Source organism: Raphanus sativus, chromosome 6 (genome assembly GCF_000801105.2).
Source record: "Raphanus sativus cultivar WK10039 chromosome 6, ASM80110v3, whole genome shotgun sequence".
NCBI lineage: Eukaryota > Viridiplantae > Streptophyta > Magnoliopsida > Brassicales > Brassicaceae > Raphanus > Raphanus sativus.
The window spans coordinates 10,966,128-11,077,123 of record NC_079516.1 but is presented as its reverse complement, the minus strand read 5'-3'; the positions used below and the strand labels follow the sequence as shown (position 1 = coordinate 11,077,123).

At 33.2% G+C, this 110,996-nt stretch overlaps 12 protein-coding genes across 16 annotated transcripts; 5 read left to right on the top strand and 7 right to left on the bottom strand.

Annotated features, from left to right (window-relative positions):
• Positions 1-12,403: 12,403 nt before the first annotated feature.
• Positions 12,404-14,144, top strand: LOC108836800 (F-box/kelch-repeat protein At1g57790). The gene is made up of 2 exons (XM_056987473.1): positions 12,404-12,590; positions 12,840-14,144. Exon 2 carries the CDS (start codon positions 12,847-12,849, stop codon positions 13,921-13,923), a length of 1,077 nt encoding a protein of 358 aa, XP_056843453.1. The 5' UTR covers positions 12,404-12,590; positions 12,840-12,846; the 3' UTR covers positions 13,924-14,144.
• A 25,588-nt stretch (positions 14,145-39,732) lies between these two features.
• LOC130497032 (probable elongation factor 1-gamma 2) lies at positions 39,733-41,768 on the bottom strand. The gene is made up of 7 exons (XM_056989861.1): positions 41,702-41,768; positions 41,559-41,629; positions 41,266-41,476; positions 41,147-41,199; positions 40,966-41,067; positions 40,393-40,879; positions 39,733-40,318 (listed from the first exon to the last, which is right to left on the bottom strand). The coding sequence occupies exons 2-7, from the start codon at positions 41,565-41,567 to the stop codon at positions 39,939-39,941; spliced, it is 1,242 nt and encodes a 413-aa protein (XP_056845841.1). The 5' UTR covers positions 41,568-41,629; positions 41,702-41,768; the 3' UTR covers positions 39,733-39,938.
• Positions 41,769-44,621: 2,853 nt separating this feature from the next.
• On the bottom strand, positions 44,622-47,975 carry LOC108811815 (probable serine/threonine-protein kinase At1g09600). Its single transcript, XM_018583909.2, has 8 exons — positions 47,037-47,975; positions 46,686-46,970; positions 46,294-46,605; positions 45,965-46,195; positions 45,783-45,883; positions 45,586-45,691; positions 45,117-45,500; positions 44,622-45,031 (listed from the first exon to the last, which is right to left on the bottom strand). Exons 1-8 carry the CDS (start codon positions 47,469-47,471, stop codon positions 44,840-44,842), a joined length of 2,046 nt encoding a protein of 681 aa, XP_018439411.2. The 5' UTR covers positions 47,472-47,975; the 3' UTR covers positions 44,622-44,839.
• Positions 47,976-52,515: 4,540 nt separating this feature from the next.
• LOC130496899 (uncharacterized) lies at positions 52,516-54,655 on the bottom strand. 2 transcript variants are annotated; one of them, XM_056989544.1, is made up of 3 exons: positions 54,492-54,655; positions 53,301-54,099; positions 52,516-53,207 (listed from the first exon to the last, which is right to left on the bottom strand). In XM_056989544.1, the coding sequence occupies exons 2-3, from the start codon at positions 53,865-53,867 to the stop codon at positions 52,803-52,805; spliced, it is 972 nt and encodes a 323-aa protein (XP_056845524.1). In that variant the 5' UTR covers positions 53,868-54,099; positions 54,492-54,655; the 3' UTR covers positions 52,516-52,802. The 2 variants fall into 2 exon arrangements, with proteins under 2 accessions (XP_056845524.1, XP_056845523.1); XM_056989543.1 differs by having other exon boundaries at positions 52,516-54,099; positions 54,492-54,653.
• Positions 54,656-59,777: 5,122 nt separating this feature from the next.
• Positions 59,778-60,296, top strand: LOC108807806 (uncharacterized). The gene has a single exon (XM_018580049.2). The coding sequence runs from the start codon at positions 59,778-59,780 to the stop codon at positions 60,294-60,296; it is 519 nt and encodes a 172-aa protein (XP_018435551.2).
• A 527-nt stretch (positions 60,297-60,823) lies between these two features.
• On the bottom strand, positions 60,824-64,441 carry LOC108813766 (uncharacterized). 3 transcript variants are annotated; one of them, XM_018586414.2, is made up of 8 exons: positions 64,326-64,441; positions 63,471-64,053; positions 63,298-63,375; positions 62,712-62,946; positions 62,094-62,172; positions 61,749-61,836; positions 61,279-61,662; positions 60,824-61,209 (listed from the first exon to the last, which is right to left on the bottom strand). In XM_018586414.2, the coding sequence occupies exons 2-8, from the start codon at positions 64,038-64,040 to the stop codon at positions 60,985-60,987; spliced, it is 1,659 nt and encodes a 552-aa protein (XP_018441916.2). In that variant the 5' UTR covers positions 64,041-64,053; positions 64,326-64,441; the 3' UTR covers positions 60,824-60,984. The 3 variants fall into 3 exon arrangements, with proteins under 3 accessions (XP_018441916.2, XP_056846086.1, XP_018441917.2); XM_056990106.1 differs by having other exon boundaries at positions 60,824-61,200; positions 64,213-64,398; XM_018586415.2 differs by having other exon boundaries at positions 64,213-64,371.
• A 7,198-nt stretch (positions 64,442-71,639) lies between these two features.
• LOC108809580 (transcription factor MYB17) lies at positions 71,640-72,897 on the top strand. The gene is made up of 3 exons (XM_018581724.2): positions 71,640-71,832; positions 71,981-72,110; positions 72,186-72,897. The coding sequence occupies exons 1-3, from the start codon at positions 71,697-71,699 to the stop codon at positions 72,721-72,723; spliced, it is 804 nt and encodes a 267-aa protein (XP_018437226.1). The 5' UTR covers positions 71,640-71,696; the 3' UTR covers positions 72,724-72,897.
• An 800-nt stretch (positions 72,898-73,697) lies between these two features.
• On the bottom strand, positions 73,698-76,182 carry LOC108806862 (uncharacterized protein At4g06598). Its single transcript, XM_018579066.2, has 5 exons — positions 76,017-76,182; positions 74,798-75,403; positions 74,629-74,704; positions 74,435-74,561; positions 73,698-74,319 (listed from the first exon to the last, which is right to left on the bottom strand). The coding sequence occupies exons 2-5, from the start codon at positions 75,394-75,396 to the stop codon at positions 74,114-74,116; spliced, it is 1,008 nt and encodes a 335-aa protein (XP_018434568.1). The 5' UTR covers positions 75,397-75,403; positions 76,017-76,182; the 3' UTR covers positions 73,698-74,113.
• Positions 76,183-85,784: 9,602 nt separating this feature from the next.
• On the top strand, positions 85,785-87,946 carry LOC108807371 (uncharacterized). Its single transcript, XM_018579648.2, has one exon. The coding sequence runs from the start codon at positions 86,393-86,395 to the stop codon at positions 87,653-87,655; it is 1,263 nt and encodes a 420-aa protein (XP_018435150.1). The 5' UTR covers positions 85,785-86,392; the 3' UTR covers positions 87,656-87,946.
• On the bottom strand, positions 87,872-89,952 carry LOC108807372 (beta carbonic anhydrase 6, mitochondrial). Its single transcript, XM_018579649.2, has 10 exons — positions 89,649-89,952; positions 89,503-89,564; positions 89,351-89,415; positions 89,099-89,230; positions 88,953-89,001; positions 88,760-88,873; positions 88,621-88,674; positions 88,458-88,546; positions 88,275-88,377; positions 87,872-88,186 (listed from the first exon to the last, which is right to left on the bottom strand). The coding sequence occupies exons 1-10, from the start codon at positions 89,662-89,664 to the stop codon at positions 87,998-88,000; spliced, it is 873 nt and encodes a 290-aa protein (XP_018435151.1). The 5' UTR covers positions 89,665-89,952; the 3' UTR covers positions 87,872-87,997.
• Positions 89,953-101,524: 11,572 nt separating this feature from the next.
• On the top strand, positions 101,525-105,031 carry LOC108813113 (receptor-like protein 9a). Of its 2 annotated transcripts, XM_018585571.2 has the most exons (5): positions 101,525-101,971; positions 102,063-102,219; positions 102,334-102,402; positions 102,511-102,585; positions 102,746-105,031. In XM_018585571.2, exons 1-5 carry the CDS (start codon positions 101,618-101,620, stop codon positions 104,911-104,913), a joined length of 2,823 nt encoding a protein of 940 aa, XP_018441073.1. In that variant the 5' UTR covers positions 101,525-101,617; the 3' UTR covers positions 104,914-105,031. The 2 variants fall into 2 exon arrangements, with proteins under 2 accessions (XP_018441073.1, XP_018441069.1); XM_018585567.2 differs by lacking the exon at positions 101,525-101,971 and having other exon boundaries at positions 102,067-102,219; positions 102,334-102,408; positions 102,746-105,030.
• A 919-nt stretch (positions 105,032-105,950) lies between these two features.
• On the bottom strand, positions 105,951-110,457 carry LOC108813114 (mechanosensitive ion channel protein 3, chloroplastic). Its single transcript, XM_018585572.2, has 14 exons — positions 110,281-110,457; positions 110,101-110,197; positions 109,967-110,026; positions 109,456-109,613; positions 109,149-109,272; positions 108,959-109,050; positions 108,777-108,890; positions 108,464-108,524; positions 107,939-108,088; positions 107,743-107,853; positions 107,423-107,590; positions 107,213-107,326; positions 107,073-107,129; positions 105,951-106,818 (listed from the first exon to the last, which is right to left on the bottom strand). Exons 2-14 carry the CDS (start codon positions 110,167-110,169, stop codon positions 106,147-106,149), a joined length of 1,950 nt encoding a protein of 649 aa, XP_018441074.1. The 5' UTR covers positions 110,170-110,197; positions 110,281-110,457; the 3' UTR covers positions 105,951-106,146.
• Positions 110,458-110,996: the final 539 nt, after the last annotated feature.

Sequence of the window (110,996 nt, the reverse complement as noted above, 5' to 3'; positions counted from 1 at the left end):
GCCTTTAGCGAAGTATTATTACATTAGAATTTTTATTATCAAATTATTTAAGAATCCAAAAATGCTAGATTTTTATCTCTGTTAAAAACGCAGTTATTTTTTTAAAAGGTCATATTGATGAAAATATTTTTTCTATTTAAATTTAGACCAATACAAACTACATTTTGATAACTATTCTAAAAACAATTTACTACAATTTCCTAAAAACATACTCACTGTGATTTTTTATAGAGAATTTTTTTTTTTTTTGATAACTCTGGTATCTGGGCAGCCACATTCCCAACTATCCCCCGAAGAGGGTCCAGCGCCCCAACGGAAGGGATGTTAAATCCGTTGTGGCCAAGGCTCGAACCCAGGTGGCGGGCAGTACAGCTGTACCTCCTTTTTATAGAGAAATTGCTTGAAGTATCATAAATTGGCTATCAATTTCCAAAAATACATTAACATTTGGATGTATGATTTAGTGTTTATTGTTTTAGATTTAGTTGTTGGAGAGTAGGATTAGGTTTATAAAAGTAACGAAAACTTATAAGAATTTAACATAGTATTATTATCATTCAAAATCTTATAATGTTTTTCTTCTAGTTATATTCTCAGTATGTATCAAATTTATTTGAGGGATTTGTCAAAATGACTCAAAACTTGATTTTAAATAGAAAAGAAATCTCAAATTCAATCAAATGCAAAAGTAACTTAAAAACCTAGTGAAATTACAACAGCTTCTTATGTACAAACAAAAAACATGTATTTAGTTTTACCATTATAACCCTCCGTTAGAGAATATTTACAAATAAGTCCTCTCTAGGAAGACTTCTGTATAAGTTTTCTCGTTCAGTACATCTTAAAAATAATTTTTAAAAAATTATAAAAAATATTTTGATGGGTAGAAATTGAAATAATGTAATAATAAATATTTTTCGGTGATGTAAATTCAGTTTATCTAAAATTGAATTATTTTCAACATAGATGAGTGAATGTAGATTGGTTCATGAGTCATTGGTTTAGGGTTTGAATCATATATGTCAAAATATCTAAACTTATCATATAAATTCTTTTGGATTAAATACTTCGTTAGAGAATCAATAAATATTTGAAATATTTTTGGTATTTTGAGTATTGTTTCGCTATTTCAGATATTTACATTTGACTATTTGTATTTATTTTCAAATATTTAGACAACTTCAGAATATCTTATACATTTTGGATACTTTTTGGATATTAAATTTAAAAATAGCTACCATAATTAAATATATAAATCTGATTCGGATATATTTGAATACCCAAAATATTCCTGTTCGGATCGGGTTTGGTTTCGGTCCTTAGATACGAAAAAGTTAAACCCGTTCAGCTATTTTACCAATTTTGGTTCAGTTCGGTACTACTTTTTGGATTGAATTCCGTTTGGTTCTCCGGGTTAAAACTTTTTTCCCAGCTCTAATTATAATCAATGCTTTAAAACCGGATTTGAGCTCTGTTAAAACATGGTTAAACTCGCTAGATCGCCAACCCAGTTTGATATTAAAACTCAGTTTTCTCATTAAAGTTAAAAAAATAAGATAAAATTGTATTTGTTTAAAAAAAAATTTAAAATCTATCTAAATAAAGTAGTTTCCATTTTATTTTATTTTATTTTATTTTTGAAATTTTCATTTTATTTTCTTATCATTTTTAGATTCTAACAGTGATACAAAAGTTCATAAAATAATTATATATCTCTACATATATTTATAGTTAATTAATTTAACATTATATTAGAATTTAAAATCCGATTCAACCGGTTAGACCGGTCTGACCATTGACTCAGATAAACAATTACAATTTGAGTCATTTTTTGGTCCAGTTTTCACAAAATTGATTATAGAAAAAGTTCAGAAGTTAATTTTTCAATTTGTTTTTGTCTTTTTGTTGCTAATAAGCTAAACACTGTCTGTTCTGTAGTGCTGAATTTTGAACTTGTGCAAGACTTTATAAAGTCGACAATTACATAAAGAGCTTAAAGAAAAGTTCATTTATAGTGAAAATTCATTTATTATAGAGCTCAACAGATTTTTTATAACTGAAAATAAAATTCAAATTTATAGTGAAAATTCATTTATTATTAATATTCTTATTGATTATTATGTCATATTACGTAACCGATGAAATGGACCTATTATGATTTTTATGGTAAATAAAAATGGTATTTCTCTTTTAATAGTGAAAATGTGTCTCATATTTAAACTTAATAAAAACACAATCTAAGTGATGATTTTCACTGATAATTTGTAAAACAAAAGTTCTATGCTATTTTGATAAATTTATAATTATAGTATGTATTATATTATAATAGAAGTAATATATAAATTAAATATAACAATATTATATTAAATTGGTAAATTAACCTTTTAAAATTTTTTAAAATGCTTTCATTTAAATAAATTATCATTTACCACTAAACGTGTTAAAAATTGTTAATTATGTAATATTTTTATACAAAAATAAAGTCTCTTAACATATGTTAGAATTTTATTCATTTTTATGTACATGAAAAATATATAAAGAAATCTGACTTCTGTATCATATAATTATAAAATTAAATGATTAAAATCTGCTATAATAGAGTTTACAAGTATCCCAACCGAATATGCCTATTTAACCATAATTGTCCATGAAATCTGCCAACCAAAGATATACACATATTTAAATATTAAATAATTTATATTATTAAAAAATATGAAGTTTTCGAAAGTATTTTACAAATGTGTCGTTGTCATTTAATTTTAAGGAAATACTATAAAAACAAAATATGCCAGAAATTAATGGAAACAAAATACTGTCTAATAATCTATTATATTAAAATAGAAGTTATAACCTCATTTCATACGTGATTTTGAGTTGGTCCATTTTTAAACTTTTTTATTAAATGCATTTTAATAAGACTAATAATATATAAAATCTTTGAACTATTTATTCATAATATCTTTTGATATCTTTTTTAAAAAATTAATATATATATATATATATTAAAAATTTCGAAAAATCTATTAAAAGATCTTAACAAGATCTTAATTTTCAAAATTATATGTAAATATTTTCAAAAATTTAGTAATTAGTTTTGAAATATTATCATACATTAATATATGCAGTTGTCTTTTATGAAATGAAAAATAATTATTATATCTTAATTTCATCTATTATATAATCATAATCAATCATGTTAATTTTTTATTATATTGAATTTAATATGATAAAATTATATTAAATTGATAATTTATAAATTTTATTTTTCATAAATATAAATATTTATGTTGAAATATAATATTATGATAGAACGGCTTAACATTAACAAACTATATACTACATGTATAAAAATTAACATATCTTTCACCTTTGTATATAATAATATATCGTGTAAAATGAATAAACATAAGAAATACTGCTAAAAAAAATTCAGTTTTGAAAAACGTGTAATAACTAAACGCAAATATGTTTTTCATGCACATATCTTATATATCAAATAACTAAACGCAAATACAATAAGATAAATATATAATAAGAAGCAACAAATACATATGATGGTTAACCAGTTGATTATTTGAAATAGTTTTATAAATATTTAAATATTAGATTAAAATTAAAAATGTATATTACTAATGATCTAAATAAATATATATATATATATATATATATATATGCATACAAAACCGAAAATAACACCCGCACAACCGTGCGGGTCGAGATCTAATTTTATTATTTAAAGTATAATGTATCTTAGTGTTTTTACGTGAGTGCTAAGCTTTTTTTAAGAAAGACGTGAGTCATATGCATTATACATCTCATTTTTACATACATGTATAGTTTGTTACACTAAAAACTATATTAAAAATATTCACCTTATAAACTACAACGTGAGTCACTCATTCATACATAGTATAATTATAATCATAGACTTTTTCATGTTTAAAAAAAACCATGGAAGATGTAGTTCAGCTTCTACGAAATTGTGAAAAATACAATCATTTATGAAAATCCTTTAACAAAAAAAAAGAAATATTATTGGAAAGCCAATAAGATATGGAATTCAAATGTAGATTTTTTTTTGTTTAAATAAAATACTAGCCTTTGATGTACGCGCCAGCGCGGATGTGTTCTTATTTTTAACTTTTAACAATGTCATAAACATAACTGTTTATGTTCTTGTTATAGATTCATAAGTTTTGACAATGGTGTGTCTTGTTTAATGTTTTTTACGTCCATTTATGAATATTTATGAATTATGAGATTGTGTTTTTTTATTGTGATTTTATTCATTTTAATTAGTGAAGTAAAAATTAAATTGCTAAATATTAAAGTTTTTGTTTTTATGGGTTTTATGAAATTATACTAATAATATTGGGATTTAAAGTTGAATATAAATTTCATATTTATATTGATATTTTAAAAACAAATACATTATTTAGATAGGAACATAAAAAAAATAATGAAAGCAAGTTAGGAAAAAAACAATTGTACCACATTTTTCAGAAAAAACTTCAGTATAATTTTGTAAAGAATAAAAACCCAGTGGATAAAAGAAAGAGTGTCATTTTTCTAAGACAACACCTATTTGGAAAAAAACGACTCAGACAAAATCCCATAAAAATAGTTATGTGCTTTCAAAGCACGGATCAAAAATATTTTTATATTTAAAATGTGATAATAATTAATTGTGTTGTGTGCGGCATAAAATTATTTGTAGTTAAAATTATAAATCTAAAGTGTTATTATGAATTCAATAAAAGTGGATGTTACAAAACATCTATATAACTGTCGATAAATATATGTATTTGAATTATGAATTTATATTTATAATATGATGTTTTGATATACATTGTGTTATAATGTTAGTCTTAATTTGTTTTAGTGGTCATTCAGTTTAAATCCAGATTTTGATCAAAGTTAAAGAGAATTATTTTGGTAGTTAACAATAAATTTATATCAAAATGTTACTTTTATCTAAATGTTATTTAATAGTTTCTAAAAAACTCATTATTTTATTTTAGAGTATAAATTAATGTTTATTGGTCTTATATTGGATACATTTGAATAATTAACTATTATTTTGATATATTAACAACAAAAAGAAGATGTTACATCTATTTTATATGAACACAAACATTTTTCGTTGGAACAAATCAGAATAATTAATTTTTTACCTGTTTTGACAAATAGAAAGAGAAACTAAACTAATTTAATATAACACATGTGATAAATTAGTTTATTGACTAAGAGCATTTCCACTTCTATTTTTCACTATAAATAAAGTTTTGAATAAAATATTTCAATAGTATTATATTTTCTACTTTAAAATAGAGTTTGAAATAAAAATGTTTCAATAGTACTATATTTTCAACTCTATAATAGAGTAAAAATGAATTTATTTATTTTGAAGAATAATCTATTTATCTTTTGTTATTACTCTATTTTTTTAATTCTAAAATAGAGTATTATTGGATTAGAATACAATTCTATTATACAGTTACTCTACTTTGAAGAATAAAATAAAATGAATCGTTAGAGATGGACTAAATCACATTCATGTCACTAAAAATAGGGAAAATTGCTAATAGAGAACAAAAAAACAAGGGTGTTGTCCCTTTGGTATAAATCATTTTTTGTCCAATTTTTCTCCTTTTTACCCTTTCTATTTCTGAAAACTAATGAAATAAATACTTTTGTGAATCAAAAAAAATATTAAAAATACAAACAATTAATAAAACACCAATATACACATGCTGATATTTTTTTGTTTTCAAAAAGTTGATAAATAAGAATTTGAAAATACGTTCCACTAAAGGTAGAATGTGCCTTCTACGGAAAATGGTATAGTAGAAAGCGTTTTCTAAAATAAACATGGTCATCTACTATTTTTAGAACGTACATTCTACTGTTTACTAATTTTCTAAAAAAGTGGAATGCGCATTCTACTAATCCTAAAGCTATCTACTTTTCGTCTGGAAGCATCTTCTACTTTTATTAAGTATTCTAAATTTCGCGGAATGTGTTTTCTAAAATGTACTCTTCCGTCTACTAAAAGTAGAATGCGTGTTCTGGATTTTTGTCAATGTTCTAAACTTTTAGAATGCGCCTTCTACGGATAAGATTACCTGATTTTTGCGAAAATTAATGAAAATTTCAGTTATGGAAATATTCTAAAAATCTTCTAAAAATATTCTAACTTCCTAAAACGTGTTATTTTCGATTTTGCTTGTCAAATTTTTTTAAAAAATGATTTTCCCTTGTCTTATTCATTAATCTATGGTTTTTCCATAGTTTTCTTTTGTTTTTTTTTCACAAACTCTTGTTCACTATGATACATATCTATACAACATGTGGTGTTTTGAAATTAGGTGCATTTTTTTTGTAAAATTTTATTTTTACTTTATAAAGTTTACAAATTTTATTTTTATTAAAAACATTTTTAAATTTATATTTTTATTAAAAAGTTTGATAAAATTAAAATGGTTACAAACGTTTTAAACTTTTTATAAAAAAATAAAACTTTGTAAAATGTTTCTTTTTATAAAGTTAGTTTAAAGTTTTTATTAATTTTGTTGTAAATTTTTATTTTTATTTTATAAATTTTAAATTTTTTATTTAATTACAATTTTATTTAAAAAGTTTTAAACTTTTTATAAAAATAAAGCTTTGTAAAATGTTTTTAATAAGTTTATTTAACGTTTTTATTAAAAAAATTTGTAAATTATTTTTATTTTTACAAAGTTTATTTTTATTAAATAAAATTTTAAAAGTTTTATTTTATTTTCCCTTTTTAAAACGTTTTTAATTATTATTTTTTAAATTCTTTTAGTTTACTGTGTTTAATAAAAACTTTACACAAACTATATAAAATTTGTAAATTTTATAAAAATAAAATAAAACCTTACAAAAAGTTTTTAATAAAAAGTTTAAACAAACTTTATAAAAATACATTTAATTTTTTTCATTAAAATTTTGATAAAATTAAAAGTTTACAAACATTTTAAACTTTTTATAAAAAATATAAATTTGTTAACTGTTTTTTATTAGGTTGATTTAACGTTTTTTATTTAAAAAAATTTGTAAATTATTTTTTTATTTTTATTAAGTTTTACAAAATTTATTTTTATTAAAAAAAATATAAGTTTTTATTTTTATTTTCCCTTTTTAAATGTTTTAATTATTATTTTTTAAAAATTCTATTAATTTAATGTGTTTAATTAGATTAATCAAGGGTTAGTTTTGGGATTATGAAAGAAATTATACTAAAAGGACAACTAAATGATAGTTTTATACTATAAGGACAAACATGCTGAATTTTTGTTCCGTTTTGGCAATTTTCCCCTAAAAATAAACAATAAACTTAATTTAGCGGTTAAGTCGCCTCCAAATCACTCAATGCTCTATTTTTACTTAGAAAAGTTTTTCTCTGTTTTCTTTGAAAAATATCTTCACTAAACAATAACATCCAACTAGATTTTGACCCGCGCTTTGGAAGCGCGGGTTTATTTTTGGTGAAAACTTTATATAATCACATTTATATAATCTGTCTTGTATATGCATTTATATAACCCGTTTCATTTATATATTTTATATCCGAGTTTATTTTCGGTTAAAACTATATTGTAAATGTTTTTAGGTTTCCAATTTTGAATTATGAATTAGATATTTTAAATATAAATCAATATAACAGTTTTATAGTTTTGATCGGTGTTTTGAAACCCGACTCGGACCTGCCATTGAACGGGTTACCCCGGTAACCCGATATTTTTAACATTGAGATTTTTTTTAATGATAAGACAAATTCGGTGATCATAAGTTGGAAATTTGTTTAAAATATATTTATATTTTTTCAAAATTGTTTTAAATGATAATGATTGTTGTCAAAATTAATAATTTTAAAATTAACTAAAATCTTAAAGAATAATCGGCATTGCTATTATTGAATTTAAATAACTTACCAGTCTAACCAAACTCATAACGGAACCAAACGACTTCACCGAAAACTTTAGTTCTGTTCGGCAATATTCAACTCTATTATCATTTCGAATCAGAAAATAATCAATAGTAAATGAGATTAGATTTAGGAAAAAGCGGTTTAAAACCAAAACATTAAATAGTTTAAAAACGACGCAGTTTCAAACATGACCGGTTGGAAAAATACTAAAACAATGCAGTATCAAACATGGAAATAATCACATACCGAAACTGAATCAAATACCTAGATTTTGACCCGCGCTTTCAAAGCGCGGGTTTATGTTTGGTGAAAATTTTATATAATCACATTTATATAATCCGTCTTGTATATGCATTTATATAACCCGTCTCATATATGTGTTTTATATCTGGGTTTATGTTCGGCTAAAACTATATTGTACATTTATTTTTAGGTTTTTAATTTTGAATTAGATATTTTAAATATAAATCAATATAACAGTTTTATAGTTTTGATCGGTGTTTTGAAACCCGACTCGGACATGTGGTTGAACGAATTACCGGTTTGTAACCCGGTATTTTTAATATTGTGATTTTTTCTAAATGATAAGACAAATTCGGTGATCATAAGTTGGAAATTTGTTTAAAATATATTTATATTTTTCAAAATCGTTCTAAATGATAATGATTGTTGTCAAAATTAATAATTTTAGAATTAGAAAACCGGTGGTTAATAAAAGTATCAAACATGGAAATAATCGATGCAGTATCAAACAAAGAAATAATCGCAGGCCGAAATTAAATTAGGAAATCGGTGATTAATGACAAACCAAAAAATAATTAAAAAAGAAACCAATGCAGAATGTCCAAAATATCATTAATGAATACAAAAGAAAACCTCTTTAATAGGGGTAAACAGAGTAAAAATCCAAATGTGCTTGTACTTTAATAGTATAGATGTAACAGAGTTTGATTTGAATACAATTTCACGTTCATTACAAAAAAAACTTATAACTTTCATTTATATCATATAATATTTCTTTAAAATGTAAAAAATCATAAATGTTATTATAGTAATTTATCTGTCAAATTAAAATATACATAAATTATGAATAAAAAATCCAGGTTCTTATAAAGTTACAAAGTTACATAACTTGAAATCATCTTCCTAATTTTTTTTCCTTGAATTGAATAACAACGCCATTAAAGTACAGAATTTGATGTATTTTCTAATTTATAAACAATTCTGATCATTTTACATCCCAAAACTAGTGTCTTCACATAATCTAAAATGTTTGTAGATTTCTTGAAACTAAAAAGCCATCTCTAAATATACTAAGATACATGCACTAATTATTTTCTCTCATCTATACTATTAAAGCAGAATCCTATTAGTGCATGCACTAATGATTGAGATTCTGCCTTTGGGTTTTTAAGTTAATTACAAACCTATGGCATTACCTTATTTCTTTCGAAATTAAATAATCCAATCTACATCTATTATTCCACCAATCATATTCAACCAATCTTAACAACCAATCACATCTATTACCTCATTATTTTTCGAAATAAAAAGTAACAATTCGACCCACTTTATCTCAACCAATCATATGTAACAATTTTTTACAACCAATCACATCCAAGCATGAATAATTAAATGATTATTTAGCGAATTTCATATATCACAGTTGTTTATATGTCACTTTACATTATGAATTATCCAAAAATCTTACACCAAAAAGAAGTATCAAAAATATTTCATACTATAAGCCTTTTTAAGATGCTATACACATTAACTAACTAAATTTTTTATTATTCTAACAGCTATTCTTCACATTTTTATTAGAACCAAGCCAAAAAATCAGAATTAGGGGTAAGCATTAGGGTTTAGTCAAGGTCTATTATGGTTTTGGGTTTCCGGGGTTAGAAATTACAACCCCATTGAGGTTTTTAAAAATTTTGGTTCGGATTCAGTTCGGATTTTTGCGGGTTTGGATAACCCGTTGAAATTATTTTAAAAAATTTAAAAATTAATTATATTTTAAATTTCTCAAAATCTAAAAAAATATATATTACATATAAGTTTGAATAATATATGCCAAAATAAATAAACTCAACATATAAATTGGTTTGACATCAATATTTGGATAGATAATCAATAGATATTTTAAGTATTTTTGGTGTTTTTGAATATTTGTTTCGCTATTTTAAACATTAACTTTTAGAAAATTTCAAAATATCATATATTTTTCTGCATATATTTCACATATTAAATCTAAAAATAGTTAATATATCTAAGTATATAAATTTATCCGGATACATTCGGGTACCCAAAATACTCTAGGTCGGTTTCTGTTCTCTAGATAAAATTGTATTTGAACCCATTCAGATATTTAACCAATTTCGGTTCAGCACTAATTTTTCTGATCGGATTCGAGTTTTTTGCCCGGTCCTAGCCAAAATAGTCAAACTGAAACCAAACCAAATCCAAATTCATAAGCAACCGAATGGTTCATATATCTTTGATTGAAAAGACGAAAACCAAAAATTAACCAGAACCAAACAAAAAATAACAAAATAGAATTAAATAGAAAACATTTCCACGCTTTTAATAAAATTTGGAAATCCATTATATTACAAAAAATATCTATTTTTTAGCTTGAAAATATAAGAAAATGAGCTAATCTTATTATCCAAAAACATATTTTATTCAAAATAATCATAAAATAAAATTTAAAATTTATATACATCTTTCAAATCAAAATAATAATCTAAAGATGATTTATATCCAAAACAAATATTCAAAAATATACATATATTCAAAAATTTATTTTTACTAAAATATTTTTCAATAACCATTATTAAAGAATGTTTTCAATATATATAAGAAAAACACAATGCAGAGTCAAATTTCATATACCAACTTAAATTATGGTTATTATATTTTACATTAAATTTTAAAAATATAATATATGATAGTCATATAAAATACTATTAATTATATCATTACTTATATGATAGTACATATAAAATATGAATATTACTTGTGAGTGTTTATGTTACTAAGGTTTTGAGTAGGGTTGGGCGTTCGGATACCCATTCTGGTTCGGTTCGGGTCTATTTGGGTTTCATGTTTTCGGGGTCAAACATTTCAACCCCATTCGGATATTTCTAAATTTTGTTTTGGATTCGATTCAATCTTTGCGGGTTCGGTCCAGGTTGCGATAACCCATTTAAATTATTTTAAAATTTTAAAATTCATTATATACTTTAAATTTCTCAAAATCTAGAAACAAAATAATATATTACATATAAATTTGAAAAAACATATGTCAAAATACATAAACTTAACATATAAATTGGCTTGATTTAAATATTTGGATTGATAATCAATAACTATTTTAAGTATTTTTGGTGTTTTGGGTATACTTTAACTATTTTAGATATTTACTTTTGACTATTTATATATATTTTCAAGTATTTAAACTAACTTAAAAATATCATATATATTCTGGATGTTCTTATATACATTAAATCTAAAAATGATTAATATATATCAGTATATAAGTCTATTTCGGATATATTCGGGTATCTGAAATATTTTTGTTCGGATCGGATTCGGTTTCAACTCTCTAAATACAAAGTTTTGAATAATTTGGATATCTAATCAATTTTGGTTCGGGTTTGATACTATTTTTGGATCGGGATCGGTTCGATTTTTTGGATTCGGGAATTAACATGAAAACCAAATAGCAGTATATTTCATAAAAAATATACATTCATGCGGACGCGCGGGTTAAAATCTAGTTGTCACTAAAACAGTTCATTCACTCCAATAAAATAAGATTGTATATTTTCCAATAATAGTAATAAATTTAGTACTAATATGTAATTACAATAACATTTTAAGTACATATTATATGAATGATATATGACCAATTTGTTTTATGAAATACATCAGTTATATAAAATTTTAATTAGATTATAGTATTTAAAGTTAATTGTGTAAAAAAATTCCCTTATAATTTAGCTACAATTTTATTAAAATGAAATTTGCACATAAAAAAAGAAGAAAGCGGGTAATAAACTAGACTTCTTCTAGTATTATTTTATGCATATGTAAACATATAGCTCAAATTTGAAAATTAGTAACATAATTAGGCACAAACCAAATGCCTAATGTTAAAGTGTAGTATATTTTTAAACATAAATAAAGATAAGAAAAATATTATTAAACCAATGTTTTATAATACAATTTTTAAACATACATAAAGATAAGAAAATATTATTAAACCAATGTTTTATATTACAATCTTTATTATTAATATGTTGACAACAAAATTAATTTATTAATATTTCTGCGCATAGCAAGCACTAGCAACTATAAAGAAACATATTTTTGGTAGAAAGGAAACATAGAGAAAATGTTCGGGTGCAGCAACCAGAAAGAAACATATCTTTTTCTTTTTCTGAACAAAGAAACATATCCTTTGTAAAAAGGAAACATATCCTTTGTAAAAAGGAAACATAAAAAAAATGTTTGGGTTTTGGGTATTATAAGACTTATCGGGTAACTGAAGCGATTAAATCAAACCCAGTCACTCTCTAGTTTCGCCCTTCAAACTTCAGTGAAGAAGAAAGAAAGTAAAGTTGAGATCGTAAGTGTTCTTTCGTTCTGCTCTCCCTGTTTATATTTTTTTGGGTTTTGATTCTTATATTCTTACCTGGATAAGAATAAAATAGAGAACTTTATGTAATTCGTGGATCCTCGATGACAATCTGAAAATCCCAGTATTTTTTTTATTCCAGAATCTCATTCCTCGAAAATCAATATTATTCAGAATATATCGTTTACATCACACTCGAATGATGAGTATTATTATTATTTTGTGGTAAACTCTCATCAGATCCAACATGAGCATGGAGATGGCAAAAGAAAAGGCTGATGAGAATCAAACTTGGAGAGACCTTCCCTTGGAGCTTCTCATCTCAGTAATGACTAATCTTGAAATCGAAGACAACGTACGAGCTTCTGCCGTATGCAAACCTTGGTACGAGGCAGCAGTGTCCGTTAGAATCGTAGACCAGCCTCCTTGGCTCATGTACTTCCCAAAATCAAGAAACTCTTACGAGCTTTACAATCCATCAAACGCCAAGAGACATGCAAAGGAGCTGCCTGAATCACTAGCTGGCTCTAAAGTCCGTTACTCTAAAGACGGATGGCTTCTCATGTGCAAAAGCTTTTCAACAGATTTCGTCTTGTTCAATCCATTTACTATGGATCTTGTGGTCTTGCCTGATCTTGAGCTGTGGAGTGGCTACCAGTTAGTGGGATTCTCTTGCGCTCCTACGTCAAGCGATTGTGTTGTGTTAACAATCAAAGACTATGATCCAGGCCATGTTACAATCCGTACATGGAGTCCGGGTGAAACCACGTGGACTTCAGTGCACGTCTCGTCTCAGTTTCTTGATGCTAAACGTAACTATGTTGTCTTCTCAAATGGTTTGTTTTACTGTCTAAACTTAAGAAACTGCGTCGCGGTTTTCGATCCGTCTTTACGGAGTTGGAATGTTCTTGACATACCGCCACCGATACGTCCTGATCACATTGATGATGAGAGCTGGTGTGAAGGTAAGTTCATGGTGGGTTACAAAGGAGACGTAATTCTCGTATGTACATTTGGAAATGCAGAGCCGTTGGTGTTTAAACTCGATATTACACGACGTCTTTGGGAGAAGAAGGAAAATATTGGTAGTTTGACGATCTTTGCGAGTATTAATTCATGTGAATCGAGGACGTATGTCCATGAGGGGATGTTGAGGAACAGTATCTGCTTTCCTAAGCGATGTGACAATGAGAACAGGTGCGTAACTTATTCGTTTGATGAAGGGCGATACCATCCGCGTGGGCACAATGTTAATTGGGGAAATCAACGATCTTCTGAGAACATTTGGATCGAGCCTCCTGAGAACGCATTGGAGCTAATCTAAGAGAAAAGTGTCAATGTATTTATCATGAGTTTGGTGAGAGTTAAGAAATTAGATTAAAGATAAATAGATGTTTCCTCATCAGTGTGTTTAGTTGACTCATTGTGATGCATCCATTTTAAAAATGAGAAACACACAAATAACAATGTGTACTAATCTTGATTCTTGGCTGTGATTAAAGCATGAATATCCAAGTAGTGAACTGTTGGCATGTATTAGTAGAGACAATGGGTTAGTGAGAGTTGTCACTAGTGCTTGGATTTTTTTTTGGAAAATCTCTAGTTATTTTAAAATTCTTTATTTACTAAAGTACAAGTCACCCGACGAAAAACACGTCGAATTTGTTTACAAAAGAAAAAAAGTAAGTAAGTACCTAAATTCGTAATTTTTTTTCACCACCACTTTTCCTTCTTGTTGATTTTACTATCTTCTTCATAGATTCATTCTCCTTTTGTCGAATTCTTCCTCTGATCAAAAACAAACTCGATATAAATTTATGACTATTTTATTTTAATATTTTCGAAATGATCATTCTTAATTTATATTCACTTTTCTCTCATTCTCAGTTAATAATCTCTTTTATTCATTTCACGTAATGCACTTGAGTGTGTTTCTGTTTCAAAACTTAAATTTTCAATAAATGAATAGAGATCAAAGGTTTGCAGCAATCAAGGAAACGATATGCATCTCAAAAACTCTATTATCTACAAAATGAGTATTTTACAAATCTATTCTTTCTATGTCATATCTTTATGAAATGATTTATCTTACTTCTGCATTAATAAAAAAACGGAAACAAAGAGGGAAGAAGAGAAAAGATAAACAAAACAAACCAACATTATCTGCTACAAACATAGAACACGAGCAGAACCATAAATGAAAACAAGTGGTATCCTTAGTTATTCTCTGATTCTCTCGCATATGTTACTCAAATTGCTTTTTTGTAGCTTTGAAGAAATCCTATCCATTGGCTAACAAATAATGATGCATTAGCTACTCTACCGAGGGAAAAGAGAATGAACAACTATGTGATTCAAATTGGGTATTTACATATTTGTGTGTTTTATGGCCTTACTATTTCACATTTCTATCTACTCTATTAAAATAGAGTCCTAAATTTATCTACTATAAAAGTTATCATCAAAATTTGGACTCTTTAAGATTTGTTAGACATATACTTAATTTATGTTGATTAATTAAATTGTTGCTTAATTTAATTAAGAAGTTTTTTTGTTACTTAACAACAACCCATGACCAGCCCATTACCCAAACAAATTGATATTATAAATTTACAAGAACATTTAATTAACTGATACATTAAGAACAATCATGAACATAATTTTTTAAACCCAGTCACAAGCCACACGTAATTTGACATAATTGAACCACACAAAATCATTGTCTTTTTTTTTTGACAAAAAACTATTATATTACTGAAAATCATTGTCTTCAAAACCAGTAGTAAACCAACTGAAATCAATCATTTATAAACCAGACCTTTTAACCCAGTTAGTTATAATACATATACTAGGTGATGACCTGCGCCTTACGCAGGATGAATGTACTAAAAGAGATTATAAATTTTAATCTATAAATACTGAAAGGGTAAAAGAAAAATGGCATATTATACATAGTTTAGGTTAGCAGAAATAATGTTTGATATACATATTAATGCAAAGAAAAATAATTTGGGATTGTATTTTTACTGAAGTTTTCAATAAATTTTTTTATTGGAATATTCGAGTAATGATGATATTATTATAATTGACAAAAAATAATTATATTATTATCGAAGTTGTATCGTTATATTTTATTAAAATTATACAGGCTCCGGAATATATAAAAATAGTAAAAGAACAAAAATGAATTGAAGTAAATAATATTAGGTTGGAAATATAAAAAAAAGAAATAAATAATATGAATTTTGAAATTTAGTGGGTTGAGTAGACTCATATTTGTAAAAGAGACCCATTACTGAATATTAATATCTATTATGACTTAAAATACATATGATTTTTTTTTATTTTATCTTTTATTTTTAAAAGTGAGTTTTTACTAAAAAAGTGTAGAGAAAACACGATATAAGGGGTTACATTTCTGTATTAAAATGATATTCTCCTTAAACTTTATCAGAAAAAAATATATTGATTTCCATGTTTTTTAATGTCTATCATCATTTATGTTAATTTTGTAATAAAAAAGTTACATGACAAAAATTAAGGGTTTGCAAATAGAAGTAAAATAGCAGAAATTTAACTAAATTATTTTTTAAACTGATTCTCTTTTAATTTTTTTTTTGTCATCCTTCTCTTTTAATAATAAAAGGATAATAAGAAGCAACAACTGTGCCGAATTTGTAAAGGTAAACACTTTCACTTCCATGTCTTAAGCTAGATTTCCATATGCAGCACACTTAATTTCTAAGAACCTGTTATTATTTGAATATAGTCAAGTATTTAGTATGTTCCTTTATAACTTTACAAAGTTAACAAAAAATGAGAACATATCGTATAATGATTTAAGAAAACTCCATTCTCTGTTGTTCAATTAGTTCAATATCTCTAACACCTACCAAAACCCCGTAGAGGTCTTACCACAATTTACAAACATTGTAACATCAGTTTAAAATAATAAAAAATATAAACAAAAGTCTAGTGAGCAGACTTAGCTATTCGAATTATGTATAGTAATAGAGAAGACTGACTTAAGATACTGATAGAGAACTTAGGAGGAACTAAACCACGTAGGATGTCAGGAAAGTTTGAAAAAACAACAAAAGGCAACATCAAACGGCAATATGTGCTTTGTTCAAACAACAGTCCACGTAGACTGTTAGGAAAGTAGCCGTCGCCTTTTGGATCTTTTTTTTTAGGTTGCAACGTTTATAGGTTTCTGGTAGTTTATGATTCTTATTGGCTGAGATCAAAGTGTTTACATAGTACTCCTAAGCCGTGATGCAAAAGCTAAATATAAAAATGAGAAAATTCCGGCTTAAATGATTCATTATTCACTCTTGCATTATAGGAAACTTTCATTTAGTCAATAATAATATCTATCGAGGATGCAATTAGATCGTTACGATACATCCCACATTTGCTTTAGCTCATGAATAAAAATGAACAAAACTTAGGTTCACCCCCTAGGGTGAACCTCTACATTCATTCATCAATAAGATTTAGTTATTTAAGATTTGATATCTTTCAAAAAAGGAAACTAAATAATAAGAATTTAGTGAAATAAAATTATGTTTTTTAGATAAATAAAAAATAGTAGTAATTATAAAAAAAAGTTTTTTTTGTTTAATATTAATAAATTTGTCGATAAATACTAAACCCTAAACCCTAAATTTTAAATACTAAACCCTAGACCCTCGGGGAAAGCCTGAACCCTTGGGGAAAGCCTGAACCCTTGGGAAAAGCCTGAACCCTTGGACAAATCCTATACCCTAAACCCATAAATTTAAACCAAACCCTAAATCATAAACTAAATCCTAAACCTTAAAACCCTAAATCATGACCTCTAATAGTAAACTCGAAATCCTAATTCAAAATGATTTATGATTTAGGATTAAGGATTTAGGATTTAATATTAGTCCATGAGTTTAGGGTTTATGGTTTCATGTTTAGAATTTAGGGTTTAATATTATGGTTTAGGATTTAGGGTTTAGGATTTAGTTTATGATTTAGGGTTTGGTTTAAATTTAAGGGTTTAGGATATAAGATTTGCCCAAGGGTTGAGGCTTTTCCCAAGGGGTTAGGGTTTAGTATTTATAATTTAGGGTTTAGGGTTTAGTATTTGTCGACATATGTATCAATATTAAATAAAAAATTTTTTTTTGATAATTAATACTATTTTTTATTTATCTAAAAATATAATTTTATTTCATTAAATTCTTATTATTTAGTTTCTTTTTTAAAAAAAATATCAAATTTTAAATAACTAAATCCTATTGGTGGGTAAATGTAAAGATTCACCCTAGGGGGTGAACCTAAATTTTGTTCAATAAAAATAGATGAAATGGGAACCAAGTTTTGTCCTTATTGTTGACTTTCCTTTTACTGTGAAACTAACGAATCCCCTATAATGCGTGATCATTATTGTTCCTTTTGCATTCCTTTTATTTAAATTTTTGAATATTTCAAATTAAGAGAAAATTAATTTCATATCGGGTCAAGTATATAACCAATTCTTGTACATTTATACAGGTTCCCTTTTTTTCCCTTTCATATACGAATCATATGTATATCATATCCCGTAGATCATGGATGACTATCCTCCGATCCGTATTAATTTAGTGGGTATCTCAATACGTTAAACCAAATCAATTATCTAAAGTTACGGAAATTGAATGATTGAACTAAATATTCCTGGCTTATATTCGAAATCCGAAAATATGTGGTGTACTGGTTATACACCAGCTCTCCGAATCAACCATAGTTAATTTCAAATCATCTTTCGGTAGCCTGCATTAGTTACTAAAAATGCTCAGAGTTCTCAAACTTCATAAAAAAACCACAATCAAATCGGATTTTGGTAACTTACAGATGAAAAATCAACCACAGTTAATTGCAAGATCTTTAGTCTTTCGTTGATCTTGGATTCTTAGTCTTTCGCCGAAAACCTGTTATTTAAAAAGGTGAAGCTCAAAGAAATATACTTAAAAGTTAAAAAAAAAACTGTGAATTAAAAAAACCTGTGAATTCGAAAGATAAAGCTCCACTACGATTCATGTCTCTCGCTTGAAAATGCTACGGTTAAAACCCTAGAAACCATTAGACAGAGATGTTTCAGACAATAAAAAGGAGCAACATGTAAACGAATTATAAGGCAATAAAAGTAATGGAAACCTTATATAATCACACTTACATTTGCTCTACACGACTTGTTTTGTTCGGAATGACCACTATCATTACATATAGGTTTATATCTTGGGCACGAAGTTTTTTTTTCCGATGCAATTAATACCCGATATTTTTCGACTCATAATTGCCAATCCTAGAATGACAGCATAATTACCTATTTTGAAAATGAATGAATGATAAAAGGAATGATTGTTTAATTATTATGGACGGATCATAAATGACAATCATAGTAGTTACCAAAATCGACACCAAATTAAAGTCGCTCAAGAAATGTTGCTATATATGTACACACGAAACTAAACACAATAAATTAAAGGCATTTAATTAATACACAAAATTAAATGCAGTAAACTAAGATTGCTATAAACGGATGCATCAGAAATTGAATGCGAATAAATCGGTTATGTTCGACGATAAGAGTATATAATATAAGTCGATTATTCACATGTATCACAATGGCATTCATATGTAATTATTCTAGTGAATTGAGGGTGAGTATATAAATGGGCTGAGAATAAATATGGTACCTACACGTCAGCATGGCACACCCGTAAATAACTTACAAACCAAAGGTTAGTCTCAAAAAATGCTCCTTAATTAATAAGAAGGGGATTTAATAACGGAGATATCATTTTTGTTTGTCAATTTAATGTTACATGTGATTTATATGGTATATATGCATTTAAGCTTACGTGGTCATCACTTATATATCTCCGTAAATATGCACATTTATTTCAATCAAATTCTAATCTAAGAAAGTCATATTTTTACACCAGTCTAAGATTTATTCAAATCAAAAAATCTAAATAAGTCAAGTTTTAATATAGACGTTTCTAATAATATTGAAATCAAATGGCTAATCTAGGAAAGTCTGTTTCTGTACGAATCCAAGATTTATTCAAGTCAAAGACTAATATAGGTAAGTCAAACTTTAATTTATTTACGTGATTGTATAGTAATTATAACACATATAAATCAAATATCATTGTGTATAAAAAAATATAGACGTGATATATATTTTTTAACTTTAATATATACGTGATTGTATTCTAAATATATCATTCCTAAATCAAATATTGTTGTGGCCAGTAAGATCTTAATATACACTCGAAAAACTCACCCGCCCATTCCAAAATCAAATATTAAAAAATAGATCTTTTTTATATATCTACCTATATATAAATAAAAATTCAGGAGCAAAGTATGATCCTATAAAATGTTTTTCTTTTTGAGATATAAGTTTTTTAAAAAATCAAATTTCATATATGGCAACATTATACTACTTAATTTCGTAATATGATATATGACAATGATCTTTGATTTGGTAACATTATATATGGCAATGGCACAATGATAGTTATATTACATCTTTCCTTTTTGAGTATAACGTCTACGTAATAATCAAACCGTGTAAATATATATATGGCAACCATCATTCATTGTGAAATCTAAAACTTTCCTTTCACACGAAATCGTACAATATAACGATGTGAACTATAATGTATATGAAAAAATTCGAGTGTTAACACAATGGCATTTGAATGTAATTTTTCTAGTGAATTAAGGTGATCATATATTTAAGCTGAGAGAGAATATGGAACCGCCACGTCAGCATGGCACACATGTAAATAACTTACACATTTAAGGTTAGTCTTCAAAAATGCTCCTTGATTAATAAGAAGGGGATATATATGTATAGTATACCATTAGTACAAAGAAAAAGCTAAAGTGAAATCAAATATTTATACGGTCACGGGTCAAGCTCTAGAAATAAACAAAAACAGCGGAAAACTATTTTTTAACAATTTATTTTAGTAGAAATTATAGTTCTAAATATTTTTATATATTTTATGTATTCATAACTCTTTTCAAGGGATGCGAAGATTTTGGAATTCGAAAAAATATGACCCACTTCTATATTATTTTAGTTAGAAAATTTAAAATTTTGATCAAACTATTTTATTAAATTTTTATTATAACTTCGAAGATTAATTTTTAATCTAAATTTATATTTAAATATTACAAATACATCATTTAATTTAAACAAAAGACTAAAAACATAACATAATATCCGCCCGGTCGGGCGGGTCAAGATCTAGTTTTTCTTATAACAGAGAATATTAACTTATCTACAAACTAAGAAATGCATTTACGGTCAATCTTAATGCGTGTCATGTGCTTTCATATATTAAGCTCTGAAATTTTGTTAACTTGCATGCCTCATTATAAATTATATACGATATCTCTTCATCATCGCTTCTCTGACAAGCAAGGCGGACTCTATCTCCTAGGAGGACCTGCTCCATATTTGTTTGTTGAGTTAACGTCCTTTGTTCCCATAGACTCCAGTGCACTGTGCACACTGTTGGGGTCAAAAACGGTTATCTCGAAATCAACGGCTAAGTCTATTTGTCATACGAAAAACCTTCCGAAAAACGAACACGAACACCCGTGAACCGAAGGAGCCGAGCAGTCGACCCTGGCCTTGGCCGTAGCCGCCGGGCGGCTAGCCCCGTGCTGGCCGTGGCCGCCGGCGGCTAGCGTCCGTGCTGGCCGTGGCCGCCGGGCGGCTAGCCCCGTGCTGGCCGTGGCCGCCGGCGGCTAGCGCCCGTGCTGGCCGTGGCCGCCGGGCGGCTAGCCCCGTGCTGGCCGTGGCCGCCGGCGGCTAGCGCCCGTGCTGGCCGTGGCCGCCGGGCGGCTAGCCCCGCGTTGGCCGTGGCCGCCGGCGGCTAGCGCCCGTGCTGGCCGTGGCCGCCGGGCGGCTAGCCCAGTGCTGGCCGTGGCCGCCGGCGGCTAGCGCCCGTGCTGGCCGTGGCCGCCGGGCGGCTAGCCCCGTGCTGGCCGTGGCCGCCGGCGGCCAGCGCCCGTGCTGGCCGTGGCCGCCGGGCGGCTACCGCCCGTGCTGGCCGTGGTCCCCGGGCGGCTAGCCCCGTGCTGGTTCGGGTCTTCGGATGACGATCTTTCGTGCACGAATCCCAGTCCCCGGCCATCGGAAGTCTGTATTTCGAGTCTTTCCCAAGTCCTCGCAGATTCCGCATACGAAACTCCGGTTCTTACTCCAATCTAGGACCGTCGGGAAAACTTCGGAAACTTGTAAGGTATCGACAGGAAGGAAGATCTTAATTTCTTCGTACGAAACAGCGATGGTTATCTTAAGATACCACTCGTCTTAACTCTACGAACGAATGAAGAACTTCCGGAGAGATCGTAGAAAACCACGGAAGTCCTGGAAACGGCCCGAAAGGGACCAACACGATCGGACAGTCCGTTTACGATTATCTAAGATAGATACGACGATTTACGTTTATCTTTACATAACAAGATAAATGTTAAATTTCCGAAAGGATAAAATGTCAAGTTTCCCGAAAAGCATGGAGGCCGACTTAAATGGAAAGAAGCCCGCCCTGCGGCCCGGAAGGAGGTTAGACCGTCATAAGGAGGAGTATATAAAGGAGCTTTGGGAGAGGAAGAAAGGCAGAGCAAAAAATCTCAGAGAGAGAGCAAATCCGAAACTTAGGGACTTAGAGAATTCCTGCTAGCTTAGGACTTAGGAGTTAGACTAGCGGAGCAAAGCTTAGAACGTTTTGTCTCCTTTATTTCCGTCGTTTTTCGCTTCAGCGTTTCTCTACTTCCCTTTTTCGGAAGAATATTGTACCATCTATTCAATAAAACGCCTTAGTGCAATTTTTCCGCTACGTTGCTTTTTCTATCAATTTCGTTTGGTTATCGCAGAGAATCGAGCCTTCAGGGAAACCTAGGTTTACTTAGTTTTCCTTCGATTAACTTAACTAAAATCGACAGTGCGAATTTCGGTCCCACAGTTTGGCGCTAGAAGGAGGGGGGGTCGGATTCTCTTACTCAAAAACCTACGATTGGTAGCAACAGCATGGCCACATCACCTGTCCGCAACATCGTGTCATTCGGGGACAGAGCAACGGCTGATCAAGCCAAACCTCATGACGAACTCCTCGTTATCAGACTAACGATCCAGGACATTGACGTAGCGAGAATATTGGTCGACACCGGATGCTCGACCAATATTATATATAAAAACACCCTCGAGAGAATGGGAATCGACCTGAATGCTATCACGGACGATCCCAATCCGATAATCGGACTCTCAGGAAACATCACAATGACCCTCGGCTCGGTCGACCTTTCGGTCAGAGCCGGGAGCGTCACAAAGACAGCAGAATTTTTGGTAGTCGACGGTCCAGCAGCATATAACGCGATCGTCGGGACGCCGTGGTTAAATTCCATGCGAGCGATCCCCTCGACTTACCATCTGTGCCTCAAATTTCCGACCCTCTCCGGAGTGGAAACGTACAAGGAGATCGTAAAAGCACCGCAAGTCTGCTTGACCGCCGGGTTAAAACGGAAAAACTCTGAGCCCGAAACTAAACCAAAAAGCAAGCAACCCACGAACCAGCATCGCAGGACCCTCCAGAAATCTTCTGGCAATCGCAAAGAGCTGAGGTCCTGGAAGGGAAACGTGAGCCCACTTGCGAACCTGTAATTTCGGTCTGCCTCGATGAGACTAACCCAGAGCGGTGCGTAGAGATTGGAGCCAATCTTCGCGATCCGTTGAAAGCAGAACTCATCGCATGTCTCAAGAAGAACCTTAACACGTTCGCTTGGGCTGCGGAAGATATGCCGGAATCGACATTAACATAACATGTCACGAACTCAACATTGATCCAACCCACAAACCCGTAAAACAAAAGAGGCGAAAGTTAGGCCCCGAACGGGCAACTGCGGTCAATGAGGAAGTCGAGAGACTCCTCAAAGTTGGATCAATAACAGAAGTAAGATATCCCGACTGGCTCGCCAATCCCGTCGTCGTCAAGAAAAAGAACGGGAAATGGCGAGTATGCGTTGACTTTACCGATCTCAACAAAGCGTGCCCGAAGGATTGTTTTCCGCTTCCGCACATCGACCGTCTAGTCGAGGCGACCGCAGGAAACAAACTCCTATCGTTCATGGACGCGTTCTCCGGTTACAATCAAATCATGATGAACCCGAAGATCGCGAGAAGACGGCATTCATTACCGACCGAGGAACCTATTGCTACAAAGTAATGCCCTTCGGTCTTAAGAACGCCGGCGCCACTTATCAGCGACTCGTCAACGAATGTTTGCCGAGCAACTCGGAAAACCATGGAGGTGTATATCGACGATATGTTGGTAAAATCTCTCGACGAACGCGATCACGTGTCCACCTAGAGGAATGCTTTGAGAGGTTGAACCAGCACAACATGAAACTCAATCCATCAAAATGCAGATTCGCCGTGGCGTCGGGAGAATTTCTCGGATACCTCGTAACATTCCGCGGAATTGAGGCCAATCCGAAACAAATCAACGCACTGATAGAGATGGCCTCCCCGAGAACCAAGCGGGAAGTCCAGAGGCTGACCGGACGAGTCGCGGCCTTAAACGATTCATCTCGCGATCCACGGATAAGTGTCTCCCTTTCTACGAAACCTTAAAGGGAATAAAAAGTTCGAGTGGTCAGAGGATTGCGAGAAAGCTTTCCAACAGCTGAAGCAGTATCTGGCCACCCCTCCTATCCTCGCAAACCCGTAGTCGGAGAGCCCTTGTTCCTCTACATCGCAGTATCCACATCAGCAGTCAGTGGCGTCCTGATTCGAGAAGAATTCGGAGAACAGAAACCGGTCTTCTACATTAGTAAAACATTACTAGATGCCGAAACTCGGTATCCGCTGATGGAAAAATTGGCACTCGCTGTCATAACTTCGGCAAGAAAACTTAGACCGTATTTCCAATCTCATACCATCGTGGTACTTACCACCTTTCCGTTACGGACGATTCTACACAGTCCAAGCCAGTCTGGTAGACTCGCGAAGTGTGGGCGATCGAACTAAGCGAGTACGATATCGAATATCGTCCGAAGACCTGCACGAAATCGCAGGTACTCGCGGACTTCTTGGTAGAATTACCCACGACGGATTTGACTAACGAGGATCCAGGTCAACATGGGATCTCCATGTCGATGGATCTTCGACCAAGCAAGGATCTGAATCGGGATCCGGCTCACCTCGCCGACAGGAGAAATCCTCGAGCAATCATTCCGCTTGGATTTTCATGCATCCAACAACGAAGCAGAATACGAGGCGCTAATTGCGGGCCTGCGACTGGCCCAGGGGCTGAAGATCCAAAACATTCACGCTTACTGCGATTCTCAGTTAGTCGCAAACCAGTTCAGCGGAGAATACGAAGCAAGGGATGAAAGGATGAACGCATATCTGAAGGTCGTCCAAGACCTGGCCCACGATTTTCAGCAATTTGCGCTAACCAGGATTCCCCGCTCGGAAAACGTCCAAGCTGACGCTTTAGCCGCTCTCGCCTCAAGCTCGGATCCAGGGCTTAAGAGAATAATTCCCGTCGAATTCATAGAGCATCCAAGCATCGGACCGCCGGTGATCGCCAACCTGATCAGAACACAGATCGAAGGCGCGGAAGAAAACGAAGATCAACCGGAAGACGACGCAGACCAAACAGACTATGGCTGCGACGCTCCCTGGTTACAACCTATCAAAGCCTACATCGTAGATGGTACCCTACCCGCGGAGAAATGGGCAGCCCGGAAAATAAAATCCAGGCAGCACGATACGTAACCGTGGAAGGCGAAATTTACAAATGGCGATTCTCCGGCCTCTTATGACTTGCGCGGAAGGAGAGAAGGCGAGAAAAATCATGGAAGAAGTTCATTCCGGATCATGCGGAAACCACTCCGGCGGAAGGTCTCTCGCACAAAAATAAAACGCCACGGATTCTACTGGCCAACTATGGTAAAGGATTGCGAGAAGTACGCTCGGAAATGCGAGAAGTGTCAGCGGCACGCCCCGACAATTCATCAGCCCGCCGAGATCCTCTCTTCTATCTCGTCTCCGTACCCTTTCATGCGATGGTCAATGGATATCGTCGGACCAATGCACAAATCAAAAAAAAAACGTTTCCTGCTGGTCCTCACTGATTTCTTTTCAAAAAATGTGGAGCAGAATCCTACGCAAGTATCAAAGACGTGCAAGTCGAGAACTTCGTTTGGAAAAACATCATAACCAGACACGGTGTCCCATACGAGATCGTAACGGACGGAACCGTAGGTTATTATTCCACTCGATTCGAGGCATTCTGCGAAAAATGGAAATAACTTAACAAGTCTACTCCCAGATACCCGCAGTGCAATGGACAGGCTGAAACCATAAAACCGTCCTAGACGGATTCGGGAAGCCAAAAAGGACGGGGCAGAAGAACTCGAAGGGGTCCTTTGGTCTCATCGAACCACTCCGAGACGAGCAACGGGAAACTCCATTCGCTCTCGTTTACGGAGCAGAATGCGTGATTCCGGCGGAAGTAGAATTCCCCGGCGTACGGGGGAGATTTCTTCCCGAACGGGAAGATCTGAACAATGCCATGCTGCTGGATAATCTTGACCTCATCAACGAGCGTCGCGACCAAGCCCTCATCCGAATTCAAAATTACCAGCAGGCCGCCGCAAAATACTACAACGCGAACGTGCGTCATCGAAGATTCAAAGAGGGTGAACTGGTCTTGCGAAAGTCTTCCAAAACATGCTGAACGAAACGCAGGAAAACTGGGAGCAACTGGGAAGGACCATACAATCATAAAAGTCGTCCGACCAGGTTCGTACCAAATCGCGAACATGCAAGACGTAAAATCCCGAGAACTTGGAATGCTATGCATCTCAAGACTACGTAATAAACGTGGACACAGAACTACGAGATGGCTTGATCCTCGAAAGAGGTACGTAGGCAACTCGCCAACCGGTGGGTTCAGCTATCCCCCCGATTTAAAGGGGGGGTGGGGGGCGACACCCGCACGCTCCCACAATTTTGGAAAAACGAACTTTCGAAAACTTTCACAATCAATTCGCCTAACGGCCTTAACAATGATCCATTATTCATCGAATAAACCATAAAAACTGTCGCCCGGAAACATTCGCGATTTCCAAAAAAGCCCATAGTCCTCTATGGCATAAGAAAAACAAACTTCAAAGCACTGCGAGACGTCGCTTCGTGCCCGAACATCCGTTTTTCGATTAAAACTTTCGTACGCCTCCTAAACGGTATCATATCGTTGTTGCTGATCACAACAAACGAACTCTAACGTCCTAAACAGACAAGCCACCCAAGGGTAGGCTCTTTTACATCCGACAAGGATCCATAGCGCGCTATACAAAAAATCCAAATTTGGTTCAGCACTTCGTAAAGGAAGTAGCTCGATTCGTGCCCATACAAATCATATAAGCCGATACCACTTCGCGGATTTTAAAACGGTACGAATCAGGTTAAAATCACGAACAGGCAAAACGAAAGCCGATTTGTCATCGCACAGCCTCAGTCTGAGAGTAAACCTAGGTCGTGCCCTAAACCCAGCCTTGCTGGTATCTTAACATCTCATAGGCAAAGCGTCAACGACGCGAGATCCCAAAACTTGTCTCTTCACTCAAGTCTGTACGTTTCCACGATTTTTCGCGTAAATCGTAAACCGCAGGAAAATCTCGCTTTGTACAAACTACGGATACGGTGATCATCAGGGAGGCAGGAATGAGACGACAACTCACACCCTGCCCTCTAACTTCGACAAACAGAAGTTCTAAAAACGCAAAATATTTTATAAACGCGTGCCGCGACCTCAATACAGCGCCCTAAAAAGGGCAGGGATTCAAAGCCACCAACGGCCAGTCCCGAAACCATACATGATGGCCAACGGCCAAATACAATCAAAATAAAAATCCCCTCAGGGATTGATCAACCTAGGCATCCTCCGGGACACCGCCTTCATCTTCCGATTCACCCAAGACAGGAACAGCTTCGCCATCACCCTCGCCGACTTCCTCACCACCCTTGTCCGCAGCAACTCTAGCATCCCGGACCTCTGGAATTTCCAAACCCGGGACCAGGGTACCCGAGGATGACGGGCCGGCAAGCTCCACCGCAGTGCAAGTTCCCGTCTCCTCAAAGCGCTGGATCCGCCGCTTCAGACGTCGAACTTCCGAGGACTTGCTCTTCTTCTCCTCCTTCGCTTTGAGCAGCGAGCTCACAGTCTTTCCCAGATCACGCTCGAGATCGCTGATCCTAGCTTCAAGCGTTGATGTCTGGGCAGCATGAGTGCTCTCAATCGATTGAAGCACAGCCTCGGTGCGCTTCAGAGTTTCCCGCGACGAATCCAACTCCTTGGACAAGCGTGTAACCTCAAGTCCGCAATCTCCGAGCATCCCGTCGATCAACGACACAACTAATCACACGAGAGAACGTAAGAATCAAGGGAATAGCAAAGGAAAAAGGTTTTCACGAAATACCTTGGAGCGATGCTGCGATAGTCTCGCCGAAACCTCGCCTTCCTCACTCCTAGTACACCTTTTTCTCTTCGCTGATCCGACGGCCCCAGCTCTTGAACGTCCCCTCGATGGTGGAGCAGCGTTGGATGCGGGAAGTCCCAAGACGATCTCCCTCTTTTCTCTGGAGGAGGAGGCATGACTTCCACCGCATCCTCCGAAACCACTATCGGCGCCAAAGGGAGAACCCTCCGGACGAGCCTGGACATCGGGTGCTTGCTCCGAAACAACAATTTCTCCAGCAAGCAAAGGGACATCGGGTCCAGAGACTGGAAGTGTGGAGATCGGGACTGGAGTAACATCGGATCCAAGAACCAAGGCCGCAGGATCCGGAGTTAAAGTGACATCGGATCCAGGAGTCGGAACCACGGAAGTAGCACTAGGACCTGCCACGCTAGACTCCATCTCGGCACGGCGTCGCTCCATCTTTTCCTGAAAAAGAACTGAACCCCTCGACGAACGTCTGCGTAAGAGCAGGAGTATCCTGCGCCGGCGAGGCCTGGTTAGCTTCACTCATTTCAACATCGGAATCCTTCTTTTCATTTGGAGAGAAAAGCCATGTTTTCTGAAATTTGAGAAGAGGGGAGTGAGTGAGAAATGAGAAGGAGATGAGGTGCTACTTATAAGAAATCAAAAGTGGTAGAATTTTTCGGAATAAAATATTCCTAGCCAAAAATTTCGATTTTCAAATCTTTCGCATACAAAATCGCTCCCGCATATTGCATGCTGGGGGCTAACTGTTGGGGTCAAAAACGGTTATCTCGAAATCAACGGCTAAGTCTATTTGTCATACGAAAAACCTTCCGAAAAACGAACACGAACACCCGTGAACCGAAGGAGCCGAGCAGTCGACCCTGGCCTTGGCCGTAGCCGCCGGGCGGCTAGCCCCGTGCTGGCCGTGGCCGCCGGCGGCTAGCGCCCGTGCTGGCCGTGGCCGCCGGGCGGCTAGCCCCGTGCTGGCCGTGGCCGCCGGCGGCTAGCGCCCGTGCTGGCCGTGGCCGCCGGGCGGCTAGCCCCGTGCCGGCCGTGGCCGCCGGCGGCTAGCGCCCGTGCTGGCCGTGGCCGCCGGGCGGCTAGCCCCGCGTTGGCCGTGGCCGCCGGCGGCTAGCGCCCGTGCTGGCCGTGGCCGCCGGGCGGCTAGCCCCGTGCTGGCCGTGGCCGCCGGCGGCTAGCGCCCGTGCTGGCCGTGGCCGCCGGGCGGCTAGCCCCGTGCTGGCCGTGCCGCCGGCGGCCAGCGCCCGTGCTGGCCGTGGCCGCCGGGCGGCTAGCCCCGCGTTGGCCGTGGCCGCCGGCGGCTACCGCCCGTGCTGGCCGTGGTCGCCGGGCGGCTAGCCCCGTGCTGGTTCGGGTCTTCGGATGACGATCTTTCGTGCACGAATCCCAGTCCCCGGCCATCGGAAGTCTGTATTTCGAGTCTTTCCCAAGTCCTCGCAGATTCCGCATACGAAACTCCGGTTCTTACTCCAATCTAGGACCGTCGGGAAAACTTCGGAAACTTGTAAGGTATCGACAGGAAGGAAGATCTTAATTTCTTCGTACGAAACAGCGATGGTTATCTTAAGATACCACTCGTCTTAACTCTACGAACGAATGAAGAACTTCCGGAGAGATCGTAGAAAACCACGGAAGTCCTGGAAACGGCCCGAAAGGGACCAAACACGATCGGACAGTCCGTTTACGATTATCTAAGATAGATACGACGATTTACGTTTATCTTTACATAACAAGATAAATGTTAAATTTCCGAAAGGATAAAATGTCAAGTTTCCCGAAAAGCATGGAGGCCGACTTAAATGGAAAGAAGCCCGCCCTGCGGCCCGGAAGGAGGTTAGACCGTCATAAGGAGGAGTATATAAAGGAGCTTTGGGAGAGGAAGAAAGGCAGAGCAAAAAATCTCAGAGAGAGAGCAAATCCGAAACTTAGGGACTTAGAGAATTCCTGCTAGCTTAGGACTTAGGAGTTAGACTAGCGGAGCAAAGCTTAGAACGTTTTGTCTCCTTTATTTCCGTCGTTTTTCGCTTCAGCGTTTCTCTACTTCCCTTTTTCGGAAGAATATTGTACCATCTATTCAATAAAACGCCTTAGTGCAATTTTTCCGCTACGTTGCTTTTTCTATCAATTTCGTTCGGTTATCGCAGAGAATCCGAGCCTTCAGGGAAACCTAGGTTTACTTAGTTTTCCTTCGATTAACTTAACTAAAATCGACAGTGCGAATTTCGGTTCCCACACACACTTCCTGGCAACGACCTCTTCCTCTTTTTTTTTTTGTTAATGTATGTGAATCTTCATTAACGTAGTAATGATACAAGGAGATACAATGAGTTTTGAAGAAATCGAAACCTTAGAGCATCTAATCAAAGCTTATTAAAGCATAAGTCTTAGATTAATTCAATGAACAACCATAGTCCTTGAACCCAATGTTTTTGAAACATCGTTTTTCACAGGCCTTATATAAAATTTTCTTACATATTTAAACTACTGTTTTTTTTTATCTTGGAGATATACAGTATGCTATTAGATTCTTCTACCGCCGAAGATTTATGGGATAATAGCAGTAATGAACGTTTGGCATCCGAAGGTGGAACAAGCTAACGAGTTTAGTTTGGGGCAGGTGTGGCTCACCGCAGGTTCCTATAACAACGAACTCAACAACATCGAGGCCGGATGACAGGTAAGTTTCTAATCAAAACAAAATTTAACTAACTAATCTAATCTATTAAAATTGAAGTACAAATTATATTTAACCCTAAGTTTTGCACAAAAATTACCAACCTATGCCACTCATCAAAACACTGTAGTTTTACTATCGCATTAATTAATTTCCTAACCCAATAAAATTATACTCACGTTTCTTAAACCATCACATACCTTATATAATTCAAAACCAATACTGAAACTTAACCATATATATCGTTCCTCTCTTTACTAAACCATTCCCTCGGGTACAGAATCAAAATAATTATGTGGAACCTATAACCAAACGATTGATCATGATTAAGCTTGAGTTCATGTTTCTTCATAGAAAAACAAATCTGATTACCGATTCTATGATATACCATTCAGACTTATGGATATCATTATAATTCTTTCTTTGTACTATATCAAAACTAAATATTATATTTACTAGGGCTGGACAAAAAACCTAGATCCGAAAAACCAACCGAATCCGACCCGAAAAATTAGTACCGAACCCGAACCAAAAATTTATTAAATATTAGAACGGGTTCAAAACTTTTTTATTTATAGAACCAAAACCAAACCCGACCCGAACCAAATATTTTGGGTACCTGAATGTATCTGAAATAGATATATATATCTAAATGTATTAATTATTTTTAGATTTAATGTATATTAAAAATATCCAAATATATAAGATACTTTTTATTTTTCCAAAATACTTGAAAATATATACAAATAGTCAAAAAATAAATGTCCAAAATAGCCAAACTATACTCAAAACGCCAAAAATACTTAAACAATTTATTGATTCTCTATCCAAATGTTCAAACCAAACTAATTTATTTATTAAGTTTAGCTATTTTGACATTTGTTATTCAAATTTATTTATAATATATTATGTTATTTATAGATTTTGAGAAATTTAAGTATATACTGAGTTTTAAAATTTTAAAAATAATTTAAATGAGTTATCCAAACCCGAACCGAAATTTAAAAATACCCGTATGGGGCTGAAATCTTTGACCCCAAAAACCCGAAACCCGAATAGATCAGAATCGAATCCGAATGGATACCGAATGCCCACCCCTAATATTTACCTTCCAAAACTCGATACTGTTAACTAATGATTTCTAATTCTACGCAAACAACATTAACTGTAGGAAATCATAACACAATATTCTTCAATTCGAAAACAAAACAACATCCAAAGACTTTTTCCTATTTCTACTCTGTCAAAATACTCGAAACATGTATCTATTAATTATCACAATCAACATATTCTTTAAATAAAACAAGTATTCCTTATCTATAGTGTGTATATTCGAATTTATTGTATAAATAAAAAGGAATGTGCATATTCTGTTTTGATTTTGCGTAACAATCAAAACTACCAAAGATTGTGGTTTATTCTATTAAATTTATCATTCACATTGCCAAGTATATATATATAACATATATCCTATATCCTAAAGAACAAGAGTTCAATTTAACTTAGTTGTCACAGATTTTGTTATTTGAAACCTCTGGTTTTACATTGTATTCTATAGCTATTTCTCCTTTTTTGTTTACTAATTACACTTTTTTCATTGGGTTCTTCGTGATTTGTTTTTTTTGTTTACAAAATAATCATTAAAACTTTTGCGTTTATAAAATGATTTTAAACCTAACAATGATTCTTACATTCTGTTAAAACATTTAATTCACTATATTAATATATATTTCTTTGCTGTAAAATTAGTAAATCTTTTGCATAATATTATTTGGTATGTAATAAACATTTCAATATAACTTATAGACTATGAAGAACATATGATATATTTGTGCCTATTATGAATATTTTAATATAACTTATAGACTATGAAGAACATAAAAAGAATAATATGATACATTGTGCCTATTATAAACAAAAAATAATATGATCACCATATAAACTGAAAAATGTGTTTTGTACATATTATAATATAGAACTCATATTCATGTGGAATTGTATAACACTTGGATGAGAAATAAATAGAAAGATTCAGAAAAATATATCACCTGCGCGGACGCGCAGGTCAAAAACTAGTTAAATTCTTAAGTAACCAGTAACTATTGTTGTGTAATTTAATATGTAGCTATTTTTATTCTATTTTAGATTTATTCCAATTTATACATGAATTATCAGCAATAACAATAAGGAAAAAATGACAGGATAATTAGTAACCATAATTTGGTTTACATATGTCTAGTGTTTGTTATTTCCTAACTACTCTAAGTGAGTCGATCTGCTTTAAATATGATGATCTGCTTTAAATATGTGTTATTTTAACACGCTTTCTTATATTTTAAATGTTTTATTATAAGATAAATTTTCATATTTACATTGATTTTCTGCTACCTAATAGAAATTGTGTTCTTTTCTCTTTAATATTATATTTTTTAAAATAAAAATTAATTTTTTCTTTAATTTTTACTTAATTTTTACTTTACAAAAATCTCATAATATTCTCTTTTCACTTCTTTTTTTTTTTTATCAAAAAAAGGGTTAAACCCGGGTCAATGATGACACAAGCCTAACCCCCGGGTGGAGGTTAATGACTCTTAACATCAGGGACCCTTATTGATGAAATAGCAATTAAGATCGGCAGATTGTGTATGTTTTTATGCGATGTTATGGCTCTCAGAGGGATGTTTGTTTGTGCTTTCTACTATCTCATTTTGAATTAAATAACCAACAGATGAAATTAGAAATTAGAGTGCCCTTTCATAGAGAATAAAACTGAACAAAAAACAAAATTCGGCTAAATTTCCTTAACCATTTTTAACTACATAATTACTGAAACTTCGTATTAGCAAACACAAATAAAAGAATGAATTTTAGCAACAAAAAGAAGAAAAAAGTTTTTAAAAATTTACTTAAGATCCAAGGAGAGATGTCCAATGTAAAGATGATATAGTACAAAACATTACGTACAAGAGTAATGTTTATGGACAGAGTAAAAGCAAGAAATATACATACATGTTTACTAATACAAACATTCATATAATCATCATCGGGGTTAATATCTACAAATGCAAGCAGTTAGGGGATCCTATCCTATGTTTTACGTGCACATGTGACTCAAGTGGTGCATGCACATTTGTTGAACGACAAAAAGTTGTCAAGTCTACTGAATGTATGATATTGGAGGGCAACTCTACTCCGATATAGATTAAGGTCTGACATTGGGGGGCTACTTTCCTCTCAGACTTGGACGTGGGTTTAGCAAATCTCTCCTTGTCAACAGGACCCGGGAACCACACCAGCAAAGTGAGTCTAGGCATGGATTAATCTTGGTAAGAAAATATATGTTAATTAGCAATAGACAAGAACGGCAGTGTACAGTGTTGCGCTGGATATTACAAGGGTATTTTGATAATGTTATTGGTAGTCTAGTGATATTGAGCTATTTAACGTGAATGCGCCGGATAGATGGTGATGCGAAATTAGATTTGCAAATGTATTATCTAGATCATTTTGTTCGAAACCGGTTTATAGTTCGAATTTGATGTCCTTCCGGATTGATCAATATAAATATATATATTAAAAGAATAATATCTTTAATATAATTATATTTTAGAATTAACATTTAAAGTCTAAAAGAAATTATAACCACATAAAAGAAGTAATTGTGGTTTTTCACTTTTGTGAATGAGCAAAACAATACTTAGTTACTTTTTTTCTATATTTGCTCTCCATACCTCGCTGGAATCTGAGGGAAAGTGGTGAGAGAGTAGAACTCTTCCTTGCCACCTACATTTTCCTTTCTCTTACGACCAACGAGACTCGGATTCTCCTAAGACATTACATCTACCCTGTAACTACCCTGCAACTTTCAAATTGCTACCTCTTTTACTTTTACTCTTCATCAACTGCTCACTCCCTTACCTTTCTTGTTAGTGTCGACAGCTTCATCATCTCTAGTGAAGTTAAACAGTTTAGCATCTACTTCTGGAGGCTCTCAGACTGAGCTCACGATCCAGATATGGAAGGTTAGTCGGATTTTTTTTGTTTGTTTTATTACTTAAATATCAATATATTTTTCTAGTATTCAAATATATATATGTGAGCAGGATCCAGAGCCCGGACCCTGTGGTTAGGTGTCCGCTTCAGCAATGGGAGTGACCTTACTCCGATAGGTTACTGGCCATTGGAGCTTTTCACACGCTTCACTGACCACGCAGAAAATATCCAGTGGGGTGGTGAAATCGTAAACCTTCATGTCTTCGGCTGGCATACATCTACTCAAATGGGGTCAGGATTTCTCCCAGGCAATGATAAATCCGCTTACATGCGTGATCTACAGACTGTCAGCATACACAAATTTTAGGCTGTTTCCGATCTCAAAGTAGGAGCGACAAACACTACTTACTACAACATCGAAAAGTACAGCAACACATGTTTTGCTTATGGAGGACCTGAGCATGGAGATGCGGTTCACCTGAGCTTAGACATCGTACTTCTTTATATATGTTTCGGTCTTTTCTTGTTCTTTTAGTTTCTTGCTTTTTCTTTATTGTTTGCCTGCACTTGCCAAATTCTTGTGGTTTAACAACGGAATTAATTCCATCATGTATGCATCTTAAATTGCATATTCTTCTCAATTTTCCTGAAACAGATAATGCAAGTTGTGAACGCTCCTATATGTAATATACAAGTCTATTTATTTTTGAATATCGTTGTCAATCTCGTAAGTTCAAATTTTACCTATAAATCTATGCATGTAAACATAGTATCATGCAAATTACACGATTCCTTTTATATAAAAGCTCCGTTTATAACCATTTTATATTTGGGCCAAAATATTATAGGCCATGAACACTACAAAACTGGGGCATGCCCATGGACAATCCTACCCATTTGGCAGCTCGGGTATATATTAGTTGCTGTTTAATGGACTTTATTATTTCACCACGTTCTAAGAAACTATCAAATAACAGTCGTCCATGCTACATTCTTGATATACATATCCCTTCTAACACTTTTATATTTTAATTATTTTCTATGAGATAAGTTTTCATTTTATATCTTGCTAAAATAAATTCTCTTTTAGTATTATATTTTCCAAACTAAAATTTATATTTTACTTAAGTTTTGCTTATTTTTTGCTTAATTTGACTTATTGATTGATTATTAAAGTGTTGCCACATCAAAGTTTTTGCAATTGAAAAAATGTCTATAATACAATTTGATTTAGAAGACATGTTAAATTTTTGTAGTTATAATTTGCTATACTATGGTATAAGACTTATATGAACTCAACTCTTTTTGCCACATCAAAGTTTTTGCAATTGAAAAAATGTTTATAATACATTTGATTGAGAAGACATATTAAACTTTTTTAGTTATAATTTTCTGGTACTATGGTATAAGATTTATATGAATTCACAACTCTTTTTGCCATATCATTAACCACTAAAAAGGTCGAATACTTTTTAAGCATCTGTATCACATGTTTAAAATTTGACAAAATGGAAAACTACAATAAAATTTATTATTATTTTTTTCCGGAAATATTTTTTAATATGAAATTGACTAAGATGGAGGTTTTTTAAATTTGAAACACAACTAAGATGGATGTATTGAATCTAAAAGTTGGGCTAAATTGGAAGAAACTTCAGTCTTTATTATTTAGTGTTATTTAATTATCTAATTGATCAATTATTTTAAATTCATAAAACACTCTTTGAAGATCTTCTACTACGTGTCAACTAAAAAAAAGATTTTCTACGTGTTATTCAATTTAATTTTTGTGGATTTTTGTGGATTTTTCATTATAATAAAGAACCAGTTTTGTGCTTTTAAACTAATATTGAAGATAATTATTTTTTTTATTATTATTTATCATATATATTCATCAAGATTGTTGATTATTATATTAGGTGAAATTAATGATATAATATTAACATTTGTATTTTTTTAACAAAAGAAACATTCGTTGTCTTGGCTCTCGCTGTGGTCGCGTGCACTGCAGTCGCGCCTCCATCCTTAACTATTACGGTGATTTTATTTACTTTTGAATTTTATCCCTAAATCTCAGTAATAATATGATCTATCTATACAATTTATATTGAATACTGTTTGTTGGGTTATTATAATTAATAGAGTCCAGAGGGAGATATCGTTGATTGTATCAACATCAACGATCAACCTGCTTTTGATCACCCTCTTCTGCGGAATCATTTTGATCACCCTCTTCTGCGGAATCATACTGTTCTGGTATAGTTTATATAATTTTCTATTTATTGTACATTAGTTTAACATTTTAAAAGACTAATAAATTTTTATTTAAACAACGATACAGGAAGCACCAACATATCTTCCAGACATAGACAATACCATTTGGCAGGTAAGGCACGGAAACGAGACGGAATGTCCTAAAGGGACAATTCCTATACGGCGACTGAACGGGAAAGCAGGGTCTCGACCTGGGCAAGAAGTAACTCTTGGACATGAGGTATAATTAACCAATATATAATTTAGATATTATATATATAACATCTATCTTACACATTTAAAGTAAGAATTAGTTACATAGGGTTAAATTAAGGTAGTTGATGAAATTTTTGAACCATGATATTTTTTAAAAAAATCAAACCAAAATAATATTTGGTTTTTTTGACTAAAATTATATTTCTCAAAACCAAAATACCACATATAAAAGTATTTCATTCTAGTCATTGGGTTTAGTAAAATTTCCTCTCATAAATGGGTTTTCTTATGGCGATAGAATTCAGTACATGTGCAAATTGCCTGAAGCTAGTCCGATTTTGTGTTAAGAACCGAATGGATCATGATTTCAATATGGTGGGTCGTGGGGTCAGATGGGTTTTAATCCAAGATCCGAATGCGTTCTTTCCATTCCAAACCTGAACTCAAATCGTTCTCAATTAATCAAAAAATCAAATTTGAAACCCTTAAATACCCAATGCTTCGATCCCTCTATGAACAATCCAAATCATCCTCTCCAATGATTGATAAGTTTTTAGGTTTGGGTTTATGGGTTTGCGGTTGTCTATGATTGTTATTGAACTCTTTTACGTATGAGTCTTGTTCTTGCTTGTTATTAGCTAACGAGATTAGCATTATTAAAAGATTAATCATCATAACCTTACAATACAGACGTACGAGTCTTGTTTTTATTATACAGTTCTTTGCTTACTATATGTGAGTTTTTATATCCGTAAACTGATCAGTTGTAAATGCGGTATGCTATTGGAAGTTTTGATGGACCACCATCAAAGATTTACGGCTCGAAAGCCAAGTTCAACGTCTGGCATCCCAAAGTTGAACAGACTACAGAGTTCAGTTTGACTCAACTGTGGATCACCTCGGTATCCTATGACAACAATACGCTCAATACTATCGAGGCTGGCTGGCAGGTATCAAAAACTTTCCTACTTAATTCGTAACTAATTTGTGTAGTTTAAAAATTTATATAGCAAAATGACCAAGTGTATATGTTTTGATTATTTTGAGGTTTATCCCGACATATATATGGACTCCCAGCCCAGGCTCTTCGTCTTTTCACCACGATTGATTTATTCGAATATTGGGACAGATAGAGATTAATTTGTTTCGGGTTCGGATCTTTTAAATCCTAGACAATTAATCTCAACTAAATATTTCAAAAATTTTAAATATGTACAAATCCGGATATTTAAGACCCAAAAATATATATTTGAAACATCTGAAAACTCAAAAGTATTCGAAAACTCCAATAAATACCTGAAACTATTCAAATACCAAATCCTCATCCAACCTTTTATCTGAAACTGACTGAAGAACCAAAAGATACACTCATAATTTTACCTGAATACCCAAAATATTTTTTTTAATTTGAAATTTTATTAAAAACCCGAAACTAACCAAACCCAAAACTTTAAACAATATTCATAATACAGAAAAAATATTTGAAATACCCAGATACAAACAAAACATTTTAGGTATTTTAGGTATCCGGTCGGGTCTCAATCAGGATCCAAACTCGAATCGAGAGCCAATCCAGACTCGAACCGTGACCTGTGGGTCCCAAAAAAACACACAATAGATATTTTACCATGAATCCAGATCCGAACAAAACCTGTATTTTTTAGTCAATTTTAGTTTGGTTTCTCGGATCCATATAATATTCCAAGCCTAAAATAGTTAATATAAGAGTGCACATACAAAAATTCAAATAAAATAATTTATAAATTAAATAGTTTTAAACATATTCACTTTTTTACTATAATACGACTTTGTAATATTAACATATAACCATTTCAAAAAATTTATTCATATTAAATTTGGTTTATTTCAAAAAAAAACCCACGCTTTTGAAGTGCTGATCAAAATGTAGTTACTTTCTTTAAATAAGTCTAGAATAATTTTTTAATGATTTATCTAAATAGAACACATAGATAATAAAATGTGTTTTGGTTTTAAAAAAATGTTGCATACCTAAAATGAATTGGAACTATTGTCACTCTCGTTTAAAATTTTGTGACAATAAACGATATAGGATTGGGTAGAAAATCCGAATCCAGAAACCGAACCAAATCTGATCAAAAAAGTATTACTGAATTTTGGGTAAACATTTAGCTTTCTTGCAGGTCGCTGTGGAGATCATACAAAATTATGATTTCAAGGTCGTTGAAGGTCGCAAGATGGAACCAGTTCCCTCTGTCATTCTTCGTATGGAACACGGTCTTAAAGTCAGAGTCACTAAGACCATATGATCCTAATGCTTGCTTGGCTTCTAAGGTTCGATCACTTGCTACACAGATGTTTTCTATTTTGTTTTCAAATTTATTCAAGCTGTTTAATGTTTCAATGCTAGAGTCATACCGATGTAATAATTTATAAGTGCCACGAATTTCGAATAAACCAATCTAAAGTCGAAACCAAAATGGATGTAAACCAATAGAAAGATGACAACATAGAAAGAGTTTTAAGCAATTCTGTCACAAAAGAGCAGTTGTTAAATCCCAGAAAAACTCTACGATTCAGAGGTTGCAAGGACTCTAGAAGATATCAAAACACTAGTAACAGAGTAAGCACCCTGTGGAGATAGAGGTGGGGGTGAAGAAGAGCATCTCTCACTTGAAGCACTTGGCGTCCAAAAGAGCCTCACCTTCAAAAGGCTCGGCATCTTCAATCATCTGGCTAACACGCTCTTTCTGTGCTTCGTCAGAGATATCAACTTTGGTCCACTCGTAGAGCTCCATGTCGTAGACCTCATCCATAATGAATTTGGGGATTTCTGGTCCACGGAACAGCCACAAACCCTTCACCTTGAAAGGAGCCTCTGACCCGCAAATGAGCATCTTTCCAAAGGCATATTTACGTGCCAAGTCCATTCGCTGGAGGAACCCACCAACCTTGTTCAGTGTAACAAACGAAACCATGTTCTCGTCGTTGTACTTGTAGTCACAGAACCATAGCGAGTATCCCTCTGGATCGTACATGTCCCAGAATCCTGCATTGAATTCAAACATTGAATGCAGTCAGATTAATAGAATGCAACTGTGATCAGCAGCTTAAATATTATACCTTTGATTGCAACCTCACGGAAGTTGGACTTGGTGTTGGAGTAAAGCCTCTTCCACTCATCAAGAACCATTGGGCTAGGTGGTAGCAAATCAAGAGGATTCTTGGCCTTGGGCTTTGGTGCTTCTTCCTCCTCAGCAAACTTGGGTGCCTCTGCTGCAGGGGCAGGCTTCTTAGGCTCCTCCTTGGGCTTTGCAGGCTGCGCAGCTTTCTTAGAAGGAACAGGAGGGACAGCTTGGGTCTGCTTGGCATCACCAATCACCTTCTTGAAGTTGGGTTGGTTGACCATTGTCCAGAAGTATCTCTCAACATGAGGGAACTCAGAGGTGAAGCTCTTGGTCATCACGGTGGCAAATCCCAAGTTCAAGTTGCAGATGGTTACAATATCCGCGAGGGTAACAGAGTGTCCAACGAGGTAAGTGTTGGAGGCGAGATGGGTGTTAAGAGCATCAAGTCCTCTCTTCAATCCAGCAATAGCAGCTTCCTCAGCCTTAAGAAGAAAAAAAAAGGGAGAATTATTAGAATGCAAAGAGAGTAGCATGGTTTTAAGGAGAGAGAGTGAAGAGAAGCAGTTACAGGAGCAGAGAAAGGAGCATAGCCCATCCTTGGAGCGAACCACCTCAGCATGTTAGCATCAATCTCCAACGAGGCAAAATCAATCCATTGCTCAATGTGAGCCTGAAAATGCAAATTAGACATTTTTTAATAAATAGTAAAGAAATTTTTAAAATTGCCTAGGGGATGAACATGAGCTTACGTAATCAATGAGGGATGATCCATTCAAAGGGATGTCACCATTCACACGGCTCACTGTAGTGTGACAGCAAAATATTTAATTATAATCCAAACAAACATAGAAGGGAAAGGAGAGTATACCGTATCGGGTGATGGCATTGCTCTCAAAGATGGGACCTTGTGGAGTCTCAAGCACGGGAACCTTTCCAATGGGGTTCATCTTGAGAAACTCGGGAGATTTGTTGGTGACGCCCATCTGAAAGTTGGAGGACTCCTCGATCTTGACACCTGCATACTCTGCAGCGATGAGTGCCTTGTAGGCACCTTTGTTTCCCTTGTAAGTGTGTAGAACCTGTGATTTAACAGTAACAAACTCAGCACACTAAACCCAAGGAATAAGCTTAGCATTGATGATCGAGTGTAGCAGAACTAACCAATGCCATTGCTCAGACGGAAATGAATAAAGAGCTACGAACGAATTGCGAGGGTTCTGAGTTCAGATCTACTACCAAAAAAAAAATAAACGGTGAGTAAAGATTTCGAGACTATAAGCAATGCGGAGAAGAAGATATCTTACGCGAATTTTCCCTAGAGAGAGAGAGAGAGTGTAAAACTAGGGCTCTAGAAGGATCGGATACTCTCAGTAGAGAATATTCTTCCTTACCATTGGTTCTATTCGGTTTAGTTTCTCGTTTTCTGGTTTGCTTTTTATCGTTCCTTGGTTGACATTTATATTTATTTACTAGACAATTTCTCTCAATATCATACAAATAGTTGGTGTTCGAAAACAAATTGTTAGTTTTTATGACAAAATCTATACTATAATTTGCGAAAGTGATTTTTCGCAACAAAACTCTCACGTTTAAAGTTAAGTAGTTAATATCGTTTATAATTTTAATGAATAAAAATATAAATTATCTATAAAATAAAAACGAATTTTAATTATTAAATTAGATAATGATTAAAATTAATAATAATAAAAATTATCCAAAATCAAAATAAAAATTTAAAATAAAAAGTTAGAGTAGTTAATATCATTTATACCCTTAATAAATACAACATATAAATTAGCCACCAAATAAAAATCTAATTTTACTTCTTTTGATTAAATAAATTATTAAAAGTAATAATATTACGCATTATCTTAAATCTAAAAATACATATTAAAATAAAAATAGTTCTTATACATATTTTGTTATTTTCTGAAAAACAATTATAGTAAAGAGTTCAAAATTAAAAAAAAAAACACAAAACACATAACTAAAAGTTAATCAAGTAAGTGGTTTTTCGCAACGGAAATCTCACGTTAAAAATTAAAGTAGTTAATATCGTTTATACCCTTAATAAATAAAAATATAAATTACACATAAAATAAAAACGAATTTAATTATTTAATTAGATAATATTAAAATTAATAATGATAAGAATTATCCAAAATCAAAAAATATATTTTAAAATAAAAAAAAGTTAGAGTGGTTACTAGTTAGTATCATTTATACCGTTAATGAATACAACACATAAATTAGCCACAAAATAAAATAAAAATTATCCAAAATCACAAAATATATTTTAAACTAAAAAAGTTAGAATGGTTAATATCATTTATAAACTTAATGAATACAACATATAAATTAGCCACAAAATTAAAAAAAAAACAAATTTTAATTCTTTTGGTTAGATAAATTATTAAAATTAATAATATTAATATTATCTAAAATCTAAAATATATATTAAAATAAAAAATAGTTCATATACATTTTGTGTTGTTTTCTGTAAAAATCTTATAATAAATAATTAAAAATTAAAAAACACATAACACATAACTAAATGTTAATCAAGTAAAATTTTTTAATTTTTAATAATATTAATAATTATCTAAAATCTAAAATACATAATAAAAATAAAATATTTCTTATATATATTATGTTATTTTCTGTATAAAGTTTATAGTAAAAGAGTTAAAATTAAAAAAGAACTCAAAAGTTAATCAAGTAAAATTTTAATATTTATATAATTGAAAAGAGAATAAATTTTAAAATAAAAAGATAATTTATAATTATATTTTAGTGTACAAATAAATTTAGAAGACAAAGATTATTTTAGATGACAAAACACATATTAAATATGAATCAAGCAAAAATTTTAATTTTTATATAATTGAAAAAGGAATAAATTTAAAATAAAGGATAATTTCTAAATACATTTCAGTGTACAAATAAATTTACAAGATCTGAAATATTTTAGATGAGAACATAAATAATAATTTTTCATTATAAACTTTGTTTAGAAATGAATATATTAATAATTAATTATAAATTTACGCCCGCTTCCGCGGGCCATCACCTAGTAACAGTAAAGAAACAAAATAACCAATACAGTATTGTTTATCAAAGATCAAAAATTAAACTACCTTTAAGGAATACTATATTTAATATAAATTTTAAAAAATAAATAATAAAGTATAATGAATATTATTATTCTAAACTTTAAGTCCTAATATCTAACTCCTAAACCACATCTCCTCAGATCTAAAGAAAACTTCATAATTATTTAATTCTAAGAGTATATGCATTCTTTAAACAAAATGTTATTTTTCATATCATTTTGGTGTTATCATGAAGTTTTTTTTTGCTTGTGTTTTATGTGGGGAACAAGATGAGACAAGTGATCACTGATCACTTATCTTTCGCTACACATCATGGGACACGGTTGCGCGAAGGTTAATTGGAAGAATTACTGAAAACAACAAGAAGATTCATGCAGCACTCCTAACAAAAAAAATTGAACGATGTCTTCCAAGTCTTGTGATTTCCTTAAGCTCAGCTGAAAAGTTATGCCGCACTCCCGGATGTGTGATCATTGTGATAAGCTCTTGACAATCAGCTGTGAAGGCTTTGAATTTTGAGTGTTGCAGTATACATTTCATGGCCCAGTTACCAATTATAGTCTTAAGTACACCGTTTTGTGGTTGACGGACGTGTTGATATTTCTTTGATATGATTTAACATTGAGAATTATCGAAAACAATAAGAAGATTCATGCAGCAGCTAAAAAGATGAGAGATCAAGAAAATGCTTTGATACAATGGTGATCAAGAGGGGAAAAAATACTTCCCTAAGGAAAAAGATTAAATCATTAGTCAATAAGATGCTAAACAAAACACGATTCCACCATTCCGCAGCTTACCAATATTTATTTGAATGCATTTTTCATTTCTGACCAGACTAGATCACGATGGGATATATGACTTAATTTCGAGAGTTATTGAAATTTTTTGAGATGCATCAGCTAATGGATGAGAAATAAAGAAAATGTTTTGATATAACGGTGATCATTGGTAATATATGGACAATGATTGGGATGTGTCACACTTTGGTTCAAGCTCCCGTTGCCGTTGACGAATAACATCGTTTTCACTACCAACTCTTTCCACCAAGCCAAATTAGATAACGTAATGATATACATAGCAGAAGATGATTGTAAACTTGGAACAGTAATAACTCCTAAATCGGGATTTTATTAGATTATTTAAAAGAATCAAATCCGATAAAATGTTAGCAAATTGACTGTACAAAACAAGAGCCTAAGTCTTAATCCCCTTCTTCTTGACCATACAAGTCTTACAAAAAGAAGAAAGCTGATCAAGTATGGTGAAGAACCATCATCAGACTGTTCCCAAAAGTTTGTTTTTATTTTCTAAAAAAGGAATCTCCAATCACCTCCCATTAGCAAGAAGCGAGCCCCGGGTCTGTCTGCTAACATCCCTCTTAGCCTTATCAGCTTGAGCTCGACGTACAGCCAACAAGATCTGCCTTTCATGTTCTTTCAACATTTCATCCAAGTTACCTTCTCCTGAGATCAGTGGTCCTGAGTAATGAATCCTCTCTCTCTTCTCTCCATCATAACCCTATGTTGTGATCAGCAACAGATATCAGAACACGAGGAACTAACAGACAACAACAATGTTAAACGTGGGTTTCGTTTCTAATTACCATTAACGGTCCTTTGCTAGAGGATGAAGGGTCATCTTTCCTCATCAAACCATTGGGTTTCTCAAGCAATCTTTGGGACAAATTGAAATTCCCTGAACCATCTTCAAGCCATCGTTGATTGACTAAGGCGTCTCTCATACTTCCAAACTGTGAAGAACCATCTCGGTTAGTTGCTACCGAGTTTGAGAATCTTGACAATTGGGCTCCTCCACGTTGGACATAGGACCTTTGTGTTCTCAGATGGCTTGACCCGTTAGGATGATTGTCACCATTTGTGTAAACTGGGTAGGGATTGTGTGGTTCGATCCGGAAGCCAGAGCCAGAATCTCCCTCAGGATTAAACGTCTCACTCATGCTTGTTTGGTTAGTCTCCCCTAGTCGTTTCTGTAAAATAAATAAAATATAAAACAATCCAAGCAATAAGGAAGAGAAAGCATAGGCTCATATACACATGTATGCATCTTTAGACCTGTATTGATGCCAGTAACTCTGCATTGGCACCCGGGGCAGGTACAGCTCTTGATTCTTTTGAAACCCGTCTTTGTTCATTCTGTTTACTGCTCGCACCTTTCCTTCTGCTCATGAGAAAATTTCAGGATGGGGTTTAATTGTTCACTGAGATAAACAAACCACAAGGGTTAAGATTAGAATGATCTGGAATCTTACCGTCTTGCTTCCTCTTCTCGAAGCTTGATATCAAATTCTTTCCTTGGCTGATATCTCGGTAAGCTTGATGGCTCGCTTGGAAAAGGTTTTGTCGTAAAGAACTGGAGGAACAAAAAAAAAAGAAATGTGTAAAGAAAGACACAATGTCACTAAAGTAGGTGAATAGTTTCATAAGTAACAACCTCGCTTTGAAGGGCAGAGGATGTGGTTCCACGTGCTTCTGGCTCTACAGCAAGAAGGACATCAAGGAGAGCCAAAGCTGAAGAAGGGATTAGATCCTTATATGTCTCAGCTAAACATCGCTTGTACTGATGTTGAGGTTTAAAGATAGTTGCATGCCGCAATCTTGATCTTCTCCAATACTCCTCAGAAGGTGATCCGCAGAGTTTAAAGATCTTGTGCATTTGTTCTACCTGTGTTCATACCAGAAATAATAAAATGCTCTGTTTAATATCCTCTGACACAATTTTTTTTAAAAAAAAATCGATTCTATAGTAAGTGGACACAACACCTCTGTTCTTCCGGGAAGAAGAGGCTTTCCAGTAAAGAGCTCAGCAAGTATGCATCCAGTGCTCCACAGATCAGCCGTGACCCCATAGTCTGTGGAACCGAGGAGAAGCTCAGGCGGGCGGTACCACAAGGTCACAACACGGCTAGTCAGAGGCTGTTTCCGTTTGTAAAAAGTAGAAAGACCAAAATCAGCAATCTTGAGATTGTTGTTACGATCTAGCAGAAGATTTGATCCCTTGATGTCACGGTGCAACACACCACAGCTATGGCAATGTTCTAAGCCAAGCAGCAACTGCTTCATATAGCATTTAATCTAATATAGCCAAAAAAAAAAACATATTCAGAACAAACTCAATTTACAACAAACTTTTTTTTGTTTGTTTGTCTTATAACCTGTGGTTGAGAGAAGTTAATCCCAGGGGTGGAAGCAAGGCCAGTAAGATCATGGTCCATGTATTCAAAAACAAGATACAAACTTCCTGAAGCCTTTGAAATGATAAGACCTAGGAGTTTCATAACGTTAGGATGGTTAAGCCTGCGGAGGATGATAATCTCTCTGGCCATGAACCTCACACTCTCAGGATCCATATTAGCAAACCGAACCTTCTTCAGTGCAACGATCTGGTTCGTTTCGAGATCACGGGCTCTGTACACATTGCTATACGTCCCTTGCCCAATCTATTAAAAAAAAGCATTAGTTATGAGATCCGAAAAAAAGAAACAACTTGATTATCTATCTCTCACCATCTCTAACTTCTCGAAGGAGTCAGCACAACGAGGAAGCCATCCAGTGAGAGCTTCACCAGCAACGGAAACCAACCAAGAAGGCCAACCGGCAATAACCTTAGATGTCCTGTCTCCATTGGTAACACTACGACTCACTCTCGGCTGCAAGGGTCCTACATTATCGAGTAACTCGACGACGGTGCTGTCTTTTTGAGATACTGATAGAGATTTCATCTCGAAGCTCTCTTCCTTCTTCTCCTCCTCTTCTTCGTCATCAGAGAAGACAGCACTCGTGTTGGGTATTAACCTCAATGTAGCGTCGTTTCCATTAACGCTTGTTTCCTCTGAAGAAGCTTGTTTCTTGTTGTTGTTGTTGTCTTTTGGGATAGGGACATGGTTGGTCTCCATGTAACCGTCGTTGGTTCGCACTCCTTTTGAGGATACGCAGCCCATGATTCCAGATCCGGAACCACTGTTACCCCCGATGATTCCACAATGCAATTTGATTTCAAATCGATCGGAACAAGGGAATTTAAAGAGATCGCAGAAAGCAATTCCGGAGAATATATATTTAAAAACCTTTTTTTGTAGATAGATCGTCAGATCAAACGCATAAGAGGAAGAAGTGATCTTTTAATTGTAGATCTAAACATGAACTGGGTATGTTTAGATGAACATTGTTGTGTCCGAAACTAGTTTAGGTCAAAAAAGTAGAAATCAGAGAGAATCAAAGGTGAAGACTTAGTCAGTAAGAAGAAAAAGAGCAATGAGAGAGAGAGAGGGGTAGAGAAAGGAAGAAACGTGGTAGAATTTTTGCGAATGAGAGATTTTCGGATCTGGGTTGTTGTTCATACCTGAGCGAAAATTGTCAAAATTATAAATTTTTAAGAAAAAAAAGGAAAATTGATGAAGAAGGAAGCAAAAGGAAAATCAAAAGTCCAAGTCAGACAGGATGTGGGATATTCCTATGTAATTTAATACTTAACATCATTAACAAGATATCTCACCCAAACCCTTTACAAGGTCCATACCATGCCAATTCTTATTTTGTATGAAAATGACATTCTACACCACAAAGCTCTATAAATTGTTACTTAATAAAATTAACAAATATAATATATTTATCAATTTTAAATTGGATTATTTTAAAGTATGACATAGTTGGTTTAAATAATAAGATTACAATTCTCAAAAAACTTCTATGTAAACATATGGACAAATCTCTAAAATATCACTTTTTAAGTTTTTATCACAAAAATAGCACTAAAAAAATAGAAGGACTAAAATAGCACCTTTTTGTTTTGAAAATTTTCATTTTTTATTTTTTATTTTTAAAAATTTGAATACATTTTTAAAACCCCACCCTTAACTCTAAACTCTAAGTCTTAGATTAATTAACCTAATGATTATAAATGCATATTTACCATTCAATAAAACTTATTTTGTCATTTTCTTCCTTATAATGCTATTTTGGTGACAAAAACTTGATTTTGTGCTATTTTTGTTTTTTTCTCAGAACATATAATCCCACTAAAATCATAAATTAATAATTCATTTATATAAGTTTTTTATAAATTTATATATCACGTAGAAGAATATTTTGAACTTTAAAGTTATACATACATCCATGAAAATTAAGAAATTAGTTGGGCAGACCTACACACATGATGTAAGAACATAAATATACCTTGAATTTGAGTGTTTAGAAATTGCACCGTAATTTACCACACAGTTAATAATAACAAAAAATTTGTATGTTTTATCATTACTAAATCGCACCGCTTTCGTAATGTTATGCAAATATCATATTATGTTAATGTAAATATTATTAAAGTATTATTAACTGATTAAAATATAAAGAAAAAATTGTTATATATGTATATGTACTTGTATATTCTCATTTTATGCATGGTTATGTGAGCATAAACACGAACATTGATATAGCAGCTCCATCTTCTCTTTAGAACTCAGAACTTCGATCGCGATTTCGATAATCCGACCGACGTCGGCGAGCTACTTTAGCCGCGATGTCGGTCGGATCTTGTGTTTCCGATAATGATTAATCCGATATTTCTCCAGCTTCTGGCGACAGGGTTTTTGGCGGTCGTCCGACTTTGATTCCGGCGTCTTCTACCTTCTCTTTCGGTTTTAGGCTGTCGGTTTTTGTTGTGATTTTAAATCGGCTCTAGTGGATGTGTACCTCTCTTTATCTTCGCTAGAAGGTCTGTTTGGCGGATGGAATCTCAGCTCAGTCGTTTCAAAGATCTCCGTCGACGGAGCTGAAGCGGTGAAGGGGATAAAGACGAGTGTGGTTGAGTAGTTAATGGTGTTTCCGGTGGCTCAGGGTGAGATCTCGGGACAGGCCCGATGAAGCTCTCCTTGTAAAGAGTCCAGGCAGAAAGTTTGGTGGCGGTGGCTACGATTCCGGTGTGTTCTGGCGAAACCAGTGGCGTTTTCGTCGTCTCCAGTGGTGTCTTGGTGATTGGGTCACGTTGATGTGACTGGATGACGCGTGTCTCGGTGCTGCGGGATCTCAACACGTGGGCCTGTGTGGCGATGAGAGTTACGCTAGTGGAGCGGTGATGTTTGTGGGTTAGACTGATAATCCAGTTGTTTTTTCCTTTCGGTTGTCCATTTGTTTTTTGGCTTTTGTATTATATAGTTTTGGGCTTAGTCCCTTTAATAAAATAATAGATGGAAAAAAAACACGAACATTGATTAATTTAAACAAACGACAACCATTGTAAATCTTAATTGACTTATATATTATATATGTTAAGTGGTTACTGGAAAACGAATAAATCATTATTAATAATATATTTATAAATGATTTAAGTAAAACTATAATAAAAAGTAACGCAAGATTTCTTGATAAGATAGCATAGCCGATGAGAAAAGCTATATCTCTTTTGGAATAAATCAAGTATTATGATTTAGTGGTGGCAATCTATCATATTAAATCAGAAATATTATGTTGAACATAACTTTTTAAGTTTTTAAATTAAATATACATTTTTACATTATAGTTAAATCTACACTAAATTATTAATATTTACTTTTTATTCTACTGTTTATGTTTCCAAACAATATTTTCATCTTTATATTATTATCCATGTTTCCAAACAACATTATTGTTATTTATTTTCTATCTACTATTTTCTCTATCAAAATTTTATAAAAGATCATAATTTCATAAATTACAAAACAATGAACTTTAAAATTTAGATTAAAATATAACAAATTATGAAACCATAACAATTTAAATCAAATTAGATTACATATCGATCATCCATCGGTTTAATCAACTAGTCTCGGGTTTTTGTGAATTTTTAAAATATGGATATTTTTAACTTTAATCGAATTATTGGATCACCGGATTAACCGGTATAATCACGGATTCAGGTCGAATTAAAAGCCACTGATTTAAATGCAGAAATATTCTAAATAGATATTCTTTCAAGTTAACAAAATATTTGTTAAGTTTTTAGTGAAATTTTCATTGTAAAATATTCCGTGTTTGTAAAACGTGGGTTAAGATCTAGTTAGTGTTATAAAGACTTGCAAAATGATTCATACTATTATAAAAGTATTATGTCTAAATCGGATTGTATATTTTACAATAATGAATAAATATATTATGTTTTGTAATATGCTTTGCTAATCTAGTGACATTAAAATGAGGATATTGATATTAAACCCCTTTTGTTGAGGTTTATTTTATTTTGGGTCCGTTAATTATGATGGATCTTTGAAAATGTATATTTTGTAGATCAAGTTTTATGCTTAAGAATTAGAGTTTGTTAGCACAGCTATGTCATTTCGAAAATCAAAGACTGTTTTCTCTTTCTTCGTAATCTACGTATTCCGGTATAATCCAACATCGAAGTCGTGAAGGTGATGTAGAAGTCGGAAAACCGAATCAAATAAACGATAATAAAATTGAGATGTTAAGGAAATAAACGATTGAAAAGAATGAAACCGAAACGGAAAACGTTTTCATAAACGATCATGGAGTCGAGATATGATATCTCTTTCCTTAACTCTTTATATTCGCTCCGTAGTAAGACAAGACTGTACGAATATAGAGTCCTATGATAAAACCATGGGACGATCACGCTTCACTCGTAAACGCCCTAACGAACTATAATATCTACAAAATACTCTCGAGACGAAAGACTTACGCTAAGCAATTTTTCTCTGTTGGTTTTCGATGTAAAAGTAGTGAGTAATGAGAGAGGAGGAGACGAGTTTATAAAGAGGAGAAGACGAGCCAATTTCCGCAACTGATGCAGCACGTGCGCACGTTGGTGGAAATCTCGCGATGATCTCGGAGGTAAAACTTACTCCATAAGATCTGTTCTCGTTTAAACTTAACGTCAAGAAGGAAAACAGCCTGTCGTTTTTAACGAACTTCATGTTGTTTAAAATAAAATTGCATGCGGTTTTTTGAGAATTAATTGGCTAAGCAATTTTTCTCTGTTGGTTTTCGATGTAAAAGTAGTGAGTAGTGAGAGAGGAGGAGACGAGTTTATAAAGAGGAGAAGACGAGCCAATTTCCGCAACTGATGCAGCACGTGCGCACGTTGGTGGAAATCTCGCGATGATCTCTGGAGGTAAAACTTACTCCATAAAATCTGTTCTCGTTTAAACTTAACGTCAAGAAGGAAAACAGCCTGTCGTTTTTAACGAACTTCATGTTGTTTAAAATAAAATTGCATGCGGTTTTTTGAGAATTAATTGGCAAAACGTTAGACTTAATTTGGTCTAAAAATATCTTATTAGACCAGAGGTCCTCCACCAAGACCCAAAACCGCCGAGCTGGACGGAATGCGCATGGGGAGCCAACCCTTCTATTTATTTACACACTCATAGCAAGGGAACATATATATATATTGGTCCTTTCTTCTCTTGTTCCCCGATGTGGGACAATTTCATCTTCCGCATTACTATAATAGACTTGTTTTCTGGGCTGGATATCATTTAGCCAAGTCATATTTATTCACTTGTATCCAACAGGTGATACTCTGCAAGGTTTGTCAATTAGATTCATCTCTAAAGATACTTTTGTCAAGTACAATGGTATTTGCATGAGATGGTTTCTGGTTTATGGAATCATGTCACCTACCTAAGTAACTATTTTTAAGTTCACGACTTTATATACAATGTAGGCTGGGAAAACACTGTAGATAGTGTGGTTGATAATCATCCTATACAATAGGAAAACTTGTAAAGTGTCTCATATATCAAAGTGATGGATATAACATAGTGTGGTTGATACTGTTTTAAATCATCCTATACAATAGGAAAACAAAGATAATCTCCTAATCCTGAATTGTATAATTGGGTCCTCCTACTCCTAGTTCTGAATCGTATCATTGGAGTCTCCTTAACCTAACATATAATAATTTGGTCGATTTTTAGGTTGATGCCCTCATAATTAATTCTATTGTATTAGGTGATGCCAAATTGGGTAAATCCTTTTGCTGAGAATGCTATGAAGAATGAGAGCGTAAACTGATTAGTTTTGTGTTTTGTGTTTTGTTTTTCTAAATCAAAACTGATCAACATGATAAAGGTACAAAAATATTATCCATCAAGCAGAAAACGTTTCAAACAACAAACCCTCACAAGAGTTAAATCCCCCCAAACCCTCCTTTACAGTCGAAGTGTCTTTGCCACAAAACTGAATTATGCCTTTTTGCGCAAACTTAAGTCTTTAACTGTTTCACCAGGAATCTGTACATGAACATAGCCAAAAGCCAAAGAAACAGCCTTCCGAAAAAATTAGTTCTCAGCTTCAAGAAATAGGCTGAGTTCCACATACCTCTCCTGTGAGGAAGATCTTCGACCTCTTAAGCTCAAGCTATCCTCGTTATGTGGTGCAAGCAACAGAGCACCACTGCGTTCTTCAGTCACACCCCTACTATCATCTTCATCCATGTCCCTTAGACCTCTTAGGGCCATTGAATCTGAAACCGGGAAGTAGACAAGCAAGCAAATGGAAACCACGCAAAAGCAGAAGAGGGACAAGAAGGCTAAGAAGGAAAGGGCTTCGAACACAATCTTGTCTGCTTTTGCGAGTACCGACAAACAGAGCATAGCGATCCTCAACGGAAGGAAACTAAAGACAGAGAATATCAAAGTGTGTACCCTCTTCTGCAGACGCTTATTGATGACCAGTTTCAGTATCTGCCTTCCAAGCAAGAACAAGTAAGCTGTTAGTACGGCTGCAAACACAGCGAGGATGATGGTACTCAGTAGAGGATAGGTGCATAACGCAACCTCAGCATGATCAATAGTAACTTGGGAATAGGTTCTAGTGAAGTGGCTTGATAGCTTAACATAACCACCGTTTAGGCGTGACTCGGATAAAACAAGCGCAAGTTGAAGAGCAAGCATGGGTAGAGAATAAAGAATAATGTAACAGGCAGTGTTCCTGTTCCATTTGCCACTCAAAGCCCCAGAGTCGATCTTCAAAGGAGCTCGCAGAAGAAACATGAGTGTGAGAAAGAGGCAAGGCTCGGCAAACCCAAGATTGGAAACGATGTACCACTTGCAGACGTTTTCTTGCCATCTGAGATCCAAGCCGCTGAGCAGCCTAGTGTGACGCCTAAACAAACTCAGCCGGAAGATCTCACCAACAGCCCACCAGAAGGAGAAGAGAATGAAAGTGATACGGACAATCCAAGGACCGGTGAAGTAGCCAAGCTGAATAAAGCCTTGCTTACGAGCGTGAGAATGGAAGTAGAAGGAGTAGGCGATGCAGAGGAGACCGAGAAGAATAAGCAGAGCGACTAAACAGATGGTGAGGACGCCGAATGCATCGGGGACTAATTTTGTCAGGGGCATCACCCAAAAGACAGTATCCACGCATGCTCTCTACCAGCATGGATGCAGCAACTGCAGTAGATGTGCCTTCTCTCCATAACCAATATTGTTTTTAAAGATTAGCAACAACTCATAGCTCACAGCTTATAAAAAAAGGAGAGTCAGTAAAAGAGCAGCCCAGCCCAGATCACCCGATACAACTTTTTTGTGATCTTGACTCTAGCACTTGATATGTGTGTTTTACCTACATAAACTGAACACAACAAGGATGAATCATTCCAACAAGACAATATCTTCAGAATGTTTAATACAAATCTCTACTTGTCAGATCATTCCACATAGATAATCTCCTTTCGTAAGATCACATAATTTTTTTTGTTTTTGTTTTGAAAACAAAGCAACCTTGAAGAATGAAAAGACTAAAGAAAAGAGATTTTAAAGACAAGTGAACAAGGTTTCAGACGGAAAAGACATTCTCTTTATACACAGAAGCAAAGTCAATACAATAAACGAGAGAATCGCACAAGGAAAACTCAAAATGCAATCAGGAAGATATCAAATACAACCAGAGAAACAACGAGATGATTCAAAAATAAACGAGAAACGCGAAAACGAATCCACAAAGGGTGAAATTAGAGAGCTTACAAGGAGGAGAATCTGGATCTAAAGAGTTAGAACGGGGGAGATCTGAGCGCCGGAGAAAACCCTAGAGATCCAACCAAGAGAGACAAAGATTAATAAGGAATGAGGCGTAAACAGAGAGAGAGAGAAGAGGAAAGGAGGGATATGGAAGGAGAAGGGAAAGGGAAAAAAATGATACGAGGAAGAGACTCTTCGTTGGTGACAGGCTGTATCCAGCTGTGATACCCGATAACTCTGTGACCCGGGTTCGGGTTTTGTATTTTGTGTGTTGCCCGGGTTGCCGGTTTTTTTTTTAAATATATAATACTCCCTCCGTTTCAAATTATATGTCATTCTAGAGGAAATTTTTTATTTCAAAATAAGTGTCGTTTTCGGTTTTCAATGCAAAATCTATTGACAATATTCTCTTTTCTATTTTTCTTTTGGTTGATACATGGTTAGGTGTATTGGTAATAGTGTTTTTATTTTGGAAATATGTAAAATTAAATATTTTCTTAATCTCTATGCATAAGGTTAGAACGACATCTTATTATATAAAGCTTGGTTCTTCAAAGTTACTAATTAACATGATTGTGACACATGTCAATTATATATCTAAGATTATGACATGTGTTAATCTATCTCATAATTAAAAACATATATATTAAGATAATGACAAAAACGAATTTTAGTAAAGAATAACTATAAAAATTATTAATAGTATTTTTTCCATTTTTAAAATCCTAAACAAAAGATTATTTGATAGTAATTTTTTTTAAAATAAATTTACATATGTTTAAATATATAATGATTAAATATATATATATATACTTAGATAATAAAAATGAATTTTTAAAAACGAAAATTACCATATACTTTTTATATAATTATTTTGGTTATAATATAAAAGGAAAATTACTATGGAATCATTTATTTTAATTTTTTTAAAATATGTTTTGGTTATATTATAAAAAGAAAAGTACTATGGAATCATTTATTTTATATAACTACAATAACTTTATTTTAAAATTATTTATATTGACAACTTTTTAATTAAATAAGTTATAATATCATGTTCATTATCAACAAAAAACAAATAAGGAAAATAGCTGAAAAATATGGAAAATTACGAATTTGTTAGTTAAATTTTATTATATAAAGCTTGGTTTTTCAAAGTTACTAATTAACATGATCGCGACACGTGTCAATAAATTTTTAAGATGGTGACATATGTCAAAATATGATATATTTTTTGTTTATTATTTAATAGAGATTTAAAAAAAGGAAAAATCTTTTAAAAAAGGAAAGTTACTAAACAATTACTATTAAATAATTTTTATAATTACTTTTCACTATTAAATAAAATTTAGAATTATTTCTTCAATATTATTTTAGTATATATATTTTGAATCATTATATATTTTAGAAAAGGAAAATTACTATTACATAGTCTTTTAAAATTCTATATTATAAAATATTTGATAGTAATTTTTTTAAAAATAAAATAAACCAAAAGAATTTTAAAAGTTAGTTTTCTTTTTTTCTTTTCAAAAAGTCTTAAATAAAAAATGTAAATAAACAAATATTTCCATATAAATTATTATTTAATAGTATCTTTTAGACGTGGGTTTAAAACAAATTATAATGTTTATTCTTAACAAATATTTCCATATAAATTATTATTTAATTATATCTTTTTAAACGTGGGTTAGAAAGTTAATTCCTTTTTTAAAAAAAATATAATGTTTATTCTTAAACTCAATAAAAATAGAGAATTATAAAAGATAAATTCAACTTTTTAAAAAAATGTTAAACAAACGAATTGTAAAATCCCACAATTTCAATTATTTAATAAAAAACATGGAGAAAAACTAACTTTATAATAATATACTATTCCTTTTTAAAAGCCTAATTTAAAGAAAATTGTAAAAGTACTCTTATTATTTATTTATAAGTAACTAACTTTCCTTTCTAATAGATAATTGTATGTTAAAAATTATGACCAAAAAATAGCTACAAACATTTCACATCTATATTTAGGTTTAAGCTTCCACATATTATTTTTACAAAACACAATAGTATTTACATGAAAAGTATTACCTGAGTATTTTCTTTTAATTTCTTGATACAACTCAGCATTTTATTATCATTATTACATTTTATTATAGCATAACTTTCAATTTTGATGTTGTTGTTTACATCATATATTAAACAGATATTTTTTATTAAAAATAAAATAGTTGCATAAAAATCATAAGGAAAAACTAATAAAATAATTAGTTTTCCTTTTTTTTAAAAAAAAGTATACATAAAAATGTAAAGGTAAAGTAATCTTATTTTTCTTATAATTAACTAAATTTATTTTTAATACTTTTATGTTAAAAAAATATAAAGAAAAAATAACTTAAAACATTTCACCTGATATGATTTGAATGTGTCAATCAAAACTGACATTATGTGAAAATAACTTTTTTTCATAAAATCTTAAACAAAAGAAATTTCTAAAGTAAAAGTTTCTTTTCTAATCTTAACCAATTAAGATTTTTTTCCTTTTCTTTTAAATCCTAACTAGAGAGAATTGTAAAATAATAATAGTAATTTTTAATTTAAGAATTTAATGATAAACATGATACTAACAATTATTTAATTAAAAATAAAAATTGAAAAAAACATTAGTGATATTGAAAAAACGAATTTTGAAAATGCCATCTTTTAAAAATAATTAATATTAACTGGAAATAATTATTTGATAGAAATTTTGTTTTTATAAATCCTAGATGAAATATAATTGTAAAATATTAAGTAATATTAATTTCCTTTTCTAAAATCCTAAAGCTGTAAAAGAATATTTGATAGTTTTTTCCTTTTTTCTAAAATAAATCCTAAACAAAAGAAATTTGTATCATATTTCTAAGTCCTAACCAAAGAGAATTGTAAAAAAAAAATTATAATATTTAAAGAGAGTATGTGATGATGAACATAATATTAAAAATTCTTTAATTAACAAAAGAAGTGTAGAAGTGGTATTGATATAAATTGTTAATAAAGGCAATTTTAAGATTATTTATTAATAACTAGAAATAATTATTTGATAGCAATTTTTTTCTGAAATTCTAAAGAGAATATAATTGTAATAGGTTATATGACAAATTTTCCTTTTCTAAAATCTAAGAAAATGTAAAAGAGTATTTAATTTTTTATTTAATTTATTAATTGTAGTTAAATAGGAGATTTATAAAATAATTTTTTTTCCTTTTTTAAAATCCTAGCAAAAATAAACTTTTTAATTTTTTTTTAATAAAGCATTAAGTTAGTACATAAGAACATGTGTAATATTGTTCTTGACTCGATTGGTGTATTTGACTTTAATTTCTTTTTACCTTTCATTCAATTTCTTATTTTGGGTTGTGTTGAGTTTAAACGTTTAGGTATAGTATATTCTTTAATCCTAATTGCAAAATTTACAACATTGATCTATGAACAATGATTATAAAATACAAATATTAACTTGAACTTATGTGTGAAAAAATGTTGTGGTTTATCTCCTCCATATCTCTGATGGCTGAGAGTATCCAGCAACTCCCACAGCTTCCTTGATCTTCTTTTATCTCCACAGTGGTCTTCTTCCTTCTCGTTTGTTCATGTCTCCCTCTTGGAGACAACTTTCTTTCTCACTTGCCTCAGGTTCTTCTCCTGCAGGTTCCTTCTCGCCATCACCATCTGAAACGGCTTCTCACACTGCTTTCTTCTCACGTTTGACAGTTGCAAGAAGAGTTTCATCACGGCTGGCTTCATCTCCTTCTGCTACTCTTGTTCATGTTTCTTCTTCTCCACCTTGACAGGGGTTCTCTGTCCCCTTATCAATCTCCGGCAACTTCTCTGTCACCATCTTTCTGTTGTGAAGCTTTCTCTGCTTCTCGCCTCTTCCTATCTCACTGGCGCTCTTCTTCATCGTGATGGCTGTCTCCATCTTTTTCTTCTTCTTTCTTCTTCAGTCTCTCTTAGACTGACTTCATCTTCATCTTCAACAGGCTCCAAAGATCATTTGAGCTCTGATACCATGTTGACTTTTTGACTCTTCTTGACTTGGCCTCTCTATTTTGTTCTCTGTTTCTGTCTTGTGTTTTATCATAACACAAGCTTACACTCACTCTCTTAACTCTCTCAATCACGTTTTGTTTATGGTTGTAGAGAGAGAAGAGAGAACACTTTGATGTCTACATTTTTCTTTTCCAAATCCTTTTTATTAGACTTGGATACTTTACAACAATACATACCCATACATACTTATAGTAGATATTTCTCTCTACTAACTCCAATCACTTGCACATACTCTCTTGCACTTACCTACTCCATGCCTCTACATTTGGCCATAGACTAATTCCACAAGCAAAGCTACACGACTTACTTTGGTTGTTGACTCCACCAACTCTTACTAACTCTTCCACTAACTTAAACACATAACTTAGTTAGCTTACCAACTAACTAGTACTCTTATTCTTGTTGTGTAACTTCTAGTTACACAACCAAGTCTTCTTCCTTGACTTCTTCCTTTCTTGCTCTTCACGCTTCTTCTTTTTCTTCCTCCGTTTCTTGTGCTCCAAGTCTCTTCTTCCTTGGGTGGTAAGCTATCTCTTGCTTCCACTTCTTCATTCTTCTTCTACGTGACTCCTTGGTCACTTCTTCATTCTTCTTTTCTTGTGTGGCAAGCTTCTTTGTTTCCACTTCTTCTCTTGGAGGATTTAATCAAGGTTCAATCTCAACAACGAGCCCCGATATCTCCTTTATAATTTTTTGATGGAGTTGAAATAGGACTTCAAAAAAAAAAGAGAAAACATAACAAACGCAGTTAACGAATAATAACATGATCGTGTGTTGTTGTTGATCACCACACATCTGATCCTGATTTGGTAACGTTGAAAATATTGTATCTGACGGAAGCAAAGTAAAAAGAAAAGGAAATAGCGTGACCATCTCTAAAATCTAACGGCGTCGTTTTGAGTAAATTGTTGGTTCCGTCGGTCGATCCCAAACAATGTTAACGTTGAAATATTGATCTGACGCATTCACCCTCCATCGAAGAAAAAAGGAAATTATGTATGACAGTGCACACTTGGGATCCAAGCTAAACCCTATTTTCCATTTTTTTTTCGTTTTTCGACGCTCTATATAATATGATTCACTATTCTATCTCTCTCTCTCTCTATTTCCATACTTGACTTCAAGAGTGAAACCCTAGCTACAATTTCCTTTTTTCTCTTTTCCAAATTCAATCTCTTCTGTAAATCAACAATAGAAAGAAACAACATGATGACGATGAAGAAAATCTCAACTGAAACAGAGAAGGCTAGGGCTGATGATGACCGTTGCAAATCCTTCGCAGCGAGGCCTGTCCAGGCGAAGAAGCAATCGGTGAAACTTTCTCAAAACACTAAATCAGTGATTAAGATAAAACTGAAGAAGCCGCCTTGCAACTCTGTTTCAACAAGGCCGAAGAAGCGGTCTATTCCGGAAGTTTCTGGAACAAACCCTAAAGCTGTTGTAGCCGCCGTTGTGAAGAAGAACGACAAGGAAACGTTGGAGCTGTTCGACATAGCCAAGAAATCAGCGGATGTGGCCAACGCGAAGGGGCTTCTCGCGGCTAAAGCAGAGACATCAATCTGTGTGGATACTCTCTCTTTGCTCATCAGTTTGCCAATCAGCGCAACGGCTCCGAGAATCATGGATAGGCTTGGGCATCTCACAAGGCACAAGGACCGCAAAATCTGCAACTCCGCGTCGGCTCTTTTTCAACATTGGAGTCAGAGCATCAGAGATCAACAACGCTAAGAACGAAGTTGGTGGTAGGGCTTTGTGATTTGACAACAACAAAGTATATAATTTCCAGTTTATGTGGATCAATGAAATTGGATTTTTCATAAAGCAATAACAATAGAAGGGAATGTACAATTTAATCGGTTGTAAATAAATATTAAAACTGCTGTTCAACCATTTATAAATTGTGTAACTCGTTAATTTGCAGATTCTTGCCCGTTAGTTCTCTTTTGGAAATGGTTCAATGTCCATAGACACATACATACTTTGAGCTGCAGCTTTCTCTCTTTTCTTATGTTCTCGAAGTTTTAATTGAACTCAAAACAAAACTGTGTACATCCACAGGTTTTTTATAAGACAAGGGACTCAAAGGAGAAGAAAGGTGTGGTTTCAAAACATGAAGATAAAAAAATTCACTGTTCCTGCAATCATCATTGCATTATCAATGGTTCCAACCATTGCTTATGTTTGGTCAGGGATTGTGTAGAATAGTTTAAGTCAATGCCTAAAGTGAAGTTTTATTCCCTTCTTATCGATTCATGTCAGTAAATCATTATGTAAAAGCGAATCCAGTGTCATAAAAATTCAAGAACAGATTGATGTTTCTGCTTTCAGTGATAACAATCTTATGGTGTTTTAACATTTGAAGTATCAATCAAAACATATCTAAACAGGCAAAGCGTTATATGTTACATGTGAATCCTTAATTACTACTTCTCATCAAGGCCTCAACTGCTTTGTGTAAGGAACTAGTACGATTTGAGCCTTCTGGACGTTTAAACAGTGAGTGAGGTCCGTTCCAGACAGAACTGTGGTTTTTGCTGTTAGGAAAGATAGTCTCGCAGAGATTTAGCAGCTGAGGGTTTCTGAGTTGGAACTTCTCATGCATCTTAGCTCTCCATTGTTTACGCTCTAACTCCTGCAGTTCCTGCAATAACACAATTAATCTCAGTAGTAGTACTGCTTGCTGCTTAGTTAAAACAAGCTCGGAGAGTACCTTCTGCTCTCGGAGTCGTTTTGCCTTGTCTTCCTCATCATTCTGAGTTGATTTTGGACCTTCAAAAGAAGCTAAAACAACCAGTTTCTCTGCAGCACTGGTCAGGGGCTCGTCACCAGTCTCTTCTGCCGATCTATCAATCGATTGAGTCTTATCCTCGACAGCAGGTTTGGTTTTAGTTTCACTCTCCACCTCAATGGTTTCCACTTCCTCCACATTTTCACCAACTCTTTGTCGTTTTGCCACTGGACTATCATCTAGTTCCACGATCTCTGTTTTTCCTGCTTGTCCAGTTTTGTTGTCAACATCAACATCCATGTCCTGCTCCTCATGCATATTTATAGATGAATTATCCATAGACGGACTTCTCACAGGTGAAGATTCCTTCAACAAAGAAAGAAAGATATTTTTAGTTACACAGCCAATTGAAGCCAAGCACCCGGTTTGGATAAACAAAACACATTACTAACCTCAACTGCTCCTTGAGAACTGTGACGTTCTCTTTTACGTCGCTTCAAAATACATACCGCACACATACAATCACTCTTGTGATGCCTTCTGCAAGCGTAAATAATAATGACTATCAAATGAAACTGATCCCCATCACAAATCCAATCCCAGTAATAAAGGACATCACAAGCTCAATATTAACTATTGATACAATTGCAAGACGTATGAACTGGGGGCTACAGAAAAATAGAATACAAGTTGAGAAAGAGGAAACCAAACTCAGCTTCAAGGTTGGCTAAACAGATCTTTTCACAATAACTTTGTAAAAGATAACCTCTTGTCTATAAAAAGTTTCAAAGGCATACCCATGGCGCTTCTGGCTCTTCTGCTTGGATTGACTACCTTTGGAGGATGCATTTCCACCATCCTCTAGTTGAGTACTCTCTGATCGTAAATCGAAGAAATCAAATAAGTTAAATCCTAAGCTAAATTACTCAGGCCAAAGTGCATAGTTACCAGAAACAATGCAAGTACTGTATATTGTTAACACCTTCTTCATGTTGACATTCTTTTTTCTAGTCTAATCAAAACCTTTATACATCTCTCCATCTGGATATTAATAAGAGAACTAGATATGAAAAAAAAGACGTAAGGCTCACGATTAACTCATCCATCTAACTGCTCTGGACTGGATGAAGAAATCAGATTTCAGAAAAAAAACAATTTTAAAGGGTTCTTATTTTATTATTAAAATGGTGGTTACTTCATCTTAACTGTTTATGCATTTCAGCAGCTCCCTTGTCCAAAGCACAAGATAATTCAGAAGCAGACGCTTTAAAATATGTTCACAATGTCTACTTTCTATGCCCAAAGAGTAACCAGAACACGTAACTATGTATGAGAAAACTACACCTACCAATCTTTAACAATGCGTGGGAAAAAAATAGTCAAATGCTAGAGAAGATTAATTTTTATAACAATACCTGGAGATTGCTCAGTATACAATCCCGCGGCAGCCCAGTACTTCATGAAATTTTTCTTAACTCGCTTCATAAGGTCCACGATATAATCGCCTTTCTTATTGTACTTGGAACAGTTATTCCAGATGTACTGGACATCCTTGTAAACATCCTCAGAATTCATATATATGTTGCCTTTTTCAAGATTACTGCATACTGTTCCAAAATCCATAGGTGTCTTGATGATATCGAAGTAGTCCTAATTACATACCCCCAAAACAGTTAGACAACAATTCTGAAACCCCTTGACAAAGCAAAGGAAAAAAATCAAAAAGATGGGACAAGTATTATTTCTTTCACATATTGAAATAGAAAGATGAACCCCTACCCTAAGCTAAAATAATAAGACTAAGTCTTGTCAATTGAGATCAAAATGATTTTCGTCTGTTCACAAAGAAAAGTATTCAGACCGCTAAAACACAGAGAACTATATACCTATGAAGTTCAACATAAGTATGTAATGGAGATATGTGAAACAAAAGACATGTATAGAAGCCAAAGTTAATATGCCCAAAATGGTGAATATATTAAAGCTAATGATCAGACTTACAGGAATGCCAAGAGCTTCAGGGTCCACAGGAACATTAAAGGGATCAGCGGCTTCCATCTTCATAATCTTCTTGACCACCTAAAGACCAACATGACACACCATTACGTTTGGTACTCAAGTTAAACTGTTCATACCACTAAAAAAAAGAAGAAACAAACAAGGTAGATAGATACCGTAAGAGAATCTTCCAGTTCTTGCTTATTGTACCGCGAAATCTGATCAGTCTTCTTCTGCTGATTCTGAGAAGAAACGGGTGCGCTTTCAGGTTCTGGCTTCTTGACTTGAGAAGTCTTCTCATCAGGCTCCTTAACAAGTACAATATCATCTTGAGCCTTGACAGCAGTATCAACAGCAGTAGCGGAGCTAGATCCATCAGCAGCAGCCTTCCAAGACTTGATCTTAATACCTTTCATCTTCCTATAAACATTAAGAACTGGTTTTCTCTCGGGCAGACGAAGAGGAACAGGTTCCTCTTTTCTCTCAACTTGAGGACTAGTCTTAGTAGTAGGCAATGGAACATCAGGTTCTGGTGCTGCTTTGGAGGTCTTCAGTTTAACCTTAACACGCCCGACAGACTTAACCGGATCTACTACACTAGGTGAACTGGAAGTAACCTCCACCATTTTAGATTCATGTTCACAACTTTGATCAGAGTCACTGTCTTGGACCGACTCATTCAACTTGTCTTGTTCAGTGGACTTTTTAGACTTGTTCCCTTTCTTATGTCCTCCCTTACGCTTCATCCTCAAAGGACACCTACCCAAAACGCAAAACCAAAACTTTAAAGATGAAAGAATCAAGAAGTACTAGAAACCAAACATTCCACAGAGTTAATTACAAGAAATTTTCAAATTGGATCTATGTAAATTAGGAGTCGATTCAAAATAAGCTTGAATCAGTCCAGAATATACATACCGGAAAAGGAAATTCTAGATCTAGGGCAAACCAGAGAAGAGAATCTTGCGGCAAGAATAATAAGCGATTCAAATATTGTTGATGAAAAGTTGGAGGGAAACGAGATTTTTTACCAAACAAACTTAATAGACTCTCTCGAGACCGCGCTTTCGACTTTCGAGCCGTAAATTCTTCGGGCGTCGCTTATTAGACCCGAGACGAGAGACTGCTTCTTTTTTTTTTTTTTGAGTTGTAAGACCTTTTCTGCAGATTTAACGATTACGTCGTCGTTTTTAGCTGATGGGTTTGTTATGGGCCAAGCAAAAGAGCATATGTGCCTAATCGAAAACAAAACAAGCGTCAAAGGCTCAATTACTTTTATTTGCAAAATTTCAATCTCACATGATTTAATTTCAAAAAACTCGAATGATGATTTTTTTAATTTTTAATTTACTATATTTTATTAAGATGAAATAAAAATATTACCACTTAAATACATTTATATTTTAAAATTATTTTAAAGGAGAAAATAATGAAAATAAGTATATATATATTGACACTACATAATTAATTCATGTCAAAAAGGACAATTCCAATTCCGCACATATTAAACAGCATACAATTGATAGTTATTTTATTATTTAAACATATTAAATAAAATTTATATATATCTTTATAAAATATATTCTTAGTTTAACTTTTTATAAAATAAATTATGATAGTATTTGTGAGTTTATTTTAAAATATAAAATGTATATTTCAAATACAATATTTCCATTTTAAAAGTTTAAAATACTTCTATATTTTTTTATCTACCTGCAACCGCCCACAACTGCAAGCGCTAGTGGAAATTAGCTTTTAATTTTAAAAGGGTTGGAGCGGTTTGAAACGATTTATAGCCTTTTTATGATTGTTACAAAATCCAATAACTGCAAAAGCTGAGTTTTCGGGTGGCGTGGAAAAAAACAATCAGACCCTAACTTAATGTTTAAAGTGTTATGGTTTTCGAGTGATTTAAGGTGTTCATGAACTTGTTTTGAGAGAGATAAAACTTAGACTAAGCAATGTGGTGCAAGGTAGATTGTGAAATTAGGAACTGGTCAATAGGTGTTTTGACGTGTTAGACAGTGTAATACTGATTAAACATATACAGAAGCATCTGTTTAACGAATTTTTAATAAAAGCAGTTTCAGTATCTAGTTGATCTTGGTTTTACAGAAAATTGATCAGGTGGAGGTAGCAGGTAGGTGAATTCGACCAACCTCAATCATGCAGCAGGACCTGTAACGACCAGAGAAAAGAGCTGTGCTGAAAGCCGTTTGTCGGTGGGGACTTCTCTATTGACGAGAAGTAGTCGCTACTAGATTTGGAATGAGAAAATCTCAGTTCTTAAGGACCTATCGTAGCGACCAGAGAAAATCGCTGCAGGGCCTATGTAAGTCTTTTTCAACTTGAAACGGTTTGATTTAAGTAAACTGGAACGTATAACCCTCTAATCCGACCCAACTCGACCCTAGTCGTACGTAATGATACCGGTTTAGGGTTAATCTAATGATTGCAAATCACCATAACTATCGCCAAAATTATATAAAATATCACTAATTAATATTCCATAATTTACGCTCCAATGCATAGCTAAAATTTGCCTTTAACACTCAAATGCTAATAAATCAACTAAAATCAAGCGCCATAGCTATATTATACAAACTTAATATGTATATCTCTAATTTCAATGTAAAAACATTGCAGAATATTGGATTATTACTATATTGAATATGTTTTATTAACATTCATTTACTCGTATACAGGGCCGGCCCAGAGGGGAAGCCACCCAAGCCATCGATTAGGGCATCCAATTTAAAGGGGCATATTTTCTATAAATTTTTGTTACTATATAGATAAAAATAATTTTATAAGATTTTTTAATTGAAACTATACTTATTGGACATTTTTACTTATGATATTTTGAAGACATAATTCAAATACTGAAAAATTCTTTAAATGATATTCATTCGAACATAAATAGTGGTATTTTACTTATGGAATTAATATTCTACAAGAATCAATGTCACAATAGATTAGAAAACCTACTATGATATTTTTTTGTTAAAGAATGAATGTTATATGACAATATAAATTATTTAGTGGGCATTTTTACTTATGATATTTTGAAGGCATTTTTACTTATGATATTTTGAAGGCATAATTCATATACTGAAAATTTCTTTAAAGTGATATTCATTCGAACATAATTAGTGGTATTTTATTTATGGAATTATTATTCTACAAGAATCAATGTCAAAATAGATTAGATCGCCTACTATAATATTTGTTTTTTAAAGAATGATTGTTATATGAAAAATATAAATTATTTAGTGTGCATTTTAGAATATAAGAATATCGCTCATCACATATAAAAAAAATTTAAAAGGTAAAAATAGTTATTAGTAGTATAACATGTTATTTAAGAGATTACCTAAATTGATTTTGTTATCGATCAAAACTGTTATAAGAATTGACTATATTTATTTAATGAATGCTTTACATGAAAAAATACAAAAAAATATATTTTAATGTTTTATATTTACTGTTTTAGTTCAAAATTTTAAATTACTTTTATATTAGTTTTTTTTATAATTTCAATACAAAATATTAAAAGGCATAGTTTTAAAATTGGATTAGGACATTGTTAAACATTAGACCGGCACTGCTCGTATAGTGTATATATGGCAACTTAAAATAATTGGAATAATTATTTCGCACAATAAAAGTAATTAGTTCGCAAATTATAGTTATAGATTGCATTGCATAGCACGAAATCAGGTATATAATCGTACGGTGTATATATGGAAAATTAAATTTGTGCAGCGCCAATACAATAGTTTTGTGCACCACGAAATCCATAATCTCAGCGAATCTATCTTATTAAAACAGGAACATTACAACTTTTTTCTAGGTGGATTTTTAAAAATAGACCTCATATATTTAAATTAAATATCTCATTCTTTATATATAATACATATCATAGTCTAACTTTGCATTGATGTATTTCTTTAAATATAGTTCTTTTTTTTGTCTATATTCCATATATGATTTTTACATTTATTACATGTCGATTTAGATAAGATATATACTAAGAATACTAAAAATATTAATCGTTTTATAATTACCCTATACAATTCATTTTAAATTGATCAGTATACTTTCATTGGCCATATTAATTTTATTAGTACGAATAACATTAGGTAGATAAGTCATAGACACATACATAAAGATATGACTATTCTTATAACTACGTTGAGCCTGATCTACTTTCTAAAACAAATAACACATAGCTTCATTTATATATTGTATAGAAAATAGTAATATTATATAGTATTATACTTATACAATAATACTAAAAACAAACCAAACTGAAATATAATATATATCGAAAATGCTTTGAACCATTACACACAAAATATATTAGACTTTAGAGATAAAATTCACTTTGAAATTACGTAATAATTATTTTAAAAAATTAAATTTCGTAATGTACAAATATATAAGTTTTATATAAGATTTTGTGTTACAATAAAAAAACACAACTCGCGCTTGCAAAATGTTATTTTTACATACGAAAGACAGTTTTGATATTGTTCTTTAAACACAAAATTGAATTATACAAACTCGATACTACATAAAACTAAACAATATAGAATACATTTTAAAATAAAACCCGTGCGGTGTGCATATGTTTATATAATATATAAATATATTATGTTACACATATTTTCATATAAATAATACCCCAATGTAAGTTTGTATAATAAATGTTGAAAATACAAAATATATAACACTATATATTTTAAATAATATAAAAAAATCTACTTTACGTTATCCTAAAATTAAAAAGTCAGATTTAGTAATTAAACACATTGCTTATTTAAACACATTAGTACACATTGTTATTAATCAAAATTTTATATTAATACACATTGCAATCATATATAACATTTAGTAAAAACAAAGATAAAAAAAATTGACTCCCGCTCGATCGAGCGGGTCATGATCTAGTTAGTTAATCAATAGATTGCAATTCAAATATTTATACATAACTTATGTGAATCCAAATATACGGTCCACCGCTAATTTAGGACAATTAATTAGAATAATATATGTAGCATTAAGTAATGTTGTAAGAAATGGAAACTAATTAAATTCCCTCTTATATAATTAAATAAAATATTTATACTACACGATGGAAATTAATTTTATATGAATAGTTATATAATTATATTTATCTACACAACGGAAACTAATTTTATAATATTGTAAGAAATGTAAAAAAAAATCTTATACGTAGCATTTTATATAATTAATTGGAATAATATATGTAGCATTAAGTAATATTTTAAGAAATGGAAACTAACCAAACTAGCCCAATAATATGTTTGGTCAATATAAAATGTTTTTCATAAATGTTAGGGAAAATTATAGGGATCTGTCGGGTCTCATTATAAGGGCAGCAGTATTCGTTACTCTAAAACGATCATCCGGGCCTGGAGCCTTTCCGGGATGTATTGAGAATGTTTGATCGGGCAGCAGTATTCCCTAAAATTATAAGGGCAGCAGTATTCGTTACTCTAAAACGATCAAAGATCCGGATCTGTCGGGTCTCATTATAGGGATAAGCAACGTCGAGATCCTGCATCTTTCTCCCGCTTCTGCTGATGTGATTTCTCGATGTGTTGAAGATGGACGACTAGTCTTACCGGTGTTCAAGAATCTGGTTAACTTATCTTTTGGGAGTTACAACGAACAAAGTTGGAAACTGCTGCCATATCTGCTTAAGCAGTCTCCAAAGGTTGAAACACTAATCATCCAGGGTCTGGAGGATGGTGGTTACACAGGCAATGTTACTATTGGTCAGTTCCAAGTCAAGGAGCTGCATGTTGTTGGTTATAAAGGAACTGCTAAAGAGCTTCTACACTTGAAGAGTTTGCTTGCGGGAACTGAATGCATCCCACGAGTGCGAGTGGTGTTCCCTGAAGATGTTGTGGTCGATGCTGCCACAATTTTTCAAACCCGTAGGGATCTTTTTACCCTTGTTGGAGTTGTTTCTACCGAAATCGTATATTTCGACTAGTGAGAGCATTGCTACTACCCTTAGGCCCATTAACGGACTCTGGATTGAGAATTTACAAAGCTGATCCCTATTTTCTTGGCAAAAAAAAAAAAAACTAAGAATATTTATAAGGTCCGTATTACAGGAATCATTATATTGTCGTAAATATTACTCAATACATAACCCTATATATATAAAAGAAAGTATTTCATCATCATATCATTGTATTTGTTTGTTTGACGTATACACAGTGATATACTTAGTTAAGATATATTATTTAGGAAGCACTCCAATTTTGTGTAATCCGTTTCATATCTTTGTATTTAGCTCAGAAGAATGTTTTTATTTTGGAAGCACCCGCTAAATATATGATATCATTGTATTTAGCAAAGAAGAATGTATTTCATCATCATATCATTGTATTTGTTTGTTTGACGTATAAAATTATATAAAATATTTATACACTGATATACATAGTTAAAATATCATTATATTTGTTTGTTTTACGTATAAAATTATAAAATTATATAATTATATTACACAATATTATACTTAGTTAAGATTATTCGAATTATTAGTTAACCGGTTTGAATGTCTATCATAGTATCATGACTAGGCTTATATTTTTGCACTTGTAATAAGAGTATCGGATATTTCAACATCATTCACATATATTTAGTCGGATTATTAAGAATTATACAATATATTATGTTACGCTACAATTTAAGAAAAAATTGCCAAAACGGAACAAAAAAACAACCACATTGTCCCCTTGCCATAAATTTCTTTTTGGTCCGTTTTTGACTCATATACCCCTGATCAACTTTAAAAATTCATATCAATTATTTTAAGAGTCAGAAAAATATGGAAAAATATTCAAAATGTACATAAACAAGAAACAATCATATGAAAATATGTTGGTTAACTAAATATTAGTATTTCACAATTTTATTTTTTGATCTACGGATGGTAGAAAACATAATCTACTATCTACGGCTGGTAGATTGTATAATCGGTTAACAACATAGATATCTACAGCTCGTAGAACATAATACTTACCGAAAAATACAATTCTACCTTCGTAGAATAAATCAGCTGCCATTTTCCTAATTTCTGAATTACGGTAGATTTCATTAACTTTATTTTCTAATATATCTACGGACACATAATCACGAAATCTGCCTATTTACCTATACTCTACGAAAGTATGATTGCTTTATCTACCAAGATACTTTATTTTACCGCAACTGGATTACATAATCTACAGTTTTTCTAACTTCTACCGACATTAGAATGTGTATTCTGCCAAATTCGAATTGTATTTTTTCCATAAATCTCTCCAAAATCTGTTGAGAATATATTGTAAATCTATAATTTCTATAACTTTTGTATTTCCTAAATTATTTTTTTAAATAGTGTTCTTTCATCACACACGATTTCTACAATTTTTTTTTTAAACTACCCCAAAAACTTGAATTTCTTGGGAAGAAGATGCGTACGTGTCAGATATGTGTCTGGTACACTCAAAATATATACCCAAAATACAGATATTATATCTACTGTTTACTTGACCTCTGTACCATTTTCTTCTCACAGTTACAATGTGTACAAAAGAACAGAAAATAAAATAAAATAAAATAAACGAATAAATGGTTGATTGTTTTTTTCTTGATCTGATGAATGTTTCTGATAATTAACAAAAGTCCAAACCAAGTTAAATAGGCTAGTCTAAGGTTGGCTCGTGTCAAGACTGTTACTAATTTCCTGTTTGGTCAGAAAAAAGGTTCATACGGTCGCGGTTGTTTGAAAGAAGAGACAAAAAAAAATGAACAAAAAGTTTGGGGGGAAGAAGACGACCGGTTACAAAACTCGTTTTAGGTTTAGATTAGGGGTTTAATTGGGATTACTGAAAAAATTATACTAATTGGACAACTTATGTTTCATATTATGGCATAGGGACAATATACTAGTTTTTTTGTTCTAAATTTACAATTTTCCCACAATTTAATGACTGGTAACAGTATATGTAACTAGTCTAGTAATAAATGGTATTTAATTAAAAATGTGAGAATGAATATGATATTTCTAAATAGGAAATTGCAATTTTGTTAATAACAAATAAGATCAAGTTTAGTTTCAAAAATGCTCATAAAATAATATAAAGGGGGCTAGAATATATATTTTAATTGGTTTATAAAAATGTTCATAAAATAATATGTCTATTTCTAATTGGTTTATCATTTTATATTTTAAATTTAATTTTAATTTTTTTATTAAATGTATGAGAGACTAGAATGAGAGCGCTTTTATGGTTGCCAATGCTCTCTAAAAACACAAAATTCAGTAATTTTATTTGCTGAGTCGGTGATTCTACTCTCTCTCCATTGAGGTGAGGAAAATGGGACGAAGAGCAGCTTATCGTGGCGAGCAAGGTTTGAAGAAAGGTCAATGGACCCCTGAAGAAGACAAGATTCTCGTCAAGCATATCGAGAAACACGGCTGTGGAAGGTGGAATACAATTCCGAAGCACGCTGGTAAAACTCACAACAACTTTTTCGACTTTATTCTAAGTAGTGAGTGAAAAAAAAGTTGCAATCTTTTACATAGCCAGCAAAAAGTTTTCATCTTTCAATACTTCTCAATCCTTGTTTGGGTGGGAAATAAAAAAAAAAAAAAAAACAGGGTTACGCCGTTGTGGAAAGAGTTGTAGACTACGATGGAAAAACTATCTAAACCCAGATATAAAACGAGGTCCTTTCACCTTCGAGGATGAGAAACTCATTCTCCAACTCCAAGCCCGTCTCGGCAACAGGTATTTACTTCTCTTTTTTTTGTCTGAAATCTGTTTCAAAGTTTCAATTTTTTTTTTTGTGGTTTGTTTCGTCAGGTGGTCTACTATAGCAACACATCTTCCAGGGAGAACAGACAACGATATCAAGAACCTATGGAATAGTCGCGTGAAGAAAAGAAGTCTTTTGGATCTTGATGATCCCACTACCGAAGCTTCACCAACAACTGGTGTTATGTCTCAATGGGAAAGTGCTACGCTTGAACCTGAGCCAAGGCTTCCTGGAGAAACAAGTGCGGATTGTGATAACTTCTTTGACATTTGGAACTCTGAGATTGTTGAATCTTTCACAACTACTCTTGCTCCGTGGTACGAATCAACTAGCTGTCAAATCCCTTTCTCTCGGACACCATCTTCTTCCTCTTCTGCACTTGTAAAGAGCTCAACAGATTCGTGTGGTAGTAAAGATGTTGACATGGCCTCTTGTTCTTCTTCTTCATGTACGAAGGATGATGATGACTTTGCTCTTCAACTTCTGCTTGATTCCCCTCTAATTGGTGGCGATGATGATATTGATATGACCTTCTTGGAAGAGAAGAGTGACGGCAAGACACAGTCTCCGGCTGTTGGTTTTTAAATTCTCTATCTTATGAAAAAACGTTTTTCCAAAGAAAGAAAGATCTCTTGGCCCTTTTTGTTTTTCTGATATTTTAGTAATTAGAAATATCTATATGTAAATCAGCACTTAGGAACTTTCAAAGTGTCTTTCTCTTGGTTCTTCTTCTCAGTAGTTATCAAGTAATCAGATGTATCTATGGGTTGTCTTTCACCTCAAAATGTGGTAGATAATGAAAATCTTGGGCTCAAACTCTTAGAAATCCTCATATCAATCCAAAAGAACGAGAATGTTAGTGAGCGTCCCATGCGACTGACTCATCTAAGCAAATCCATGTCACAAGAAGGACTGATAATCCTAAGAATGGCTTCAGTTACGCTTACCTTAGTCCCGAATATCCAGTGACCAACCTGTGTCAAGGAGACAACTTTTGACCTGAAAGGAATAGTTGACACACTTTTTACAATGCCCTGCTTACTGCTTAAGCCATAGTTGAATGATAATTAACACTTTAACAGAACTAACCAATGTATTATAACATGGGGAACCAAACCAAATATGCAACTTACTAAGACCAAGACGATCGTTGCTATTAGGTGCTATCAATCATTATTCAAATAATATCTCGTATTTGCGAAACAAACACGTGAATATAAAGAGAAATTGATTAATTGAGAAGTAATTTCCTAAAAAGTTAGTAAAAGTATATACTACATTAGTAGTTGCTAGCTGGCAAAAGCCTACATACATCATACATGCACAACATACTTGTCAAAGTTATTGTCATTGTGAAACTACACCCTCTCATATACAAAAGGACAATATATGATTCTATCAGAAAACATCACATATGAGACACTATGATCATCTCCAATCCAACAAATAACATCATTTTAGTACAAATTTTTTCATCAAAACTTCTCAATCCAACTCTAAAAACCACATCACTATAGTGTAAACCTGCTCAACTGTGAATTCCGATCTGAATTGTCCAATTCGGCAACTTTCAAGCAATCAAATTATTATCTTCACACTTGGGGGAAGTTTACAACGTGATCAACTTTACATGAACCATTCACTCCAAGGGAATGCAGCAGTAACATAAAATACAAAGAAATAAACAGTAGATAGCATAGTACAACTCCACCGATCAGTGTTTTGTTACCACACCACAAGTCAGGACAACAATCACCAGATAAATGAAGCCATGTGTCTGATCTTCGAACTAAAGCACCTCAGGCAAGCCATATGCTGGAACTATTATAGGTTTTCAGGTAATGGAAACCAGGTGCACTGACATATCAACCGTAATAAAAAGGGAGGGAGTATAGAGTAGGGGCCTGATCTTGTTGAAACGGCAGGGCCCTTTAGAGCTAATGAACCGGTGGGTAGAGACACTCAGATACACTGACTAAAAGTGAAACTGACCCATCACAGATAAAGAGTCACGCCTGCAGTTGGAATCTTTAGCGTTCAGGGAAAGACTCGAGAACTGAGCGTCCAGATCTTTGCTAGTGGCACGTTTGTGACTTGCTGATTGTTGACGAGTATGCTGTTGTTGCTGTTGATACAGAGCTCGTAGTCTTCCAATCTCCCTTTCCAGCACCTCTTGTTCCACTGGATGATAGAGAACTCATGAGCCATAGAACTAATACTACTCTGCTACAGTATTAAACATTGGATGTAAAAGAAACTAAGAGAACATTTTGTTGGATGATTGTAAGAAACTTACATTGCTTGATCAGTTTCTCCTGAGCTATACTTTCAAGGCGGTGCTTAAGAGCTTTGTTTTCCATACTCAGAATAAGATTCCGCTGATTGAGAAAATCAAGCTCAGCTGAAACTTTGGAGCCTTCTGCCTATAGAAACCAACAAGTCAGTGCTCCCCAAAATACAATTTCTTTACAAATGAAAGTTCAGCATTACCTGCAATGATTGCACATTCCTTTCTAGCTCGGATATGTACTGGAGCTTACGAACCCGTGATCGTTGTGCAAATTGCCTGCAAGTAACCATGTTATGATCATTTCATCACTCATCTCTCACTACAGGACATAGAAGATCACAAATCAATAGTAGTGAAGATGTGACATACTGTTTGGCTCGTTTTGTATTATTGTCAGCCTCATACGTGACAGGCTGAGCTTCTGCATAGTCTGCTGTTGCATCTTGAGACATATACGATGCTCCAGTGGAAGGTAGCCAAGAAGGAAGAGGAGGCCCAGATGGCACCAGTTGACGACTCCTCTGCTTTAGGAAACTACTATCAGCGTAAAAGGAAGCGTCCTGGGACTCTTGAATTCCTCTTTGAATAGAAGAAACTTGATTCCTAGAGCTGAAATCAGTTAAGTTTGTAGCATTAGACACGTCTAGGTAAGCATAAGAGTCGCTTGCTGAACGCCTATGACCAGATTTGCGAGAAGCAGGGGTCTCAGGCTCGTTGAGAAGATCATCAAGCCAAAAAGGAAGCTCTTCTACCAAATGGCTCTCAGAGGAAGTCCGCTGGTGGTGGTGGTGGTGAGCTTTCTCAATACTAACCTTGTGACCTTGCCTTGAAGAACCCATCAAACCACAGGGAACGTAGTCAGAATAGGATGCTGAAACGCTAGGAAAGGGGATCTTTGGAGGGAGCAAAGCACTTTTCCCTGGGTACATCAAACTCCTAACACTCTCTGATCCCTTGGTTCCAGCCATTGTCACTCTTTCCTCCCCAAAAAATAAACAGTAAAAAAAGATTGATTACTAATTTGAAAAAAAAAAAGAACATCACTAAAACAAAGCTTGCATATTGAAATGCAAACAAACAAAGATCAAAAGGAAAAAAAAAGGGTCTAACTATTTAAACCATTGCATCAACCCCAACAAAGCAGCTGTTCTTTTAAGTTTGGCTTAAAACTCTGTAACAGTAACATAAACAGAACATAACTAAGCAGACAAAAAAGTAAAAACTAAAAAAGGCTTAGGATAAAAAAAAAAAAAATCAAAGGCAGATCAATGCAACAGTAACTGATTGAACTTTTTAGTCCACTCAGCATTCAAGTTGTTTTCTCGTTAAGACAAGTTATCATATTGTTTTAAGACTCATAACAGTGATTTACAAGCTTCTTAATTATCTAACAATCCTCTTCATCACCAACATTAATCAAATAACCTTTTTCCTTTTTCCCGCATCAGTTATAACAAACCAATCAATTAAATGCAAAAAAAAAAAAAAATCAAGATTCCGTTAAAAAAGAAAAGTAAATAAACCCGAAAGTATATACACAGACAGATTCATCGGAGAAGTATTTTCTTTTCTAAAAGGACAAACTAACCAGTTGGAGAAAGAAGGAAGCAATCGAGCCTTGAGACAAGACTAAATGGATCTGAAATCGTTCCGTTAACCGGAGATCTTCCGCCTCTATGTCTTATCGTTGAAGGAAGGAAGGAAGGAAGGAAGATAAATCACGAACGCTTTAAGACCCTTTTGTTTTTCTTTCTTTTTGTATTTAAAAAGTCGTCCCACATACTTTTATCAAATTTAATGTTTTCCCCATATGTTTGTTTCCGCGCTTTGTGATTTAAAAGTTCTAGTTACTTTTTTTTTTCTTTAAGTTCCAGTTACTTAGCAACAAGTAGTAAATAGCCCTATGCATTCAGATTTTTGGCTCGGTTTGGATAGAAACTATTAGGTTCGAAGTATATCGGATAGATCATTTTTATATCTAATAGATACTTATAAGATTTTGATTCGATTTCGATTTGGTTTAGATTTGATTTTAGTTAACATGTTAATTTAAGTGGTCTAATGGTTACACACTTGCATATTCGTCGAGTTCGAATTACTAAGATGTTAATTTTATAAATATTTAATGTATTTTAATATAAAAATATTTTATATAGTAAAACTCTATAAATTAATAAAGTTAGGACTTTAATATTTTATTAATTTATAAAGCTATTAATTTTTTAAAAAATCCTTTTTAGAGTTATGATTTTAAAAATATTTTCTTTTTATTTTTAAAAAGGAAAAATTATTTTATTTCTTGGTATTATATATTAGTCCAAACTTTATAGGTTTAAATTTGATCTATTTATATTAGACTATTTGATACATTTTATGTATGTTGAATGCATATTGAAGTATACAAATGAGTTTATATATGTAATTCGATATAGTAACACCAAAATATTGAAATGAAAAATAAAAATTAGAGATACAATTCATTTTGAAGATTAATAAACAATAAAATGATTTACTTGTGTATGTATAAAATTTACATATATTGTAATTATTAATTTATAGTTTCAATGGGACTATATATTTAACTAGATTTTTTTAAATATTATTATCTTATTATTTTATCAAATTATGTAATAATTTACACAAACCCAACTTGAGACCAGAAATATTTATTCATTTATCGTGTTTATTAATTTACCAAGTATTAGTTTATAAATTTTCTACTGTATATTTATAATATAAGAGAGAAGAGAGTAGATAAAATATAATGTGGTCTGGTGGTAACAATGTTTTCATTCTTCCTATGAGTTCGAGTGGGTTTGATGACATTTTACCTTATATCAGAATGTTTAAACTTTTTTTTTGGGTTTTTGGATATCTATTCATTTTTCGGTCTGGTTTTAATTCTGGTTATTTTGGATGTAGAATATATGAACCATTCTAGTATTTGAGGATTTCAGTTCAATTTTGGTTTCGGGTATTTTGATCATCTTCATGTTTGGTTTTTCGGTTCTAATTTTTTTTCCAAGACTAATTATACAGTTATAATAACTTTTTCGATTCAAATATTTTGATAAATTAACAGAATTTTTTATTTTAAAATAACTTTCTCGATTCAACCATTTTAATAAATTAACGTAAAGCGTTTTCGTCGAGTGTACGATCATGACATGACTCGAAGCAGAAGCCCCAGCTAACTCTATACCAGCAGCTGGGGAAGATAAGTGTTCTTCAGAATTGACTAGGCGTAAAAGACACGTAGACGGTTCATCGGGTCGAAAGTGAAAATCTTCAAAATTTCATCAAATTGATTAAAAATATTATAATTTAACTTAGATATTTTATGATATCAAATCTGAATCCTGTTTACTCGTTTCTATTTGACTAGCAATACTAATTCGTCATATTTATGGGAAAAAAATATTTACTCAACGTCTAATTGAGAGTAATAATTTTCTTGCTACTTGTAAAATATATAAGAAGATGTTATAATAGACAAAAGAGCATAGACGGACAAAGATATTAACCTAGTTACAGTTTACACGTCATAAACACTACACAAAGGAAAGAGGATCTTTTGTCGAAGATCATGTTTTTTAAGCATATGGGGCATTTATTTATACATTTACTTTTTTTTTTATAATAATGATTGGTGAGTTGGAATTGATCTGTTACCTAACGTAAAGTGCAACAACATGGGCCAAGTTGATAACCAAATAAATATTAATATTATTTTCTTATATTTCTGTACATTTTATATTTTATAGGTTCACAAGATGACAAAACACAAATGCAATCTCGAATTTATATATCTTCTCCAACATGTCTCTAAAGAAACAAACTTAAATCCAATTTTCTTGTTCCAAATCCAGGCTGTGGCGGCCCCTATCTTTCCACAACCTTGTGACTTTTATTCTTCTTTTTTCGGTATGTTAATAAACATTAATCACTTTATATGATAAATACCCCTACTTGTTTATGTACTTTATGTAATTAATATCTATATGGTAGACTTGACCAATATTTTTATATTATCAATGCGTATGTGTGAAGCTTACTTGTTTAACATAAGATAAGTGGGAAGAGAAAGAGACCATCACTATATAAAAACTATTGCAAATTGATCTAAAGTGGTAGATTTGTATTTTTAAAAAATTGTATTGATGTTCATGAAAACCTATATAAAATACATTGTAGCCAAGTATTTCATGACAAATAGTTTCAAAAATAGATACAATACAGAATTTTTAGGAGATATATAAATCCAATATTAGGCAAGGAACATACAAATCGTAAGCTTAGAAAACATTTGTTGGTAGATGGATCTTGGATCTCAGAATCACAGTTTTGTGGATATGACTAAATATTTGCTAAATTGATTTGAGAATGAACAACTTTTAGAATTGCAAAACAAAGAAAATCTTCTGTTTTTTGTGTACTCAGAACTAGAACTAAAAGCAAACATGGTGTAGCACGCAACTTATCAGCAGTTTGAGATAAATTATAAGGATATCATATTGATTTGAAGACCCGAAAGCATGTTCAAATTTTTTGATGGAGCTAGGAGAGGTGGCATGTCTACAGCAAATATTTCAAGAGTTCAAAATGAAACACATACCAAGGGAGCATAACTGGACAGCGGATGGTTTAGTTAATACAGTTTGTGCTTTTTATATGTGTTTAGTTTTTGTTCGTTGTTCTATACGGATTTGGATTCCCAGACCACTTCAAACATTAGTAACAGAATTGATTTTTTTATATAATAAAGAAGATAAAAAAAGGTTGAATTTAGCCACATATCAAACTATAGTATTGGACTATATAGTAAAATTTTGTGATAAATATACACTCTGAATTAGCTATTATTTTGATCACAAATATCCTGTGGCAACAAATTAGTCACTATTATTGGGTACTAAATAACACACATAACCAAATGGTAATAGTATATGGTAAATATTGATTTTGAGGTAAAGTATAAACATGTCGGTTCTTAGTTTGGTTTATTTTAGGAATTGAATTGCATAATGTTGGGCAAATGTAGATGATTCTCATACCATCCTAGAATCTATGGGAAAAACACCAATAAAAATTGTAAGTACAAACTGAACAAAAATCGTTGAATATGTATAAAAATCTAAATCTTTGTTAATGAAGTTCAAGACCAAAATAGTAAAATACATACCAAAATAGTAAAACACATGAGCTATAATATAAAAGTTTTAGAAATTCTCAAATTAACCTCTTTCTTCATACATATCCGATCTTGGATAGCCTCTTTATTCCATCGTTCCAATCCACATAATTATTTATTATCTACATCATAAAAAGAAGAATCAGTAAAAGAATTACTTAGTAAAGACACTCGGCCTATGATCAACCCAACCTAACAAACAATTTGGTTAAGTCAGACTATTGTACGATGGTGATTATTTTTCAACACCCAAAAATTTTACCTTTTTATACTACATCATTTTTTCCACATCATATTTAATATAATTAAGTTTTATATCTTGCAATATATTTTGTTTAAAAAAAAATTAAATACTATTATAAATGAGATAAATACAAAGATAATTAACATTAGATTAGTATTAAATTATCTTATTTCTTTGGTAGGTAAGTCACAACCGACTTACTCCCCCCTATATATATATGACCATTGTCATTTGTTATAAGAGATAACTAGCTTTTGATCCGCGCGTCCGCGCGGGTGTTTGTTCATGTTTTTAACTTCTAAGAATTTCATAAACATAATTGTTTATGTTCTTGCTATATATTCATAATTTTTCACCACGCTGTATCTTATTCAATGAATTTTGCATCTATTTCAGTTTCTATGAAATTGTGTTTTTACTGTATTGTATTTTAATTCATTCTACTTGGTAAACTAAAATTAAAATGTAAAATGTAAAAAAATTGAGTATGTTTGTTGATTTTATGAATATTTAAAGTTGAATATTCTCAATAAATTTTAGATTGATAATTTTTAAAACAAATACATTCTTTAGAGAGAAACATTAAAAATGGTGCATAAGAGATCTAAAATAATATATAAAATAATAAGGCATATTAAAAATTTAATCAAATACAAAGTTGTATATAAAATAATATAAGATTAAAGTCACTATATAGCTACATGTATTTATATATTTGGAAACAACGATATTTACTTGGCCACTATGAATATAAGGAAATAAAGATCTATTTGTTGGACGAAACAAATAAATAATCACATTTTTTTACCAAATGATTTCTTGCATTACATGCTTCACAATTATTTTTGAAAAAAAAAATTGACCTATGCCCATCGTTTATAACTCTCAAATTCTCAGCCATATTGGCCCAAACCCATTTTCTGGTTTCATCGACATAGGCCACGTTTTTTTTTATCTTTTCAAAAATTCTAGATCTAGAAAAAAATATTAGGTTTCTCTCTCAAGGGAAATCATATGTACGATATCGTTTTGTTCGTTTGTATTTGATGATTGATTGATCTCTAAGGCCTTGATTGGTAAAGCATTAGCAGAAGCAGTAGCAGTAAGCAGCAGAAGCAGTATGCAGCAGAAGATGTATGCTATATTAGTTACAATCAAATTATATGATTGGCAAAGCTGTAGCATTTAAAATATTAAATGACCAAAATAGACATAATTAAAACTAAAGAATTAAAGAAAAAAGAAAAAGAACAAATGATCACGTACACAAGTTTTCCAGCAACTAAAAACAAATCACGTACACAAGTTTTCCAGCAACTAAAAACAATCTTATTAAAAACAAAGTAAGCTAAATTAATTAACTAATAGCGAGCATTCCAAATACTTTCTGCGATATGGTTACGTACTTCTGCCATGTAAGTATCTCCTGTAGGTTCATAACGCATGACTTCAACTTCTGCTGCATCTTCTATATTCGAACCGTTCAATTCTTGTTCTTCCATCCTTTCGTACTCATCAAAATCATCATCTTTTGTGGTTGAATCACATATAAAATTATGAAGGGCCATTGTCGCAACGACTATTTTGCATTGCATCGGTAAGTTATAACGTGCCTCATTTTTCAGAATCCGCCACTTAGCTTTCCACACCCCAAACGAACGTTCGATCAATGAACGTAAAGACGAATGACGTTTGTTAAACCATTCACTTGCACTACTAGGTGGTCCATCACCCCACTGATGTGGGTGGTATCTTGTTCTACGGTATGGAGCTAAATATCCTTTTCTGTTCGGATATCCAGAATCAACAACAAAATATTTTCCTTCTGGAGGTGTCGGGAAAAATGTGTCACTCTGCGCACAATAAGTAAGAACTTTTGTATCATGTGCTCTGCCTGGAGTCCCGACATACGCATATATGAACTTCATATCCAAGTTACAAATAGCAAGTACGTTCATTGAGGCAAATTGCTTTCTCACATTCCAAAATCTTTCTTTTTGATCACTTCTGACCCTTACTGACACATGAGTACCATCAAGAGCTCCAATACAATCACGAAAATGAGGCCAGTACCTTTTATTAGAGTATAGACGATTGCTTGTCTGATTAAACTCATCATGACAAGGCTTTAATATATCCTTGGAGAGAAGAAGGACAGCATCTAATACCTCCATAAATTTTCGGTTCACCGTCTCCTGACTACGCTGAAAGTTCTTAGCAATTTGTCGTTGTACTTCATCATGTCCAAGTGTTTCCAAAAACATTGCCACAGCCTCTTCTAATGAGCACTCACGTGACTCTTCTAGGTTATACTTGTTCCTTAAAGTATCACATAACTCTATAAAAGTTTCTTTATTCATTCGTACCGTTTCATAGCATTCTCTACCAGAACCATTAATCATCTGCATTGTATGACGCAATCCACGGTCTCGGTCTGTTCTCATCAACTGTCTATCACCGTAAGGATTAGGATATGCACTTTCGACCAACAATCGAATTACCATAAGTATGTTTTGATTACATACCATGGCAACTTCCTGAAAAACAAATATAATATACTAAAAAGTTAGCATACGACAAGTATATAACAACGTTACGTAAACATTAGAAAATAAAGAAGAAGCATACACAATATTCAAAGCAAACATCCAAATTAAAGCAAAAAACTCATATAAATTCAGAAAAACACCACGTCATATGATACACATTTAAATTCATAAATCCAGAGCAAACACCAATTTAAATTCATAAATCCAAAGCAAACACCCAAGCTTAAAACACAAAGAAAATATAAAGCATCTAGTTCATTTTTCCAGTAACCCTTTCGAGATACTTTATTTTTTGTTTCTCATTCGGTAACGTCATAAAGATTTGACGTCCATTCTCGTTGCTAGCTAGGTAATCAAGAGATGCCCAGTACAGCTCACTTTCTTGGTCTAGGGTAGACAGCTTCAACAACTCCTCTGTGCATATAGCAGTATTAAATGGGTTAAAGGAGTCAAATGTTTGTCGACCTGCTGACCAAAACCTCTCTTGATTTTCTAACGTACTTGTGATACGGTCCCAATGATCTAAATTGGGCTTTTTCCGAGAAGATCTTATTCTGGAGGTTTTTTCTTGATGTGCTCTTTTGGAACTATGCGCCTGGTGAGTCTTTTGATTATCTTCAGGCATATTGATTGGAGATGATATCTCGTCATATTCTTCTTCAGATTCTATACGCTGAGGCAGTTGGCTCGGTCCTTCTTGATGTTGCCAACCTTCACTAACCGAGATTGTAACTTTAAGGTATAAAGAATCAAGGAGTGGAATATCACGCAACGGATGGACACGGAGTTTCGTGGCTTCTGGACATGCCTACAATGAACATAAATGTTTTAAGTTGATTAAAAATTGTAAAAAAAAAATGAACCAGTAATTAGAGCTTATTAAAAAGTACCTTAATTAGCTGATCCCACCAATCTGCACTCATATCAATCTCACCAAATTCAGTGAAACCTAACCCAGTCGCATTCTTTGTGACACGTTTATATATATCATACTGCCTTCGTAGATGTTCAAGGCGACTTTTGAATTTCCCCCATGGTATATTCAAACCAAACCTGGTCAAAAATCCTGCTCGAATGTTTTGTCTTCCCATTTCATTAAAACATGTGCCTTTCCAATGTCCTTTGTCTTTTTCACCATTAGCTAATACTAACATCTCATGACTCATCTCATGTGTCCAAATAAATTTTGGCTAAAAATCCAGAGAAGCAATATATATAATTACAAACAAACAGCAATCAAAGAACAACGTAACATCAATTTAATGTATATATGTATTCATACCTTACTCGTTGGTTGCTTACTCGATGGTTGCGTAGGATCTTGTGGGTTCGACATCGTTTCTGTTTTTCATAAATTATACAAAACTATTATATTTTAGTGTGCTTTAAAATATAAGAAACAAGAAAAATAACACAAGTTCATCGTGAAAATTAATAAAATAACATGTTAGAAAGCAACCACATGAACTAATGACTAATGAAAATCATTGTTCTACGTTAGAAAAAAACTAGCACAGCTACCTTCTCATGTAAAACACAAGTTTTGAGTGAATAATAATCATATATGATCAATGAATTATATAAGCTAAAAACAACAACATGCCTTACTTTCAATTTGAAGTTCTTGACGGCTTTTTTTTTGGCCGAGCACAGATCTTTGATTTCGTCTTTTTATAACAAAACTTACGTAACAGTTATGATTAGGGTTTTGAAAATATTATGGAATTATCTTCGCAAATTTTAGTTAAATATGTTAGGGCATTTTGGTAATTATCAATTATTAGGGTAGAATGCTCATTTAAAAGCTTCATTAAAGAGCATTATCAAATGGAGCAGATAGAAGCCGCCAATGCTATTTCATATGCTTTAATTATTATTGTGATTGGATATAAGAGAGCTTTCAGCCCATCTAACTACGGTACCAATCAAGCTCTAAGTTGTTAAGATTCCTTCTTTGAGTAGTGTATCTAAGTCAAATGAATAGGTTTCTGATTATAGGTTTTTTTATTCGAAAATATTTAAAAAGTGTGATTTGGGCCATCAAAATATAATAAGCCCAAAACAATATAATCAGTTGAAACCAAACCAGCTAACTTTGTAGTGTAGGAACGGAATGTTAAATTTATAAAACGACAGTGCAAAACACAGTGGCAGTTAATTGTAATTATTAGGGAAAAGTCTGGGCTAAGTACTAATTGTACTTCAGTTTTAATAGAATAGATAATAATCATAAGTGAAGTTATGATAACTCTCTTTCTCTCTTTATATTTCCAAATTCACAAATCAATATTATATGTTATGACGGAAGAATGATATTAAAAATCCAGAGTTAGATAGAGATCCATATCTTTGGATTATGTGGTATATCTGGAAAACATAGAACGATAAGCTGTTTAGGGGAATAGACAGAGACCCAGTGAAAACTATCCTACATGCAGAATCTGAATGCCATGCGTAGTTTAAAGCAAATCTAAAAAAAAAAAAAAAATGGGGACACAAATCTTGCAAGAGGTGGATATCTCTGAGAGATCCATGATAGATGGTTCATGGACACATGACTCACTCTTTAGTGGTTATGGATGGACATGGAGCCAGTTTTTGGGTGCTAAGAACCAAAGGCGGCTATCTCACCACTGCATTCGGAACTCGAAGCATTAACATGAGTAATGGAATGCATGTTACAACTATCAACTTTTCAATCTTTTGGCACTGACTATAAGGATTTAGTCGCAATGATCCAATACCCTGGTGTGTGGCCAAGTTTCGCCACTAAGTTGAAGGAACCGATGAAGTTGAAGTAAAGATTCACGGAGTTCACACTGATTTATGTTCCTTGTTCTCAAAATGTATCATCTGATTCATTAGCTGAGATAACAAGATCGTTCTGCAGGGATTTGTATTACATTGGTTGTTCTGTTCCGATCTGGTTCCCCAGAACCTCAAGTTTGAGTAATAAAATAGCCATTTGATGAAAAAAATAATGCCGTAAAACATTAAAGATCAACCAATTTTAAATAAAGTATTTTTTAAATATCAAAACATGTTATATTTTGAAACAATAAACATTTATAAAATATTTTACATTATGAAAGGAAATAGTACATTTTGTTTGTTGGTCAAAGATTGTTCTTATATTCTTAGGAAATGATTAAGCTCCTTGTAAATGTCCAACTAGTTTTTTTGTTTCATCATCTAGAACGGAGCCAAAACAACTAAGAACTGGGATATGTCAGTGATGTGGCCATACCCTAATAAAGGAAGGTGATGAGATTACTTGGAAAACAAGTTATAGCCCCCATGAATATAGAGGAAAATATCTTAAAATAGATAGAGGCATGGCGTAAACAAAGGCTTTCAGAAAAACAGAAAAGCCCTTTATATTTTCAATCCAAATCTCTCTCACCTCTTGCGGAAAACAAAAAGAAAAAACTTAAGCCTCAAGAAATCAATCCACAAAATCAATTCAACAAAAACCTTTTTCCTGCTCTCAATCTCTTTTTCATCCCATATGTTGCTTCCGTGAGTATTAATATTTTCTTTGGAAAGAATGGGAAGAAACATCTGAGGATTCATTGATAACCAGACATAATATATTCAAACAAAAATATATATACATATATATTTGTGTGTGTGTGTCTAAATGATGAAATAGCAGATTGAGAGCAAGAAAGAGGTACATAGGTGATAACCGCCATGGAGATACAGAGAATGAGGCAGCTGATGTCCCTTTGGTCTAATTTGAAGAGTAGCCGTGTTTCTCTAACAGGTGGAAATCATACAGCCGCTAGGTTCTGCACTCGCTAGACTCGCCTTTCTCTTAACCCTCTCTCTTCTCTCTTTCTTCTTTTTCTTTTTTTTACCTGTTTTCTCTTCTTATAAAATCCTTTTAATTGTCTATTAGCTTTCTCTTCTCTTTTTCCTTTTCTTTAACTTTCAACTGCACTTTTGGGGCGCTCTCTTCGTCTCAGCAAAGATAAAAAATGGTGTTTGTTACTGTCCATGACTTTCATTCCATGTGCCAAAAGCACTGTCACTACCTCTTGAAAAAAAGAGACCATTCGAGCTCTTCTTTGGGCTCTGCAGATTCTTTCTTCAAGGCTTCTCGTTCTGAAGTCTTGACTCTTCTTATGAGATCAATGCTTTTGGCTTTGTTCTTTCTTTCATTTACTTGGTTGACTCTGCTGAAGTATGGAACTGTTGCAACCGCTGCATCTAAGTTGGTTGAGTCTGACCATCATGAGATATTGCCTTTGCTTCTCAATGATTTAGAGAAGGAAGGTCTCTTTAAGCTTGGAGATAAAGCACTTCTCCTAAGCGGAGGAGATGATGAGGTGACTGTTACTTCATACTCTCAAACAGTTATCGAAACCGAGATGCTTTTAGTATCTGCAAGCGATGAGGAGACGCAGAGCATGGTCCCAAACGAGACCTTTGATTTTGCATTTGCACATTCTCGTCACATTGACTCTGCTGAATTTCTAGACCGGGCTCTCAAAGTCGGCGGCATCCTCACCGTCCAACTCAACCTCCAGGATCTTCCTCCAAATTTCTTGGAACACTTAAACTACGAAATAGTGTACATGAAGAGCTCTGAGTACACGGTTATGGCGATGAGGAAAACAGGGGAAACAGAGAAAATTCAGGGCACAGTGGCCACGGGGAGAAAGCTTCTCACTATCACAGAAGAAGAGGCCAAGAAAAATGCTTTGAGTAAGCTAGAGGATGTTCTCCTTGAACCACCAAGAGCAGCTTCAAGAAAATCAAGAACGTACTTGAAACGGACAAGGTACCTCCCAGACCTTATGGGGGACACAATGGACCTGGGGAGTTACTCAAGGCGAGTATTTATCGATGTGGGTAATGGAAAAGGAACCAGTGGAACAGAATGGTTTGTTAAGAATTACCCAACAAGAAATCTGAAGTTTGAGATGTACAAGATTAAGACAGTGAACGATGAGATGAGCCTAGACTCTGAAAATATGGGGATGACAGAGTGGCTCAAAGAGAATGTGAAGGAGGAGGAATACGTGGTGATGAAGGCAGAGGCTGAAGTGGTGGAGGAGATGATGAGGAGCAAGTCGATAAAAATGGTGGATGAGCTTTTCTTGGAGTGCAAGCCTAAGGGTTTAGGGCTAAGGGGAAGGAAGATGCAGAGTAAGAGTGGTATGGCTTACTGGGAGTGTTTGGCTCTATATGGCAAACTTAGAGATGAAGGTGTTGCGGTGCATCAATGGTGGGGTTGAAGTTTAAGAACATGGAGACAGACCTGAGAGAGATTTTATCCATTCAAAACCAGTCTCTTTTTATTATATTTTATGTTTTTGCTATTTGTGTTCTCTCTGTTGTCAGTTTTTATTTTGTTTCATATGTGAGATCATCAATGTACTGTTGTGTTTGAAGTATTTTGTGGTGTTGTAAGTTTGGGGATCTAATGAGCTTAAATTAAATATCTTTAGTAATTCCTCATTGAAATTTGTTTTATTTTTCTTCCAGTCTGCACCTAATACTTATTTACTGTAAATTGCATTATGTTTACATACAAAGGAACATTTGGATGTTAGAACTGATAGTTGTTTTACATTTTCTCAGTTCCATATCTCTTTGTCTGAAACATAGAATTCATTGCTATTCTTGTCTGAACTGAGTCTCCACTTCTCAAGACTACAGTCTGACAAATTGTAATAACACCCATGAATCTTTACTTCACCAGTCTTTACTCTTTCTCTTATCCATGGATATGTTATTAAATTCATCACAGAATCCTTTATAGATTCCTGCTCCAAAACAACATGCACACACGTAAATCAGATTCAGGTACAAGAGACCTGAAGCAACAGAGAGAAGATGTTTGGAATTTGATACCTTTTCACAGTTTCTGCATTGTTCATCAAAACTTAAGTGTGACGAAGCTTCTTGTGTTCTTAACTTGGCGGCTTTTCCATTCAAGACCCATCTCTCTACCAAACTATTACACACAAAAGTTGTTGCTACAATCAAGCAATTTGAATATTTACTGAAAAAATTAGTGTAGATATATCTATATACCTAGACGGTTGTTCTAGATGGTTTTCATGGTTCATAAGCGCTGCGATTCCTCCACAATTGCTATGACCCATTACTATAATGTTCTCAACCTATGCAGAGACAACATGAGTATATGCATAAATTCTTTTGCTGCAACTTTCACTCTCTACATTTTTAAGCTTACCTGAAGAATGGTGACTGCAAATTCAAGAGCTGAGTTGGTTTCTGTTGGCCCGTTCTTTCGATCAAAAAGAGGAAAACAACAAAAGGGTTTTAGAGGTTATCTTGATGTAAGAACAAAAAGGAGCAAGTGTGAAATGCACCTGAATCGGTGTGATGAGATTGGCAACATTTCGGATAGTAAAAGCCTCACCAGGTTGGAATCCTAGTACATAAGAAGGACACACCCTTGAATCTGCACATCCTATCACCATAACCTGATTTTTTTTTTCTCTGTCAGTAATTATTTAACACTTAATGGAATAATCCGGAATAGTTCTGATGATGCTCACTCACCTTTGGTGATTGAGCTATGGCCAAAGCTTGAAACTTTTCTATCTGTGGTCTGATTTTAAGGATTGCATTCATCAATTTAAAAAGAACTCAAAGAAGAACAGAGAAAAAAAAAACAGAGGATCAAGAAAGTGAATTTCTATACTTACAAATACTTTTGTCTCTTGAATCTAAGAAACCTCTGTCGCATCTCACCCAGAAAATCATAACTTGTCTCAGTATCTCTGTTTTCTTGCATAAGTTCTTCTCTACTTCTTAATTCTTGAACCATATTCGTCCTCCTACCATACGAAAAAAACAGAGTAATCTCTGTCTTTATTATTTTATTCCCTTTATTTCAAAGATTCTAGCTTTATAGAAACGCAACTCTGAAGAATAAAGACCAAACTCTAACTTATTACCTGGGTAATAATCTTATTGCTTTTGCTTGACCAAGCTGAAACCGATCCGATCCGGTTTGTTGCAGCTTCAACAAGTAGTTTTAAATAAAAAATATAAACTTAGGTTGGAAATTATGTAATTGAGAATATGAAGATCAAGATGTGGGACTCACTCTTTGAAGACAACCATTGCTATATACTGATGTTGCAGAGACTAAGCGACGAGCTCTTCCACCTGAACATGGAAACACAACGATGACGTTTAGGAAATTAGTTCAGCTGATAAACTTTGATCAGCTTTTTTGATCATAAGACTCACATAGTGTTAACGCCATATTCGTGGAACTGTCTTTTCTGTTTCTTTTTTAATGGTCTTTGATCTTACTATTAGTAGTATATTTTATATATTTTGTTTGTGTATTGTTTATTATTGATCAATCAATAGTGCAAAATGATTCCTCTTCTGATTAATATTATTATCGAAGAAAAAAAAGAAAGAAACTAAATCAGTAGAGAAAAGCAGTTTAAATTATATAGTAATATGATTGGCATCACTAAATCTATATATTATTTCAAGAAGAGAAAAGTAAAGAGGAACAAGGAGAAAGAAGTGGCAAATGCTTATCCAGAGAAGAAGGAAAGTTACGCACGGGATACGTCTCATTGCCTTGTCACATGTCATATCCACTTGCCAATAATTCATTTTTATTCATTTTTGTGAAAAATGAATAATACTTATTCTGGATTGACAAGTACGCCAGTGATGAGAAGGTTTTTTTTGGTCAAGATAAGAAGATTAAATATGAATTTGTGGAAGATGGACAAACTCACCAAATAAGTTGATTTTTTCAAATACGTAGTTTAGTTGTGAATATTTTCTCTCTCCTTGCCTCGCTCCAACTTCTCTCTAGCGACAACAAGATTTGATCGTCGTTTCCGGCCGACGGTGAGGCTCTCTCATCCGCCGTCGGTCCGGCCTTTCGCCTCTCCTGTTTTCTTTCTTTGCGTTTATAGTTTGCGTAATTATATTATCGGCTTCCGGCGTCGCACCACTTCCACAGTGGACGGGCGACTTTTGACTCCGGCGCTGTGCCTCTCCTTCTAAGGCGATCGTCCGGCTTCAGTCTCCGCGTCGTAAGGTGTGATCTCGACGGCGGATGAACAAAATTTCTCGGTGGTCCGGTTATGGCTTGATGGTAGTCTCAGCTTTGCTTCAGGATGAGAATTCGCTGGTTGGTGGGCTCTATCCGGGGAGAAAGTGATGGGGTGAAGATGACGACTTCGGTGGCTCGGGAAGAGATCTCGGATAGGCCGATGCATCTCTCCGTTGAAACGAGTCCAGGCGAAGATGTGGAAGGGATTGGGTCGGAAATCATTTCCGACGGTGATCGGTGTCCCGGTGAAGCGGTGTGGTTCTCCGGTGAAAATCCTTGGCGGTGACGTCGATGCGGTTTGGTTGACGCGTGTGCCTCGTGTGGTGAGGTTTCAACACGTGTTCGGTGGGGAGATCAGTGAAGACGCGTTTTCTCTTTACGCGCCTGCGCGTGGGACATCTCAACCGCAAGGATCTTGTGACGTGGGCCTTTGTTAGGCTCGTTTAAAGTTTGGGCCAATATGTGGGCCTTTAGACTGGTTTTTACTTGTTTGTTTGTACGGCATGTATGGGCTTTTAGCCTTTTTTCAATAATATTATTAGATGGAAAAAAAAGTTGATTTTTTCAAATTGTGAGTCAAACTCATTATTTTATAATCTTTTTTTCAAATGGATTCTGAACAATATTTATATAACACCCGTATTTCCAAAATATATAATAATAATAATAATAATAATAAATAATAAATAAATAATCCTGAAATCTCCATTTATTACTCCGAATAAATAATCTCAAATCTCCATAAATCTAATACATTAAATTTAAATAGTATAATAAATCTCAAAATTTCTGTAAAGCATAAAATCGGAAATCTGGAAAAGAAATAAAAAAACGTCCAAAAGCATCAATCTGATATTAATCACTCATGTCTGCCAGGTTCACCTGAAAGGAAAAAGAAAGAGGGATGAACAACATGAAAGTCACTCAGTGAGATATGGGATACTAACCCACAAACCACAAATTCAGTACATAGCACTACGACTATGTAGGAATAACTCTAGCATGAACAAACAAATGCCTAGCACATCACACAAAAAAACAATACGCTGATGGTACATAGCTAGTCCACACACCCTGCGTTCTCCTCATACGGATATACGATATCATAATATGTTTCGATAGTCCAGACATCTCTAGACCCCCACACTCCACCAATATGCGTTAATATGCAAACGTCTTTGCACCCCGCACCACATAATATACATCGCTAGCTCAGATATCTCTGGGCCCCCGTACTCATCCATTATGCGTCGCTAGCTCAGATGTCTCTGTGCTCCCGAACTCTATACATCGTTAGCTCAGATTTCTGTGGGCTCCGTACTCATATGCGGCTAGCCCAAATCACTCTGGCCCCCGCACTCACCACATAGTCCCTACTATATAACTACATATATACATATATATAACAGTCCTTAACATCAATCATTTCACACAACCATTGAATCCTCTATTATCCTATTTCCAGTTTAACAATCAAAATACTAATAAACAACCAAGACTTTCAAACAGACTCGATTCACATAAACGGATCATGTTTCGAAACTAGACTTTCAATAATAACTAGATTTTGACCTGCACGTCTGTGCGGGTGTATATTTCAAAAATATATTACTATTTATTTCATGTCAATATCAAGCTGGATACCGAACCAATTACGATCTGAAAGAGTAAAACCAAACCCGAACCAAAATTGAATAAATATCCAAATTATTCAAAATTTATATTTAGACAACCGAAACCATAACAAATCCTAACCGAAGTATTTTGGATATCCAAATATATCCGAAAAAGGTTTATATACTTATATATTTTAATTATTTATAGTTTTAATGTATATAAAAACATCCAGAATATATATGATACATTTAGGTTAATTTAAATACTTGAAAATATATAAAAATTGTCAAATATAAATATCTAATATAGTGGAAGTACACTCAAAACACCCAAAATATTTAAAATTTAAACCAAACCAATTTATATGTTAAGTTTAGGTATTTTGACATATGTTATTCAGATTTATATACAATATATTATTTTATTTATAGATTTAAGAAATTCCAAATATATGATGAATTTAAAAAATAATTTTAATGGGTTATCCAAACCTGAACTGAAGCCGCAAAGATCTGAATATAATTCGAACTGAAATTTAGAAATATCTGAATGTGGCTGAAATCTTTGATCCCGGAAATCCAAAACTCAAACAAATTTAAAACGAACCCGAATGGATACCTGAACGCCCAGCCCTAGTCATAATTCGAACTGAAATTTAGAAATATATGAATGGGGCTGAAATCTTTGACCCCGGAAACCCGAAACGAACCGGAATGGATACCTGAAACGCCCATCCCTAATCACTATTATGTATCATATATATGTCATCATATAATTAATTGTATTGGTCCATCATATAAATAATCATATAAATAATAGTATTTTATATGTACCATCTTATAAATAATAATATATATTATATTCTTAAAGTTTAATATGAAATATAAAAACCATAATTTAAGTTGGTAGATGAAATTAATCTTTTTGTTGTATTTTTCTTATATATACTGAAAACATTTTTAAATAATTGTTATTGGAAAATACTTTAGTAAAAATATTTTTTTTGAATATATGCATATTTAAATCAATTGTTGGTATAAATCAAATTTAAATTATTATTTTGATTTGAAATATGTATATAAATTTTAAATTTTATTTTATGATTATTTTAGACAAAACAATGTTTTTAGGTAATTAGATTAGTCCATTTTGTATATTTTAAAACTGATATAATGGATTTCCAATTTTTATTAATAACATAAGCCATTACTTTTTTTTCTAGACATACTTTTATCTATGTTTCAAATTTTTAATTTTTTGCATTAGTTTTCTATGAATTATTATTAATTTTATGATATTTGTTTTTAAAAAAATTGAACTTTTGAATTTTTTATATTTGACTAAAATAAATAAGGTAATAATACTATTTTTAAAATTGTTTTATAGAACATACTATTTATGTTTCAGTTTGTGTTTCTATTTTCACCATAAAGAAATGTAAATATAGTGAAAGAAGGTTGTTTAATTTATTGTAAAAACAATGGCTAAATGTTTAAACAAAAAAGATGTGTTAAATATGTTATTCATGTTTCTAAATAATTCTCATTTGTTATTAAATATTGAAAATACAATGACTAAATATGTAAATAAAAGAAAGTATACATCTCTACTATCTATGTTTCCAAACATCTCTCATTTATTCTACTATTTTTGTTTCCAAACAATTCAATTGTGTACTTCAATTTTAATAATATAGACTAGATTTTGCCCCGCGGTTTCAAACCGCGGGATAGTTTTTTCAAAACAATCTAAATTTATTTGATATAAATTTGTATTTTTATTGTATGTACATTTGGATGTTATAAATTAAACATTATATTGAGTATTTTAAAATCCATCCCGACCCGCTGTTAAATCGACAAATTTTGTGGTCTCATATATAATCCGGTTTAGTTTTTAATAAAAATATATTTAAAGTTCCTAAAACCCATAATAACAGCTAATACCCAGGATCTGGCTATCGGTTAAACTAATAGATGACCCAATATACAATCCGATTTGACTTAAATTATTATAGTTAGAGTATTCTAATATATATTCATGAATGTTTAGATGAATGATGGATATATAATGAAAGTGATGTTCCAATTTTAATACTATTTTTGGTCAAACTAAATTTTCATCTTGTTGTAAGCGTAATGGATCAATATTCGAGAGGATACATATTTAAAACTGAAATATATTTGAGCATCAACAATTTATATACGTCTATTACGAATTACTGATTTATGTTTGTAAGTATAATTTTCATTTATTTAGTAAGTTTACTTTTGTTAGTCACATGTTATTAGATTTTTTTGACGTTTTGTTTACGACTTATGTTAAATTTAAAATTTAATTTCATTAATCGCATTAATTTTGATTTATATTTGCATTATATAATAATTTTTATTTATATTTTCTTATATATATAATTATATTTTACAACTGATTAAACTATTGACACATCCTCTCTTGCATTAATTTATGTTTTAATGTAGTGTTTTATGATATCATTGTGTTAATATATTTGTTGAATTAGTTAATATTTGATAAATATATTGCATGTGTTTGAATAACCCGTAAAACTACGTTCGTAAAAATATCAATAATAACATGTTTCATCGTATACTAAATATTAATAGTATCAAACTATTACTATTTTTATCACACACACACACACACACACATATATATATATATATATATTATATATGTATATCTAATTTTAATACTCTAAATATATGAATTATATTTTTATATATTTAGTGAGGGTTTTGAAGAATTTTTTTTCATTTGATTAATATATAGCTGTATATATACAAATTAATAGATATATATCATTATTTATCACATTAATAATTAAAATATAATTAATTAATTATCAAATTTCGTATTTATTAAATTATATTCATTAGTTTAAAAATAATAAATTAGTTAGTTAGCTCCTTAGTTTTAGGCTGATGTATATTTAATATTAATTAAGTTAAATATAACTAATTCAAAGTTACAAATAATTATTTTTCAAAAATAAAAAGATCAAATGATCATGTGGATTATAAATATATTAACAAAATTAGTTGATGTGATTTAACATTATTTTATTTTGTTATAATTTATTACAATTTATATATTACTTTTGGTTTATTTTGAATAAATTTTATCTTTAGTATTCACATTATACATTTAAATACACATATATTTTAAGTCTTGATATGTTTTTTATTTTATATCATAACTCTTAACTTGTTTAAAATTGTTTAAAAAACTTTTTTTAATATATTCTGTACGTGGAATGATAATAAAAATAAAAAAAACAAAGTTAAGTATTTTTTCAAATATTTTTAAAACATAAAACGTTTTTAATATAAATATTTAATCTAACCGATTTTCTTTTGCATGTATGTAGGAATCGGTTGCATGTCGAATAATATCTCATTATTAATAGATACTTGTTAGATTAAAAAATATTATGTGATAATAATTAATTTATTTATTTTAGTTGGACTGTTATAACTTTTTTTGTAGTCCAAAAAATAGTCGATAAATATTGCTCATGTTTTAATAGTATTGATAGTACTAAACTAACTCAGGATTTTAACGGAATAACCCTCACCTTAGCAACTGGCTGGAAGGGACAACAGAAGATGGTCAACTGAGATCAACTGCAACACGATGGTTAACGACTTAAGCTCAGGGTCTCAGGAAATAAAGTTTCCCAAAATGGAAACTTTCCTAAAATAGAAACTTTCCAAAAATAGAACTTTTTTTAAAATGGCGGGTTTTCTAAAATAGAATTCTCTACATAGATTTCTATAACTAGAAATATGGAGGCGACAAACTTACCAGTAAAACCGCTGGAAACTCGATCGGAAATCTCGCCGGAAGCTTGCCCGAAAATATTGCCCGGAAATCCCACCGGAAAAATCACTAGTGACTGATCGTTGAATAATTCAACAACTTGTCACGCGTAAAGAATACTTTGACTTGATGAGAAAAAGAGAAGAGACTCCCAATTAAAAAAGAATAGAAAGGATTTTGGGTTTTAATTTAAAAAAAAAAAACAAATGGGCCTCTCAGCCATGGATAAGGGTCGTTACAGTTATCCCCCACTTAAAAAGAATTCGTCCTCGAATTCAAATTCTGAGCCGAAAAAAGAAATAATAAGTCTTCAACTTGGCACAACTCTATTAGAAAGACGCTTGACCGATTTAGACACTCCAGACTCTTTGAACCTCCCACATCTAATAAGATGAAAGCTCTCACACTCAACAGTAACCGATCTAATCAAACACAGTTTTTTCTACCTATACATGATAACCACAAAACAAAAATACTCAAATCAAATGAGTATGATAAAGATATGTACCTCCTATCCGCTTAGCTCCATCGGCCTCTCCCAAAGCATACACACGTGGAGCAATGGCCTGACGCTTGGCCGCAGGCCCCTTAGTCGGGCAAAACCTGGAGATATGACCATACTGGCCACAAGTGTAGCAAGCTCCTGGTGCGACTACTGCAGCTGCTGGTGCTGCCTGTGCTACCAGTGCTGTCTGTGCTGCTGGTGCTGCATCATGGGCACCTAATGGCCTATTTCGACAGTTTCTTTGAACATGACCATACTGCCCACAATTATAGCAGTGGAAACACTCTCCGAAATGGGAGCGACGACAACGCCCACAATTGGGCGCTCCAGTATGATCCCATGTCCTCTTCTATGACTCAGAAGTCTTCTCGAACTTAGATTGAGCTGCTTTGGATTATTTCTGCTCCTCAACAATACATGCCTCTTTCACTACAGCCTTTTCTATCAAATCATCCAAGCTGGTGTAAGTAACCACACTGCATCTGCCACAGAGATCAACTCGCATCCCATCTAAGAACCTCCTGATCAAATCCTCTTGATCAAAGTTATTACCAGCACATATACGGAGTTGGCAAAACTCCCACTCGTACTCCCTGACGCTCCTAGTACCCTGACTCAAATGCTCAAAAGCATTCTTCTTCTGGTGTAGCGCTTCTCTGGGAAAATACTTCTTATCAAACGCAAGTAGAAAATCCTCATAAGTCATATCACCCTGACGCATTATTTTCACTCCGTCCCACCATATTAATGCGTCTCCACGTAGATACAGCTCGGCAATGTTAAGACAAATGCGTAACGGACAATGGATAGTCTCCAGACATTGAACCAGCCTATACTTCCACTTATAAGCAGCTGCAGGATCCACTGTTCCCTCAAAAGTCTCCAAAGGTATGTGCTTCATCTGCCTCATCATCCTAATGAGCGTCTCATCAACCTCGGGAACCTGCTCTTGACGTATGAGTGGCGGTGGTGATGGAACCTGAAAAGCACCTGGAACTTGCGGATCCCCTTGTGCCTGAACCGGAGCAGCCTGCTGCACATTAATCTACAGACCCTGCTGCACCTGAATCTGCGGACCACACGGAATCTGTGGACCCTGACCCTGACCCTGCTGAGCTGCAGTCATCTGCCTAACAACCTCTTGTGCAGCTACCCTAGAAGCTTCCTGAGCAGCCTGCTGGACTGCCTCTTGAGCTGTTATGACGAACGATGAAAGGTGTTTCATTGTTAATTATAATGTATGTGTGTATATAGTTACACTATATATACAAGCTTCGTTTTATGCCAGGCCTCAAAGGTTGAAATGAACTTGTGGCTTCAATAATTATTTTTTAAGGTCTAACAACTATTATTAGGTCTGCGGGTTCCGTTTGTTCAGTTAGTTCTTTCGGTTAATTCTGATAGGTCAAAATTCACTAAAGTGAACTAAAGTTTTTCGATTCGGCTCGATTTTCGGTTAGTTTGATTTTCAAAAAAAAATAGAAGTTTTAAGTTTTTGATTAGTTCGATTAAAATTTTGATTTAAATTGAATAAAATTAAATTATTTCGATAAGTTTCAGTTATTTTTGTTCAGCTTTTGGTTAGTCCGTTTAGTTTGGATTTAGTTAAAATTGCACTATGTGATAAAAAAATATATTCTATATTAATTTTGCAGTATGACAAATTGATATATGTTTGGTCTAATAATTATTCATCCACATAACCTACTTTAATAAATAAACCAATTCTTTTATAACCAAATTCAATAATACAATCAGTTATATTTATTCCTACAGATCAGTTCACATGAGCAGTTACCTCTATAATCTCTATCTTCCAATACATTGAAAACACATAATTCCCAGATTTTAATGGCTGTTACAGAAACCTTTAATAATTTTCAAACATCGATGAATCTACAGTTACATGTGTTGAAACCATATAAGAGATTCAAAGTTACTTACAAGAAAAGGATATATAAAAAGTAACACCCAGACAATCAATTTATACATTCATGGTTAACCACGGCTGTTTATCTAAATAAGAATCATCAATTTTTTTTTTTGGTTTCTAAAGGTTAAAATCTGGTATTATATGTCAAATATGCAAGATTTAGACAAAAGAATCAATGGCGGATTAGATAAGAAGAACAATGGCGGCTGTAAGACTGTTCTGCAAAACCTAATTCGAGTAGAGAAGAAGAAAAAAAAATTACTTTTATGCCATTAATGAAAGAAAAAAAAAAAGAAAACGCGCTAGGCGTTGATCGATCACGGGATATAGGTAGGGACTGGTGCTTGTGGTGTTCCACTAGGCTACGTAACACTCCTTAAAATTGTGTAACTAAATGATTTATATAGATATATTGATCAGAAAATAAAAAAAAATACTCAAAACTAATCCCTGATTAATTTCAAAACTATCTCCTTTTTAAATAAAACCGTTTAACGTTAAGTGATTGCGTAGTCATATATTATCTAGCGCAATCCCGAACATGGTTATACCCACTATTATTTCTTATATAGCCGTTTAATGTTAAGTGATCAATGCTTAGTTAAATAGTATAAATTTAAAATATTTAAAACTATCCAATTAATCGGATGGTATAAGCCTATATTACTCTATTTAAATTATAGACTACATGTTGGGTTAAGCGCTCGGATTCGTTTCAGATTATTCGGATTTTTGTTTTTGAGATGAGAGATTTAAATCCTATTTGGATATTCATAAATAATAGTTTGAATTCAGTTAGGATAATTATGGATTTAGTTCAAATTAGAGTATTCACTTAAATCATGTAAAAATTAAAATCCATAACTAAAAATAATATACAAATATATAAATTTGAATAATGTAAAACTAAATACATGAAACTTCGGTTTTATTGGGATAATCGGCTGAAAACAAGTAGGTATATACTATTATATTATTATATATAATTGTTTATTTTATAAAGGGTTTTACTAAAAGTAAATATTCATATAAATTCATTTAGTTTAACGGGTTTTAAATAGATTACTAGATTCTGAAAATGATATATTTTTGTTTTTTCTTTATAAATTAATTTATATATTTGCATTTGTTTTTAATCATATATCTAAAATGCATATGGTGCAAGTGTATAGGTAATATAATTATCTTTTTTTTTTTAAAAAAAAAAAAAAAAAAAAAATAATTATCAAAATTTTATATTAAATACAAAAAGATTACATAAAAATACATAAATCTAAAAATTAAATTTCTACAAAATATAAAACAATAAATATACCCGCCCTTTAAAGAGCGGGTCAAAATCTAATATTTTTAAAAAAAAAACAAACTAACATATTACCGAACCATATTGAACCAAAAAGTGATTCTTTTTAGAAACATTTTTTTTTGTTTAGTTTGGTAAAGTAAATGGTTATCATCTGCAGACCATAATAATGAAGGGTTATATTATTCCTTAAAATCATCAACCTCATGTAGCCGTTTTAACATTTTATAGTTACAAAAATCTGTTACACATCTTGATAAATTGAAAACGTAATACAAACATCGTATAAATTTAATAAAGAATTGATTTATCGTACATGAAAGTCTTTTTACATCGAAAGACTATTATATTACTCAAACTTGAGGTGGTCTGGACAACCAGATCGGAATAGAATAACTAATAAAAAAGAATTATCTATGGAAAGAACGTGCCGTCCTAACTAAAGAGTCTGAAATCCGATTTTGTGTTCGTGGAATAAGTCCCAAATGACCTATCCTTTATACGATATTATCATATAAAAGTTTATTTTCCAGTCCAAAAGTTATGATGTATCAAATGAAAACAATAATATCTTAACCAAAAATTAAATTTTATGTATTAAAGTTTTAGAAAAGAACATGAGTATGAAAAATTTATATTGTGCAGTCCGAAAAAAGTCTTGTACCATAGTTTTACAAATTAACATGAATATGAACGAAGATAAAATGCTTTTACCTTATAGTTAATCTCTTATAGCTTTACAAAGTAAGAAAGAACTCTTAACTTGGTTAAATATTTTATGACATGAAATTACTGGACGAAAAGATATAGAAAAGAGAATATATGTTTCTAATAAAACTACAGATCTTCACGATAAAAAAAAATTTTGGTTTCATTTGCTGTATAACAAAACGACTGACAATATGTTTGCGTCAATTTTCTAAGGTAGTCCTGTGTACAATATAAATCTTTCAAAGTACAGGTATAGTTAATAATGTAAGCATACATTCAATTCGTATAATTAATAATGTAAACATATAGTATAATTCCTTTTGTGGTTTTAATAAGCAGTTTCATTACATGTACTTTATCTAGATAAAGAAGATTTTTTTAATAAAGGTTGTGATAAGTTTTCTAATCATGACAAATAAGTAATAACATTTTTGTTAATCATAAGGTTTATTGTTAATATTTTCCGAATAGTAAAAAGGGAATATGCTTGAATTTTATAAAGTTGAGTACCTGTGAATTTCGATTCGTAAAACTAATATACAATTACAAAGCAGATTTCCACATCATGATCTCCAAAAAAATATCTTTTGTATGTAATTACTTTCTCTATTTTTGAATAAGTATCATTTTGACATTTTCACACAAATTAGGAAAGTGATGAAAATATATGTAAATTGTTATTAATTACACATTTCTGGCCAAATAGTACTTGAGATAAGTAAAATTAGTTATAAAATCAATGTAGTTTGCAGTTAATTTTCAGCTAAAAATAATATAATTCTCATTGAAATTGTAAAATAATATTTTTTATGTAACAAGAAAAATAACACTTATTATGAAATATAATGAATACAATTTTTTTTGTTATACAACTCTTACAAAAAATAAAAAAAATGTCGAATCATGAATTAAAAATTCCTGCTAATACACCCGGGTTAATCATGCCTGTTAAACTTATATATTAAAGGGGAAGAAGTCAAAGTCTTCCGCCAAAACCTCCTCGGAGATAACGATCTAATTAAATAACAAAGATACTCAAGATTTATTCGTGTTGATTGCACAGTCATTATGTGATCATTGATCAATGTCTTTACCATGTCAAGTCAAATGACTTGAAGATGAATATAAACTTAAGAGTTTTACAAAAAAAAAAAAAAAATTAAGGAGTTCTCATGTGTTGTAGAACTACAAACTCTATTCCCTTGTTTATTAGATTCTCACAAACATGTTGGTGTTCTTTGTACCTCGATTTTTCTTCACAACGTGGGTTATTGTAGTTTCACTGCAGATGCATGGATATAGAAGTTGCATCGAGAAGGAAAGGAAGGGATTGTTAGAACTGAATGCCTATGTCAACTCCGAGTTTCCGTATGATTGGCCTAATGACACAGACAGCGACTGCTGCCAATGGAAAAGAGTCAAGTGTAATTTTACAACTAGAAGTGTGGTTGGCCTCTTCTTGAATTATACATACCCCGTTCGTCCCCTGTTAAATCTTTCATTGTTCTATCCTTTTGGAGAATTAAAGACTCTAAACTTAGATTATTTCAACTATACAGGCTGGTTCGATGATATCCATGCTATATCTTTTGATTCAATTTTTTTTTCATCTTTGTGGCTAACTTTCCGTTCTGCTTAGATTTCAAAAATTTATTGGGTTTTGTTTTGTAGGTTATAAAAGCCTTGGGAAGTTGAAAAAGCTTGAGATCCTTGATCTAAGTCACAACTTCGTCAATAACAGTGTCTTACCCTTTCTGAATGCTGCTTCGTCGCTTAAAACTTTGATTCTTCATGGTAATGATATGAAAGGTCCTTTTCCGATGAAAGGTATGCACAGTTCTTGTTTTTAAAGAAGGTGAAACATATAGATGGATATTATCAGTCTTTAAACATATTTTCATTTAGTAATCCTCTTTTTTTTTGTGGCCACCTGCTGTGCAGAACTAAAAGATTTAAGAAATCTAGAACTGCTAGATCTAAGCGGGAACATGCTTAGTGGCCCTTTGCCAGGTAAAGGTAACAATTTTCTTTTATTACCTCTCATTCTCTTCAAGGAACGACAAAGAGATTTTGGACACAAATAATTCTCAAACTCTGTTCATTTTTGTCTTATCATAGGTTTTGCGGATTTTCATACGCTCGAAGCTTTGGATTTAAGCGATAACAAATTTTCAGGAACATTGGAAGAGCAAGGTATTTAAAAAGAAATCAAACGTTTAAGATTTTATTTATAAGATTAAATATATTTGTTACTATGAGCTGTTTGGGAGTCTATTACTGAACGAGGTGTCTTTCGTATAGGACTTTGTTTTTTTTACTAAAATTATACTAATAAATAAATATATTTTTATAGGACTTTGTCAGTTGAAAAATTTACGGGAGCTTGATTTGAGTCGAAACGAGGTTATAGGTCGACTTCCTCAGTGTTTTAGTAGCTTAACTAAACTCGAAGTTCTTGATATCTCTTCCAACAAATTCAGTGGGGGGAGTCCATCTTTTATCAGTAATCTCAGTTCTCTCAAGTACTTATCTCTCTCAGATAATGAGTTCGAGGGTGTCTTCTCGGTGGAGTTAATAGCTAACCTCTCGAAACTCAAGGTGTTCAAACTTTCATCAAGAAGTAGTTTTCTGCAGATAGAGGATAAAATATCATTGCAACCGAGATTTCAGTTGAGTGTCATCGAGTTACAGTTTTGTAACTTGGAAACAGTTCCTAGATTTCTTCAACACCAAAAAGATTTGCGTCTAATCAATCTTTCCAACAACAAGTTGACCGGAATATCACCATCTTGGTTTCTGGAGAACTATCCAAGACTTCAGGTTTTGCTTTTACAAAACAACTCTTTCACTGTGCTTCAGTTGCCAAGACTACTACTTAATCACAGTATGCAGATTTTGGATGTATCATCCAATAAGTTTGATAAAGGGCTTCCAGAGAATATCGGACAAGTCCTTGCAAATATAAGACACTTGAATCTTTCCAATAATGAGTTTCAAGGGAATCTGCCATCTTCGTTTGGTGAGATGAAAAAGATCGAATTCTTGGACCTATCTCATAATAATTTCTCTGGGACTCTACCAATGAATCTTCTTACTAGTTGTTACAAACTGTTTACTTGGAAACTTTCATACAATAACTTTACTGGTCAAATTTTCTCACAACCAGCAAAGTTGGAGTCTTTGATGGTTTTGATTGCAGATAACAATCAATTCACCGGAATCGGAGATGGGCTGCTTAATTCAATGGCAATGGGTCTAGTATATTTTGACTTGTCAAGTAATTTTTTACAAGGTGTCATCCCAAGCTGGTTTGGAGGCTTCCATTTCTTGTATTTTTCGGTTTCAGATAATCTTCTAAAAGGTACAATACCAAGTTCACTCTTTAACATACCCTTCAAACTTTTGGACCTCTCTAAAAACAAGTTTTCGGGGGACTTGCCTTCCCACTTTAGTGGCCGGGAAATGGGTCTGTTGTACCTCCACGACAATGAGTTTAGTGGGCCGGTTCCAAGTACATTGCTAGAAAATGTCATGCTCCTTGACCTGCGTAATAACAAGTTATCCGGGACGATCCCACGTTTTGTCAGCAATCAATATATTCTTTATCTTTTGCTGAGGGGTAACACATTAACTGGTCATATTCCTACTAGTCTTTGTGACCTGAAGAGCATCAAGGTTTTGGACCTTGCTAACAACAAATTGAATGGGTCTATACCTTCATGTCTTAACAATGTATCATTTGGACGGAGCTTAGACTATGAGATAGATCCTAATTATGATGATTCATTTGGCATTGCTCGTGGCAATACTGACTTGGAGGCATATTCTATGTCCTTTGTTTCTAGGTTCCTGGATTTACCACTTGAGGTTTATCTAGATTACTCAGGCTACTTGGATTTTTCTGTGGAATTTACATCAAAGAGAAGATATGATTCTTACACTGGAGAAAGTTTTAACTTCATATTTGGACTGGATTTTTCGAATAATGAACTCAGTGGTGAAATCCCCCGTGAGCTAGGAGATCTTCAGAGAATGCGTGCTCTGAATCTATCTCATAATTCCTTGTCAGGTCTAGTACCTGAAAGCTTCTCTAATCTAACGGATATAGAGAGCATTGATCTTTCGTTCAACGTATTGAACGGATCAATACCACATAATCTAACCAAGTTGGACTATTTGGTTCTATTCAATGTATCATACAATAACTTGTCTGGTTCTATTCCAAGTCAAGGTAAATTTTTAACTTTGGATGAAACAAATTACATTGGTAACCCTTTTCTCTGTGGATTGCCTGTAATTAGAAGTTGTGAAGATAACAATACGACGGGTGAAAAGGAAACTAACTATCGAAGAAAGGATAGTGGTGTCGCAATTGATATGGAGATGTTCTACTGGAGCCTTGGAGCCAGCTACAGTGTGATATTGATGACATTTATTGTGTTTCTTTGCTTTGATTCATCTTGGCGCAGAGCATGGTTTCGCCACGTTGATGCTTTTATACATTGTTTAAAATGTGTTTAATTTTGTGTGTTTACAAACTTCGTGTCATGTTATTTCATTTGGTATCTCTAAATTCAAAGTTTGTATGCACTATGTGGTATATCTTCTTTTAAGTGTTCCCCTTGGAATAAAAAAAAAAGTCTTTCTCTTAATGAATACTAGATTTTGACCTGCCCAACCGGGCGGATATTTATTTTATGTTTTTAGTTTTTTATTTATAAATGATATATTTGTAATATTTAAACATAAATTTAGATTGAAAATTAACATTGATAGTTATAATAAAAATTAAAAGTTTAAAACAATATTTTGATATAAATTTTAAATTCCTAATTAAAATAATATAGAGATGGATCATAATTTTTTCCAATTCCAAAATCTTAGCATTCTTAATAACAAATAAAATAATTTATAAATACATAAATTATATAAACATATTTGAAATTAAAATAAATTTGTTAAAAAAAAATCTTACGCCATTGTTGTTTATTTCTATAGTTTGACCGTGGCCGTATAAATATTTGCTTTCACTTCAATTTTTTCTTTGTTCTAATGATAATATATATATATATATATATATATATATATATATATATATGTGTGTGTAAATTAATATGTATTACATAATTGTTAGTTTTAAAACAAATTTTTTATTTATTACTTTAAATAATTATATTATGTGATTTTAATCGTCTATTATATCACAATGTATTATATAAAAATCCAATATTTATAACTAATTGGACCTATATTATAAAGTGTTATACTAACAATTTATAAATAAAATATAAATTGATTTTGATGTCTGATTTTTATTTTATTATTTTTATTAATAAATATTGAAAAATATTAAATGTTAACAAAAAATCTATAAGGAAATTTATTTTAGTTAAGATTCATTCTATTAAAAAAACCTATTATTTAAATTAGGAAAGGATATTAAATACTTAAATCTATCATTTAAATAAGTAAAAGACAAAATTCTCTACTATCTTTGTTACCAAACAAAAGTTTAAATTACTTCTACTTTAATAAGATAGATATTTGATCCTGATGAATTTTCAAAGCACAAAGGAACTTCAAACTATCCACTCAGAAACAAATTATCTTTTGAGCTTACTGATATATTTACATAGTGAAAGGGCTCATTTCTTCATTTCCATTTGTTACTTTCTACAAATGTACTAAATTGCTTGGAACACAATTTTCTTTACACCTCTTTTCATTCACTAATTCCGATCCAACACCAAGTTCTTAAGACTCCATTAGCGAACCAGATGCCTCGGGTTCTTCATCAATCGGGAGTGTACGTTTTGAGCCATCCAAAGCAACACCGAGAACAATATTCTCCGTTAACGAAGAACTCGTACCAGATCCACGAACATCTCTAGCTTTCTCATCTCCATTGCTCTTCTCGGTCCCTTGTCTTGCTTTTGGTTTCAGTGTTGCACCTTCGCCATCAGACACGTCTTCCTTCTCTGATTTAGTTGACTCTCCTGCACTCTCTTTCTTCTTCTCTTCTGATTTGTGTTCTACAGGCTGGTCCGATGATGCGGTTGTCGGACCTTTAGTGCCTGTACTAGAGTTGGAATCAAGACCTACTTTCGGTTTCTCCTTTTTAGCGTTTGATCCGTTGTCTTCTGTCTCAGCCTTGGATCCCGATGCTTCTCCTTCAGGGTCTTTTTCTTCACCTTTTTGCTCTGAGTTAGGCGAAGAGGACTTAGCATTATCATCGCCATTGATTTTGTAGGATGGCTCAATCAACATGAGTCGACGGTTCATAGCTGCCTGGTTGAAAACGATGTCTGAAAATGCTGCACTGTCTACCTCAGCCTCGTTACGCATCCTCTGAACTGTTCTAATAGGAGTTGCTAGACGTGCCCCATGATGCCTAATAACTCTAAGAAGGTCCAAGAGCACTGCTTCCTGTTAAAAGAAGTTCTAGTATTCAATAATGACACATAAGTACATACCCACAAAACACATGTGACACAGGCACATATGCTAAGAAACACATTACACAAAACCATGTCTGGGGAACTAATTAAGTGGTGTTGTACATGCAATGCAATGCGGGTATGACATGCACCAAATTGCACACAATTCTTAGTTGAAATGCACAGTTTAAGATGACATACATTAGCGTTATGAAAAGGTCTATCTAGTTAAGTTTTACATACCTTAACACACAGATACTCTTCAAAACGTGAAGTCTTTACAAAACAGGATATTAGAATCTGCAACAGAAATAGATATAGATGTTAAAATCTGATTAAAGCGAAACAGATATTTAGATGTTGACAGAAGGGCATCTTCTTACCCTAAGGGCTTGGTTCTCTGGATCTACATCCTCCAAAAACACTCTTCTGTGTATTTTTTGCTGTTCGATTTGAGGATTTTTTGACAACACCTTGCGCATATCAGCAACAATACTCTGTAAAAGTTGAAAAATAATACAGACCACTTGCCGCATTAGCTAGTTTATAAGTGCAGGGATAATAGCATATGTAAATCAAGAATATTTTCTCACATTAATTTTGCTGACATCAAGATGGCTGATGGCAAGATGTGTTTTGATGCGCCAATGTGTCCTTTGAGTTAGATTCCTCACAATGTTAACACTGAACTGGTGATTAGGAATATGAACTGCTTCACGGTCATCACCTCTGATAATCGTAGGTGACCACCAACCAACGTGCTGATAATGAAGCAAGTCAATTTCCATGGAACAAAATTCATGTGAAAAAAAGACTAATGGTTGAACTTTGAAGCAAGTGGGGTGATTATGAATTAAGAAAATAAATATAAGGCATCCTGTAATGGCTAAGATATATTGACAACTTCAATGACCTCTACTGTGCCAGAAACTTCATAGCCTCCTATCTTGGTCTGGATCCACTCATTCAGAACAAAGGGCCGTGTAGCATGAATCATAATGCTTGAAAGAAAGTTAGTAAGTATCTGCACCATCCACAAAGGTATTACTGTCCCACTGTAATTAGATTTAGTATGCCAAAGTATTTTACTATAAGAAAAAGGAACTCACCTCACGACCAGCGAGAGTAAGCAGTACTGTCCCCAGACCTCCAGCTGTTAGCCACTTTTGGGTAGAGAAACCCAAAAGCTCCATAAACAATGAAGCAGCAGCGACCCAAGCAGCAGTGTAAACAGCTTTTCCAGCAAAACTGAAACCCATCTGGCATAACAATAAACAGATAAACATACTTCCAAATAAACGAAAATTGCTAAAAGACATCCAGTCTCAAAGTACAACTTGTGCATCAGCCAGCTGAATTTTATATCGATGTTGGAGATTATTCTTTCAGAACAGCTAAAATAAACGAATGCAATTCACAAAAAGAATACAAATTTGGAGGGACAAAATCTTATTTTTCATGAGAGTCGTGATCTGACATACAGTTCATATGTAATATATTCCTTTCGTTAATGGAAAGATAAGACGTGATACAAAACATACTTAACTCTTCCTAAGAGGTAACTACTACGAAAAATTAAGCCCTACAGAAGAAAAAAAGTGTTCAAGTCCGTTTTGAGGATAGGAGAGACATACATTTCTGGTATCGGCAGGATTATTTGTCTCCATAATAAATTTCTGCACCTGTTGAAGTAGGCTGCAGAAAATACATTGTACAACATGCTCAGTAACTAAATTTACATTTGGAACTCAATAATAGATATACAGGGTCAGAACAAAATATCATGCTCCATTTCCAACTGATTGAAAGAACCTAATGATGAACCTGCACAAAGGTCAATTAAGCCTTTTGAAGACTTCTATTCTTAAGCAAGTACTTCAACAGTGAATATCAACGTAGCAGTGTTCTTATAGAAGCAGACAGCGGTATATAGAAACTCTTTCTCACCTTGATAAACAGCAGGCAAATGCCAACACCGTTGATATGGACCGCGCAAAGCTAAGAAGGCGGGTTTTAACAGCTTGGCTGGCACTTGAAGACAATACTATCGGGTCCAAAGCTCTAAAAGACAATTCCAAATTGGTTTTAGTAAAAACATATAATAGTTAAGAAACAAAAATACTGTCAACCTGCAGAAAAGGAGTGCTCCAGTCCAAAGCAGCAAAGGCTGAAGATATGACACAACAGTGTATTGCATGCTGCTCTTTGAATCATTTCCCTTCTGGAATATTCAAAATTGCGTCCACTAAGAATAAACTATACCAAGTACTCTATGAAACGAAAAATTGAAAGAATACATAATAGAGAACGACATCCCACCTCAAACAAGGTAGCTCTGGTTACGCCTAGAAGGGGTCTAATCCCCCACGTAGCAAATGCAAGAATCGCAACTGCTGGAATTAATTTCACTAAATGAGGATTTCCATTTAAAGCATCATATGCCCTGATATCAATAACGAAGATAAAATGACATCACTGAAAATGTATTTGAAAGACAGACCAAGCATGGAATGTATATCCTCCTCCCCCTATTTAAATATGATACTTTTTGGGTGTCTCAGTTGTAACCAAAACCATGTGATGCGTCGTTAAACAGTATAGGTGAATAAAGATTCAGGCATATAACCTTGTGAGTACTAGTGCAGTTGATTTAAGAATGGGGAGTTGGCTTCCACTCCCTGGAAAGAGAGCTGCTCGGCAAACGAACGCATTACACCTAGATGATACAGGGGGTGTTGAACCATGCAAGGTCTCCAGAAGCTGAAGACTCCAAACGTCTTGTCTCTAAGACAAGAGGAAAGGAAACATACAGTTCATAGATGCACACGTGAAGGTTATACAAGTAAAAGAATCGATATAGATAGAAAACACATGGCTAGTGACCCTCAAAATGAGAATCTATTTTCATATTTTGAACCGAGAGTTATACTTATTCATCGGACACAAGTCACAATACCAAAGTAAAATACAATAGAAACAGACACACAAGCATTTTTTACAGAAGTTACTTATATGAAAAAGTGGTAAGTTCAGTTCCTCACAATATCAACATTTGTTGAAGAAAATCAAATAAAAGAAGTCATACGATTCAAGAAACTGAAGCATAGCAACTATGGTATGAGCAGAGATGATAGTACCATGGAACATGATGAAAGACCTGTCTGTGTCCGATACACGCGACTTTTACAAGAAACACTCTGCAGGAACAGAGAAACTGTAAGTAAAGTAAAAAAGGGGAAAAAAAAGAACATGAGACAAGTAGTAGGCACACATAATGGTATCCAGAAGCTCGATGGATCTTATGATGGGAGAGTGGTAGAGAGACAGTTCGCATCATCATCCCAAGCGTAGATAACAATGATCGCAACCTGATGCACAAATAGGAATTATTGAACTAATCAAAGCCGATTTCAGATTACTCGTTTATCGCAAATCGAACACAAGATCATACCTATGGAAAAGAGGCGGAAGCAAAAGTCGGGATCGGAGGAAGATGAAAGAGCTTCTTCTTCGTCGTCGTTTTGATTAATTATTACTTTCTTCTGAAAACAAAACTACAAGACATTCATCTCTCTCTCTCTAATATACGCCTTTTGTGGCAATTCGTAGCCTCGTCATCATCATCAGCCTGAAAGAAAAGGAACGATAATGAAGAACTCTTTTTTATTCACGGAACAAAAAAAAAAGAGGATATTACTATTTTTCTTTTCTGGTCCCGCAATTTTTCAATTTTCACCAAACGGATATTTGACTCTTTATAGCCTTTTCCTCCGCATACTTACCACGTGATCAACTAAAAGCAATGTTTCAAAAACTTACCCGCACCGATGGTTACTGGATCGATCGTCGGTGAACCGCGGCTTAATAAATAAATTTTTATTACTATATAATAATATATTAACTATAAAAGTAAATATATTAAGACTAAAATTAAGTATTTTTATTCTTTTATAAATCATAAACTAATAGTTTGTATATGTATATATTTTACGTTTAAAAATAATTATAAATACTTACCTTTAGTTTTTATATTTTTTATTTTTATTTGAGATATAAAATAACAAAAATAGATTAGATTAATTTTAAAAAAAATTGTAATGAGTTCAGATTTATTTATGACATCTAACAAGAAAATACAAGATCTAAAGATTCTTAAATTATTTATAT

Coding starts and splice junctions, on each gene's coding strand:
- LOC108836800 (XM_056987473.1), top strand. CDS start 12,847: ATGAGCATGGAGATGGCAAAAGAAAAGGCTGATGAGAATCAAACTTGG.
- LOC130497032 (XM_056989861.1), bottom strand. Junction 41,200..41,265: donor CAATGCCATCACCCGATACG/GTATACTCTCCT, acceptor GTCACACTACAG/TGAGCCGTGTGAATGGTGAC. Junction 41,068..41,146: donor GATCATCCCTCATTGATTAC/GTAAGCTCATGT, acceptor TTGCATTTTCAG/GCTCACATTGAGCAATGGAT.
- LOC108811815 (XM_018583909.2), bottom strand. CDS start 47,471: ATGGGCTGCGTATCCTCAAAAGGAGTGCGAACCAACGACGGTTACATG. Junction 45,884..45,964: donor CCTCTGCCCTTCAAAGCGAG/GTTGTTACTTAT, acceptor TTGTTCCTCCAG/TTCTTTACGACAAAACCTTT. Junction 45,692..45,782: donor CGAGAAGAGGAAGCAAGACG/GTAAGATTCCAG, acceptor TCTCATGAGCAG/AAGGAAAGGTGCGAGCAGTA.
- LOC130496899 (XM_056989543.1), bottom strand. CDS start 53,867: ATGCCCCTGACAAAATTAGTCCCCGATGCATTCGGCGTCCTCACCATC.
- LOC108807806 (XM_018580049.2), top strand. CDS start 59,778: ATGACGATGAAGAAAATCTCAACTGAAACAGAGAAGGCTAGGGCTGAT.
- LOC108813766 (XM_018586414.2), bottom strand. CDS start 64,040: ATGAAGCGTAAGGGAGGACATAAGAAAGGGAACAAGTCTAAAAAGTCC. Junction 62,947..63,297: donor CTGAAGCTCTTGGCATTCCT/GTAAGTCTGATC, acceptor GTATGTAATTAG/GACTACTTCGATATCATCAA. Junction 61,837..62,093: donor AAGAGCCAGAAGCGCCATGG/GTATGCCTTTGA, acceptor TTACGCTTGCAG/AAGGCATCACAAGAGTGATT.
- LOC108809580 (XM_018581724.2), top strand. CDS start 71,697: ATGGGACGAAGAGCAGCTTATCGTGGCGAGCAAGGTTTGAAGAAAGGT. Junction 71,833..71,980: donor TACAATTCCGAAGCACGCTG/GTAAAACTCACA, acceptor AAAAAAAAACAG/GGTTACGCCGTTGTGGAAAG. Junction 72,111..72,185: donor CAAGCCCGTCTCGGCAACAG/GTATTTACTTCT, acceptor TTGTTTCGTCAG/GTGGTCTACTATAGCAACAC.
- LOC108806862 (XM_018579066.2), bottom strand. CDS start 75,396: ATGGCTGGAACCAAGGGATCAGAGAGTGTTAGGAGTTTGATGTACCCA. Junction 74,705..74,797: donor AATACAAAACGAGCCAAACA/GTATGTCACATC, acceptor GGTTACTTGCAG/GCAATTTGCACAACGATCAC. Junction 74,320..74,434: donor GGAGAAACTGATCAAGCAAT/GTAAGTTTCTTA, acceptor TCTATCATCCAG/TGGAACAAGAGGTGCTGGAA.
- LOC108807371 (XM_018579648.2), top strand. CDS start 86,393: ATGGTGTTTGTTACTGTCCATGACTTTCATTCCATGTGCCAAAAGCAC.
- LOC108807372 (XM_018579649.2), bottom strand. Junction 89,416..89,502: donor GCAATGGTTGTCTTCAAAGA/GTGAGTCCCACA, acceptor TACTTGTTGAAG/CTGCAACAAACCGGATCGGA. Junction 88,378..88,457: donor CATCTAGAACAACCGTCTAG/GTATATAGATAT, acceptor TGTGTGTAATAG/TTTGGTAGAGAGATGGGTCT.
- LOC108813113 (XM_018585571.2), top strand. CDS start 101,618: ATGTTGGTGTTCTTTGTACCTCGATTTTTCTTCACAACGTGGGTTATT. Junction 102,220..102,333: donor AGGTCCTTTTCCGATGAAAG/GTATGCACAGTT, acceptor CCTGCTGTGCAG/AACTAAAAGATTTAAGAAAT. Junction 102,403..102,510: donor GCTTAGTGGCCCTTTGCCAG/GTAAAGGTAACA, acceptor GTCTTATCATAG/GTTTTGCGGATTTTCATACG.
- LOC108813114 (XM_018585572.2), bottom strand. CDS start 110,169: ATGATGATGCGAACTGTCTCTCTACCACTCTCCCATCATAAGATCCAT. Junction 109,273..109,455: donor ACTGCACTAGTACTCACAAG/GTTATATGCCTG, acceptor TATTGATATCAG/GGCATATGATGCTTTAAATG. Junction 108,891..108,958: donor GGAGCACTCCTTTTCTGCAG/GTTGACAGTATT, acceptor ATTGTCTTTTAG/AGCTTTGGACCCGATAGTAT.